Raw genomic sequence first — 144179 nt, forward strand, 5'->3', positions numbered from 1 at the left:
CAAAACCTCATCCCTGCGTTGACCCGGGAGCGTAAATTGCGGGAGTACCACGACACACTGGTGAATTCCATCATCTTCTCCTGTCCAACTGAGAGGAGTGCTGCTAGTGCTTTACAAAGCAGCTCAGTGCGTCGAGACAGTGGGGGAGGCTCTGCCCAAAGAGGGAGCAGAAGCAGTGCCTCTGCCCAAGGCAAGCCCAGTATGGCACAACTCTGGCACACTTTTGTGTGCCCGCCCCAAATGTCTACACCATCACCGGCGGCTCCAGTCAGCAGGAGGCAACGGTTCCGTCAGATGGTGACAGACTACATGGCTTGCCCTCTTACTGTACTCCCAGACGGCTCTTCCCCGTTCAAGTTTTGGGTCTCTAAGCTGGATACATGGCCAGAGCTAAGCCAGTATGCATTGGAGGTGCTGGCTTGCCCTGCGGCTAGTGTCTTATCGGAACGTGTCTTTAGTGCCGCAGGTGGTGTACTAACAGACCGTCGCATGCGACTATCCTCCGATAACGTTGACCGGCTTACTTTCCTGAAAATGAACCAGGCCTGGATCTCGCAGGAATTTGCCACTCCTCTGCCTGATTAAGTAATTGGGTGTCATCCAGGTCTCCTGCTGTGTTCATCTTTCTACCACCTGAACTGCTATTCCCGGGCTCCAACACCGCCAGTTGCGGCTCAGAAGTGCAGGCTGCACAGTAAAAACATACGACCCAGTGTTATTGGGTTTCAGTAACGTCAGCTGATCCCCAGCTGTGTAGCCGGCAATGTGTCCTGCGACCGCCACGCTGGCACAACAACCTAAATGTAAGGGAACCTGAACCCCCCCCCCCGTCGTTTGTTACTGAAAGAGCCATCTTGTGCAGCAGTAATGCTGCACAAGGAAAAGGTAGCTCTTTTTTTTTAGCTCCTTGCACACGCAGAACTTAACACTTATAAAATGTGTTCACTGATACCGTTATACTGACCCGGAGCTGGGACTTTCCTTCGCAATGTGACGCAGCACAGCCGTCATTCCTACCCCCTTGGTGCCATGCGCTGCCTCCTCAGCGTTGTTTTAAGCTGTCACGGAGCCTGCGCTGTTCTGTTATCCCTTGGGCATGCCCTATTTGCGCTGCCTGTCTTCTGACATAATTTGGTGTCAGGCTGGCTGCGCCTGTGCGGCCGCGGTGCCCGAGATCCCGCCTCGCTGTGTCTTCTGATTGAGTCACACTGCGGGCCTGGGATCCATGGCCATGCGCAGTGCATATCTTCCCCTCGGGCTCTCGCTCATTTCCCTCCGCCTTCTTTAGACTGTGCGCCGTCAGCTGATCCCTAATAGCATGCCACGGCCGTGACACCGCACAGTCTGAAGAAGAGGGAAGGAGGGGAGTGAGAGTCGAGGATATGCACTGTGCATGTCCATGGTTCCAAGGCCCGCAGTGGGATTACGTTGGACGAGACTGCGAGGTGGGATCTGGAGCAGCGTGGACGCACAGGCAGTAAGAGCCTGACACCAAATTATGCCAGAAGACAGGCAGCGCTAATTGGGCATGGCCAAGGGCTAACAGAACAGCGCAGGCTCCGTGACAGCTTAAAACAACGCTGAGGAGGCAGCGCACGGCACCAAGGGGATAGGAATGTCAGCTGTGTTGTGTCCCATTACGAAGGAAATTCGCACCTCCGGGACGGTTTAACGGTATAAGGGGACACATTTTTAGTGTTTACTTCGGTGTTTGCAAGGAGCATAATTAAAAGAACCACCTTTTCCTTTTGCATCGTTAGTGCTGCACAAGATGGCTCTTTCAGCTACAAACGTCTTGGGGGGGGTTAAAGGTTCCCTTTCAACTTGCTCCAATCAGGCTTCGGCCTACACTCTGTTCCTCTGCTCCTCCTGCTGTCCCTGGGCTCTAACACCGCCAGTTGGTGCCTGGAAGTGCTGTGTGCACAGTCAACAGTCGCTCCTCTGTTATTGGGGTTCAGTAACGTCAGCTGATCCCCAGCTGTGTGTGCGGCAATACCTCCAATCTGCTCCTCCTGCTGTCCCTGGGCTCTAACACCGCCAGTTGGTGCCTGGAAGTGCTGTGTGCACAGTCAACAGTCGCTCCTCTGTTATTGGGGTTCAGTAACGTCAGCTGATCCCCAGCTGTGTGTGCGGCAATACCTCCAATCTGCTCCTCCTGCTGTCCCTGGGCTCTAACACCGCCAGTTGGTGCCTGGAAGTGCTGTGTGCACAGTCAACAGTCGCTCCTCTGTTATTGGGGTTCAGTAGTGTCAGCTGATCCCCAGCTGTGTATCCAGCAACGTGTCATGCGACCGCCACGCTGGCACAACTAAAATGTAAGGGGACCTGTCCCCCCCCCCCCTAGGCGTTTGTTACTGAAAGAGCCACCATGTGCAGCACTAATACTGCACAAGGGAAAGGTCGCTCTTGAAATTATGCTCCTTGCAAACGCTGAACTACACACTCATGTAATGTGTCCCCTCACACCGTCCAACCGTCCCGAAGGTGGGACTTTCCTTTGTAATGTGACGCAGCACAGCCGTCATTGCTACCCCCTTGGCACCGTGCGCTGCCTCCTTAGCGTTGTTTGATTCCGTCATGGACCCTGCGCTGTTATGTTATCCCTTGGCCATGCACAGTTTGCGCTGCCCGTCCTCTGACATCATTTGTTGTCGTCCTGGCTGCGCCTGTGCGTCCACGCTGCCCGAAATCATACCTCGCAGTGTCGTCTAATGTGATCCCACAGTGGGCCTGGTATCCATGGCCATGCGCAGTGCATATACTAGCCTCTCACTCCCCTTCTTCACGCTTCTTCAGACTAGGCGGCGTCAGCTGATCCCTAATAGCATGCCACGGCCGTGACGCCGCACAGTCTGAAGAAGCAGGAAGGAGGTGAGTGAGAGGCGATGATATGCACTGCGCATGCCCATGGATCCCTGGCCCGCAGTGGGACTACATTAGATGACACTGCAAGGTTGGATCTAGGGCAGCTTGGGCGCACAGGCACTGCCAGCCTGACACCTACATGATGTCAGAAGACGGGCACCGCTAACTGTGCATGGCCAAGGGATAACATTACAGCGCGGGCTCCGTGACAGAACCAAACAACGTTGAGGAGGTGGCGCCCGGCACCAAGGGGGTTGGAATGACGGCTGTGCTGTGTCACATTACAAAGGAAAGTCCCACTTCCGGGATGGTTTGATGGTGTGAGGGGACACATTATATGAGTGTGTACTTCAGCGTTTGCAAGGAGCATAATTTTCGGAGCCACCATTTTCCATGTGCAGTATTACTGCTGTACAAGATGGCTCTTTCAGCAACAAATGCCTGGGGGGGGGGTTAAAGGTTCCCTTTCAACTTGCTCCACTGCAGGCTTCGGCCTACACTCTGCTCCTCTTTGATTCCCTGGGTTTCAACACTGTCAGTTGCCACCTGGAAGTGTTGTCTACACAGAAAAAACACTAGGTGATGTGTCAGTGGGGTTCAGCACCGCCAGCTGTTCCCCTGCTGTGTAGTCGGCAACGTGTCCAGCACAAGCCACGCTGGCACAACAGAACAAAAGCTGCCACCAGTGCAGGCTTCGGCCTACACTCTGCTCCTCTCCTCCTCCTGCTGACCCTGGGCTCAAACACCGCTAGTTTTTGCCCGGAAGTGCTAGCTGCACAGAGAAAAACACCAGCCAATGTGTTAGTGGGGTTCAGCACCGCCAGCTGTTCCCCTGCTGTGTAGCCGGCAACGTGACCTGCAAACGCCACGCAGGCACATGAACTGAAATTAAAGGGAACCTGGCCCCACCCCCCCAGGTGTTTCTATGTATAACAGCCACCTAGTACAGCAGTACTGCTGCATTTGTACAAGGTGGCTGACTTTTTCTCCTTGCCCACGTGGAACTCAACACGTACAAAATGTGTCTCATTGAGACCATTCCACTGTCCCTGAGGTGTGACTTTCCTTTCTAATGATACGCAGCACCCCCCTTGGTAGCGTTTCCCGTCTTTTGTCATCATGGTTAGCTGGCTGCGCCTGTGCATCCGCCCTGCTAGAAACAACGCCCCTCGTTGTCATATTTATTTTGTCAGCGAGGGTGTGGTTTATGGGCACGAGCAGTGCATATGTTCGCCTGTCTTAACTCATCTCCTTCCGCCTTCTTCAGACTGTGCGGCCTCCTGGCCGTGGTAGGCGATAAGGGATCAGCTGAGGCCGCCCAGTTTGAAGCAGGTGTAAGGACATGTGTGAGCGGCAAACCTATTTACTGCACAAGGCCACGAATCCCAGCCACGCAGTGTGATTTTTTGAAAACACACTGTGGGTCTGGGATTCATGTCCATCGCTAACCGCAACGGCCGACATGAAATGAGGTCAGAAGACAGGAAGCGCTCACAGCGCATGGCCAAGGGATCACAATAGCGCAGACTCCTGTACAGCAAATAACATAGTAACATAGTTAGTAAGGCCGAAAAAAGACATTTGTCCATCCAGTTCAGCCTATATTCCATCATAATAAATACCCAGATCTACGTCCTTCTACAGAACCTAATAATTGTATGATACAATATTGTTCTGCTCCAGGAAGACATCCAGGCCTCTCTTGAACCCCTCGACTGAGTTCGCCATCACCACCTCCTCAGGCAAGCAATTCCAGATTCTCACTGCCCTAACAGTAAAGAATCCTCTTCTATGTTGGTGGAAAAACCTTCTCTCCTCCAGACGCAAAGAATGCCCCCTTGTGCCCGTCACCTTCCTTGGTATAAACAGATCCTCAGCGAGATATTTGTATTGTCCCCTTATATACTTATACATGGTTATTAGATCGCCCCTCAGTCGTCTTTTTTCTAGACTAAATAATCCTAATTTCGCTAATCTATCTGGGTATTGTAGTTCTCCCATCCCCTTTATTAATTTTGTTGCCCTCCTTTGTACTCTCTCTAGTTCCATTATATCCTTCCTGAGCACCGGTGCCCAAAACTGGACACAGTACTCCATGTGCGGTCTAACTAGGGATTTGTACAGAGGCAGTATAATGCTCTCATCATGTGTATCCAGACCTCTTTTAATGCACCCCATGATCCTGTTTGCCTTGGCAGCTGCTGCCTGGCACTGGCTGCTCCAGGTAAGTTTATCATTAACTAGGATCCCCAAGTCCTTCTCCCTGTCAGATTTACCCAGTGGTTTCCCGTTCAGTGTGTAATGGTGATATTGATTCCCTCTTCCCATGTGTATAACCTTACATTTATCATTGTTAAACCTCATCTGCCACCTTTCAGCCCAAGTTTCCAACTTATCCAGATCCATCTGTAGCAGAATACTATCTTCTCTTGTATTAACTGCTTTACATAGTTTTGTATCATCTGCAAATATCGATATTTTACTGTGTAAACCTTCTACCAGATCATTAATGAATATGTTGAAGAGAACAGGTCCCAATACTGACCCCTGCGGTACCCCACTGGTCACAGCGACCCAGTTAGAGACTATACCATTTATAACCACCCTCTGCTTTCTATCACTAAGCCAGTTACTAACCCATTTACACACATTTTCCCCCAGACCAAGCATTCTCATTTTGTGTACCAACCTCTTGTGCGGCACGGTATCAAACGCTTTGGAAAAATCGAGATATACCACGTCCAATGACTCACCGTGGTCCAGTCTATAGCTTACCTCTTCATAAAAACTGATTAGATTGGTTTGACAGGAGCGATTTCTCATAAACCCATGCTGATATGGAGTTAAACAGTTATTCTCATTGAGATAATCCAGAATAACATCCCTCAGAAACCCTTCAAATATTTTACCAACAATAGAGGTTAGACTTACTGGCCTATAATTTCCAGGTTCACTTTTAGAGCCCTTTTTGAATATTGGCACCACATTTGCTATGCGCCAGTCCTGCGGAACAGACCCTGTCACTATAGAGTCACTAAAAATAAGAAATAATGGTTTATCTATTACATTACTTAGTTCTCTTAGTACTCGTGGGTGTATGCCATCCGGACCCGGAGATTTATCTATTTTAATCTTATTTAGCCGGTTTCGCACCTCTTCTTGGGTTAGATTGGTGACCCTTAATATAGGGTTTTCATTGTTTCTTGGGATTTCACCTAGCATTTCATTTTCCACCGTGAATACCGTGGAGAAGAAGGTGTTTAATATGTTAGCTTTTTCCTCGTCATCTACAACCATTCTTTCCTCACTATTTTTTAAGGGGCCTACATTTTCAGTTTTTATTCTTTTACTATTGATATAGTTGAAGAACAGTTTGGGATTAGTTTTACTCTCCTTAGCAATGTGCTTCTCTGTTTCCTTTTTGGCAGCTTTAATTAGTTTTTTAGATAAAGTATTTTTCTCCCTATAGTTTTTTAGAGCTTCAATGGTGCCATCCTGCTTTAGTAGTGCAAATGCTTTCTTTTTACTGTTAATTGCCTGTCTTACTTCTTTGTTTAGCCACATTGGGTTTTTCCTATTTCTAGTCCTTTTATTCCCACAAGGTATAAACCGCTTACACTGCCTATTTAGGATGTTCTTAAACATTTCCCATTTATTATCTGTATTCTCATTTCTGAGGATATTGTCCCAGTCTACCAGATTAAGGGCATCTCTAAGCTGTTCAAACTTTGCCTTCCTAAAGTTCAATGTTTTTGTGACTCCCTGACAAGTCCCCCTAGTGAAAGACAGGTGAAACTGCACAATATTGTGGTCGCTATTTCCTAAATGCCCAACCACCTGCAGATTTGTTATTCTGTCAGGTCTATTAGATAGTATTAGGTCTAAAAGTGCTGCTCCTCTGGTTGGATTCTGCACCAATTGTGAAAGATAATTTTTCTTGGTTATTAGCAGAAACCTGTTGCCTTTATGGGTTTCACAGGTTTCTGTTTCCCAGTTAATATCCGGGTAGTTAAAGTCCCCCATAACCAGGACCTCATTATGGGTTGCAGCTTCATCTATCTGCTTTAGAAGTAGACTTTCCATGCTTTCTGTTATATTTGGGGGTTTGTAACAGACCCCAATGAGAATTTTGTTACCATTTTTCCCTCCATGACTTTCAACCCATATGGACTCGACATCCTCATTCCCTTCGCTAATATCCTCCCTTAAAGTGGATTTTAGACAAGACTTTACATAGAGACAAACCCCTCCTCCTCTCCGATTTTTACGATCCTTTCTAAACAGACTGTAACCCTGTAAGTTAACTGCCCAGTCATAGCTTTCATCTAACCATGTCTCGGTTATTCCCACTATGTCAAAGTTACCTGTAGATATTTCTGCTTCTAGTTCCTTACGGCGCGCGGTTTGGTGATGCTTTCGAAGCAGCTGGTCCAGGCTGTACCCAACGATCTTCTAGCTTAGGGAGACTTCGCTTCTCCCAGAAGGCACCTGGAATATGCAAATTAGCCTCCTGAAGCTTGAATCCCTGGTTTGGTGATGCTTTCGAAGCAGCTGGTCCAGGCTGTACCCAACGATCTTCTAGCTTAGGGAGACTTCGCTTCTCCCAGAAGGCACCTGGAATATGCAAATTAGCCTCCTGAAGCTTGAATCCCTGGTTTGGTGATGCTTTCGAAGCAGCTGGTCCAGGCTGTACCCAACGATCTTCTAGCTTAGGGAGACTTCGCTTCTCCCAGAAGGCACCTGGAATATGCAAATTAGCCTCCTGAAGCTTGAATCCCTGGTTTGGTGATGCTTTCGAAGCAGCTGGTCCAGGCTGTACCCAACGATCTTCTAGCTTAGGGAGACTTCGCTTCTCCCAGAAGGCACCTGGAATATGCAAATTAGCCTCCTGAAGCTTGAATCCCTGGTTTGGTGATGCTTTCGAAGCAGCTGGTCCAGGCTGTACCCAACGATCTTCTAGCTTAGGGAGACTTCGCTTCTCCCAGAAGGCACCTGGAATATGCAAATTAGCCTCCTGAAGCTTGAATCCCTGGTTTGGTGATGCTTTCGAAGCAGCTGGTCCAGGCTGTACCCAACGATCTTCTAGCTTAGGGAGACTTCGCTTCTCCCAGAAGGCACCTGGAATATGCAAATTAGCCTCCTGAAGCTTGAATCCCTGGTTTGGTGATGCTTTCGAAGCAGCTGGTCCAGGCTGTACCCAACGATCTTCTAGCTTAGGGAGACTTCGCTTCTCCCAGAAGGCACCTGGAATATGCAAATTAGCCTCCTGAAGCTTGAATCCCTGGTTTGGTGATGCTTTCGAAGCAGCTGGTCCAGGCTGTACCCAACGATCTTCTAGCTTAGGGAGACTTCGCTTCTCCCAGAAGGCACCTGGAATATGCAAATTAGCCTCCTGAAGCTTGAATCCCTGGTTTGGTGATGCTTTCGAAGCAGCTGGTCCAGGCTGTACCCAACGATCTTCTAGCTTAGGGAGACTTCGCTTCTCCCAGAAGGCACCTGGAATATGCAAATTAGCCTCCTGAAGCTTGAATCCCTGGTTTGGTGATGCTTTCGAAGCAGCTGGTCCAGGCTGTACCCAACGATCTTCTAGCTTAGGGAGACTTCGCTTCTCCCAGAAGGCACCTGGAATATGCAAATTAGCCTCCTGAAGCTTGAATCCCTGGTTTGGTGATGCTTTCGAAGCAGCTGGTCCAGGCTGTACCCAACGATCTTCTAGCTTAGGGAGACTTCGCTTCTCCCAGAAGGCACCTGGAATATGCAAATTAGCCTCCTGAAGCTTGAATCCCTGGTTTGGTGATGCTTTCGAAGCAGCTGGTCCAGGCTGTACCCAACGATCTTCTAGCTTAGGGAGACTTCGCTTCTCCCAGAAGGCACCTGGAATATGCAAATTAGCCTCCTGAAGCTTGAATCCCTGGTTTGGTGATGCTTTCGAAGCAGCTGGTCCAGGCTGTACCCAACGATCTTCTAGCTTAGGGAGACTTCGCTTCTCCCAGAAGGCACCTGGAATATGCAAATTAGCCTCCTGAAGCTTGAATCCCTGGTTTGGTGATGCTTTCGAAGCAGCTGGTCCAGGCTGTACCCAACGATCTTCTAGCTTAGGGAGACTTCGCTTCTCCCAGAAGGCACCTGGAATATGCAAATTAGCCTCCTGAAGCTTGAATCCCTGGTTTGGTGATGCTTTCGAAGCAGCTGGTCCCGGCTGTACCCAACGATCTTCTAGCTTAGGGAGACTTCGCTTCTCCCAGAAGGCACCTGGAATATGCAAATTAGCCTCCTGAAGCTTGAATCCCTGGTTTGGTGATGCTTTCGAAGCAGCTGGTCCAGGCTGTACCCAACGATCTTCTAGCTTAGGGAGACTTCGCTTCTCCCAGAAGGCACCTGGAATATGCAAATTAGCCTCCTGAAGCTTGAATCCCTGGTTTGGTGATGCTTTCGAAGCAGCTGGTCCCGGCTGTACCCAACGATCTTCTAGCTTAGGGAGACTTCGCTTCTCCCAGAAGGCACCTGGAATATGCAAATTAGCCTCCTGAAGCTTGAATCCCTGGTTTGGTGATGCTTTCGAAGCAGCTGGTCCAGGCTGTACCCAACGATCTTCTAGCTTAGGGAGACTTCGCTTCTCCCAGAAGGCACCTGGAATATGCAAATTAGCCTCCTGAAGCTTGAATCCCTGGTTTGGTGATGCTTTCGAAGCAGCTGGTCCCGGCTGTACCCAACGATCTTCTAGCTTAGGGAAACTTCGCTTCTCCCAGAAGGCACCTGGAATATGCAAATTAGCCTCCTGAAGCTTGAATCCCTGGTTTGGTGATGCTTTCGAAGCAGCTGGTCCAGGCTGTACCCAACGATCTTCTAGCTTAGGGAGACTTCGCTTCTCCCAGAAGGCACCTGGAATATGCAAATTAGCCTCCTGAAGCTTGAATCCCTGGTTTGGTGATGCTTTCGAAGCAGCTGGTCCAGGCTGTACCCAACGATCTTCTAGCTTAGGGAGACTTCGCTTCTCCCAGAAGGCACCTGGAATATGCAAATTAGCCTCCTGAAGCTTGAATCCCTGGTTTGGTGATGCTTTCGAAGCAGCTGGTCCAGGCTGTACCCAACGATCTTCTAGCTTAGGGAGACTTCGCTTCTCCCAGAAGGCACCTGGAATATGCAAATTAGCCTCCTGAAGCTTGAATCCCTGGTTTGGTGATGCTTTCGAAGCAGCTGGTCCAGGCTGTACCCAACGATCTTCTAGCTTAGGGAGACTTCGCTTCTCCCAGAAGGCACCTGGAATATGCAAATTAGCCTCCTGAAGCTTGAATCCCTGGTTTGGTGATGCTTTCGAAGCAGCTGGTCCAGGCTGTACCCAACGATCTTCTAGCTTAGGGAGACTTCGCTTCTCCCAGAAGGCACCTGGAATATGCAAATTAGCCTCCTGAAGCTTGAATCCCTGGTTTGGTGATGCTTTCGAAGCAGCTGGTCCAGGCTGTACCCAACGATCTTCTAGCTTAGGGAGACTTCGCTTCTCCCAGAAGGCACCTGGAATATGCAAATTAGCCTCCTGAAGCTTGAATCCCTGGTTTGGTGATGCTTTCGAAGCAGCTGGTCCAGGCTGTACCCAACGATCTTCTAGCTTAGGGAGACTTCGCTTCTCCCAGAAGGCACCTGGAATATGCAAATTAGCCTCCTGAAGCTTGAATCCCTGGTTTGGTGATGCTTTCGAAGCAGCTGGTCCAGGCTGTACCCAACGATCTTCTAGCTTAGGGAGACTTCGCTTCTCCCAGAAGGCACCTGGAATATGCAAATTAGCCTCCTGAAGCTTGAATCCCTGGTTTGGTGATGCTTTCGAAGCAGCTGGTCCCGGCTGTACCCAACGATCTTCTAGCTTAGGGAGACTTCGCTTCTCCCAGAAGGCACCTGGAATATGCAAATTAGCCTCCTGAAGCTTGAATCCCTGGTTTGGTGATGCTTTCGAAGCAGCTGGTCCAGGCTGTACCCAACGATCTTCTAGCTTAGGGAGACTTCGCTTCTCCCAGAAGGCACCTGGAATATGCAAATTAGCCTCCTGAAGCTTGAATCCCTGGTTTGGTGATGCTTTCGAAGCAGCTGGTCCCGGCTGTACCCAACGATCTTCTAGCTTAGGGAGACTTCGCTTCTCCCAGAAGGCACCTGGAATATGCAAATTAGCCTCCTGAAGCTTGAATCCCTGGTTTGGTGATGCTTTCGAAGCAGCTGGTCCAGGCTGTACCCAACGATCTTCTAGCTTAGGGAGACTTCGCTTCTCCCAGAAGGCACCTGGAATATGCAAATTAGCCTCCTGAAGCTTGAATCCCTGGTTTGGTGATGCTTTCGAAGCAGCTGGTCCCGGCTGTACCCAACGATCTTCTAGCTTAGGGAGACTTCGCTTCTCCCAGAAGGCACCTGGAATATGCAAATTAGCCTCCTGAAGCTTGAATCCCTGGTTTGGTGATGCTTTCGAAGCAGCTGGTCCAGGCTGTACCCAACGATCTTCTAGCTTAGGGAGACTTCGCTTCTCCCAGAAGGCACCTGGAATATGCAAATTAGCCTCCTGAAGCTTGAATCCCTGGTTTGGTGATGCTTTCGAAGCAGCTGGTCCAGGCTGTACCCAACGATCTTCTAGCTTAGGGAGACTTCGCTTCTCCCAGAAGGCACCTGGAATATGCAAATTAGCCTCCTGAAGCTTGAATCCCTGGTTTGGTGATGCTTTCGAAGCAGCTGGTCCAGGCTGTACCCAACGATCTTCTAGCTTAGGGAGACTTCGCTTCTCCCAGAAGGCACCTGGAATATGCAAATTAGCCTCCTGAAGCTTGAATCCCTGGTTTGGTGATGCTTTCGAAGCAGCTGGTCCAGGCTGTACCCAACGATCTTCTAGCTTAGGGAGACTTCGCTTCTCCCAGAAGGCACCTGGAATATGCAAATTAGCCTCCTGAAGCTTGAATCCCTGGTTTGGTGATGCTTTCGAAGCAGCTGGTCCCGGCTGTACCCAACGATCTTCTAGCTTAGGGAGACTTCGCTTCTCCCAGAAGGCACCTGGAATATGCAAATTAGCCTCCTGAAGCTTGAATCCCTGGTTTGGTGATGCTTTCGAAGCAGCTGGTCCAGGCTGTACCCAACGATCTTCTAGCTTAGGGAGACTTCGCTTCTCCCAGAAGGCACCTGGAATATGCAAATTAGCCTCCTGAAGCTTGAATCCCTGGTTTGGTGATGCTTTCGAAGCAGCTGGTCCCGGCTGTACCCAACGATCTTCTAGCTTAGGGAGACTTCGCTTCTCCCAGAAGGCACCTGGAATATGCAAATTAGCCTCCTGAAGCTTGAATCCCTGGTTTGGTGATGCTTTCGAAGCAGCTGGTCCAGGCTGTACCCAACGATCTTCTAGCTTAGGGAGACTTCGCTTCTCCCAGAAGGCACCTGGAATATGCAAATTAGCCTCCTGAAGCTTGAATCCCTGGTTTGGTGATGCTTTCGAAGCAGCTGGTCCCGGCTGTACCCAACGATCTTCTAGCTTAGGGAGACTTCGCTTCTCCCAGAAGGCACCTGGAATATGCAAATTAGCCTCCTGAAGCTTGAATCCCTGGTTTCCCTCAGGAATCTGCGCCCAGTACCTAGGTGCAAATTTTGACACCTGTGCTGCGTCTCCTTAAAAAGACAAGTCACGCCTCCACAACTGTTTGACAGTATAATGGGCTAAATAGTGTACGTGTTTTATTCAGCGTGTGCAAGGAGCAAACTAAATAGAGCAACCTTTTACTTGTGCAGCATTAATGCTGCACAAGGTGTGGCTCTTGTACCTTGCAACACCTGAGGGGGGGTTAAAGGTAACCTTTGAAATTGGTTCAACTAGGCTTCGGCCTACACTCTGCTCCTCTCCTCCTCCTGCTGACCCTGGGCTCTAACACCGCCAGTTTTTGCCCGGACATGCGATCTGCACAGAGAAAAACACCAGTCAATGTGTCAGTGGGGTTCAGCAACGCCAGCTGTTCCCCTGCTGTGTAGCCGACATCGTGTCCAGCACAAGCCACGCTGGCACAACCGACCAAAAGCTGTCACCAGTGCAGGCTTCGGCCTACACTCTGCTCCTCTCCTGCTGACCCTGGGCTCAAACACCGCTAGTTTTTGCCCGGAACTGCTAGCTGCACAGAGAAAAACACCAGCCAATGTGTTAGTGGGGTTCAGCACCGCCAGCTGTTCCCCTGCTGTGTAGCCGACATCGTGTCCAGCACAAGCCACGCTGGCACAACCGACCAAAAGCTGCCACCAGTGCAGGCTTCGGCCTACACTCTACTCCTCTCCTCCTCCTGCTGACCCTGGGCTCAAACACCGCCAGTTTCTGCCCGGACATGCTAGCTGCACAGAGAAAAACACCAGCCAATGTGTTAGTGGGGTTCAGCACCGCCAGCTGTTCCCCTGCTGTGTAGCCGACATCGTGTCCAGCACAAGCCACGCTGGCACAACCGACCAAAAGCTGCCACCAGTGCAGACTTCGGCCTACACTCTGCTCCTCTCCTCCTCCTGCTGACCCTGGGCTCAAACACCTCCAGTTTCTGCCCGGAAGTGCTAGCTGCACAGAGAAAAACACCAGCCAATGTGTCAGTGGGGTTCAGCACCGCCAGCTGTTCCCCTGCTGTGTAGCCGGCAACGTGACCTGCAAACGCCACGCAGGCACATGAACTGAAATTAAAGGGAACTTGGCCCCACCCCCCCAGGTGTTTCTATGTATAACAGCCACCTTGTACAGCAGTACTGCTGCATTTGTACAAGGTGGCTGACTTTTTCTCCTTGCCCACGTGGAACTCAACACGTACAAAATGTGTCTCATTAGAGACCATTCCACTGTCCCTGAGGTGTGACTTTCCTTTCTAATGACACGCAGCACCCCCATTGATAGCGCTGCCCGTCTTCTGACATCATTGGTTGGCTGGCTGTGCCTGTGCGTCCGCCCTGCCCGACACAACGCCCCTCGTTGTCTCATATATTTTGACTGCGAGGGTGTGATTGATGGGCACGAGCAGTGCATATGTTCCCCTGTCTTCACTCCCCTCCTTCCGCCTTCTTCTGACTGTGCGGCCTCATGGCCGCGGCATGCGATAAGGGATCAGCTGAGGCCGCCCAGTCTGAAGCAGGTGTAAGGACATGTGTGAGCGGCGGACATATTTACTGCACAAGGCCACGAATCCCAGCACCGCAGTGTGACTTTAGGAAAAGGCACTGTGGGTCTGGGATTTATGGCCATCGTTAACCGCACCGGCCAACATGAAATGAGGGCAGAAGACAGGAAGCGCTCACAGCGCATGGCCAAGGGATCACAATAGCGCAGACTCCTGTACAGCAAATAACAACGCTCAGGAATCTGCGCCCAGTACCTAGGTGCAAATTTTGACACCTGTGCTGCGTCTCCTTAAAAAGACAAGTCACGCCTCCACAACTGTTTGACAGTATAATGGGCTAAATAGTGTACGTGTTTTATTCAGCGTGTGCAAGGAGCAAACTAAATAGAGCAACCTTTTACTTGTGCAGCATTAATGCTGCACAAGGTGTGGCTCTTGTACCTTGCAACACCTGAGGGGGGGTTAAAGGTAACCTTTGAAATTGGTTCAACTAGGCTTCGGCCTACACTCTGCTCCTCTCCTCCTCCTGCTGACCCTGGGCTCTAACACCGCCAGTTTTTGCCCGGACATGCGATCTGCACAGAGAAAAACACAAGTCAATGTGTCAGTGGGGTTCAGCAACGCCAGCTGTTCCCCTGCTGTGTAGCCGACATCGTGTCCAGCACAAGCCACGCTGGCACAACCGACCAAAAGCTGCCACCAGTGCAGGCTTCGGCCTACACTCTGCTCCTCTCCTGCTGACCCTGGGCTCAAACACCGCTAGTTTTTGCCCGGAACTGCTAGCTGCACAGAGAAAAACACCAGCCAATGTGTTAGTGGGGTTCAGCACCGCCAGCTGTTCCCCTGCTGTGTAGCCGACATCGTGTCCAGCACAAGCCACGCTGGCACAACCGACCAAAAGCTGCCACCAGTGCAGGCTTCGGCCTACACTCTGCTCCTCTCCTCCTCCTGCTGACCCTGGGCTTAAACACCGCCAGTTTCTGCCCGGACATGCTAGCTGCACAGAGAAAAACACCAGCCAATGTGTTAGTGGGGTTCAGCACCGCCAGCTGTTCCCCTGCTGTGTAGCTGACATCGTGTCCAGCACAAGCCACGCTGGCACAACCGACCAAAAGCTGCCACCAGTGCAGGCTTCGGCCTACACTCTGCTCCTCTCCTCCTCCTGCTGACCCTGGGCTCAAACACCTCCAGTTTCTGCCCGGAAGTGCTAGCTGCACAGAGAAAAACACCAGCCAATGTGTCAGTGGGGTTCAGCACCGCCAGCTGTTCCCCTGCTGTGTAGCCGGCAACGTGACCTGCAAACGCCACGCAGGCACATGAACTGAAATTAAAGGGAACCTGGCCCCACCCCCCCAGGTGTTTCTATGTATAACAGCCACCTTGTACAGCAGTACTGCTGCATTTGTACAAGGTGGCTGACTTTTTCTCCTTGCCCACGTGGAACTCAACACGTACAAAATGTGTCTCATTAGAGACCATTCCACTGTCCCTGAGGTGTGACTTTCCTTTCTAATGACACGCAGCACCCCCATTGTTAGCGCTGCCCGTCTTCTGACATCATTGGTTGGCTGGCTGTGCCTGTGCGTCCGCCCTGCCCGACACAACGCCCCTCGTTGTCTCATATATTTTGACTGCGAGGGTGTGATTGATGGGCACGAGCAGTGCATATGTTCCCCTGTCTTCACTCCCCTCCTTCCGCCTTCTTCTGACTGTGCGGCCTCATGGCCGCGGCATGCGATAAGGGATCAGCTGAGGCCGCCCAGTCTGAAGCAGGTGTAAGGACATGTGTGAGCGGCGGACATATTTACTGCACAAGGCCACGAATCCCAGCACCGCAGTGTGACTTTAGGAAAAGGCACTGTGGGTCTGGGATTTATGGCCATCGTTAACCGCACCGGCCAACATGAAATGAGGTCATGAGACGGCCTGCACTAACAGGGTATTGCCAAGGGATAACACAAGAGCGCAGTTTCCTGTACTGCAAATAACAACGGTAAGGAATCTGCGCCCAGCACCTAGGTGTAAATTTGTACACCTGTGCTGCGTCTCCTTAAAAAGACAAGTCACGCCTCCACTACTGTTTGACAGTATAATGGGCTAAATAGTGTACGTGTTTTATTCAGCGTGTGCAAGGAGCAAAATTAAGAGAGCAACCTTTGACTTGTGCATCATTAATGCAGTTCAAGGTGTGGCTCTTGTACCTTGCAACACCTGAGGGGGGGTTAAAGGTTACCTTTGAAATTGGTTCAACTAGGCTTCGGCCTACACTCTGCTCCTCTCCTCCTCCTGCTGACCCTGGGCTATAACACCGCCAGTTGTAGCCTGGAAGTGCTAGCTGCACAGAGAAAAACACCAGCCAATGTGTTAGTGGGGTTCAGCACCGCCAGCTGTTCCCCTGCTGTGTAGCCGACATCGTGTCCAGCAGAAGCCACGCTGGCACAACTGACCAAAAGCTGCCACCAGTGCAGGCTTCGGCCTACACTCTGCTCCTCTCCTCCTCCTGCTGACCCTGGGCTCAAACACCTCCAGTTTCTGCCCAGAAGTGCTAGCTGTACAGAGAAAAACACCAGCCAATGTGTCAGTGGGGTTCAGCACCGCCAGCTGTTCCCTTGCTGTGTAGCCGGCAACGTGACCTGCAAACACCACGCAGGCACATGAACTGAAATTAAAGGGAACCTGGCCCCACCCCCCCAGGTGTTTCTATGTATAACAGCCACCTTGTACAGCAGTACTGCTGCATTTGTACAAGGTGGCTGACTTTTTCTCCTTGTCCACGTGGAACTCAACACGTACAAAATGTGTCTCATTAGAGACCATTCCACCGTCCCTGAGGTGTGACTTTCCTTTCTAATTACACGCAGCACCCCCATTGTTAGCGCTGCCCGTCTTCTGACATCATTGGTTGGCTGGCTGTGCCTGTGCGTCCGCCCTGCCCGACACAACGCCCCTCGTTGTCTCATATATTTTGACTGCGAGGGTGTGATTGATGGGCACGAGCAGTGCATATGTTCCCCTGTCTTCACTCCCCTCCTTCCGCCTTCTTCAGACTGTGCAGCCTCATGGCCGCGGCATGCGATAAGGGATCAGCTGAGGCCGCCCAGTCTGAAGCAGGTGTAAGGACATGTGTGAGCGGCGGACATATTTACTGCACAAGGCCACGAATCCCAGCACCGCAGTGTGACTTTAGGAAAAGGCACTGTGGGTCTGGGATTTATGGCCATCGTTAACCGCACCGGCCAACATGAAATGAGGTCATGAGACGGCCTGCACTAACAGGGTATTGCCAAGGGATAACACAAGAGCGCAGTTTCCTGTACTGCAAATAACAACGGTAAGGAATCTGCGCCCAGCACCTAGGTGTAAATTTGTACACCTGTGCTGCGTCTCCTTAAAAAGACACGTCACGCCTCCACTACTGTTTGACAGTATAATGGGCTAAATAGTGTACGTGTTTTATTCAGCGTGTGCAAGGAGCAAAATTAAGAGAGCAACCTTTGACTTGTGCATCATTAATGCAGTTCAAGGTGTGGCTCTTGTACCTTGCAACACCTGAGGGGGGGTTAAATGTTACCTTTGAAATTGGTTCAACTAGGCTTCGGCCTACACTCTGCTCCTCTCCTCCTCCTGCTGACCCTGGGCTATAACACCGCCAGTTGTAGCCTGGAAGTGCTAGCTGCACAGAGAAAAACACCAGCCAATGTGTTAGTGGGGTTCAGCACCGCCAGCTGTTCCCCTGCTGTGTAGCCGGCAACGTGACCTGAAAACACCACGCAGGCACATGAACTGAAATTAAAGGGAACCTGGCCCCACCCCCCCAGGTGTTTCTATGTATAACAGCCACCTTGTACAGCAGTACTGCTGCATTTGTACAAGGTGGCTGACTTTTTCTCCTTGCCCACGTGGAACTCAACACGTACAAAATGTGTCTCATTAGAGACCATTCCACTGTCCCTGAGGTGTGACTTTCCTTTCTAATGACACGCAGCACCCCCATTGTTAGCGCTGCCCGTCTTCTGACATCATTGGTTGGCTGGCTGTGCTTGTGCGTCCGCCCTGCCCGACACAACGCCCCTCGTTGTCTCATATATTTTGACTGCGAGGGTGTGATTGATGGGCACGAGCAGTGCATATCTTCGCCTGTCTTAACTCATCTCCTTCCGCCTTCTTCAGACTGTGCAGCCTCATGGCCGCGGCATGCGAGAAGGGATCAGCAGAGGCCGCCCAGTCTGAAGCAGGTGTAAGGACGTGTGTGAGCGGCCAAAATATTTACTGCTCAAGGCCACGAATCCCAGCACCGCAGTGTGACTTTATGAAAAGGCACTGTGGGTCTGGGATTTATGGCCATCGTTAACCGCACCGGCCAACATGAAATGAGGTCATAAGATGGGCAGCTCTAACAGGGCATTGCCAAGGGATAACACAAGAGCGCAGACTCCTGTACAGCAAATAACAACGCTCAGGAAGCTGCGCCAAGCACCAAGGCGTTATTTGGGACACCTGTGCTGCGTCTCCTTAAAAAGCCAAGTCACGCATCCACTACAGTTTGACTGTAGAATGGGCTAAATTGTGTACGTCTTTCATTCAGCGTGTGCAAGTAGACAAATTAATAGAGCAACCTTTCACTTGTGCAGCATTAATACTGCACAAGGTGTGTCTCTTGTAGTTTGTAACACCTGAGGGGGGGGTTAAAGGTTTCCTTTGAAATTGGTTCAACTAGGCTTCGGCCTACACTCTGCTCCTCTCCTCCTCCTCCTGCTTCACCACGGGCTCTAACATCGCAAGTTTTTGCCCGCAAGTGCTAGCTGCACAGAGAAAAACACCCGCCATTGTGTTAGTGGGGTTCAGCAATGCCAGCTGTTCCCACACTGTGTAGCCGGCAAAGTGTCCTGCAAACGCAACGCTGACACAAAGCTGCCTCCAGTGCAGGCTTCGGCCTACACTCTGCTCCCCCTGCTTACCCTTTGCTCCAGCACTGCTAGTTGGGGCTCTAGGAAGACAATCTTTAATAGGCAACGTATCTGGGTTCCAGCACCGCCAGCTGGTTCTCGGCAGTGTTTTTGTCACTGGTACTCCCTCGTGCCAAACCTGGTTCCAGCACCGTCAGCTGTTTCCGGGTAGTGTCAAGCTCACTGAGACGCCTATGCTTGCCCCGTCGTGGTGCTGTCGGGTTAGCCAACTCCAGGGTGCCTCCAGTTTAGGAGCTTCCTATGTGGGCTGCGTGAACTGGTAGTCAAGGCTGGTTCTGTAGTGCCAGTAGGCCCAGCTTCCCCTGTAGGACTGTTGGGGTTCGGTAACTGCGGCTGCCTCGCGGCCTAGCTGTTCTCTCCTCTCCTGTGGGCCTTGGGGTCCACCACCTGGTTCCAGCACCGTCAGCTGGTTCCAGGCCGAGCCTTTGGCTTAGGTGCCTCCTCCTAGGTATCCGAGTTCCGCCAACGTCAGGCGGTCCTTGGTAGTGCTTTCGGGCACGGGTACCTCCTGCTTAGTATCCGGGTTCCAGTAACGTCAGCTGGTCCTCGGTAGTTCCATTGGCTCTTGGACCTTCGGCTACCCATCCGGGTTCCAGTACCGTCAGCTGGTTCTCGGCAGTGTCTTTTGCTCTTGTACCTTCTGCTCCCCATCCTGGTTCCAGTACCGTCAGCTGGTTCCGGGCAGAGCCTTTGGCTTAGGTGCCTCCTTCTGGGTATCCGAGTTCCGCCAACGTCAGGCGGTCCTTGGTAGTGCTTTTAAGCGCGGGCACCTACAGCTTAGTAACCGGGTTCCAGCACCGCCAGCTGGTCCTCGGTCGTGCCATTGGCTCTTGCACACTGGGGCAACGCATCTGGGTTCCAGCAACGCCAGCTGGTTCTCGGCAGTGTTTTTGACACAGGTACTCCCTCGTGCCAAGCCTGGTTTCAGCACCGTCAGCTGTTTCCGGGTTGTGTCAAGCTCACTGAGACGCCTATGCTTGCCCCGTCGTGGTGCTGTCGGGTTAGCCAACTCCAGGGTGCCTCCAGTTTAGGAGCTTCCTATGTGGGCTGCGTGAACTGGTAGTCAAGGCTGGTTCTGTAGTGCCAGTAGGCCCAGCTCCCCCTGTAGGACTGTTGGGGTTCGGTAACTGCGGCTGCCTCGCGGCCTAGCTGTTCTCTCCTCTCCTGTGGACCTTCGGGTCCACCACCTGGTTCCAGCACCGTCAGCTGGTTCCAGGCCGAGCCTTTGGCTTAGGTGCCTCCTCCTGGGTATCCGAGTTCCGCCAACGCCAGGCGGTCCTTGGTAGTGCTTTTAAGCGCGGGCACCTACAGCTTAGTAACCGGGTTCCAGCACCGCCAGCTGGTCCTCGGTGCCATTGGCTCTTGCACACTGGGGCAACGCATCTGGGTTCCAGCACCGCCAGCTGGTTCTCGGCAGTGTTCTTGTCACAGGTACTCCCTCGTGCCAAGCCTGGTTTCAGCACCGTCAGCTGTTTCCGGGTTGTGTCAAGCTCACTGAGACGCCTATGCTTGCCCCGTCGTGGTGCTGTCGGGTTAGCCAACTCCAGGGTGCCTCCAGTTTAGGAGCTTCCTATGTGGGCTGCGTGAACTGGTAGTCAAGGCTGGTTCTGTAGTGCCAGTAGGCCCAGCTCCCCCTGTAGGACTGTTGGGGTTCGGTAACTGCGGCTGCCTCGCGGCCTAGCTGTTCTCTCCTCTCCTGTGGACCTTCGGGTCCACCACCTGGTTCCAGCACCGTCAGCTGGTTCCAGGCCGAGCCTTTGGCTTAGGTGCCTCCTCCTGGGTATCCGAGTTCCGCCAACGCCAGGCGGTCCTTGGTAGTGCTTTTAAGCGCGGGCACCTACAGCTTAGTAACCGGGTTCCAGCACCGCCAGCTGGTCCTCGGTCGTGCCATTGGCTCTTGCACACTGGGGCAACGCATCTGGGTTCCAGCAACACCAGCTGGTTCTCAGCAGTGTTTTTGACACAGGTACTCCCTCGTGCCAAGCCTGGTTTCAGCACCGTCAGCTGTTTCCGGGTTGTGTCAAGCTCACTGAGACGCCTATGCTTGCCCCGTCGTGGTGCTGTCGGGTTAGCCAACTCCAGGGTGCCTCCAGTTTAGGAGCTTCCTATGTGGGCTGCGTGAACTGGTAGTCAAGGCTGGTTCTGTAGTGCCAGTAGGCCCAGCTCCCCCTGTAGGACTGTTGGGGTTCGGTAACTGCGGCTGCCTCGCGGCCTAGCTGTTCTCTCCTCTCCTGTGGGCCTTCAGGTCCACCACCTGGTTCCAGCACCGTCAGCTGGTTCTCGGCAGTGTCTTTTGCTCTTGTACCTTCTGCTCCACATCCTGGTTCCAGTAACGTCAGCTGGTTCCGGGCAAAGCCTTTGGCTTAGGTGCCTCCTTCTGGGTATCCAAGTTCCACCAACGTCAGGTGGTCCTTGGTAGTGCTTTCGGGCACGGGTACCTCCTGCTTAGTATCCGGGTTCCAGTAACGTCAGCTGGTCCTCGGTAGTTCCATTGGCTCTTGGACCTTCGGCTACCCATCCGGGTTCCAGTACCGTCAGCTGGTTCTCGGCAGTGTCTTTTGCTCTTGTACCTTCTGCTCCCCATCCTGGTTCCAGTACCGTCAGCTGGTTCCGGGCAGAGCCTTTGGCTTAGGTGCCTCCTTCTGGGTATCCGAGTTCCGCCAACGTCAGGCGGTCCTTGGTAGTGCTTTTTAGCACGGGTACCTCCTGCTTAGTAACCGGGTTCCAGTAACGTCAGCTGGTCCTCGGTAGTTCCATAGGCTCTTGAACCTTCGGGTAGCCATCCGAGTTCCAGTTCCATCAGCTGGTTCTTGGCATTTTCTCAGCCTTCTTGTACCTTCTGCTACATTTCCAAGTTGAAGACCCTAAAGTCGACGACCCGGAAGACCACCCCGATGACGACGACCCGGAAGACCACCCCGATGACGACGACGACGACGGCGGAGACGACGACGGCGGAGACGACGACGGCTGAGATGACGACGGCGGAGATGACGACACTGGAGACGACGACCCTGGAGACGACGACATGGAAGACCGAGAAGCAGAAGAACAAGAGGCTGCATAACAAAGAGCAGAAGAACATTAAGCATAAGACTTAATATCAGAGCAAAAGATATTATCTAAATTATATGCAGAAGAAGACTAAGCAGTGTATGGGGGTGAGTCCGTTCCTCCTCGTGGTGCCCCTGGATAAAGCCTGATGCTGCAGGCCAAACTGAACGCGGACAAATGTAACTTTTGTGACTGGCAGAACGGAAGGTGTAATCTTCCAACTTTTATAGATAACAACTACGGGAATGCCTGTCACAAATGAGAATATGATGAAGAAGTAGAATGGGAAGAATAATAACAGTGGAATAAAAAGAATATGTAGAATAGGAAGAATAATAATAGTTGAATAAAATGAATATGAAGAATGTAATAAAAAAAAAAAAGGTAAAGGATGAAGAAGAAGATGAATAAGGTGAAGAAGAAGTTGATGTCAAAGATGCTGATGATGATGAAGATGAAAGTGTGGGAAAAGAAAAAAAAAAAAGAAAAAAAAGAAGGGGAAGGGCGTGGAATAGTGAAACATCAATATCTGACAAAATAAAAAAAAAAATGTACATAGTCAATATCTTTGTCACTCCGAACGTCTTAAAAAAAAAAAAAAACATGCTATTCTATTTGATTGGGATAAACCTCTATGACTTTAATGTCTCCGCCACCTCCCCAAATACATCCGGCATTATTCTTAGTTGTTTTCCTTCATGTAGAATGAACCTACAAGGCAAGAAAGGGTTTATTTTAATTCCGATATTTTGGTCCCATTGACTTGCATTGGGATCGGGTATCGGTATCGGCGATATCCGATATTTTTTGAATATCGGCCGATCCTATCCGATACCGATACTTTCCGATACTTTTTTATTTCGGATCTCCCCGTCTCTCAAAAAATGTCGGTCATTTGGGTTGTTTGTGATCGCTTCTCGAAGATGGTCCATTTGGTACCCTTGTCTAAATTGCCTTCCTCCTCTGATTTGGTGCCATTGTTCTTCCAGCATGTGGTTTGTTTACATGGCATTCCGGAGAACATCGTTTCTGACAGAGGTTCCCAGTTTGTTTCGAGGTTTTGGCGAGACTATTGTGCTAGGATGGGCATTGATTTGTCTTTTTCCTCGGCTTTCCATCCTCAGACAAATGGCCAGACTGAACGAACCAATCAGACCTTGGAAACATATCTGAGATGTTTTGTTTCTGCCGATCAGGATGATTGGGTGTCCTTTTTGCCTTTGGCTGAGTTCGCCCTTAATAATCGGGCCAGCTCGGCTACTTTGGTTTCTCCGTTTTTCTGCAATTCTGGTTTCCATCCTCGTTTCTCTTCAGGGCAGGTTGAGTCTTCTGACTGTCCTGGTGTGGATACTGTGGTGGATAGGTTGCAGCAGATTTGGACTCATGTGGTGGACAATTTGACATTGTCTCAGGAGAAGGCTCAACGTTTCGCTAACCGCAGGCGCTATGTGGGTCCCCGACTTCGTGTTGGGGATTTGGTTTGGTTGTCATCTCGTTTTATTCGTATGAAAGTTTCCTCTCCTAAGTTTAAGCCTCGTTTCATTGGTCCGTATAGGATTTCTGAGGTTCTTAATCCTGTGTCTTTTCGTTTGACCCTTCCAGCTTCTTTTTCCATCCATAACGTATTCCATAGGTCATTGTTGCGGAGATACGTGGCACCTGTGGTTCCATCCGTTGATCCTCCTGCCCCGGTTTTGGTTGAGGGGGAGTTGGAGTATATAGTGGTGAAGATTTTGGATTCTCGTATTTCGAGACGGAAACTCCAGTACCTGGTTAAGTGGAAGGGTTATGGTCAGGAAGATAATTCCTGGGTCTTTGCCTCTGATGTTCATGCTGCCGATCTGGTTCATGCCTTTCATTTGGCTCATCCTGGTCGGCCTGGGGGCTCTGGTGAGGGTTCGGTGACCCCTCCTCAAGGGGGGGTACTGTTGTGAATTCTGTGGTCAAGCTCCCTCCTGTGGTCATGAGTGGTACTTCGGCTGGTTCTGTCTATGAGCTTCCTCTGGTGGATGTGAATGGGGCTGCGGCTTCTGAGTTTCCTTCCTCAGGTGACGAGGTTAAGTCGTTAGGTGCTGCTCTATTTAACTCCACCTAGTTCTTTGTTCCTGGCCTCCAGTCAATGTTCCAGTATTGGTCTTGCTTTCTCCTGGATCGTTCTTGTGGCCTGTCTGCCCTGCATAAGCTAAGTTTTGCTTGTGTTACTTTTATTTGCTATATTTTCTGTCCAGCTTGCTATATTGGTTTTTCTTGCTTGCTGGAAGCTCTGAGACGCAGAGGGAGTACCTCCGTACCGTTAGTCGGTGCGGAGGGTCTTTTTGCCCCCTCTGCGTGGTTGTTTGTAGGTTTTTGTGCTGACCGCAAAGCTATCTTTCCTATCCTCGGTCTATTCAGTAAGTCGGGCCTCACTTTGCTAAAATCTATTTCATCTCTGTGTTTGTATTTTCATCTTAACTCACAGTCATTATATGTGGGGGGCTGCCTTTTCCTTTGGGAAATTTCTCTGAGGCAAGGTAGGCTTATTTTTCTGTCTTCAGGGCTAGCTAGTTTCTCAGGCTGTGCCGAGTTGCATAGGGAGCGTTAGGCGCAATCCACGGCTACCTCTAGTGTGGTATGATAGGATTAGGGATTGCGGTCAGCAGAGTTCCCACGTCTCAGAGCTCGTCCTATGTTGTAACTATCAGGTCACTTTGTGTGCTCTTGACCACTAGGTCCATTGTGGTTCTGAATCACCTGTTCATAGCACCTGCCCACGAGGGCTCATAGTCTATAATCTTTATTATTAATATTTATTTATATAGAACCATTAATTCCATGGTGCTGTATGTTAGGAGTCGAGTTTCCTCTGCTGCACAGGGGGAATCTCGATCCGTCTCCGCTGCGGTCTCCCATTCTTCTCCAGCCGCAGTGGAGTCTGCTCAGCAGGAACGTCGATCCCTGCGTCTCGCTCAGTCTGACTCTGTGCGAAGAGTTACTGCTGCTTTTCCTGCTTCTGCCATTGAAGCCAGTGCTGGGCAGCGGCGAGTGGACGTTTCTGGATCTAAGTCCTGCTTTTCTCTGTCTGAGCATGCCCAGGGCAGGATCTCCCATTGGAGATCGAGGGTCACACGCTCAGGTACTGCAGCACATCCCATTAGTCCTTTTGGCAGGTCCTGAAAGGGCAAAACTTCTGTAGCTGTTTCCTGTGCTGCAGCTATATAAACTGCGCATGACCGCACGGCCATGCGCTAGTATTGTCTTGTAAATATGTGTGTGTGTTGTGAGTGAACGTCGCTCTTTAAATAACCCTCCCTATTGAATGATTGTTCGCGGAAGGTGTATGTTTGCTATCTAGCGCCCGACTTATCCAACAGCACGTAACACACATTACAGCTACCAGTTGCTGTGTCCGCCTGTACGGCGCCGTGCGCTTGCTCTGCGCTTTCCTGACCCAAGCCTGGGTGGTTAGTGGCGTCCGTCAGTGCGGCACTGCACGCACTCTTCTGCCTTTATATTATTATTTTGTTTCCTTACACACCCAGTTGCGGTGTTGTGCCAGCAAGTGTCTAATCGGACTTCAATCCTAGTTGGGGTTGAGTTCGCTGACTTCTTGCTCGTGCTCTATGTGCGGTACCGCGGTCCAGTGACGCAACAGGATCGCTTCCTTCACGCAGGGTGAAGTTAACCCGTGCGTGTATACTTATAGTATCGCCATATAGTCCGTCTTACTAGCAGCAGAGTTTTTACCTGCACGGAGGACCTCGGACTGCGAACGCACCTAGTTCCATTTCATCTTGTACTTGGTGTGTTCCACCAGTCCTTAACATAATACTAGCGCCAAGGTCTGGCTAGTAAATGATGGACGATCAGCATTCACAGCGGTACATCCAGCAGCTGGAGGGAAGGTTGGCGGCTCTTGAGCGTTCAACCTCAGCTGTGGATGTCACTGCTGTCGCTGTTCAGGCTGCTAGTGTTGCTGCAGCCACCTTGTCCACTGCCGCTCCTGTTCCGACTCTAACTCGCCTCCCGCTTCCAGAGAAATTCTCTGGTGACAGTAAGTCTTGTAGGGGTTTCGTGAGTCAGTGCTCTATCCATCTCGAGCTTCTGGCCTCTCGTTTCCCTACAGAGCGGGCTAAGGTGGGATTTATAGTGTCTCTTCTATCGGACGGGGCGTTGCAGTGGGCTACTGTTGTGAATTCTGTGGTCAAGCTCCCTCCTGTGGTCATGAGAGGTACTTTGGCTGGTTCTGTCTATGAGCTTCCGCTGGTGGATGTGAGTGGGACTGCGGCTTCTGAGTTTCCTTCCTCAGGTGACGAGGTTAAGTCGTTAGGTGCTGCTCTATTTAACTCCACCTAGTTCTTTGTTCCTGGCCTCCAGTCAATGTTCCAGTATTGGTCTGGCTCTCTCCTGGATCGTTCTTGTGGCCTGTCTGCCCTGCATAAGCTAAGTTCTGCTTGTGTTACTTTTGTTTGCTATATTTTCTGTCCAGCTTGCTATATTGGTTTTTCTTGCTTGCTGGAAGCTCTGAGATGCAGAGGGAGCACCTCCGTACCGTTAGTCAGTGCAGAGGGTCTTTTTGCCCCCTCTGCGTGGTTGTTTGTAGGTTTTTGTGCTGACCGCAAAGCTATCTTTCCTATCCTCGGTCTATTCAGTAAGTCGGGCCTCACTTTGCTAAAATCTATTTCATCTCTGTGTTTATATTTTCATCTTAACTCACAGTCATTATATGTGGGGGGCTGCCTTTTCCTTTGGGGAATTTCTCTGAGGCAAGGTAGGCTTATTTTTCTATCTTCAGGGCTAGTTAGTTTCTCAGGCTGTGCCGAGTTGCATAGGGAGCATTAGGCGCAATCCACGGCTACCTCTAGTGTGGTATGATAGGATTAGGGATTGCGGTCAGCAGAGTTCCCACGTCTCAGAGCTCGTCCTATGTTAGTAACTATCAGGTCACTTTGTGTGCTCTTGACCACTAGGTCCATTGTGGTTCTGAATCACCTGTTCATAACAGTACTGGAGGCCCAAAGTACTAATGCTTCTCAATAGAGGGAAAAGAGAAGTTCTGAGACTATTTTTTTTTCTTTGCACTGTGTTTTGTCTTTATTTTCCCCTTTACATCAGGGTGGTTCAGAACACAGGTATAGACATGGACATTCAAGGTCTGTCCTCTTTGATGGAAAATCTCGCTATTAGTGGTTCAGAATCCTATGTTAGAACCTAAAAATCCTATTCCTGAGTTATTTTCTGGAGATAGAGCTAAGTTTCTGAATTTCAAAAATAATTGTAAATTGTTTCTGGCTTTGAAACCCCGCTCCTCTGGTTACCTAGTTCAACAAGTAAAGATCATTATTTCTTTATTACGTGGCGACCCTCAAGACTGGGCATTTTCCCTTGCGCCAGGAGATCCTGCATTATGTGATATTGATGCGTTTTTTCTGGCGCTCGGGTTGCTTTATGATGAACCTAATTCAGTGGATCAGGCAGAGAAAAACTTGCTGTCTCTGTGTCAGGGTCAGGATGAGGTAGAGATATATTGTCAGAAATTTAGGAAGTGGTCTGTGCTCACTCAATGGAATGAATGTGCTCTGGCAGCAATTTTCAGAAAGGGTCTCTCTGAAGCCCTTAAGGATGTTATGGTGGGATTTCCTATGCATGCTGGTCTGAATGAGTCTATGTCTTTGGCCATTCAGATCGATCGACGCATACGTGAGCGTAAAACTGTGCACCATTTGGCGGTATTATCTGAGCATAAACCTGAGCCTATGCAGTGCAATAGGACTTTGACCAGAGCTGAACGGCAAGAACACAGACGACGGAATGGGCTGTGTTTTTACTGTGGTGATTCCACTCATGCTATCTCCGATTGTCCTAAGCGCACTAAGCGGTTCGCTAGGTCTGCCACCATTGGTACGGTACAGTCGAAATTTCTTTTGTCCGTTACTTTGATCTGCTCTTTGTCATCCTATTCTGTCATGGCATTTGTGGATTCAGGCGCTGCCCTGAATTTGATGGACTTGGAGTATGCTAGGCGCTGTGGGTTTTTCTTGGAGCCCTTGCAGTATCCTATTCCATTGAGAGGAATTGATGCTACGCCTTTGGCCAAGAATAAGCCTCAGTACTGGACCCAGCTGACCATGTGCATGGCTCCTGCGCATCAGGAGGATATTCGCTTTTTGGTGTTGCATAATCTGCATGATGTGGTCGTGTTGGGGTTGCCATGGCTACAAGTCCATAATCCAGTATTGGATTGGAAATCAATATCTGTGTCCAGCTGGGGTTGTCAGGGGGTACATGGTGATGGTCCATTTCTGTCTATTTCATCATCCACCCCTTCTGAGGTCCCAGAGTTCTTGTCGGATTACCGGGATGTATTTGATGAGCCCAAGTCCAGTGCCCTACCTCCGCATAGGGATTGTGATTGTGCTATCGATTTGATTACTGGTAGTAAGTTTCCTAAAGGTCGACTGTTTAATTTATCTGTGCCAGAGCACGCCGCTTTGCGGAGTTACGTAAAGGAATCCTTGGAGAAGGGTCATATTCGCCCGTCGTCGTCGCCATTGGGAGCAGGGTTCTTTTTTGTGGCCAAGAAGGATGGTTCGCTGAGACCTTGTATTGATTACCGCCTTCTAAATAAAATCACGGTTAAATTTCAGTACCCCTTGCTGCTGCTGTCTGATTTGTTTGCTCGGATTAAGGGGGCTAGTTGGTTCACCAAGATAGATCTTCGTGGTGCATATAATCTTGTGCGTATTAAACAGGGCGATGAATGGAAAACAGCATCTAATACGCCCGAGGGCCATTTTGAGTACCTGGTTATGCCATTCGGGCTTTCTAGTGCTCCATCAGTGTTTCAGTCCTTTGTGCATGACATCTTCCGAGAGTACCTGGATAAATTCCTGATTGTATACTTGGATGATATTTTGGTCTTCTCGGATGATTGGGAGTCTCACGTGAAGCAGGTCAGAATGGTGTTCCAGGTCCTGCGTGCGAATTCTTTGTTTGTGAAGGGGTCAAAGTGTTTTTTTGGTGTTCAGAAGGTTTCATTTTTGGGGTTAATTTTTTCCCCTTCTACTATCGAGATGGACCCTGTTAAAGTTCAGGCCATTTATGATTGGACTCAGCCAACATCTCTGAAGAGTCTGCAAAAGTTCCTGGGCTTTGCTAATTTTTATCTTATGGAAGACACGTGGCACAGCTGTGAGGTGCACAAAGAAGGTTCCCAAACCAGTAGCAATAAGAAATAGACTTTGGCACTCAACTTCAATATGTCGTAATTTTTATTAGCAGCCACTCGTACAGACGTTTCGGTCAGTATTATTGACCTTCCTCAGTGTACTTATAATCAGAGTTAGCAAGGATGTGGCTCAAAATTTGTAGTAAAGGTCCTAATATAAATGTATAAGGGAGGTCCTAAAATAGATCCCATATGTCGGTCCCAATAAGGGTAATGTGTGGAAAAAATCCAATGTTGGTTTTTCGTTATGGTAAGTAAAGCCTATGAGAGTGGAGATATTATATGGGCCGAACAGGTGGGTCACAAAAGACCTCTTACCTAAGATAGATAGTAACTGAATGTAGAACAAGCGAATGTATCATATGGATCTAATAGGTGGACCAAGGAACATCTTTTACCCAGGATTGGAAGTCGTTACATATGGACCAAAGTAAATGGAACAGGAATATGTCCCTGTCCTAGAACGGATGATTAAGAGAAACGCGGTGTCCACCGCTAGTTTGGAGGTCAAACTTCAAACCTCCAAACTAGCGGTGGACACCGCGTTTCTCTTAATCATCCGTTCTAGGACAGGGACATATTCCTGTTCCATTTACTTTGGTCCATATGTAACGACTTCCAATCCTGGGTAAAAGATGTTCCTTGGTCCACCTATTAGATCCATATGATACATTCGCTTGTTCTACATTCAGTTACTATCTATCTTAGGTAAGAGGTCTTTTGTGACCCACCTGTTCGGCCCATATAATATCTCCACTCTCATAGGCTTTACTTACCATAACGAAAAACCAACATTGGATTTTTTCCACACATTACCCTTATTGGGACCGACATATGGGATCTATTTTAGGACCTCCCTTATACATTTATATTAGGACCTTTACTACAAATTTTGAGCCACATCCTTGCTAACTCTGATTATAAGTACACTGAGGAAGGTCAATAATACTGACCGAAACGTCTGTACGAGTGGCTGCTAATAAAAATTACGACATATTGAAGTTGAGTGCCAAAGTCTATTTCTTATTGCTAATTTTTATCATCGCTTCATCAATAATTTTTCTAGTATTGCTAAACCGTTGACTGATTTGACCAAGAAAGGTTCTGATGTGGTCAATTGGTCTTCTGCTGCTGTGGAGGCTTTTCAAGAGTTGAAGCGACATTTTTCTTCTGCCCCTGTGTTGTGTCAACCAGATGTTTCGCTCCCGTTCCAGGTCGAGGTTGATGCTTCTGAGATTGGAGCAGGGGCTGTTTTGTTGCAAAGAAGTTCTGATGGCCCGGTGATGAAACCATGCGCCTTCTTTTCCAGGAAGTTTTCGCCTGCTGAGCGTAATTATGATGTTGGCAATCGAAAGTTGCTGGCCATGAAGTGGGCATTCGAGGAGTGGCGTCATTGGCTTGAAGGAGCTAAGCATCGCGTGGTGGTCTTGACTGATCACAAGAACTTGACTTATCTCGAGTCTGCCAAACGGTTGAATCCTAGACAGGCTCGTTGATCGCTGTTTTTCTCCCGTTTTGACTTTGTGGTTTCGTACCTTCCGGGCTCTAAAAATGTGAAGGCGGATGCCCTGTCTAGGAGTTTTGTGCCCGACTCTCCGGGTTTGTCTGAGCCGGCGGGTATTCTCAAAGAGGGGGTAATTTTGTCTGCCATCTCCCCTGATTTGCGGCGGGTGCTGCAAAAATTTCAGGCTAATAGACCTGACCGTTGCCCAGCGGAGAAACTGTTTGTCCCTGATAAATGGACGAGTAGAGTTACTGTATCTCTGAGGTTCATTGTTCGGTGTTGGTTGGGATTTCTGAGGTTCTTAATCCTGTGTCTTTTCGTTTGACCCTTCCAGCTTCTTTTTCCATCCATAACGTATTCCATAGGTCATTGATGCGGAGATACGTGGCACCTGTGGTTCCATCCGTTGATCCTCCTGCCCCGATTTTGGTTGAGGGGGAGTTGGAGTATATAGTGGAGAAGATTTTGGATTCTCGTATTTCGAGACGGAAACTTCAGTACCTGGTTAAGTGGAAGGGTTATGGTCAGGAAGATAATTCCTGGGTCTTTGCCTCTGATGTTCATGCTGCCGATCTGGTTCGTGCCTTTCATTTGGCTCATCCTGGTCGGCCTGGGGGCTCTGGTGAGGGTTCGGTGACCCCTCCTCAAGGGGGGGTACTGTTGTGAATTCTGTGGTCAAGCTCCCTCCTGTGGTCATGAGTGGTACTTCGGCTGGTTCTGTCTATGAGCTTCCGCTGGTGGATGTGAGTGGGGCTGCGGCTTCTGAGTTTCCTTCCTCAGGTGACGAGGTTAAGTCGTTAGGTGCTGCTCTATTTAACTCCACCTAGTTCTTTGTTCCTGGCCTCCAGTCAATGTTCCAGTATTGGTCTGGCTCTCTCCTGGATCGTTCTTGTGGCCTGTCTGCCCTGCATAAGCTAAGTTCTGCTTGTGTTACTTTTGTTTGCTATATTTTCTGTCCAGCTTGCTGTATTGGTTTTTCTTGCTTGCTGGAAGCTCTGAGACGCAGAGGGAGCACCTCCGTACCGTTAGTCGGTGCGGAGGGTCTTTTTGCCCCCTCTGCGTGGTTGTTTGTAGGTTTTTGTGCTGACTGCAAAGCTATCTTTCCTATCCTCGGTCTATTCAGTAAGTCAGGCCTCACTTTGCTAAAATCTATTTCATCTCTGTGTTTGTATTTTCATCTTAACTCATAGTCATTATATGTGGGGGGCTGCCTTTTCCTTTGGGAATTTCTCTGAGGCAAGGTAGGCTTATTTTTCTATCTTCAGGGCTAGTTAGTTTCTCAGGCTGTGCCGAGTTGCATAGGGAGCGTTAGGCGCAATCCACGGCTACCTCTAGTGTGGTATGATAGGATTAGGGATTGCGGTCAGCAGAGTTCCCACGTCTCAGAGCTCGTCCTATGTTAGTAACTATCAGGTCACTTTGTGTGCTCTTGACCACTAGGTCCATTGTGGTTCTGAATCACCTGTTCATAACAGGCTACGCCGCTATGGGAGCATAGCGATCATGTTATGCAGAGTGCTCCGTTGTTTCTGAGCACTCTGAAACAGGTCTTTTTAGGACCTCGTGTCACCCATGATACGGCGCTCCAATTGTTGGCATTGACTCAGGGCTCGTCCTTGGTCAGTCATTTTGCCGTCCACTTCCGCACCTTAGCATCTGAGCTGGAGTGGTCGGATAAAGCCCTCATTCCAATATTTTGGAGGGGGCTGGCTGACCACGTTAAGGACGCCCTGGCCACTAGGGAGATTCCCGCCACACTGGAGGAATTAATAACTCTATCCACTCGTATTGATCTCCGTTTTCACGAGCGGAGGTTAGAGCGAGCCCAGTGTAGGCAGAGGTTTCGGCTGGCTCCCACCTTCGCCAAACCTTTGGAATCTCCAGACCAGGCTCCTGAGCCCCATGAGCCTGTGGTAGAGTCACGAGCGGGATCTAAGTCCCGGACCGCTCGTGCACTCCAGATTTGTCATCTTTGCCAACAGACAGGACATCTTGCCTCCAGATGTCTCCAGCGGTCGAGGAAACGTCAGCGTCTAGTGGTGGAGGTGCACTAGACACGTCGACGTTTGCCTCCAAATTGTCCTTTAAGGGGACAATAACATTGGGCTCATCCTCTCACTCGGTAGAACTCTGTGTGGATTCTGGGGCGGAGGGCAATTTTATGTCTTCAGCCTTCGCCCAACATCACGCAATTCCTCTGGTCATGCTATCTCAACCAGTAACGGTACGAGTGGTGAATGGGTCGACACTGCCCGCACAGATTACACATCAAACTATCCCTTTTACTCTGTCCATGTCACCATCTCATCAGGAGATTATATCTCTACTCATCATTCCTGAGGGAATTGATGAGGTTCTCTTGGGGATACCTTGGTTACGGTACCACTCTCCTCACATCGAGTGGTCCTCAGGCAGAATTCTGGGATGGGGTGAATCTTGCGGGAACAGGTGTCATCGAGAGTGCGTTCAGGTTGCTACTACAGAGGTACCCGCAGATCTTTCCTCTCTCCCCAAGCAATATTGGTCTTATGCAGACGTGTTCTCCAAAAAGGCAGCGGAGACCCTTCCGCCCCATCGCCCCTATGACTGTCCTATTGATCTCTTGCCTGGTGCTGAGCCTCCCCGGGGTCGAGTCTATCCATTATCTCTCCCAGAAACGGAGGCAATGTCTCAGTACATTCAAGAAAATCTGGCAAGAGGGTTCATCAGGAAGTCAGTGTCACCTGCTGGGGCAGGGTTCTTTTTCGTGCAGAAGAAGAATGGAGAACTACGTCCATGCATAGACTGCAGGGGTCTTAATGCTATCACAGTTAAGAACAAGTACCCTTTGCCTCTGATATCTGAGCTTTTCGATAGGCTTCAGGGAGCTAGAGTGTTTACTAAACTAGATCTGCGGGGTGCTTATAACCTGATTCGCATCCGTGAGGGGGACGAATGGAAAACGGCATTTAACACCAGAGATGGGCACTATGAGTATCTGGTGATGCCCTTCGGGCTCTGTAATGCACCTGCCGTTTTCCAAGACTTTGTCAACGACATCTTCCGGGATATGCTTTCCACCTCGGTTGTAGTCTATCTGGATTATATTCTCATCTTTTCTCCAGATATTGACTCCCACCGGAGAGATGTTGGCAGAGTCTTCGACCTCCTACGGGCAAACTCTCTTTATGCGAAGTTGGAGAAGTGTGTGTTTGAGCAGGAGTCCTTACCTTTCCTGGCTATATCATCTCCGCCCCGGGATTGGCTATGGATCCTGCCAAACTACAGGCTGTGATGGACTGGCAAGAGCCCCATTCTCCTAAAGCGGTGCAGCGCTTTATGGGGTTCATAAACTATTACCGCCAGTTCATTCCCCACTTCTCAACTCTGGTAGCTCCCTTGGTAGCCCTCACCAAGAAGGGAGCGAATCCCAAATTGTGGTCGGAAGAGGTCTCCAAGGCCTTCACTTCTATTAAGTCCCACTTTGCTAGCGCTCCCATCTTACATTGTCCCGATGTGGATAAGCCATTCCTAATGGAGGTGGATGCCTCGTCCGTTGGTGCTGGAGCAGTCCTCTATCAAAAGGATGCTCAAGGTCGGAAGCATCCATGCTTCTTCTTCTCTAAGACCTTCACGCCAGCGGAGAGAAACTACTCTACTATCGGGGACAGGGAGTTGCTAGCAATGAAGTTGGCCTTTTCGGAGTGGAGACACCTTCTGGAAGGTGCGCGGTTTCCCTTCCAAGTTTACACGGACCACAAAAATTTGGTCTATTTGCAAACAGCCCAGCGGCTAAATTCTCGCCATGCCAGATGGTCCTTGTTCTTCTCCCGGTTCCACTTTTCCCTTCATTATCTCGCCGGGGAGAAGAATATCCGTGCTGACGCTCTCTCTCGCTCCCTTATGTCACCTGAGGAGGAGGAAGAGGAGCCTCGGCTTATTGTCCCTTCCGAGAGCCTGAGAACTGTAGCGCCGGTTTCGCTAGAGTCTGTGCCTCCGGGCAAGACTTTTGTGCCCATTAATTTGCGACCGGAGGTTCTCTCTTGGGCTCATTCGTCCAGGGTGGGTGGACACTTTGGGACAAAGAGGACATCTGAGCTACTGGCGAGGACGTACTGGTGGCCGCATATGGTCCGGGATGTCAGGGATTATATTCTGGCGTGTGTCTCCTGCGCCAAAAATAAATCTCTGCGTCAAAGGCCAGCTGGGTTGCTCTATCCCTTGCCGGTGGCAGATAGGCCCTGGGAGATGGTCAGGATGGACTTTGTTGTGGGTTTACCCAAGTCTCGCGGCTGTACCATCATTTGGGTCATCACTAGTGTTGAGCGATACCTTCCGATATCGGAAAGTATCGGTATCGGTTTGGATCGGCCGATATTCAAAAAATATCGGATATCGCCGATACCGATACCCGATCCCAATGCAAGTCAATGGGACCAAAATATCGGAATTAAAATAAACCCTTTCTTTCCTTGTAGGTTCATTCTACATCAAGGAAAACAACTAAGAATAATGCCGGATGTATTTGGGGAGGTGGCGGAGACATTAAAGTCATAGAGGTTTATCCCAATCAAATAGAATAGCATGTTTTTTGTTTTTTTTTAAGACGTTCGGAGTGACAAAGATATTGACTATGTAAATTTTTTTTTTATTTTGTCAGATATTGATGTTTCACTATTCCACGCCCTTCCCCTTCTTTTTTTTCTTTTTTTTTTTCTTTTCCCACACTTTCATCTTCATCATCATCAGCATCTTTGACATCAACTTCTTCACCTTATTCATCTTCTTCTTCATCTTCTACCTATTTTTTTTTTTTTATTACATTCTTCATATTCATTTTATTCAACTATTATTATTCTTCTTATTCTACATATTCTTTTTATTCCACTGTTATTATTCTTCCTATTCTACTTCTTCATCATATTCTCATTTGTGACAGGCATTCCCGTAGTTGTTATCTATAAAAGTTTGAAGATTACACCTTCCGTTCTGCCAGTCACAAAAGTTACATTTGTCCGCGTTCAGTTTGGCCTGCAGCATCAGGCTTTATCCAGGGGCACCACGAGGAGGAACGGACTCACCCCCATACACTGCTTAGTCTTCTTCTGCATATAATTTAGATAATATCTTTTGCTCTGATATTAAGTCTTATGCTTAATGTTCTTCTGCTCTTTGTTCTGCAGCCTCTTGTTCTTCTGCTTCTCGGTCTTCCATGTTGTCGTCTCCAGGGTCGTCGTCTCCAGTGTCGTCATCTCCGCCGTCGTCGTCTCCGCCGTCGTCGTCGTCGTCATCGGGGTGGTCTTCCGTGTCGTCGTCATCGTGGTGGTCTTCCGGGTCGTCGACGTTAGGGTCTTCAACTTGGAAATGTAGCAGAAGGTACAAGAAGGCTGAGAAAATGCCAAGAACCAGCTGATGGAACTGGAACTCGGATGGCTACCCGAAGGTTCAAGAGCCTATGGAACTACCGAGGACCAGCTGACGTTACTGGAACCCGGTTACTAAGCAGGAGGTACCCGTGCTAAAAAGCACTACCAAGGACCGCCTGACGTTGACGGAACTCGGATACCCAGAAGGAGGCACCTAAGCCAAAGGCTCTGCCCGGAACCAGCTGACGTTACTGGAACCAGGATGGGGAGCAGAAGGTACAAGAGCAAAAGACACTGCCGAGAACCAGCTGACGGTACTGGAACCCGGATGGGTAGCCGAAGGTCCAAGAGCCAATGGAACTACCGAGGACCAGCTGACGTTACTGGAACCCGGTTACTAAGCAGGAGGTACCCGTGCCTGAAAGCACTACCAAGGACCACCTGACGTTGGTGGAACTTGGATACCCAGAAGGAGGCACCTAAGCCAAAGGCTCTGCCCGGAACCAGCTGACGGTACTGGAACCAGGATGGGGAGCAGAAGGTACAAGAGCAAAAGACACTGCCGAGAACCAGCTGACGGTGCTGGAACCAGGTGGTGGACCCGAAGGCCCACAGGAGAGGAGAGAACAGCTAGGCCGCGAGGCAGCCGCAGTTACCGAACCCCAACAGTCCTACAGGGGGAGCTGGGCCTACTGGCACTACATAACCAGCCTTGACTACCAGTTCACGCAGCCCACATAGGAAGCTCCTAAACTGGAGGCACCCTGGAGTTGGCTAACTCGACCGCACCACGACGGGGCAAGCATAGGCGTCTCAGTGAAGTTGACACAACCCGGAAACAGCTGACGGTGCTGAAACCAGGCTTGGCACGAGGGAGTACCTGTGACAAGAACACTGCCGAGAACCAGCTGGCGGTGCTGGAACCCGGATGCGTTGCCCCAGTGTGCAAGAGCCAATGGCACGACCGAGGACCAGCTGACGGTGCTGGAACCCGGTTACTAAGCTGTAGGTGCCCGCGCTTAAAAGCACTACCAAGGACCGCCTGGCGTTGGCGGAACTCGGATACCCAGGAGGAGGCACCTAAGCCAAAGGCTCGGCCCGGAACCAGCTGACGGTGCTGGAACCAGGTGGTGGACCCCAAGGCCCACAGGAGAGGAGAGAACAGCTAGGCCGCGAGGCAGCCGCAGTTACCGAACCCCAACAGTCCTACAGGGGGAGCTGGGCCTACTGGCACTACAGAACCAGCCTTGACTACCAGTTCACGCAGCCCACATAGGAAGCTCCTAAACTGGAGGCACCCTGGAGTTGGCTAACCCGACCGCACCACGACGAGGCAAGCATAGGTGTCTCAGTGAGCTTGACACAACCCGGAAACAGCTGACGGTGCTGAAACCAGGCTTGGCACGAGGGAGTACCTGTGACAAAAACACTGCCGAGAACCAGCTGGCGGTGCTGGAACCCGGATGCGTTGCCCCAGTGTGCAAGAGCCAATGGCACGACCGAGGACCAGCTGACGGTGCTGGAACCCGGTTACTAAGCTGTAGGTGCCCGCGCTTAAAAGCACTACCAAGGACCGCCTGGCGTTGGCGGAACTCGGATACCCAGGAGGAGGCACCTAAGCCAAAGGCTCGGCCCGGAACCAGCTGACGGTGCTGGAACCAGGTGGTGGACCCGAAGGTCCACAGGAGAGGAGAGAACAGCTAGGCCGCGAGGCAGCCGCAGTTACCGAACCCCAACAGTCCTACAGGGGGAGCTGGGCCTACTGGCACTACAGAACCAGCCTTGACTACCAGTTCACGCAGCCCACATAGGAAGCTCCTAAACTGGAGGCACCCTGGAGTTGGCTAACCCGACCGCACCACGACGAGGCAAGCATAGGTGTCTCAGTGAGCTTGACACAACCCGGAAACAGCTGACGGTGCTGAAACCAGGCTTGGCACGAGGGAGTACCTGTGACAAAAACACTGCCGAGAACCAGCTGGCGGTGCTGGAACCCGGATGCGTTGCCCCAGTGTGCAAGAGCCAATGGCACGACCGAGGACCAGCTGACGGTGCTGGAACCCGGTTACTAAGCTGTAGGTGCCCGCGCTTAAAAGCACTACCAAGGACCGCCTGGCGTTGGCGGAACTCGGATACCCAGGAGGAGGCACCTAAGCCAAAGGCTCGGCCCGGAACCAGCTGACGGTGCTGGAACCAGGTGGTGGACCCCAAGGTCCACAGGAGAGGAGAGAACAGCTAGGCCGCGAGGCAGCCGCAGTTACCGAACCCCAACAGTCCTACAGGGGGAGCTGGGCCTACTGGCACTACAGAACCAGCCTTGACTACCAGTTCACGCAGCCCACATAGGAAGCTCCTAAACTGGAGGCACCCTGGAGTTGGCTAACCCGACCGCACCACGACGAGGCAAGCATAGGTGTCTCAGTGAGCTTGACACAACCCGGAAACAGCTGACGGTGCTGAAACCAGGCTTGGCACGAGGGAGTACCTGTGACAAAAACACTGCCGAGAACCAGCTGGCGGTGCTGGAACCCGGATGCGTTGCCCCAGTGTGCAAGAGCCAATGGCACGACCGAGGACCAGCTGACGGTGCTGGAACCCGGTTACTAAGCTGTAGGTGCCCGCGCTTAAAAGCACTACCAAGGACCGCCTGGCGTTGGCGGAACTCGGATACCCAGGAGGAGGCACCTAAGCCAAAGGCTCGGCCCGGAACCAGCTGACGGTGCTGGAACCAGGTGGTGGACCCGAAGGTCCACAGGAGAGGAGAGAACAGCTAGGCCGCGAGGCAGCCGCAGTTACCGAACCCCAACAGTCCTACAGGGGGAGCTGGGCCTACTGGCACTACAGAACCAGCCTTGACTACCAGTTCACGCAGCCCACATAGGAAGCTCCTAAACTGGAGGCACCCTGGAGTTGGCTAACCCGACCGCACCACGACGAGGCAAGCATAGGTGTCTCAGTGAGCTTGACACAACCCGGAAACAGCTGACGGTGCTGAAACCAGGCTTGGCACGAGGGAGTACCTGTGACAAAAACACTGCCGAGAACCAGCTGGCGGTGCTGGAACCCGGATGCGTTGCCCCAGTGTGCAAGAGCCAATGGCACGACCGAGGACCAGCTGACGGTGCTGGAACCCGGTTACTAAGCTGTAGGTGCCCGCGCTTAAAAGCACTACCAAGGACCGCCTGGCGTTGGCGGAACTCGGATACCCAGGAGGAGGCACCTAAGCCAAAGGCTCGGCCCGGAACCAGCTGACGGTGCTGGAACCAGGTGGTGGACCCCAAGGTCCACAGGAGAGGAGAGAACAGCTAGGCCGCGAGGCAGCCGCAGTTACCGAACCCCAACAGTCCTACAGGGGGAGCTGGGCCTACTGGCACTACAGAACCAGCCTTGACTACCAGTTCACGCAGCCCACATAGGAAGCTCCTAAACTGGAGGCACCCTGGAGTTGGCTAACCCGACCGCACCACGACGAGGCAAGCATAGGTGTCTCAGTGAGCTTGACACAACCCGGAAACAGCTGACGGTGCTGAAACCAGGCTTGGCACGAGGGAGTACCTGTGACAAAAACACTGCCGAGAACCAGCTGGCGGTGCTGGAACCCGGATGCGTTGCCCCAGTGTGCAAGAGCCAATGGCACGACCGAGGACCAGCTGACGGTGCTGGAACCCGGTTACTAAGCTGTAGGTGCCCGCGCTTAAAAGCACTACCAAGGACCGCCTGGCGTTGGCGGAACTCGGATACCCAGGAGGAGGCACCTAAGCCAAAGGCTCGGCCCGGAACCAGCTGACGGTGCTGGAACCAGGTGGTGGACCCGAAGGTCCACAGGAGAGGAGAGAACAGCTAGGCCGCGAGGCAGCCGCAGTTACCGAACCCCAACAGTCCTACAGGGGGAGCTGGGCCTACTGGCACTACAGAACCAGCCTTGACTACCAGTTCACGCAGCCCACATAGGAAGCTCCTAAACTGGAGGCACCCTGGAGTTGGCTAACCCGACCGCACCACGACGAGGCAAGCATAGGTGTCTCAGTGAGCTTGACACAACCCGGAAACAGCTGACGGTGCTGAAACCAGGCTTGGCACGAGGGAGTACCTGTGACAAAAACACTGCCGAGAACCAGCTGGCGGTGCTGGAACCCGGATGCGTTGCCCCAGTGTGCAAGAGCCAATGGCACGACCGAGGACCAGCTGACGGTGCTGGAACCCGGTTACTAAGCTGTAGGTGCCCGCGCTTAAAAGCACTACCAAGGACCGCCTGGCGTTGGCGGAACTCGGATACCCAGGAGGAGGCACCTAAGCCAAAGGCTCGGCCCGGAACCAGCTGACGGTGCTGGAACCAGGTGGTGGACCCCAAGGTCCACAGGAGAGGAGAGAACAGCTAGGCCGCGAGGCAGCCGCAGTTACCGAACCCCAACAGTCCTACAGGGGGAGCTGGGCCTACTGGCACTACAGAACCAGCCTTGACTACCAGTTCACGCAGCCCACATAGGAAGCTCCTAAACTGGAGGCACCCTGGAGTTGGCTAACCCGACCGCACCACGACGAGGCAAGCATAGGTGTCTCAGTGAGCTTGACACAACCCGGAAACAGCTGACGGTGCTGAAACCAGGCTTGGCACGAGGGAGTACCTGTGACAAAAACACTGCCGAGAACCAGCTGGCGGTGCTGGAACCCGGATGCGTTGCCCCAGTGTGCAAGAGCCAATGGCACGACCGAGGACCAGCTGACGGTGCTGGAACCCGGTTACTAAGCTGTAGGTGCCCGCGCTTAAAAGCACTACCAAGGACCGCCTGGCGTTGGCGGAACTCGGATACCCAGGAGGAGGCACCTAAGCCAAAGGCTCGGCCCGGAACCAGCTGACGGTGCTGGAACCAGGTGGTGGACCCCAAGGTCCACAGGAGAGGAGAGAACAGCTAGGCCGCGAGGCAGCCGCAGTTACCGAACCCCAACAGTCCTACAGGGGGAGCTGGGCCTACTGGCACTACAGAACCAGCCTTGACTACCAGTTCACGCAGCCCACATAGGAAGCTCCTAAACTGGAGGCACCCTGGAGTTGGCTAACCCGACCGCACCACGACGAGGCAAGCATAGGTGTCTCAGTGAGCTTGACACAACCCGGAAACAGCTGACGGTGCTGAAACCAGGCTTGGCACGAGGGAGTACCTGTGACAAAAACACTGCCGAGAACCAGCTGGCGGTGCTGGAACCCGGATGCGTTGCCCCAGTGTGCAAGAGCCAATGGCACGACCGAGGACCAGCTGACGGTGCTGGAACCCGGTTACTAAGCTGTAGGTGCCCGCGCTTAAAAGCACTACCAAGGACCGCCTGGCGTTGGCGGAACTCGGATACCCAGGAGGAGGCACCTAAGCCAAAGGCTCGGCCCGGAACCAGCTGACGGTGCTGGAACCAGGTGGTGGACCCCAAGGTCCACAGGAGAGGAGAGAACAGCTAGGCCGCGAGGCAGCCGCAGTTACCGAACCCCAACAGTCCTACAGGGGGAGCTGGGCCTACTGGCACTACAGAACCAGCCTTGACTACCAGTTCACGCAGCCCACATAGGAAGCTCCTAAACTGGAGGCACCCTGGAGTTGGCTAACCCGACCGCACCACGACGAGGCAAGCATAGGTGTCTCAGTGAGCTTGACACAACCCGGAAACAGCTGACGGTGCTGAAACCAGGCTTGGCACGAGGGAGTACCTGTGACAAAAACACTGCCGAGAACCAGCTGGCGGTGCTGGAACCCGGATGCGTTGCCCCAGTGTGCAAGAGCCAATGGCACGACCGAGGACCAGCTGACGGTGCTGGAACCCGGTTACTAAGCTGTAGGTGCCCGCGCTTAAAAGCACTACCAAGGACCGCCTGGCGTTGGCGGAACTCGGATACCCAGGAGGAGGCACCTAAGCCAAAGGCTCGGCCCGGAACCAGCTGACGGTGCTGGAACCAGGTGGTGGACCCCAAGGTCCACAGGAGAGGAGAGAACAGCTAGGCCGCGAGGCAGCCGCAGTTACCGAACCCCAACAGTCCTACAGGGGGAGCTGGGCCTACTGGCACTACAGAACCAGCCTTGACTACCAGTTCACGCAGCCCACATAGGAAGCTCCTAAACTGGAGGCACCCTGGAGTTGGCTAACCCGACCGCACCACGACGAGGCAAGCATAGGTGTCTCAGTGAGCTTGACACAACCCGGAAACAGCTGACGGTGCTGAAACCAGGCTTGGCACGAGGGAGTACCTGTGACAAAAACACTGCCGAGAACCAGCTGGCGGTGCTGGAACCCGGATGCGTTGCCCCAGTGTGCAAGAGCCAATGGCACGACCGAGGACCAGCTGACGGTGCTGGAACCCGGTTACTAAGCTGTAGGTGCCCGCGCTTAAAAGCACTACCAAGGACCGCCTGGCGTTGGCGGAACTCGGATACCCAGGAGGAGGCACCTAAGCCAAAGGCTCGGCCCGGAACCAGCTGACGGTGCTGGAACCAGGTGGTGGACCCCAAGGTCCACAGGAGAGGAGAGAACAGCTAGGCCGCGAGGCAGCCGCAGTTACCGAACCCCAACAGTCCTACAGGGGGAGCTGGGCCTACTGGCACTACAGAACCAGCCTTGACTACCAGTTCACGCAGCCCACATAGGAAGCTCCTAAACTGGAGGCACCCTGGAGTTGGCTAACCCGACCGCACCACGACGAGGCAAGCATAGGTGTCTCAGTGAGCTTGACACAACCCGGAAACAGCTGACGGTGCTGAAACCAGGCTTGGCACGAGGGAGTACCTGTGACAAAAACACTGCCGAGAACCAGCTGGCGGTGCTGGAACCCGGATGCGTTGCCCCAGTGTGCAAGAGCCAATGGCACGACCGAGGACCAGCTGACGGTGCTGGAACCCGGTTACTAAGCTGTAGGTGCCCGCGCTTAAAAGCACTACCAAGGACCGCCTGGCGTTGGCGGAACTCGGATACCCAGGAGGAGGCACCTAAGCCAAAGGCTCGGCCCGGAACCAGCTGACGGTGCTGGAACCAGGTGGTGGACCCCAAGGTCCACAGGAGAGGAGAGAACAGCTAGGCCGCGAGGCAGCCGCAGTTACCGAACCCCAACAGTCCTACAGGGGGAGCTGGGCCTACTGGCACTACAGAACCAGCCTTGACTACCAGTTCACGCAGCCCACATAGGAAGCTCCTAAACTGGAGGCACCCTGGAGTTGGCTAACCCGACCGCACCACGACGAGGCAAGCATAGGTGTCTCAGTGAGCTTGACACAACCCGGAAACAGCTGACGGTGCTGAAACCAGGCTTGGCACGAGGGAGTACCTGTGACAAAAACACTGCCGAGAACCAGCTGGCGGTGCTGGAACCCGGATGCGTTGCCCCAGTGTGCAAGAGCCAATGGCACGACCGAGGACCAGCTGACGGTGCTGGAACCCGGTTACTAAGCTGTAGGTGCCCGCGCTTAAAAGCACTACCAAGGACCGCCTGGCGTTGGCGGAACTCGGATACCCAGGAGGAGGCACCTAAGCCAAAGGCTCGGCCCGGAACCAGCTGACGGTGCTGGAACCAGGTGGTGGACCCCAAGGCCCACAGGAGAGGAGAGAACAGCTAGGCCGCGAGGCAGCCGCAGTTACCGAACCCCAACAGTCCTACAGGGGGAGCTGGGCCTACTGGCACTACAGAACCAGCCTTGACTACCAGTTCACGCAGCCCACATAGGAAGCTCCTAAACTGGAGGCACCCTGGAGTTGGCTAACTCGACCGCACCACGACGGGGCAAGCATAGGCGTCTCAGTGAAGTTGACACAACCCGGAAACAGCTGACGGTGCTGAAACCAGGCTTGGCACGAGGGAGTACCTGTGACAAGAACACTGCCGAGAACCAGCTGGCGGTGCTGGAACCCGGATGCGTTGCCTTGCCTATTAAAGATTGTCTTCCTAGAGCCCCAACTAGCGGTGTTGGAGCAAAGGGTAAGCAGGGGGAGATGAGTGTAGGCCGAAGCCTGCACTGGAGGCAGCTTTGTGTCTGCGTTGCGTTTGCAGGACACTTTGCCGGCTACACACTGGGGGAACAGCTGGCGTTGCTGAACCCCACTAACACAATGGCGTGTGTTTTTCTCTGTGCAGCTAGCACTTGCGGGCAAAAACTAGCGATGTTAGAGCCCGTGTTGAAGCAGGAGGAGGAGGAGAGGAGCAGAGTGTAGGCCGAAGCTTAGTTGAACCAATTTCAAAGGAAACCTTTAACCCCCCCCTCAGGTGTTACAAAGTACAAGAGCCACACCTTGAACAGCATTAATGATGCACAAGTCAAAGGTTGCTCTATTTAATTTTGCTCCTTGCACACGCTGAATTAAACACGTACACTATTTAGCCCATTATACTGTCAAACAGTTGTGGAGGCGTGACTTGTCTTTTTAACGAGACGCAGCACAGGTGTCAAAATTTGCACCTAGGTACTGGGCGCAGATTCCTGAGCGTTGTTATTTGCTGTACAGGAGTCTGCGCTCTTGTGTTATCCCTTGGCAATACCCTGTTAGTGCAGGCCGTCTCATGACCTCATTTCATGTTGGCCGGTGCGGTTAACGATGGCCATAAATCCCAGACCCACAGTGGCTTTTCCTAAAGTCACACTGCGGTGCTGGGATTCGTGGCCTTGTGCAGTAAATATGATCGCCGCTCACACATGTCCTTACACCTGCTTCAGACTGGGCGGCCTCAGCTGATCCCTTATCGCATGCCGCGGCCATGAGGCCGCACAGTCAGAAGAAGGCGGAAGGAGGGGAGTGAAAACAGGGGAACATATGCACTGCTCGTGCCCATCAATCACACCCTCGCAGTCAAAATATATGAGACAACGGGGGGCGTTGTGTCGGACAGGGGGGACGCACAGGCACAGCCAGCCAACCAATGATGTCAGGAGACGGGCAGCGCTAACAATGGGGGTGCTGCGTGTCATTAAAAAGGAAAGTCACACCTCAGGGACATTGTAATGGTCTGTAATGAGACACATTTTGTACTTGTTGAGTTCCACGTGTGCAAGGAGAAAAAGTCAGCCACCTTGTACAAATGCAGCAGTACTGCTGTACAAGGTGGCTGTTATACATAGAAACACCTGTGGGTGGGGGGCAGGCTCCCTTCAATTTCAGTTCATGTGCCTGCGTGGCGTTTGCAGGTCACGTTGCAAGCTACACAGCAGGGGAACAGCTGGCGTTGCTGAACCCCACTGACACATTGACTGGTGTTTTTCTCTGTGCAGATTGCATGTCCGGGCAAAAACTAGCGGTGTTAGAGCCCAGGGTCAGCAGGAGGAGGAGGAGAGGAGCAAAGTGTAGGCCGCAGCCTGCACTGGTGGCAGCTTTTGTTCTGTTGTGCCAGCGTGGCTTGTGCTGGACACGTTGCCGACTACACAGCAGGGGAACAGCTGGCGGTGCTGAACCCCACTAACACATTGGCTGGTGTTTTTCTCTGTGCAGCTAGCATTTCCGGGCAGAAACTGGCGTTGTTTGAGCCCAGGGTCAGCAGGAGGAGTAGAGGAGCAGAGTGTAGGCCGAAGCCTAGTTGAACCAATTTCAAAGGTTACCTTTAACCCCCCCCTCAGGTGTTGCAAGGTACAAGAGCCACACCTTGAACAGCATTAATGATGCACAAGTCAAAGGTTGCTCTATTTAATTTTGCTCCTTGCACACGCTGAATTAAACACGTACACTATTTAGCCCATTATACTGTCAAACAGTTGTGGAGGCGTGACTTGTCTTTTTAACGAGACGCAGCACAGGTGTCAAAATTTGCACCTAGGTACTGGGCGCAGATTCCTGAGCGTTGTTATTTGCTGTACAGGAGTCTGCGCTCTTGTGTTATCCCTTGGCAATACCCTGTTAGTGCAGGCCGTCTCATGACCTCATTTCATGTTGGCCGGTGCGGTTAACGATGGCCATAAATCCCAGACCCACAGTGGCTTTTCCTAAAGTCACACTGCGGTGCTGGGATTCGTGGCCTTGTGCAGTAAATATGATCGCCGCTCACACATGTCCTTACACCTGCTTCAGACTGGGCGGCCTCAGCTGATCCCTTATCGCATGCCGCGGCCATGAGGCCGCACAGTCAGAAGAAGGCGGAAGGAGGGGAGTGAAAACAGGGGAACATATGCACTGCTCGTGCCCATCAATCACACCCTCGCAGTCAAAATATATGAGACAACGGGGGGCGTTGTGTCGGACAGGGGGGACGCACAGGCACAGCCAGCCAACCAATGATGTCAGGAGACGGGCAGCGCTAACAATGGGGGTGCTGCGTGTCATTAAAAAGGAAAGTCACACCTCAGGGACATTGTAATGGTCTGTAATGAGACACATTTTGTACTTGTTGAGTTCCACGTGTGCAAGGAGAAAAAGTCAGCCACCTTGTACAAATGCAGCAGTACTGCTGTACAAGGTGGCTGTTATACATAGAAACACCTGTGGGTGGGGGGCAGGCTCCCTTCAATTTCAGTTCATGTGCCTGCGTGGCGTTTGCAGGTCACGTTGCAAGCTACACAGCAGGGGAACAGCTGGCGTTGCTGAACCCCACTGACACATTGACTGGTGTTTTTCTCTGTGCAGATTGCATGTCCGGGCAAAAACTAGCGGTGTTAGAGCCCAGGGTCAGCAGGAGGAGGAGGAGAGGAGCAAAGTGTAGGCCGCAGCCTGCACTGGTGGCAGCTTTTGTTCTGTTGTGCCAGCGTGGCTTGTGCTGGACACGTTGCCGACTACACAGCAGGGGAACAGCTGGCGGTGCTGAACCCCACTAACACATTGGCTGGTGTTTTTCTCTGTGCAGCTAGCATTTCCGGGCAGAAACTGGCGTTGTTTGAGCCCAGGGTCAGCAGGAGGAGTAGAGGAGCAGAGTGTAGGCCGAAGCCTAGTTGAACCAATTTCAAAGGTTACCTTTAACCCCCCCCTCAGGTGTTGCAAGGTACAAGAGCCACACCTTGAACAGCATTAATGATGCACAAGTCAAAGGTTGCTCTATTTAATTTTGCTCCTTGCACACGCTGAATTAAACACGTACACTATTTAGCCCATTATACTGTCAAACAGTTGTGGAGGCGTGACTTGTCTTTTTAACGAGACGCAGCACAGGTGTCAAAATTTGCACCTAGGTACTGGGCGCAGATTCCTGAGCGTTGTTATTTGCTGTACAGGAGTCTGCGCTCTTGTGTTATCCCTTGGCAATACCCTGTTAGTGCAGGCCGTCTCATGACCTCATTTCATGTTGGCCGGTGCGGTTAACGATGGCCATAAATCCCAGACCCACAGTGGCTTTTCCTAAAGTCACACTGCGGTGCTGGGATTCGTGGCCTTGTGCAGTAAATATGATCGCCGCTCACACATGTCCTTACACCTGCTTCAGACTGGGCGGCCTCAGCTGATCCCTTATCGCATGCCGCGGCCATGAGGCCGCACAGTCAGAAGAAGGCGGAAGGAGGGGAGTGAAAACAGGGGAACATATGCACTGCTCGTGCCCATCAATCACACCCTCGCAGTCAAAATATATGAGACAACGGGGGGCGTTGTGTCGGGCAGGGGGGACGCACAGGCACAGCCAGCCAACCAATGATGTCAGGAGACGGGCAGCGCTAACAATGGGGGTGCTGCGTGTCATTACAAAGGAAAGTCACACCTCAGGGACATTGTAATGGTCTCTAATGAGACACATTTTGTACGTGTTGAGTTCCACGTGGGCAAGGAGAAAAAGTCAGCCACCTCGTACAAATGCAGCAGTACTGCTGTACAAGGTGGCTGATATACATAGAAACACCTGTGGGTGGGGGGCAGGCTCCCTTCAATTTCAGTTCATGTGCCTGCGTGGCGTTTGCAGGTCACGTTGCAAGCTACACAGCAGGGGAACAGCTGGCGTTGCTGAACCCCACTAACACATTGGCTGGTGTTTTTCTCTGTGCAGCTAGCATGTCCGGGCAGAAACTGGCGTTGTTTGAGCCCAGGGTCAGCAGGAGGAGGAGAGGAGCAAAGTGTAGGCCGAAGCCTGCACTGGTGGCAGCTTTTGGTCGGTTGTGCCAGCGTGGCTTGTGCTGGACACGTTGCCGACTACACAGCAGGGGAACAGCTGGCGGTGCTGAACCCCACTAACACATTGGCTGGTGTTTTTCTCTGTGCAGCTAGCATTTCCGGGCAAAAACTAGCGGTGTTTGAGCCCAGGGTCAGCAGGAGGAGTAGAGGAGCAGAGTGTAGGCCGAAGCCTAGTTGAACCAATTTCAAAGGTTACCTTTAACCCCCCCCTCAGGTGTTGCAAGGTACAAGAGCCACACCTTGTGCAGCATTAATGCTGCACAAGTAAAAGGTTGCTCTATTTGTTTTGCTCCTTGCACACGCTGACTAAAACACGTACACTATTTAGCCCATTATACTGTCAAACAGTTGTGGAGGCGTGACTTGTCTTTTTAACGAGACGGAGCACAGGTGTCAAAATTTGCACCTAGGTACTGGGCGCAGATTCCTGAGCGTTCTTATTTGCTGTACAGGAGTCTGCGCTATTGTGATCCCTTGGCCATGCGCTGTGAGCGCTTCCTGTCTTCTGACCTCATTTCATGTCGGCCGTTGCGGTTAGCGATGGACATGAATCCCAGACCCACAGTGTGTTTTTAAAAAATCACACTGCGGTGCTGGGATTCGTGCCCTGGTGCACTAAATATGTTTGCCGCTCACACATGTCCTTACACCTGCTTCAGACTGGGCGGCCTCATCTGATCCCTTATCGCCTGCCGCGGCCATGAGGACACCCAGTCTGAAGAAGGCGGAAGGAGATGAGTGAACACAGGCAAACATATGCACTGCACATGCCCATCAATCACACCCTCGCTGTCCAAAAAAATAAGACACCGAGGGCCGTTGTTTCGAGCAGGGGAGATGCACAGGCGCAGCCAGCTAACCAATGATGTCAAAAGACGGGCAGCGCTAACAAGGGTGGTGCTGCGTGTCATTACAAAGGAAAGTCACACCTCAGGGACATTGTAATGGTCTCTAATGAGACACATTTTGTACGTGTTGAGTTCCACGTGGGCAAGGAGAAACAGTCAGCCACCTCGTACAAATGCAGCAGTACTGCTGTACAAGGTGGCTGATATACATAGAAACACCTGTGGGTGGGGGGCAGGCTCCCTTCAATTTCAGTTCATGTGCCTGCGTGGCGTTTGCAGGTCACGTTGCAAGCTACACAGCAGGGGAACAGCTGGCGTTGCTGAACCCCACTGACACATTGACTGGTGTTTTTCTCTGTGCAGATTGCATGTCCGGGCAAAAACTAGCGGTGTTAGAGCCCAGGGTCAGCAGGAGGAGGAGGAGAGGAGCAAAGTGTAGGCCGAAGCCTGCACTGGTGGCAGCTTTTGGTCGGTTGTGCCAGCGTGGCTTGTGCTGGACACGATGCCGGCTACACAGCGGGGGAACAGCAGGCGGTGCTGAACCCCACTAACACATTGGCTGGTGTTTTTCTCTGTGCAGCTAGCATGTCCGGGCAGAAACTGGCGTTGTTTGAGCCCAGGGTCAGCAGGAGGAGGAGAGGAGCAAAGTGTAGGCCGAAGCCTGCACTGGTGGCAGCTTTTGGTCGGTTGTGCCAGCGTGGCTTGTGCTGGACACGTTGCCGACTACACAGCAGGGGAACAGCTGGCGGTGCTGAACCCCACTAACACATTGGCTGGTGTTTTTCTCTGTGCAGCTAGCATTTCCGGGCAAAAACTAGCGGTGTTTGAGCCCAGGGTCAGCAGGAGGAGTAGAGAAGCAGAGTGTAGGCCGAAGCCTAGTTGAACCAATTTCAAAGGTTACCTTTAACCCCCCCCTCAGGTGTTGCAAGGTACAAGAGCCACACCTTGTGCAGCATTAATGCTGCACAAGTAAAAGGTTGCTCTATTTGTTTTGCTCCTTGCACACGCTGACTAAAACACGTACACTATTTAGCCCATTATACTGTCAAACAGTTGTGGAGGCGTGACTTGTCTTTTTAACGAGACGCAGCACAGGTGTAAAAATTTGCACCTAGGTACTGGGCGCAGATTCCTGAGCGTTGTTATTTGCTGTACAGGAGTCTGCGCTATTGTGATCCCTTGGCCATGCGCTGTGAGCGCTTCCTGTCTTCTGACCTCATTTCATGTCGGCCGTTGCGGTTAGCGATGGACATGAATCCCAGACCCACAGTGTGTTTTCAAAAAATCACACTGCGTGGCTGGGATTCGTGGCCTTGTGCAGTAAATAGGTTGGCCGCTTACACATGTCCTTACACCTGCTCCAGACTGGGCGGCCTCAGCTGATCCCTTATCGCCTACCACGGCCAGGAGGCCGCACAGTCTGAAGAAGGCGGAAGGAGATGAGTTAAGACAGGCGAACATATGCACTGCTCGTGCCCATAAACCACACCCTCGCTGACAAAATAAATATGACAACGAGGGGCGTTGTTTCTAGCAGGGCGGATGCACAGGCGCAGCCAGCTAACCATGATGACAAAAGACGGGAAACGCTACCAAGGGGGGTGCTGCGTATCATTACAAAGGAAAGTCACACCTCAGGGACAGTGGAATGGTCTCAATGAGACACATTTTGTACGTGTTGAGTTCCACGTGGGCAAGGAGAAAAAGTCAGCCACCTTGTACAAATGCAGCAGTACTGCTGTACTAGGTGGCTGTTATACATAGAAACACCTGGGGGGGTGGGGCCAGGTTCCCTTTTAATTTCAGTTCCTGTGCCTGCATGGCGTTTGCAGGTCACGTTGCCGGCTACACAGCAGGGGAACAGCTGGCGTTGCTGAACCCCACTAACACATTGGCTGGTGTTTTTCTCTGTGCAGCTAGCACTTCCGGGCAAAAACTAGCGGTGTTTGAGCCCAGGGTCAGCAGGAGGAGGAGAGGAGCAGAGTGTAGGCCGAAGCCTGCACTGGTGGCAGCTTTTGTTCTGTTGTGCCAGCGTGGCTTGTGCTGGACACGTTGCCGACTACACAGCAGGGGAACAGCTGGCGGTGCTGAACCCCACTGACACATCACCTAGTGTTTTTTTCTGTGTAGACAACACTTCCAGGTGGCAACTGACAGTGTTGAAACCCAGGGAATCAAAGAGGAGCAGAGTGTAGGCCGAAGCCTGCAGTGGAGCAAGTTGAAAGGGAACCTTTAACCCCCCCCCCCAGGCATTTGTTGCTGAAAGAGCCATCTTGTACAGCAGTAATACTGCACATGGAAAATGGTGGCTCCGAAAATTATGCTCCTTGCAAACGCTGAAGTACACACTCATATAATGTGTCCCCTCACACCGTCAAACCATCCCGGAAGTGGGACTTTCCTTTGTAATGTGACACAGCACAGCCGTCATTCCAACCCCCTTGGTGCCGGGCACCACCTCCTCAACGTTGTTTGGTTCTGTCACGGAGCCCGCACTGTAATGTTATCCCTTGGCCATGCACAGTTAGCGGTGCCCGTCTTCTGACATCATGTAGGTGTCAGGCTGGCAGTGCCTGTGCGTCCAAGCTGCCCGAGATCCAACCTTGCAGTGTCATCTAATGTAGTCCCACTGCGGGCCAGGGATCCATGGGCATGCGCAGTGCATATCATCGCCTCTCACTCACCTCCTTCCTGCTTCTTCAGACTGTGCGGCGTCACGGCCGTGGCATGCTATTAGGGATCAGCTGACGCCGCCTAGTCTGAAGAAGCGTGAAGAAGGGGAGTGAGAGGCTAGTATATGCACTGCGCATGGCCATGGATACCAGGCCCACTGTGGGATCACATTAGACGACACTGCGAGGTGTGATTTCGGGCAGCGTGGACGCACAGGCGCAGCCAGGACGACAACAAATGATGTCAGAGGACGGGCAGCGCAAACTGTGCATGGCCAAGGGATAACATAACAGCGCAGGGTCCATGACGGAATCAAACAACGCTAAGGAGGCAGCGCACGGTGCCAAGGGGGTAGCAATGACGGCTGTGCTGTGTCACATTACAAAGGAAAGTCCCACCTCCGGGACGGTTGGACGGTGTGAGGGGACACATTACATGAGTGTGTAGTTCAGCGTTTGCAAGGAGCATAATTTCAAGAGCGACCTTTCCCTTGTGCAGTATTAGTGCTGCACATGGTGGCTCTTTCAGTAACAAACGCCTAGGGGGGGGGGGGACAGGTCCCCTTACATTTTAGTTGTGCCAGCGTGGCGGTCGCATGACACGTTGCCGGATACACAGCTGGGGATCAGCTGACGTTACTGAACCCCAATAACAGAGGAGCGACTGTTGACTGTGCACACAGCACTTCCAGGCACCAACTGGCGGTGTTAGAGCCCAGGGACAGCAGGAGGAGCAGATTGGAGGTATTGCCGCACACACAGCTGGGGATCAGCTGACGTTACTGAACCCCAATAACAGAGGAGCGACTGTTGACTGTGCACACAGCACTTCCAGGCACCAACTGGCGGTGTTAGAGCCCAGGGACAGCAGGAGGAGCAGAGGAACAGAGTGTAGGCCGAAGCCTGATTGGAGCAAGTTGAAAGGAAACCTTTAACCCCCCCCCCCAAGACGTTTGTAGCTGAAAGAGCCATGTTGTGCAGCACTAAGGATGCAAAAGGAAAAGGTTGCTCTTTTAATTATGCTCCTTGCAAACACCGAAGTAAACACTAAAAATGTGTCCCTTTATACCGTTAAACCGTTCCGGAGGTGCGAATTTCCTTCGTAATGGGACACAGCACAGCTGTCATTCCTATCCCCTTGATGCCGTGCGCTGCCTCCTCAGCGTTGTTTTAAGCTGCCACGGAGCCTGCGCTGTTCTGTTAGCCCTTGGCCATGCCCAATTAGCGCTGCCTGTCTTCTGACATAATTTGGTGTCAGGCTGTCAGTGCCTGTGCGTCCACGCTGCTCCAGATCCCACCTCGCAGTCTCATCTAACGTAATCCCACTGCGGGCCTTGGAACCATGGGCATGCACAGTGCATAACCTCGACTCTCACTCCCCTCCTTCCCTCTTCTTCAGACTGTGCGGTGTCACGGCCGTGGCATGCTAGGGATCAGCTGACGGCGCACAGTCTAAAGAAGGCGGAGGGAAATGAGCGAGAGCCCGAGGGGAAGATATGCACTGCGCATGCCCATGGATCCCAGGCCCGCAGTGTGACTCAATCAGAAGACACTGCGAGGCGGGATCTCGGGCAGCGCGGCCGCACAGGCGCAGCCAGCCTGACACCAAATTATGTCAGAAGACAGGCAGCGCAAATAGGGCATGCCCAAGGGATAACAGAACAGCGCAGGCTCCGTGACAGCTTAAAACAACGCTGAGGAGGCAGCGCATGGCACCAAGGGGGTAGGAATGACGGCTGTGCTGCGTCACATTACGAAGGAAAGTCCCAGCTCCGGGACGGTATAACGGTATCAGTGAACACATTTTATAAGTGTTAAGTTCTGCGTGTGCAAAGAGCTAAAAAAAAAGAGCTACCTTTTCCTTGTGCAGCATTACTGCTGCACAAGATGGCTCTTTCAGTAACAAACGACGGGGGGGGGGGGGGAAAGGTTCCCTTACATTTAGGTTGTTGTGCCAGCGTGGCGGTCGCAGGACACATTGCCGGCTACACAGCTGGGGATCAGCTGACGTTACTGAAACCCAATAACACTGGGTCGTATGTTTTTACTGTGCAGCCTGCACTTCTGAGCCGCAACTGGCGGTGTTGGAGCCCAGGAATAGCAGTTCAGGTGGTAGAAAGATGAACACAGCAGGAGACCTGGATGACACCCAATTACTTAATCAGGCAGAGGAGTGGCAAATTCCTGCGAGATCCAGGCCTGGTTCATTTTCAGGAAAGTAAGCCGGTCAACGTTATCGGAGGATAGTCGCATGCGACGGTCTGTTAGTACACCACCTGCGGCACTAAAGACACGTTCCGATAAGACACTAGCCGCAGGGCAAGCCAGCACCTCCAATGCATACTGGCTTAGCTCTGGCCATGTATCCAGCTTAGAGACCCAAAACTTGAACGGGGAAGAGCCGTCTGGGAGTACAGTAAGAGGGCAAGCCATGTAGTCTGTCACCATCTGACGGAACCGTTGCCTCCTGCTGACTGGAGCCGCCGGTGATGGTGTAGACATTTGGGGCGGGCACACAAAAGTGTGCCAGAGTTGTGCCATACTGGGCTTGCCTTGGGCAGAGGCACTGCTTCTGCTCCCTCTTTGGGCAGAGCCTCCCCCACTGCCTCGACGCACTGAGCTGCTTTGTAAAGCACTAGCAGCACTCCTCTCAGTTGGACAGGAGAAGATGATGGAATTCACCAGTGTGTCGTGGTACTCCCGCAATTTACGCTCCCGGGTCAACGCAGGGATGAGGTTTTGGACGTTGTCCCGGTAGCGAGGATCGAGGAGGGTGAACACCCAATAATCAGGCATGTTGAGAATGTGGTCGATGCGGCGGTCGTTTCTCAGGCACTGCAGCATGAAATCCACCATGTGCTGCAGAGTGCCAACCGGCCCAGAAACGCTGTCCCCTGCTTGAGACATGATCTCTGCCCGCTCGTCATCACCCCACCCTCGCTGTACACACTGACCACTGGACAATTGTGTCGCTCCCTCCTCTGGACGGAGCTCTTCCTCCTCCATTGACTCCTCCTCATCCTCCTCACAAATTGGCCCCTGCGTACCCCTTTGTGAGGAACCACGTGGCGCTGACTCTCCAGAAGCTGATGGAAAAGGTGACTCCTCATCCTCCACCTCTTCCACCACATCATCCCTTAACCCTTGCAAAGTTTGCTGAAGCAGGCAGATAAGGGGGACAGTCATGCTGACTAGTGCATCATCTGCACTTGCCATCCGCGTGGAATAATCAAAAGGACGCAAAACCTGGCAGACGTCCTTCATAGTGGCCCACTCTGTGGTTGTGAAGTCTGATCGGCGCTGACTGCGACTTCTTTGCGCCTGATGCAGCTGGTACTCCATAACTGCTTGCTGCTGCTCACACAACCGCTCCAACATATGTAACGTGGAATTCCACCGGGTAGGTAGGTCACATATGATGCGGTGTTCCGGAAGGCGGAATCGGCGCTGCAGAGCAGCAATGCGGGATCTGGCCAAGCTGGAACGCCGCAAGTGAGCACACTCTAGGCGGACCTTGTGCAGCAGGGCATCAAGATCCGGATAGTCCCTCAGAAAACTCTGCACAACCAAATTGAGCACATGTGCCAGACATGGGATGTGAGTGAGGTTGCCAAGGGCCAAAGCTGCCACCAGATTTCGGCCATTGTCACACACTACCATGCCTGGCTGGAGATTCGCTGGCAGTAACCACACATCGCTCTCCTGCTTTATGGCATTCCAGAGCTCCTGCGCTGTGTGGCTTCGATGCCCCAATGAAACTAGTTTCAAGACGGCCTGCTGACGTTTGGCCACGGCTGTGCTCATGTCGGTCATAGGTAAACGTTCACGGGTCCATGTGGGGGTGGACTGTGACGGATCCTGCAGAGAGGAATCAGAGGAACTGGTGTAAGAGGAGGAGTCGATGCGTACAGACTGGATTCCTGCAATCCTTGGAGTGGGCAGGACACGTCCTGCGCCACTCGCACGATCTGTACCTGGCTCAACAACATTAACCCAATGGGCAGTGAGGGAAACATATCGCCCCTGTCCATGCTGACTGGTCCACGCATCGGTGGTGAGGTGGACCTTGCTACTGACGGCGTTCAGTAGCGCATGTTTTATGTTTGCCTCAACATGCCTGTGCAGGGCAGGGACAGCCTGCCTGCTGAAGTAAAAGCGGCTGGGCACCTTGTACTGTGGGACTGCCAATGCCATCAAGTCACGGAAGCTGTCAGTCTCCACCAGCCTGAACGAGAGCATTTCCAGGGACAACAGTTTGGCAATGCCTGCATTCAGAGCCTGTGCTCGGGGGTGGTTGGCCGAGAATGCCCGCCTTTTCTCCCATGCCTGTACTACCGATGGCTGTAGAGTAGACTGGGAGTGTGAGGATGACTGGGAAGGTGGTGCTGTGGGTGGAATTACACAAGGTCTCTGGGAGGAAGCCAAACCAGCTGTGCGTGAGCTGGAGGAAGAGGCAACACGAGCTGAAGAGGTGGTAGCTGCCGCTGTTGGTTGGCCTACATCTTCAGTGTGTTTCTGTAACTCCACCGCGTGCCTGGTCCGCACATGTTTCCACATATTTGTGGTATTGAGGTTGCTGACATTTTTCCCTCTTTTTACTTTATGATGACACAGCTTGCATTTGACAAAACAAATGTCATCTGCAACTGTGTCAAAAAAGGACCAGGCACTGCAAGTCTTGGGAGCGCCCTTTTTGGCTTTGGAAAGAGACAGGCTCCTAACGGGTGCCAAAGTGGAGGCTACAGGCTCCGCAGTCTTCCCCCTCCCTCTCCCTCTTTGGCCCGTAAGAGGAAGCTCTTCCTCTGAGCTGCTCCCACCACCTTCCTGTTCCTCACGCCACGATGGGTCAAGGACCTCATCATCTCCACTACCCTCTGCCACCAACTGCTCCTCCTGGGTAGTCTCAGCAGCACAGTACGCACGAGAAAGCGGCACCTGAGTTTCATCATCAGATGCGTACTGCGCTGTGGTCACCGGAGGCACTGGCCCACCTGCCTCTTCAGAGTCAGAGAGATAAAGCTTTTGGGCATCACTGCACACTGCCTCTTCTTCCATTTCTCCAATGCTGCTTGGCTGGCCCCCTGTTTCCAAGCCAAGAGATTCAGAGAACAGAAGTAGAGACGGCTCCTGTCCTGGGCTCTCTGACTGCCTGGCCAATTTGGCAGGTGGTGAAGAGACAGATGGCTGCTCTCCAGTGCTCTGTGCCTGAGAGGATGTGGCACTAACTGAAGTCGATGCCGAGGCGTTAGCTGCCATCCACCCGACAACGGCTTCAATTTGGTCTTCACGCAGCAGCGGTGCACGGCGCTCTCCGACAAAGCTGCGCATGAAGGACTGTTCCCTGCTGAAACTGAGTGACGACGAGTCACCGGCGCCCGCAGCAGGCACAGAATCACCACGTCCTCTCCCTGCTCCTCTCCCTGCTCCGCGCCCACGCCCACGTGCCTTACTCCCTGCCCTCTTCATCTTGGTTGACAGATAAAGATAAGCAGAAAAGTACTAAGGCCTTAGTGTGCTTATTCCTGTAATGCTCCTCCTAACAGGTGTAAGAAACACTAATGTTGTAAATTGTGGACTAAACTTTATTATTTTTCAAATGTGGCCTACACAAGTGTAAGTTGTGTTTGGTGAACTTAACCTTTTTTTTGGTGCAGATCGGGCTACAGAGCTAGTTTAAATCACACGGAGACCGTGCAGACAGCCGTAAACGGCGCTGCAAGGCCAAGAAACCCTCCTCTAGGTTATCCTATATAGTGTTTTTCCACTATTTAGCTGGATACAAGTGGAAAGACACTAATAGGAATTTTTTTTTTCAAATTTTAAACAGGCTGCACTATTTGAAAAAAAGGAAAATTTTTCTCAAGGTATGAGCCAGTAACGAACCCTGAGCTGAATCCAACCGGCTATGGCTGCACACAGACTACAGGGCGAGCTGGGCTCACACGGAGACCGTGCAGACAGCCGTAAACGGCGCTGCAAGGCCAAAAAACCCTCCTCTAGGTTATCCTATATAGTGTTTTTCCACTATTTAGCTGGATACGAGTGGAAAGACACTAATAGGAATTTTTTTTTTCAAATTTTAAACAGGCTGCACTATTTGAAAAAAAGGAAAATTTTTCTCAAGGTATGAGCCAGTAACGAACCCTGAGCTGAATCCAACCGGCTATGGCTGCACACAGACTACAGGGCGAGCTGGGCTCACACGGAGACCGTGCAGACAGCCGTAAACGGCGCTGCAAGGCCCAAAAACCCCCCTCTAGGTTATCCTATGTAGTGTTTTTCCACAATAGAGCTGGAGACTGGTGGAAAAACACTAATAGGAAATTTGAGAAAAAATGTGCAGCAGGCTGCACTAAGAGCAAAAAAGAACAACTGTGTGAGGCAGTGTGAACCCCCCCTGAGCTGAATACAACCGGGTATATGGCTGCACACAGACTACAGAGTGAGCTGCACACACACACACACACAGAGACCTTGCAGAACGCTGTTAAAACAGCGCTGCAAGGCAAGAGCAAGGTGAACAGTGAAGAACACACAGCGTTTTGCTAAATTAGCCTTTGGAAAGGAAAATAAAGCAATTAGCTAGCTCAACTGGCCCTCAGTTAGAACACAGCGTCCTGTCCCTAACTGAAATCACAGCAGAGTGAGCGCAAAATGGCGGCAGCGCTTTTTTATAGTGCAGAGTGACATCATTTCAGCAGCCAATCCAAGCCTTGCCAGTACTTACATGCCCACCATGCTAAACAGGATGTGCCCACACTTTCATTCATTCCTCATTGGCTGCTGCGTTCAATTTGAATTCTGGGAACTTCCGATTCCGGTATCCGATACGCGGGAAGTATCGGAATTCGGTATCGGAATTCCGATACCGCAAATATCGGCCGATACCCGATACTTGCGGTATCGGAATGCTCAACACTAGTCATCACCGATCATTTCTCAAAAATGGTGCATTTGGTGCCGCTACCACAGTTACCTTCTGCACGGGCCTTGGCAGCGTTGTTCATTAAACACATCTTCCGCCTACATGGTATGCCTGACAAAATTGTCAGTGACCGGGGTCCCCAGTTTGCGTCTCGGTTCTGGAGAGAGCTTTGTCGTCTTCTCAGTATTGAGTTGAATCTCTCTTCCGCTTATCATCCCGAGACGAATGGGTTGGTAGAGAGGGCCAACCAGACCTTGGTCACATACCTGCGACATTTTGTTTCAGCCAGGCAGGATGACTGGGCATCCTTGCTATCATGGGCAGAGTTTGCACTGAACAATGCCGTAGCCGACTCCACTGGACAAACCCCATTCCTCCTCAACTATGGTCAGCATCCACGGGTACCTGTGCCTATGCCCGTGTCTTCCGCCGACTCCAGGGTGGCAGACTGGGCTGTGGAGGCACGGGATATTTGGGACCGCACTCAGGATGCCATTCGGGCCTCTAAGGAGAGAATGAGGTCCTCCGCCGATGCTCATCGGCGCCCCGCTCGACCTTTGCTCCTGGCGACTTGGTGTGGCTCTCCGCCCGTAACATCAGGCTGCGAGTTGAGTCCACTAAATTTGCTCCTCGCTACTTGGGCCCATTCAAGGTCCTCGAGCAGGTTAAGGCTGGGGTCACATTGCGTTTTGGTCAGAGCGCTAACGGACAACGTTGCACGGCGAAATTAACGCCATGCAACGCGTCCGTTAGCGCTCCCATTGCCCGCAATGTACCAGCGCATTGCTAGCGCGTGTCATTTTCGGCACGCGCTAGCGACGCACCGGTCTTTTGTAGCGCGCCTCGGACGCTGCTTGCAGCGTCCGCGGAGCGCCCGAGGTCCGTTCCCCGCTCTCACAGATCGGGGATCTGCGAGAGCGGGGACGTTAACGCGACCCCGAAACGCGACCCTTTAAAAACATTGCGTTAGCGGAATCCGCTAGCGCTAGCGCTAAACGGATTGCACTAACGCAATGTGACCCTAGCCTAATCCTGTGGTCTATCGTTTGGCCCTTCCGCCACGCCTGGGTATCACCGACACCTTTCATGTGTCCCTCTTGAAACCCGTGTATATGTCCCGGTTTTCCGAGTCATCTGCTGGGACATCGGGTTCGTCTACGGACGATTATGAGGTGAACGCTATTTTGGGGTTCAAGGTGGAACGTGGCAAAAAATTTTATTTGGTAGACTGGAAGGGTTATGGCCCCGATGACAGGTCCTGGGAGCCTGTTGAGCGCATTCGGGCCCCGCAGCTCATTGCTGCCTTCGAATGTAGCGAGGCCCAAGGAGGGGGGGGCAATGTTAGGAGTCGAGTTTCCTCTGCTGCACAGGGGAATCTCGATCCGTCTCCGCTGCGGTCTCCCATTCTTCTCCAGCCGCAGTGGAGTCTGCTCAGCAGGGACGTCGATCCCAGCGTCTTGCTCAGTCTGGCTCTGTGCGAAGAGTTACTGCTGCTTTTCCTGCTTCTGCCATTGAAGCCAGTGCTGGGCAGCGGCAAGTGGACGTTTCTGGATCTAAGTCCTGCTTTTCTCTGTCTGAGCATGCCCAGGGCAGGATCTCCCGTTGGAGATCGAGGGTCACATGCTCAGGTACTGCAGCACATCCCATTGGTCCTTTTGGCAGGTCCTGAAAGGGCAAAACTTCTGTAGCTGTTTCCTGTGCTGCAGCTATATAAACTGTGCATGACCGCACGGCCATGCGCTAGTATTGTCTTGTAAATATGTGTGTGTGTTGTGAGTGAAAGTCGCTCTTTAAATAACCCTCCCTATTGAATGATTGTTCGCGGAAGGTGTATGTTTGCTATCTAGCGCCCGACTTATCCAACAGCACGTAACACACATTACAGCTACCAGTTGCTGTGTCCGCCTGTACGGCGCCGTGCGCTTGCTCTGCGCTTTCCTGACCCAAGCCTGGGTGGTTAGTGGCGTCTGTCAGTGCGGCACCGCACGCACTCTTGTGCCTTTATATTATTATTTAGTTTCCTTACACACCCAGTTGCGGTGTTGTGCCAGCAAGTGTCTAATCGGACTTCAATCCTAGTTGGGGTTGAGTTCACTGACTTCTTGCTCGCGCTCTATGTGCGGTACCGCGGTCCAGTGACGCAACAGGATCGCTTCCTTCACGCAGGGTGAAGTTAACCCGTGCGTGTATACTTATAGTACCGCCATATAGTCCGTCTTACTAGCAGCAGGGTTTTTACCTGCACGGTGGACCTCGGACTGCGAACGCACCTAGTTCCATTTCATCTTGTACTTGGTGTGTTCCGCCAGTCCTTAACACTGTACATGAGAAGGGGTTACATCAAAATACAAATATCACTAACAGTAAACAAACTAACTATGACAGACTGGTACAGAGGGAAGAGGACTCTGCCCTTGCGGGCTTACATTCTACAGGATTATGGGGAAGGGGACAGTAGGTCGGGGGCTGCAGTAGTTCTGATGGTGTTGAGGTGGCCGTGTGGTCATTACAGGTTGTAAGTAGTGTTGAGCGATACCTTCCGATATCGGAAAGTATCGGTATCGGATAGGATCGGCCGATATTCAAAAAATATCGGATATCGCCGATACCGATACCCGATCCCAATGCAAGTCAATGGGACCAAAATATCGGAATTAAAATAAACCCTTTCTTTCCTTGTAGGTTCATTCTACATGAAGGAAAACAACTAAGAATAATGCAGGATGTATTTGGGGAGGTGGCGGAGACATTAAAGTCATAGAGGTTTAGCCCAATCAAATAGAATAGCATGTTTTTGTTTTTTTTAAAGACGTTCGGAGTGACAAAGATATTGACTATGTAAATATTTTTTTTATTTTGTCAGATATTGATGTTTCACTATTCCACGCCCTTCCCCTTCTTTTTTTTTTTACTTTTCCCACACTTTCATCTTCATCATCATCAGCATCTTTGACATCAACTTCTTCTTCACCTTATTCATCTTCTTCTTCATCCTTTACCTTTTTTTTTTTTGATTACATTCTTCATATTCATTTTATTTAACTATTATTATTCTTCCTATTCTACATATTCATTTTATTCAACTGTTATTATTCTTCCTATTCTACTTCTTCATCATATTCTCATTTGTGACAGGCATTCCCGTAGTTGTTATCTATAAAAGTTGGAAGATTACACCTTCCGTTCTGCCAGTCACAAAAGTTACATTTGTCCGCGTTCAGTTTGGCCTGCAGCATCAGGCTTTATCCAAGGGCACCACGAGGAGGAACGGACTCACCCCCATACACTGCTTAGTCTTCTTCTGCATATAATTTAGATAATATCTTTTGCTCTGATATTAAGTGTTATGCTTAATGTTCTTCTGCTCTTTGTTCTGCAGCCTCTTGTTCTTCTGCTTCTCGGTCTTCCATGTCGTCGTCTCCAGGGTCGTCGTCTCCAGTGTCGTCGTCTCCGCTGTCGTCGTCTCCGCCGTCGTCGTCGTCATCGGGGTGGTCTTCCGGGTCGTCGACGTTAGGGTCTTCAACTTGGAAATGTAGCAGAAGGTACAAGAAGGCTGAGAAAATGCCAAGAACCAGCTGATGGAACTGGAACTCGGATGGCTACCCGAGGGTTCAAGAGCCTATGGAACTACCGAGGACCAGCTGACGTTACTGGAACCCGGTTACTAAGCAGGAGGTACCCGTGCTAAAAAGCACTACCAAGGACCGCCTGACGTTGGCGGAACTCGGATACCCAGAAGGAGGCACCTAAGCCAAAGGCTCTGCCCGGAACCAGCTGACGGTACTGGAACCAGGATGGGGAGCAGAAGGTACAAGAGCAAAAGACACTGCCGAGAACCAGCTGACGGTACTGGAACCCGGATGGGTAGCCGAAGGTCCAAGAGGCAATGGAACTACCGAGGACCAGCTGACGTTACTGGAACCCGGTTACTAAGCAGGAGGTACCCGTGCCTGAAAGCACTACCAAGGACCACCTGACGTTTGTGGAACTTGGATACCCAGAAGGAGGCACCTAAGCCAAAGGCTCTGCCCGGAACCAGCTGACGGTACTGGAACCAGGATGGGGAGCAGAAGGTACAAGAGCAAAAGACACTGCCGAGAACCAGCTGACGGTGCTGGAACCAGGTGGTGGACCCGAAGGCCCACAGGAGAGGAGAGAACAGCTAGGCCGCGAGGCAGCCGCAGTTACCGAACCCCAACAGTCCTACAGGGGGAGCTGGGCCTACTGGCACTACAGAACCAGCCTTGACTACCAATTCACGCAGCCCACATAGGAAGCTCCTAAACTGGAGGCACCCTGGAGTTGGCTAAACCGACCGCAACACGACGGGGCAAGCATAGGCGTCTCAGCGAGCTTGACACAACCCGGAAACAGCTGACGGTGCTGAAACCAGGTTTGGCACGAGGGAGTACCTGTGACAAAAACACTGCCGAGAACCAGCTGGCGGTGCTGGGACCCGGATGCGTTGCCCCAGTGTGCAAGAGCCAATGGCACGACCGAGGACCAGCTGACGGTGCTGGAACCTGGTTACTAAGCTGTAGGTGCCTGTGCTTAAAAGCACTACCAAGGACCGCCTGGCGTTGGCGGAACTCGGATACCCAGGAGGAGGCACCTAAGCCAAAGGCTCGGCCCGGAACCAGCTGACGGTGCTGGAACCAGGTGGTGGACCCGAAGGCCCACAGGAGAGGAGAGAACAGCTAGGCCGTGAGGCAGCCGCAGTTACCGAACCCCAACAGTCCTACAGGGGGAGCTGGGCCTACTGGCACTACAGAACCAGCCTTGACTACCAATTCACGCAGCCCACATAGGAAGCTCCTAAACTGGAGGCACCCTGGAGTTGGCTAACCCGACCGCAACACGACGGGGCAAGCATAGGCGTCTCAGCGAGCTTGACACAACCCGGAAACAGCAGACGGTGCTGAAACCAGGTTTGGCACGAGGGAGTACCTGTGACAAAAACACTGCCGAGAACCAGCTGGCGGTGCTGGGACCCGGATGCGTTGCCCCAGTGTGCAAGAGCCAATGGCACGACCGAGGACCAGCTGACGGTGCTGGAACCCGGTTACTAAGCTGTAGGTGCCTGCGCTTAAAAGCACTACCAAGGACCGCCTGGCGTTGGCGGAACTTGGATACCCAGGAGGAGGCACCTAAGCCAAAGGCTCGGCCCGGAACCAGCTGACGGTGCTGGAACCAGGTGGTGGACCCGAAGGCCCACAGGAGAGGAGAGAACAGCTAGGCCGCGAGGCAGCCGCAGTTACCGAACCCCAACAGTCCTACAGGGGGAGCTGGGCCTACTGGCACTACAGAACCAGCCTTGACTACCAATTCACGCAGCCCACATAGGAAGCTCCTAAACTGGAGGCACCCTGGAGTTGGCTAACCCGACTGCAACACGACGGGGCAAGCATAGCCGTCACAGTGAGCTTGACACTACCCGGAAACAGCTGACGGTGCTGGAACCAGGCTGGGCACGAGGGAGTACCCGTGACAAAAACACTGCCGAGAACCAGCTGGAGGTGCTGGAACCCGGATGCGTTGCCTATTAAAGATTGTCTTCTTAGAGCCCCAACTAGCGGTGTTGGAGCAAAGGGTAAGCAGGGGGAGCAGAGTGTAGGCCGAAGCCTGCACTGGAGGCAGCTTTGTGTCTGCGTTGCGTTTGCAGTACACTTTGCCGGCTACACAGTGGGGGAACAGCTGGCGTTGCTGAACCCCACTGACACAATGGCGGGTGTTTTTCTCTGTGCAGCTAGCACTTCCGGGCAAAAACTTGCGGTGTTAGAGCTCAGGGGCAGCAGGAGAAGGAGAGGAGCAGAGTGTAGGCTGAAGCCTAGTTGAACCAATTTCAAAGGAAACCTTTAACCCCCCCTCAGGTGTTACAAAGTACAAGAGACACACCTTGTGCAGTATTAATGCTGCACAAGTCAAAGGTTGCTCTATTAATTTGTCTACTTGCACACGCTGAATGAAAGACGTACACAATTTAGCCCATTCTACAGTCAAACTGTAGTGGAGGCGTGACTTGGCTTTTTAAGGAGACGCAGCACAGGTGTCCCAAATAACGCCTTGTTGCTTGGCGCAGCTTCCTGAGCGTTGTTATTTGCTGTACAGGAGTCTGCGCTCTTGTGTTATCCCTTGGCAATGCCCTGTTAGCGCAGGCCGTCTTATGACCTCATTTCATGTTGGCCGGTGCGGTTAACGATGGCCATAAATCCCAGACCCACAGTGCTTTTTCATAAAGTCACACTGCGGTGCTGGGATTCGTGGCCTTGAGTAGTAAATATTTTAGCCGCTCACACACGTCCTTACACCTGCTTCAGACTGGGCGGCCTCTGCTGATCCCTTCTCGCATGCCACGGCCATGAGGCTGCACAGTCTGAAGAAGGCGGAAGGAGATGAGTGATGACAGGCAAACATATGCACTGCTCGTGCCCATAAACCACACCCTCGCTGACAAAATAAATAAGAAACCGAGGGGCGTTGTTTCAAGCAGGGTGGACGCACAGGCGCAGCCAGCTAACCAATGATGTCAAAAGACGGGAAGCGCTACCAAGGGTGGTGCTGCGTATCATTAGAAAGGAAAGTCACACCTCAGGGACAGTGGAATGGTCTCAATGAGACACATTTTCTCCATGTTGAGTTCAACGTGGGCAAGTAGAAAAAGTCAGCCACCTTGTACAAATGCAGCATTACTGCTGTACAAGGTGGCTGTTATACATAGAAACACCTGGGAGTGGGAGGCAGGCTCCCTTCAATTTCAGTTCATGTGCCTGCGTGGTGTTTGCAGGTCACGTTACCTGGCTACACAGCAGGGGAACAGCTGGCGGTGCTGAACCCCACTAACACATTGGCTGGTGTTTTTCTCTGTGCAGCTAGCACTTCCGGGCAAAAACTAGCGGTGTTTGAGCCCAGGGGCAGCAGGAGGAGGAGAGGAGCAGAGTGTAGGCCGAAGCCTCCACTGGTGACAGCTTTTGGTCGGTTGTGCCAGCGTGGCTTGTGCTGGACACGATGCCGGCTACACAGCAGGGGAACAGCTGGCGGTGCTAAACCCCACTAACACATTGGCTGGTGTTTTTCTCTGTGCAGCTAGCACTTCCGGGCAAAAACTAGCGGTGTTTGAGCCCACGGGCAGCAGGAGGAGGAGAGGAGCAGAGTGTAGGCCGAAGCCTCCACTGGTGGCAGCTTTTGGTCGGTTGTGCCAGCGTGGCTTGTGCTGGACACGATGCCGGCTACACAGCAGGGGAACAGCTGGCGGTGCTGAACCCCACTAACACATTGGCTGGTGTTTTTCTCTGTGCAGCTAGCACTTCCGGGCAAAAACTAGCGGTGTTTGAGCCCAGGGGCAGCAGGAGGAGGAGAGGAGCAGAGTGTAGGCCGAAGCCTGCACTGGTGGCAGCTTTTGGTCGGTTGTGCCAGCGTGGCTTGTGCTGGACACGATGCCGGCTACACAGCAGGGGAACAGCTGGCGGTGCTGAACCCCACTAACACATTGGCTAGTGTTTTTCTCTGTGCAGCGCACATTTCCGGGCAAAAACTAGCGGTGTTAGAGCCCAGGGTCAGCAGGAGGAGGAGAGGAGCAGAGTGTAGGCCGAAGCCTAGTTGAACCAATTTCAAAGGTAACCTTTAACCCCCCCCTCAGGTGTTGCAAGGTACAAGAGCCACACCTTGTGCAGCATTAATGCTGCCCAAGTAAAAGGTTGCTCTATTTATTTTGCTCCTTGCACACGCTGAATAAAACACGTACACTATTTAGCCCATTATACTGTCAAACAGTAGTGTAGGCGTGACTTGTCTTTTTAAGGAGACGCAGCACAGGTGTCCAAAATAACACCTTGGTGCATGGGCGCAGCTTCCTGAGCGTTGTTATTTGCTGTACAGGAGTCTGCGCTCTTGTTATCCCTTGGCCATGCGCTGTGAGCGCTGCCTGTCTTCTCACCTCATTTCATGTTGGCCGGTGCGGTTAGCAATGGACATGAATCCCAGGCCCGCAGTGTGTTTTCAAAAAATCACACTGCGTGGCTGGGATTCGTGGCCTTGTGCAGTAAATATGTTTGCCGCTCACACATGTCCTTACACCTGCTTCAGACTGGGCGGCCTCAGCTGATCCCTTATCGCCTACCACGGCCATGAGGCCGCACAGTCTGAAGAACGCGGAACGAGATGAGTTAAGACAGGCGAACATATGCACTGCACATGCCCATCAATCACACCCTTGCAGCCAAAATATATGAGACAACGAGGGGGGTTCTGTCGGGCAGGGCAGACGCACAGGCACAGGCAGCCAACCAATGATGTCAGAAGACGGGCAGCCCTACCAAGGGGGTGGTGCGTGTCATTAAAAAGGAAAGTCACACCTCAGGGACATTGTAATGGTCTGTAATGAGACACATATTTTGCGTGTTTAATTGAACGTGGGCAAGGAGAAAAAATCAGCCACCTTGTACAAATGCAGCAGTACTGCTGTACTAGGTGGCTGTTATACATAGAAACACCTGGGAGGGTGGGGCCAGGTTCCCTTTAATTTCAGTTCATGTGCCTGCGTGGCGTTTGCAGGTCATGTTGCCGGCTACACAGCAGGGGAACAGCTGGCGGTGCTGAACCCCACTAACACATTGGCTGGTGTTTTTCTCTGTGCAGCTAGCACTTCCGGGCAAAAACTAGCGGTGTTTGAGCCCAGGGTCAGCAGGAGGAGGAGAGGAGAAGAGTGTAGGCCGAAGCCTCCACTGGTGACAGCTTTTGGTCGGTTGTGCCAGCGTGGCTTGTGCTGGACACGATGCCGGCTACACAGCAAGGGAACAGCTGGCGGTGCTGAACCCCACTAACACATTGGCTGGTGTTTTTCTCTGTGCAGCTAGCACTTCCGGGCAAAAACTAGCGGTGTTTGAGCCCAGGGGCAGCAGGAGGAGGAGAGGAGCAGAGTGTAGGCCGAAGCCTCCACTGGTGGCAGCTTTTGGTCGGTTGTGCCAGCGTGGCTTGTGCTGGACACGATGCCGGCTACACAGCAGGGGAACAGCTGGCGGTGCTGAACCCCACTAACACATTGGCTGGTGTTTTTCTCTGTGCAGCTAGCACTTCCGGGCAAAAACTAGCGGTGTTTGAGCCCAGGGGCAGCAGGAGGAGGAGAGGAGCAGAGTGTAGGCCGAAGCCTCCACTGGTGGCAGCTTTTGGTCGGTTGTGCCAGCGTGGCTTGTGCTGGACACGATGCCGGCTACACAGCAGGGGAACAGCTGGCGGTACTGAACCCAATTAAAACATTGGCGGGTGTTTTTCTCTGTGCAGCTAGCACTTCCAGGCTACAACTGGCGGTGTTATAGCCCAGGGTCAGCAGGAGGAGGAGAGGAGCAGAGTGTAGGCCGAAGCCTGCACTGGTGGCAGCTTTTGGTCTGTTGTGCCAGCGTGACTTGTGCTGGACACGATGCCGGCTACACAGCAGGGGAACAGCTGGCGGTGCTGAACCCCACTGACACAATGGTGGGTGTTTTTCTCTGTGCAGCCAGCACTTCCGGGCTCCAACTGGCGTAGTTAGAGCCCAGGGTCTGCAGGAGGAGCAGAGTGTAGGCCGAAGCCTAATTGAACCAATTTCAAAGGTAACCTTTAACCCACCCTCAGGTGTTACAATGTTGAAGAGCCACACCTTGTGCAGCAATAAAACTCCACAAGTTAAAGGTTGCTCTTTAAGTTTTGCTCATTGCACACGCAGAATGAAAGACGTACACAATTTAGCCCATTGCACAGTAGAACTGTATTGGAGGCGTGACTTGTCTTTTTAAGGAGACGCAGCACAGGTGCACATAAATAACGCCTTGGTGCTGGGCGCAGCCTCCAGAGTGTTGTTATTTGCTGTACAGGAGTCTGCGCTATTGTGATCCCTTGGCCATGCGCTGTGAGCGCTGCCTGTCTTCTCATCTCATTTCATGTTGGCCGGTGCGGTTAGCAATGGCCATGAATCCCAGACCCGCAGTGTGTTTTCAAAAAACCACACTGCGTGGCTGGGATTCGTGCCCTTGTGCAGTAAATATGTTTGCCGCTCACACATGTCCTTACACCTGCTTCAGACTGGGCGGCCTCAGCTGATCCCTTATCGCCTACCACGGCCATGAGGCCGCACAGTCTGAAGAAGGCGGAAGGAGATGAGTTAAGACAGGCGAACATATGCACTGCACATGCCCATCAATCACACCCTCGCAGCCAAAATATATGAGACAACGAGGGGGGTTGTGTCGGGCAGGGCGGACGCACAGGCACAGGCAGCCAACCAATGATGTCAGAAGACGGGCAGCGCTACCAAGGGTGGTGCTGCGTACCATTAGAAAGGAAAGTCACACCTCAGGGACAGTGGAATGGTCTCAATGAGACACATTTTGTACGTGTTGAGTTCCACGTTGGCAATGAGAAAAAGTCAGCCACCTTGTACAAATACAGTATTACTGCTGTACAAGGTAGCTGTTACACATAGAACCACCTTGGGGTGGGTGGCAGGGTCCCTTTAATTTCAGTTCATGTGCCTGCGTGGCGTTTGCAGGTCACGTTGCCGGCTACACAGCAGGGGAACAGCTGGCGGTGCTGAACCCCACTGACACATCAGCTAGTGTTTTTTCTGTGTAGACAACACTTCCAGGTGGCAACTGACAGTGTTGAAACCCAGGGAATCAAAGAGGAGCAGAGTGTAGGCCGAAGCCTGCAGTGGAGCAAGTTGATAGGGAACCTTTAACCCCCCCCCCCCAGGCATTTGTTGCTGAAAGAGCCATCTTGTACAGCAGTAATACTGCACATGGAAAATGGTGGCTCCGAAAATTATGCTCCTTGCAAACGCTGAAGTACACACTCATATAATGTGTCCCCTCACACCGTCAAACCGTCCCGGAAGTGGGACTTTCCTTTGTAATGTGACATAGCACAGCCGTCATTCCAACCCCCTTGGTGCCGTGCGCCACCTCCTCAACATTGTTTGGTTCTGTCACGGAGCCCGCGCTGTAATGTTATCCCTTGGCCATGCACAGTTAGCGGTGCCCGTCTTCTGACATCATTTAGGTGTCAGGCTGGCAGTGCCTGTGCGTCCAAGCTGCCCGAGATCCAACCTCGCAGTGTCATCTAATGTAATCCCACTGCGGGCCAGGGATCCATGGGCATGCGCAGTGCATATCATCGCCTCTCACTCACCTCCTTCCTGCTTCTTCAGACTGTGCGGCGTCACGGCCGTGGCATGCTATTAGGGATTAGCTGACGCAGCCTAGTCTGAAGAAGCGTGAAGAAGGGGAGTGAGAGGCTAGTATATGCACTGCGCATGGCCATGGATACCAGGCCCACTGTGGGATCACATTAGACGACACTGCGAGATTTCGGGCAGCGTGGACGCACAGGCGCAGCCAGGACGACAACAAATGATGTCAGAGGACGGGCAGCGCAAACTGTGCATGGCCAAGGGATAACATAACAGCGCAGGGTCCATGACGGAATCAAACAACGCTAAGGAGGCAGCGCACGGTGCCAAGGGGGTAGCAATGACGGCTGTGCTGCGTCACATTACAAAGGAAAGTCCCACCTCCGGGACGGTTGGACAGTGTGAGGGGACACATTACATGAGTGTGTAGTTCAGCGTTTGCAAGGAGCATAATTTCAAGAGCGACCTTTTCCTTGTGCATTATTATTGCTGCACAAGGTGGCTCTTTCAGTAACAAACGCCTAGGGGGGGGGGACAGGTCCCCTTACATTTTAGTTGTGCCAGCGTGGCGGTCGCATGACACGTTGCCGGATACACAGCTAGGGATCAGCTGACGTTACTGAACCCCAATAACAGAGGAGCGACTGTTGACTGTGCAGACAGCACTTCCAGGCACCAACTGGCGGTGTTAGAGCCCAGGGACAGTAGGAGGAGCAGAGGAACAGAGTGTAGGCCGAAGCCTGATTGGAGCAAGTTGAGAGGGAGCCTTTAACCCCCCCCCTCAAGACGTTTGTAGCTGAAAGAGCCATCTTGTGCAGCACTAAGGATGCAAAAGGAAAAGGTTGCTCTTTTAATTATGCTCCTTGCAAACACAGAAGTAAACACTAAAAATGTGTCCCCTTATACCGTAAAACCGTCCCGGAGGTGCAAATTTCCTTCGTAATGGGACACAGCACAGCTGTCATTCCTATCCCCTTGGTGCCGTGCGCTGCCTCCTCAGCGTTGTTTTAAGCTGTCACGGAGCCTGCGCTGTTCTGTTATCCCTTGGCCATGCCCAATTAGCGCTGCCTGTCTTCTGGCATAATTTGGTGTCAGGCTGTCAGTGCCTGTGCGTCCACGCTGCTCCAGATCCCACCTCGCGGTGTCGTCTAACGTAATCCCACTGCGGGCCTTGGATCCATGGGCATGCACAATGCATATCCTCGACTCTCACTCCCCTCCTTCCCTCTTCTTCAGACTGTGCGGTGTCACGGCCGTGGCATGCTATTAGGGATCAGCTGACGGCGCACAGTCTAAAGAAAGCGGAGGGAGATGAGCGAGAGCCCGAGGGGAAGATATGCACTGCGCATGCCCATGGATCCCAGGCCCGCAGTGTGATTCAATCAGAAGACACTGCGAGGCGGGATCTCGGGCAGCGCGGCCGCACAGGCGCAGCCAGCCTGACACCAAATTATGTGAGAAGACAGGCAGCGCAAATAGGGCATGGCCAAGGGATAACAGAACAGCGCAGGCTCCGTGACAGCTTAAAACAACGCTGAGGAGGCAGCGCATGGCACCAAGGGGGTAGGAATGACGGCTGTGCTGCGTCACATTACGAAGGAAAGTCCCAGCTCCGGGACGGTATAACGGTATCAGTGAACACATTTTATAAGTGTTAAGTTCTGCGTGTGCAAGGAGCTAAACTAAAAGAGCTACCTTTTCCTTGTGCAGCATTACTGCTGCACAAGATGGCTCTTTCAGTAACAAACGACGGGGGGGAAAGGTTCCCTTACATTTAGGTTGTTGTGCCAGCGTGGCGGTCGCAGGACACATTGCCAGCTACACAGCTGGGGATCAGCTGACATTACTGAAACCCAATAACACTGGATCGTATGTTTTTACTGTGCAGCCTGCACTTCTGAGCCACAACTGGTGGTGTTGGAGCCCAGGAATAGCAGTTCAGGTGGTAGAAAGATGAACACAGCAGGAGACCTGGATGACACCCAATTACTTAATCAGGCAGAGGAGTGGCAAATTCCTGCGAGATCCAGGCCTGGTTCATTTTCAGGAAAGTAAGCCGGTCAACGTTATCGGAGGATAGTCGCATGCGACGGTCTGTTAGTACACCACCTGCGGCACTAAAGACACGTTCTGATAAGACACTAGCCGCAGGGCAAGCCAGCACCTCCAATGCATACTGGCTTAGCTCTGGCCATGTATCCAGCTTAGAGACCCAAAACTTGAATGGGGAAGAGCCGTCTGGGAGTACAGTAAAAGGGCAAGCCATGTAGTCTGTCACCATCTGACGGAACCGTTGCCTCCTGCTGACTGGAGCCGCCGGTGATGGTGTAGACATTTGGGGCGGGCACACTAAAGTGTGCCAGAGTTGTGCCATACTGGGCTTGCCTTGGGCAGAGGCACTGCTTCTGCTCCCTCTTTGGGCAGAGCCTCCCCCACTGCCTCGACGCACTGAGCTGCTTTGTAAAGCACTAGCAGCACTCCTCTCAGTTGGACTGGAGAAGATGATGGAATTCACCAGTGTGTCGTGGTACTCCCGCAATTTATGCTCCAGGGTCAACACTGGGATGAGGTTTTGGACGTTGTCCCGGTAGCGAGGATCGAGGAGGGTGAACACCCAATAATCAGGCATGTTGAGAATGTGGTCGATGCGGCGGTCGTTTCTCAGGCACTGCAGCATGAAATCCACTGTTACCGCTGTTGCTGCTGCAGCTCGCCGCGGTCCCGGTGTCGGGTCTGGTCGCGTCCGCACGTCCTCTCCTGCTGGGGTCGCTGGTCGTCCTGCGGCGCGCTCTCGCCGCTCTGTTCCTTCCCCTGCAACGGCCCGTTCCCGGCATTCCACTTCCGGATTTGGGTGTCCCGCCGGCTCCGCGTCACTTCCGGAGTCTTCGGTCACTGAGGGCTTGCTGACCCTGCGCAGGCGCTCTGGCTTCCACAATAGAGGCAGGCGCATCGCACCCTATACGATTCCCAGGGATAGGTCAGTATAGCCTCAACCAATCCCTGCCCCTGTCCTTGCTATATTAGGCGTCCTCCTCTGTGCCTCTTTGCCTGATTGTCTTAGCATTTCCTGTGCTTCTGGCCCTCTCTCTTGTGCTCGTTCTTGGCCGCTGTTCGCCGTCTCTTTGGCGGACTGCGTTCCTTTCCGTTTTTGTCCTTTGTTCTTGTGGTTCCCGTTTCTGTTTTGTTTAGTATTCTTAACCTTCCTTTTTGTTTGTTCCACAGTCTCTCGCTGGCGTCCGTGTTCCCCTTCTGGTTTACAGTCCTGCCGGGTTTCCTTCTGTGCCTTTTTGTTCTCTTCCCTGGAGCCGTCCCTCTTGGTACTTCCACTGTGGGTAAGTGACCTCTGGGCCTGCCCCTTACGGTCCCTGTATAGGGGTCGGTTCATCCCTAGGTCTGCTCGCCCAGGGGTAGGGCTGCCCACGGTCCAGAGGGTCCACTCTTAGTTCTAGTAGTGTCCGTTATAGTACAATCAGGCCATGGACCCCACTAGTACACCCTTCTCAGCTCAGAAAGAGTTGGCCCTTTTGCACGATAACCAGCAGCGCATTATGGCCTTTATGAAGAATATGGAGTCACGCTTAACCTCCCTGCAAACTGCTGATCCAGTAAACGCCGCTCAGCTAGCTAACCTACAGCAGGAACTTTCTCAACAGCGGGATACTCAAACCCGTATGTTGAGTTATATGGCATCTATTGATGATCGCTTATTCAGCTTGCAGTCGGCTCCTGTTGCCTCCGCTCATGCGGCATCTCAGGATTCCGCTCCCATTCTAACCTCTCATCCTCCTCCTCGTCTGGGTAAACCTCCCCGGTATTCTGGCGATCCCAAACTCTGCAGAGGGTTTTTGAATCAATGCCGTCTCCATTTCGAGCTTCTACCTCTGCAGTATCCTACTGAACAAGCCAGAGTAGCGTTTATAGTGTCTCATTTGGATGGAGAGGCTTTAGCCTGGATAAATCCCTTGTGGGAGTGAGACGATCCCATAGTCTCCCACTTAGAAGATTTCCTTGAGACCTTCCGTAAGGTTTTTGACAAGCCCGGACGTCTGGCCTCAACTACTGAGTCTCTGTTTAATTTACATCAGGGTTCCCTATCAGTGGGACAGTATGCCATCCGCTTCCGTACCCTGGCGTCGGAGCTCGGATGGAATAATGAAGCTCTAGTGGGTGCTTTTTGGCGGGGCTTGTCCAGCCGTATTAAGGACGAACTCGCTGGACGAGATACTCCTGCCACTCTGGAGGATCTTATCTCTCTCGCTACACGTATAGATCTTCGCTTTCAAGAGCGTTCTCGTGAATCTGCTTGTGCTAGAAGGTCTAATGTCTCTACTCCTCCCCGTCGGTCCAGTAGCCCTCGAGTTCCCGCTGCAGCTTCTTCTTCCTCTTCTTCACCCGAACCCATGCAAGTGGATCGAGGAAGGTTGGCGGAGCAACGTCGCAAGGAGAGGCGTACCCAAGGCCTCTGCTTTTATTGTGGTAGCGCCGCTCACTTGCTACGTAGCTGTCCGGAGAGACCGGAAAACTTCTCCGCCTAGGTCAGGTAAGAGAGGCCTCCCTAGGTGTTCCAGCTTCCTCTCAGCCTTTAACCCTTTCCGTTTTACTAATTTCCGATCTAGGTCGCTTTTCTGAGACTGCGTATGTGGATTCGGGCGCGGCAGGTAATTTTATCAGTCTTGAAGCGGTTCGGAGGCTTTGCATCCCAGTCTACTCTTTGGACTCTCCTCGTTTAATTGCTTCTGTGGATGGGAGACCCTTACAAGAAGCTATCTCGTTGGTTACAGAGGAGGTGGAGATACAGATTGGGGCTCTTCACCACGAGAAAATTGCCCTCTACGTTCTACCGAATCTTTCTCACGCGTTCTTGTTTGGTCTTCCGTGGCTTCGAGTACATGAACCTACCCTTAATTGGCGTACCGGAGATGTCCTACGATGGGGGCCTACTTGTCATTCACGTTGTCTACAGTCAGTTCGCCCGGCTCTGCCGTCTCTGTCTGCTTGTGTTCCTGAAGGTTTACCAACACCTTACTGGTCCTACGCGGACGTCTTCGACAAGAGAGAGGCTGAGAGTCTTCCTCCACACCGGCCTTATGACTGCCCGATTGATCTCCTTCCCGGTTGTTCTCCACCCAGAGGAAGAATCTACCCTCTATCGGCAGCTGAGACCCAGTCTATGTCGAAGTACATTAAGGAGAATCTGGCTAAAGGGTTTATTCGAAAATCTTCTTCCCCTGCCGGAGCAGGTTTTTTCTTCGTGAAAAAGAAAGACGGTTCTTTACGTCCCTGTATCGACTATCGAGGATTGAACAATATTACGGTCAAGAACAGGTATCCTCTACCTCTCATTCCCGAGCTCTTCGACCGCCTCCGTGGTGCCCGTATCTTCACCAAGCTTGATCTTCGGGGCGCTTACAACCTTGTGCGTATACGCGCCGGTGACGAATGGAAGACCGCTTTTAACACTCGAGATGGTCTCTATTTTTTGCTCATTTCGAATTTGAGTTACGCTTTCGGCCCGGCAACAAGAACCTTAAAGCAGATGCACTGTCCAGGTCCTTTCAGCCGTCGGACACGGAAGAACGGCCAGCGTACATTATCGATCCCGCCAAAATCATGACTGTGGCCCCACTACAGATGTTTTCTCCTCCTCCAGGTAAAACCCTCGTCTCGGACTGCAACAAGGTGAGAGTGTTGTCTTGGGGTCATTCCTCCAAACTGGCTGGACATGCGGGTTCTAAGAAGACTTTCCTTCTCATCTCGCGGTAAAAATCCCCAATCCCCACAGTTTTAAGCGTGCCCTAAAAACTCATTTGTTCAGACTGGCCTACCGCCTCAATGCATTAACCTAACGATCCCTGTGTGGCCTATATTAAAAAAAAAAAAAAAATTAATTAACTGGTTCATGCAGCTTTACATGAACACCCAAGCCTTACACTATGGCTGGTCCGAATAACTATAGCAATTGTTACCATCCACCTCTCGTGTCTCCCCTTTTCCTCATAGTTTGTAAGCTTACGAGCAGGGCCCTCACTCCTCTTGGTATCTGTTTTGAACTGTATTTCTGTTATGCTGTAATGTCTATTGTATGTACAAGTCCCCTCTATAATTTGTAAAGCGCTGCGGAATATGTTGGCGCTATATAAATAAAAATTATTATTATTATTATTATTATTATTGGTGGCCTACTCTACACCAAGATGTCAAAGAATTCGTCGCATCTTGTCCCTCCTGTGCTAGGAACAAAGTGCCCAGACAGTTACCTTTTGGCAATCTCCTTCCTCTACCGGTTCTGTCAGTACCTTGGCAGCATATAGCCATGGATTTCATTACCGATCTACCACGTTCTTCTGGTCGCACCATCATCCTTGTCGTAGTAGACCGGTTCTCCAAGATGGCTCACTTCATTCCTCTTCCCGGTTTACCGTCTGCTCCTGAGTTAGCTAAAATATTCATCCGGAACATTTTCAGACTCCATGGCTTTCCTCTTCATATCGTCTCCGACAGAGGAGCACAATTCACCTCTCGATTCTGGAGAGCTCTGTGCAAGCTCCTTAAAGTTTCTCTGGATTTCTCTTCCGCCTACCACCCTCAAACAAACGGTCAAGCTGAGCGGACTAACCAGACTTTAGCCGCCTATCTGCGACACTTCACCAATGTTCATCATAGTGATTGGGTCGATCTACTTCCTTGGGCGGAGTTTGCTTTCAATAACCATTCCAGTGAAGCTTCTACGAAGACTCCTTTCTTTGTGGTGTTTGGTCAACATCCTGGTTTGCCCCTACCAGTCTCTTCTGTCTCTGGAGTTCCAGCAGCAGACTCGTCTGCTCGCAATTTCTCTACGATCTGGGGTGAGGTTAAAAAGTCGCTCCATAGAGCATCTTTAAAGATGAAGAGGCAAGTTGACAAGAAGCGCTTGGATTCTCCTCCTTTTGTGCCCGGTGACAAGGTCTGGCTTTCTTCGAAATACATCAGACTCAAGATTCCCTCCTATAAGCTTGGTCCACGCTACATTGGTCCATTTGAGATTCTGCGTCGAGTTAACGATGTCGCCTACAAGCTGAAGTTACCTGCCTCGCTCCGTATTCCCAATACTTTTCATGTCTCTCTTCTCAAACCAGTTATCTTTAACAGCTTCCATTCTCCGTCCACTTCTTCCTCGCAACCTGTCAGTGCAGATAATATTTTCGTTGTGAGGGATATCTTAGCGGTTAAGAAAATCCGTGGAAAGGATTTTTTCTTGGTTGATTGGAAAGGTTTTGGTCCTGAGGAGAGATCGTGGGAGCCCTCCGAAAACATTAATGCTCCTCGTATTCTTAACAGATTTTTTGACCGTTTACGTAAGGGGGGTTGTAAGGAGGGGGGTACTGTTACCGCTGTTGCTGCTGCAGCTCGCCGCGGTCCCGGTGTCGGGTCTGGTCGCGTCCGCTCGTCCTCTCCTGCTGGGGTCGCTGGTCGTCCTGCGGCGCGCTCTCGCCGCTCTGTTCCTTCCCCTGCAGCGGCCCGTTCCCGGCATTCCACTTCCGGGTTCGGGTGTCCCGCCGGCTCCGCGTCATTTCCGGAGTCTTCGGTCACTGAGGGCTTGCTGACCCTGCGCAGGCGCTCTGGCTTCCACAATAGGGGCAGGCGCATCGCACCCTATACGATTCCCAGGGATAGGTCAGTATAGCCTCAACCAATCCCTGCCCCTGTCCTTGCTATATTAGGCGTCCTCCTCTGTGCCTCTTTGCCTGATTGTCTTAGCATTTCCTGTGCTTCTGGCCCTCTCTCTTGTGCTCGTTCTTGGCCGCTGTTCGCCGTCTCTTTGGCGGACTGCGTTCCTTTCCGTTTTTGTCCTTTGTTCTTGTGGTTCCCGTTTCTGTTTTGTTTAGTATTCTTAACCTTCCTTTTTGTTTGTTCCACAGTCTCTCGCTGGCGTCCGTGTTCCCCTTCTGGTTTACAGTCCTGCCGGGTTTCCTTCTGTGCCTTTTTGTTCTCTTCCCTGGAGCCGTCCCTCTCGGTACTTCCACTGTGGGTAAGTGACCTCTGGGCCTGCCCCTTACGGTCCCTGTATAGGGGTTGGTTCATCCCTAGGTCTGCTCGCCCAGGGGTAGGGCTGCCCACGGTCCAGAGGGTCCACTCTTAGTTCTTGTAGTGTCCGTTATATCCACCATGTGCTGCAGACTGCCAACTGGCCCAGAAACGCTGTCCCCTGCTTGAGACATGATCTCTGCCCGCTCGTCATCACCCCACCCTCGCTGTACACACTGACCACTGGACAATTGTGTCGCTCCCTCCTCTGGACGGAGCTCTTCCTCCTCCATTGACTCCTCCTCATCCTCCTCACAAAGTGGCCCCTGCGTACCCCTTTGTGAGGAACCACGTGGCGCTGACTCTCCAGAAGCTGATGGAAAAGGTGACTCCTCATCCTCCACCTCTTCCACAACATCATCCCTTAACCCTTGCAAAGTTTGCTGAAGCAGGCAGATAAGGGGGACAGTCATGCTGACTAGTGCATCATCTGCACTTGCCATCCGCGTGGAATAATCAAAAGGACGCAAAACCTGGCAGACGTCCTTCATAGTGGCCCACTCTGTGGTTGTGAAGTCTGATCGGCGCTGACTGCGACTTATTTGCGCCTGATGCAGCTGGTACTCCATAACTGCTTGCTGCTGCTCACACAACCGCTCCAACATATGTAACGTGGAATTCCACCTGGTAGGTAGGTCACATATGATGCGTGTTCCGGAAGGCGGAATCGGCGCTGCAGAGCAGCAATGCGGGATCTTGCCAAGCTGGAACGCCGCAAGTGAGCACACCCTAGGCGGACCTTGTGCAGCAGTGCATCAAGATCCGGATAGTCCCTCAGAAAACTCTGCACAACCAAATTGAGCACATGTGCCAGACATGGGATGTGAGTGAGGTTGCCAAGGGCCAAAGCTGCCACCAGATTTCGGCCATTGTCACACACTACCATGCCTGGCTGGAGATTCGCTGGCAGTAACCACACATCGCTCTCCTGCTTGATGGCATTCCAGAGCTCCTGCGCTGTGTGGCTTCGATTCCCCAATGAAACTAGTTTCAAGACGGCCTGCTGACGTTTGGCTACGGCTGTGCTCATGTCGGTCATAGGTAAACGTTCACGGGTCCATGTGGAGGTGGACTGTGACGGCTCCTGCAGAGATGATTCTGAGGAACTTGTGTAAGAGGAGGAGTCAATGCGTACAGACTGGATTCCTGCAATCCTTGGAGTGGGCAGGACATGTCCTGCGCCACTCGCACGATCTGTACCTGGCTCAACAACATTAACCCAATGGGCAGTGAGGGAAACGTATCGCCCCTGTCTATGCTGACTGGTCCACGCATCGGTGGTGAGGTGGACCTTGCTACTGACGGCGTTCAGTAGCGCATGTTTTATGTTTCCCTCAACATGCCTGTGCAGGGCAGGGACAGCTTGCCTGCTGAAGTAAAAGCGGCTGGGCACCTTGTACTGTGGGACTGCCAATGCCATCAAGTCACGGAAGCTGTCAGTCTCCACCAGCCTGAATGAGAGCATTTCCAGGGACAACAGTTTGGCAATGCCTGCATTCAGAGCCTGTGCTCGGGGGTGGTTGGCCGAGAATGCCCGCCTTTTCTCCCATGCCTGTACTACCGATGGCTGTAGAGTAGACTGGGAGTGTGAGGATGACTGGGAGTGTGAGGATGACTGGGAAGGTGGTGCTGTGGGTGGAATTACACAAGGTCTCTGGACAACAGTGCCAGAGGTTCTTCCATGGCGATCCTGGGAGGAAGCCAAACCAGCTGTGCGTGAGCTGGAGGAAGACGCAACACGAGCTGAAGAGGTGGTAGCTGCCGCTGTTGGTTGGCCTACATCTTCAGTGTGTTTCTGTAACTCCACCGCGTGCCTGGTCCACACATGTTTCCACATATTTGTGGTATTGAGGTTGCTGACACTTTTCCCTCTTTTTACTTTCTGATGACACAGCTTGCATTTGACAAAACAAATGTCATCTGCAACTGTGTCAAAAAAGGACCAGGCACTGCAAGTCTTGGGAGCGCCCTTTTTGGCTTTGGAAAGAGACAGGCTCCTAACGGGTGCCAAAGTGGAGGCTACAGGCTCCGCAGTCTTCCCCCTCCCTCTCCCTCTTTGGCCCGTAAGGGGAATCTCTTCCTCAGAGCTGCTCCCACCACCTTCCTGTTCCTCACGCCACGATGGGTCAACGACCTCATCATCTCCACTACCCTCTGCCACCAACTGCTCCTCCTGGGTAGTCTCGGCAGCACAGTACGCACCAGAAAGCGGCACCTGAGTTTCATCATCAGATGCGTACTGCGCTGTGGTCACCGCAGGCACTGGCCCACCCGCCTCTTCAGAGTCAGAGAGACAAAGCTGTTAGGCATCACTGCACACTGCCTCTTCTTCCATTTCTCCAATGCTCCTTGGCTGGCCCCCTGTTTCCAAGCCAAGAGATTCAGAGAACAGAAGTAGAGACGGCTCCTGTCCTGGGCTCTCTGACTGCCTGGCCAATTTGGCAGGTGGTGAAGAGACAGATGGCTGCTCTCCAGTGCTCTGTGCCTGAGAGGATGTGGCACTAACTGAAGTCGATGCCGAGGCGTTAGCTGCCATCCACCCGACAACGGCTTCAATTTGATCTTCACGCAGCAGCGGTGCACGGCGCTCTCCGACAAAGCTGCGCATGAAGGACTGTTCCCTGCTGAAACTGAGTGACGACGAGTAACCGGTGCCCGCAGCAGGCACAGAATCACCACGTCCTCTCCCTGCTCCTCTCCGTGCTCCACGCCCACGCCCACGTGCCTTACTCCCTGCCCTCTTCATCTTGGTTGACAGATAAAGATAAGCAGAAAAGTACTAAGGCCTTAGTGTGCTTATTCCTGTAATGCTCCTCCTAACAGGTGTAAGAAACACTAATGTTGTAAAGTGTGGACTAAACTTTATTATTTTTCAAATGTGGCCTACACAAGTGTTAAGTGGTGTTTGGTGAACTTTACTTTTTTTTTTTCTGCAGATCGGACTACAGTGCAAGTTTAACTCACACGGGGACCGTGCAAACAGCCGTAAACGGCGCTGCAAGGCCCAAAAACCCTCCTCTAGGTTATCCTATGTAGTGTTTTTCCACTATTTAGCTGGAGACGGGTGGAAAGACACTAATAGGAAAATTTTTTTTAAAATTTTAAACAGGCTGCACTATTTGAAAAAAAGGAATTTTTTTTTCAAGGTATGAGGCAGTAACGCACCCTGAGCTGAATCCAACCGGCTATGGCTGCACAGAGACTACAGGGCGAGCTGCGCTCACACGGAGACCGTGCAGACAGCCGTAAACGGCGCTGCAAGGCCCAAAAACCCTCCTCTAGGTTATCCTATGTAGTGTTTTTCCACTATTTAGCTGGAGACGGGTGGAAAGACACTAATAGGAAATTTTTAAAAAAATTTTAAACAGGCTGCACTATTTGAAAAAAAGGAAAAAATTTTTCAAGGTATGAGGCAGTAACGCACCCTGAGCTGAATCCAACCGGCTATGGCTGCACACAGACTACAGGGCGAGCTGCGCTCACACGGAGACCGTGCAGACAGCCGTAAACGGCGCTGCAAGGCCCAAAAACCCTCCTCTAGGTTATCCTATGTAGTATTTTTCCACTATTTAGCTGGAGACGGGTGGAAAGACACTAATAGGAATTTTTTTTTAAAATTTTAAACAGGCTGCACTATTTGAAAAAAAGGAAAAATTTTTTCAAGGTATGAGGCAGTAACGAACCCTGAGCTGAATCCAACCAGCTATGGCTGCACACAGACTACAGGGCGAGCTGCGCTCACACGGAGACCATGCAGACAGCCGTAAAAGGCGCTGCAAGGCCCAAAAAAACCCCTCTAGGTTATCCTATGTAGTGTTTTTCCACAATTTAGCTGGAGACGGGTGGAAAAACACTAATAGGAAATTTTTAAAAAAATTTTTAAACAGGCTGCACTATTTGAAAAAAAGGAAAATTTTTTTCAAGGTATGAGGCAGTAACGAACCCTGAGCTGAATCCAACCGGCTATGGCTGCACACAGACTACAGGGCGAGCTGCGCTCACACGGAGACCGTGCAGACAGCCATAAACGGCGCTGCAAGGCCCAAAAAACCCCCTCTAGGTTATCCTATGTTGTGTTTTTCCACAATTTAGCTGGAGACGGGTGGAAAAACACTAATAGGAAATTTGAGAAAAAATGTGCAGCAGGCTGCACTATGAGCAAAAAAGGACAACTGTGTGAGGCAGTGTGAACCCCCCCTGAGCTGAATACAACCGGGTATATGGCTGCACACAGACTACAGAGTGAGCTGCACACACACACACACACAGAGACCTTGCAGAACGCTGTTAAAACAGCGCTGCAAGGCAAGAGCAAGGTGAACAGTGAAGAACACACAGCATTTTGCTAAATTAGCCTTGGGAAAGGAAAATAAAGCAATTAGCTATCTCAACTGGCCCTCAGTTAGAACACAGCGTCCTGTCCCTAACTGAAATCACAGCAGAGTGAGCGCAAAATGGCGGCAGCGTTTTTTATAGTGCAGAGTGACATCATTTCAGCAGCCAATCACAGCCTTGCCAGTACTTACATGCCCACCATGCTAAACAGGATGTGCCCACACTTCCAATCATTCCTCATTGGCTGCTACGTTCAGTTTGAATTCTGGGAACTTCCGATTCCGGTATCCGATACGCGGGAAGTATCGGAATTCGGTATTGGAATTCCGATACCGCAAGTATCGGCCGATACCCGATATTTGCGGTATCGGAATGCTCAACACTAGTTGTAAGCTTTCTTGAAGAGGTGGGTTTTCAGGTTTCTTTTCAAGGATCCAAATGTGGTGGATAACCGGATGTGCTGGGGCACAGAAGGATGGGAGATATTCGAGAGAAGTCTTGGAGGCAATTGGGTGAGGAGTGAATAAGCGTGGAGGAGAGAAGGAGGTCTTGGGAGGACTGGAGATTACATGAGCGAAGATATTGAGAGATTAGTTTGGAAATATACGGAGGAGAAAGGTTATGGATGGCTTTGTAGGTCAGTGTTAGTAGTTTAAACTGGATATGCTGGGAAATTGGGAGCCAGTGAAGGGATTTTCAAAGACGGGAAGAAGGAGTGTAGCAAGGAGAGAGATTAATTAGTCGGGCAGCAGAGTTGAGTATGGACTGGAAGGGTGCGAGAGTGTTAGAAGGTAGGCCACAAAGGAGGATGTTGCAGTAGTCAAGGCGAGAGATGATTAGGGCATGCACAAGCATTTTGATAAAGTGAGGGTTGAGGAAAGGACGGATTCTGGAAATATTTTTGAGCTGGAGGCAGGAAGTGGCGAGATCTTGGATGTGCAGTTTGAAGGACAGGGCAGAGTCAAGAGTTACTTCGAGGCAGCGGATTTTGGGTACAGGGGAAAGTGTGATTTCATTTATTTTGATAGATAGATTAGGTAGGGAAGATATGCGAGATGGAGGAAAGATAATTAGTTCAGATTTGTCCACATTGAGCTTGAGGAAGCAAGAGGAAAAGAAAGAGGATATGGCTGATAGACACTCTGGGATTCTGGAGAGCAGAGAGATGACAACTGGGCCAGAGAGTTAGATCTGTGTGTCATCAGCATATAAATGGTACTGGAATCCATAGGACCTTATGAGTTCTCCCAGGCCAAGTGTATAGATTTAGAAGAGTAAGGGTCCTAGGACAGAGCCTTGAGGGACACCAACAGAGAGGGGGTGAGATGAAGAGGTAGTATGGGAGTAGGAAACGCTAAATGTGCGGTTGGTAAGGTATGAGGAGATCCATATATATGTATATGTTCATTTGATAGGGAGGCAGCAGAACTGGTTGGATTTCTTATTGGTACTTTTTGCCCACTTTAATGTTCTCATACCCCTGGCGACACATCTAGATGAAACTGAGGTTCCCTACTGATCACATACACTTTGCTACTTTTGGCAATTTTAAGCCTGGCCTGGGTAGAACTGGGATATAACTGAGTAAGCTAAAGCCAACCCAGTGTAACTTTCCAGATTTGGCCCAGGCCAGCGTATACCCTGGGGATAAACTCTCCTAGGCCAAACTATACCCAGGGGTATAAAATAGCAAAGGCCAAACTATACCCCTCCAGGCTACAATATACCCCTCTATTTTCTGAGCCCTTGTCATTGGGATAAATTTTAAATGCCATTTTTTATTAACTTAAAACTGACTTACACATAGTGGGAAGGTATTTGTGTTGTTACTCATATGATGAAGATTGATCTTACAATACAGTATGACTGGTAATGGACAACAGTCATTACATCTGAGAGTACACTGTTGTCCATTAAGATAAGTACTTTTACCTAAAGGTACCTTCACACTCAGCGACGCTGCAGCGATACCGACAATGATGTCGATCGCTGCAGCGTCGCTGTTTGGTCGCTGGAGAGCTGTCACACAGACAGCTCTCCAGCGACCAACGATGCCGGTAACCAGGGTAAACATCGGGTTACTAAGCGCGGCCCTGCGCTTAGTAACCCGATGTTTACCCTGGTTACCAGTGAAGACATCGCTGAATCGGCGTCACACACGCCGATTCAGCGATGCCTGCAGGGAGTCCAGCGACGAAATAAAGTGCTGGATTTTCTGCAGCGACCAACGATGTCACAGCAGGATCCAGATCGCTGCTGCGTGTCAAACTGAACGATATCGCTAGCCAGGACGCTGCAACATCACGGATCGCTAGCGATATCGTTCAGTGTGACGGTACCTTTAGAATGCAATTGTAACCTAATCTTAACACGGTTTTCTTTTCTCTTACTTGTCGTTAATTGGTTGAAAAGTGTGCAAATCTCTTTCTATCATACTCAGACACGCAGCTGCTATTTGTCATGGGGTTACCGTGACAGAGAGGAGCCAGAAGATCGCGCCTTCTGATTTCTCTTACTCCTATTATAAGCACTTCATCTTCTGATTAAATGGTTCAAGTTTCTTTTGACAGTGCAGGAGTTAATCTGCTCTGTTGAAAGCTCCAGGCATTAAGACTCTCAGCTGTGCACTGTTAGCCACTCCCATCTCCTATATAAACTAAGCCCTGGCTAGCACTCATTGGCAGAGATAGCTTATACTGCATGGCTGGAGGTTGTTGTTGGTTTATAAGAGAAGGTGGTTGGTGGGTTTATCAGTGACTGTTGCTAGGTTTTAAGCATGCGATAATTCCTTTTCTTCCTCTACTTTGGTTTAACCCCATCCTCTACTCCCCAGTGCATATCTCTGTTTATGTGTGAGCATATTTGGTATTTTTCATTAGCCCTGTTCATATTACGTTGTTAGTCTAGCTGGTATATTATGGTAAACTACTATTCCCCTATTCGCTGGGAGGGAGAACGGTGCAGACTGAGGGCGGATTCAGGAGTTAAGGCCAGGTACGTGGCCCCAGCATCTTCACCATCAGAAGTAATCATTAAACAGGGCAAGCTAGGGCACCCCTAGCATTAGGGAAAGGGAAGGAGCCCTTGTTCCCGGGACAACCGGCAACAGAGTCGTGACACTCTTAATGTGTAGGATTCTTTATCTCATTATATCTTTGTGGAAGTTTAATATTTTTACTGATTGAAGTTTTTGTGGTTCAAAAGTCTGTGTTTAGAATTTTAAGATTTCAGTCAGTTATCTTCTCATATAACTTACCTGGCAAACCTGAACCCCAAATAAGATGTTGGAAAAATAAGCAATTCTTGCATATATCACTCAATGTTGCTGATATCAAGGGAGTATAATCTGGCATGAGGGGGTTTGAAATGGCCTAGACCAGGGGTGTCAAACTGCATTCCTCGAGGGCCGCAAACAGGTCTTGTTTTCAGTATTTCCTTGTATTGCACAGGTGATAATTAAATCACCTGCACAGAATGATTCCAGTACCTTGTGTAATGCAAAGGAAATCTTGAAAACACGCATGGTCTGAGGCCCTCGAGGAATGCAGTTTGACACCCCTGGCCCAGACCACTTTATGTCTCAGAGTATAAATTGCCCTAGGCCATAATATACATGGGGTATAAACAAGCCTAGGACGCTTTAATCCCGAGTATAGTCTGATCTCAAGGGAATAGTATGGCCTGTTACACTGGTAAATTCATCGTAATATATACCACAAAAGTGCAGCAAATTACAACAGAAATATATGTCGGCCTAGGGCCAGATTAATATGGTGCAGGAAGATGGCAGTTGTAAGATGCGCTAAATTCAGTAATAACTGTACGCTTTTTAATTAGTGTGATATATCTTCCTTCAGCGCTCCCTTCATTTAAACTGTTAAACTGACACACAAATTGCTAATCTTATCAAATCTGGCGTTAGTGTTGTATTCTGACATCATTTCACATTTTATTTTTGAACAATTACTACAGTAATTGGTATTTTGTGCATAACTATAAATGGTTCACCTCTTTTACATTTTTTTATAAATTCAAGCAGCTCTTGGCCTGCAAACAAGTAAACAAGTATTTTGTTCATATCATGCTAATGGGTGACTTTTATCCTCTATCTCTTGACATATCCACTTACAGAGGAATTGCTAATTTCCGCTTTCTGTGTTCATTCAGGCATCACAAACACTTAAAATCATAGGTCAAACAGGGACTTGCATTGGATCTATGGGACATTAGTCAATGGTTGTCAAGTAAGAATCAATAATTAGCCTGTTAGCAGCTTGTGGCAACATCTAATTATTTAATTGTCATTTTTCAGACATGATCAAATATCCTCCATTTATGATTTGCATCATAATCACAAGTTTGTTTCATTAAATAGCTATTACTTTATTGTCAGAAATTATGAATACGGTACATTTATTACTTTTATACAATTGAACCGAAAAATGTATGCACATGCAGTACACACAGAGATACAAACATGATCATCCATCCATGTGAATCATGAATATACAGACATAATCCATACATGCATGTACTTACGCAGCAACACATGCATACAGTATATACACATTCATGCCACACATGCAACTTGAAACTTTATACTAGAAAATATGGTTAATTACTTTCTAAAAATGCGTACATTTAAGATCTTTATCAAAGATTAGCTTAATATTTGCAATTTTGCTGATTTAGAGCTGTATTCGCCCCAGTAGACCAAGAGCACTATTTGAGTTCATATTTTTTTTACACAATTGCATGTTCTAATTTCTGTCTTTACCAGAAAAAAAAAGAGCAAGCTGCATTCATTTAATACATGTAAGGGAATTTTCATGTTTTATTAAATGTATATACTGAAATTGCCGTGGGTTAAAAGTAAAAGGGGCTCTCTGGGAGTAGCACATACAGTTTACTGAATTGATTGCACTTTGTGAAATGTCATATGTACTGATTATAGACCACAGAATAGACCTTACAGGAGATGTTTATATCTGATTCTGCTTTCGCTCACATGAAGTGTGGCAAACGTTGTCCGAGAAATGTTTAGATGGTGATCTAATAATTTTTGGAATGCCCAGTTGTCATGAGGATAATGCAACAGAGTGGGGTCAGATGATCACATCGTCCGGTGACACACCTGTGATTGTTAGAACGGCTTCAGCGTCCTATTAACAGTTTTGGCTTTCTTTACTCTGTCTTCAAGGGTTAAACTGCTTAGTTGGACTTCTGGAATTCTTTGTGTTGGGTGGTATCAGCTGTTCTGAGTTTGGTGTTGGAGGAGTAGTTAATGTTTGGAGAGATGTTCTTGAGATGCTGCGTGTAGTTGGTTTGAGTGCTTATCCTTATGTTCACCTATTGGTTTTTTCCTACCTATCCCTCCTTCGTGTTAGACTCTGTTGTTTTGTGAATGTATTTGTATGATTGTAGTTTTCTTTTATCCCTGTCTGTCTGGTTTGTGTAAACCTATACACTTCAGACTCACACCTCCCTGGGTGGGGGAGGGAATAGATACTGGCTAAGATTGGAGCATAGCAAGGTACATGACTCCAGCGTCTTTACCTTCTGGGGTAATACAGTGGACAGGGAAAGACTAGGGCACCCTTTAGTTCAAGGGATCAGGTAAGCGCCCACAGTCCTTAGTCACTGCATGACATTATCACTGGCTGTAACTTTTTGGATCCATAATAGATCATGTGGCTGCTCTGGCATGGCAGCTACAACAACCCAGTCTGGACGTGGTGGACTTGCGCTCAGTCGGTTTGCAGCACCCATTAACTCACAGCTCAGGCAGCCCCTGGTGGAAACTAAGATCACTCTGCCAAATAGGTCATCTGGGGTTGGGATAAGTACAGGGTTTTCAGGGAGGCCTGTAAGCCTTATTTTAGGTTGCATCCTCTCTCCTCAGGCACCATGAAGCAAGGTGTGGAAATTGTAATCTCTCTTTTCCAGGGTGACCCTCAAGCCTAGGAATTTTTTCTCCCATCTGATTTCCAAGCACTTCAGATGGTTGAGGAAATTTATCAGGCACTGGGTTTTATCTATGATGACCCCGACCTTGTCTCTCTGGCTGAGTCAAAACTTTGTCAGCTTCAGTAGGGAGACTAGTCAGTGGAGGAGTATTGCTCTGAGTTCCAAAGGTAGTCTATAGATACTAGGTGGAATGACCTCGTGCTCCGTAGGTATTTCACTCAGGATTTTCAGGATATATGTCTTCAGGTAGGAGCCATGCACACTGAATCCATAAAATGTTATGCGTTAGTAGGCTTGCCCTTCCCAGTGGACCTTGGCCTACCTTGGCTCATGCTACACAATCCTATAGTGGACTGAAAGGCATGGGAGGTAGTGAGATAGAGCAATTACTGTCAAAATAACTGCATGAGCACTGGTTTATCCATGGTATCTAACCAGATCTCTGCTGGAGTATGTGTTTGATTACAATAATGTGTTTTTGCAACAAAGTTGTCAAGAACTACCACCTCATCGCCCTTATGATTTCTCAGTCATTCTGATTTCTGGGGCTAAGTTGCCTCAGAGCAGGTTGTATAATACTTCAGGTCCTGAGAGGTAGGTCATGAAAGGTTATTTTACAGAGATTCTAGCTAAGGGACATATCAAACCCTCCTCATCTTTGATGTTGGCTGTTTTTTTCTTTAAGAAAAAAAGTTGGGTGGCTGCATCCCTACCTGGATTTCTGGAAGCTAAATCAGATCACTGTTTGGGATCCATACCATCTCCCTCTCATTCCGGATCTTTTTAATTAGATCGTCGGGGCTAACTGGTTTTCCAAATTGGACCTTAGAGGCTTATTATCTCATCCATATTAAGGAGGGGAATGAGTGGAAGACTGATTTTAATACACCAAAGGGACACTATGAAACCTTGTTATGCCATTTGGGCTTACCATTGTTCTTGCTGTGTTTCAGAACTTTGTAAATTATATTTTCCATCATATGGCAGGTAGATTTGTGGTAGTCTATCTGGATGACATATTGATTTACTTGACGGACCTTGAGTCATATCAGGTACATGTGAGGAAGGTTCTAAAAACTCAAGGAAAATAAACTTTATGTCAAGTCAGAAAATGTATGTTTACTGTTCAGGTGATTCCTTTTCTGTGATATCTATTATTTTCCACCGGCTCTTGTATGGATTCTAGAAAATTCCAGGCGGTACTGGATATGGATCGTCCTGAAATTGTAAAAGCTTTACAGTGGTTTTGGGGATTCGCCAACTACTACCTCAAGTTTATCAAGGATTGTTCAGAAGTGGCCAAATTGCTTACAGATATGACCAGAAAATGAACAAACTTTTCCAAATGGTCTAAGCTGGCCTTTGATGCGTTTGATACCTTGAAAAATGGTTTACCTCTTCTCCAATTCTTTTACAGCATGATGTCAGTCAGCCGCTCATTGTGGAGGTAGACAGGTCCGAGGTGGGGGTTGAGGTCTTATTGTCACAGGGTTCGTCTCCTAGTAAATGGCGTCCATGCGCAAAATTGTCGTCCACCAAAGTGCCACACGAACACTGCGGAAAAGCCGAAGACTGCCGAGTACAGTGAATGCCGCTGGAAGTTAATGAGCGGCCCCGGAAGCAGATGCGGCTGAGAGAAAGCAGAACAGGAGCAGGGGAAGAAAAAGGCAAGTAGAATTAGAAGACAGTGATTATTCCTACCATCTGGTCGATTTCTGGACTATTTCTGGTATATTTCTGATGATACACTTAAAAGATGTCACTTCAAATGATGTCACACCTGACCAAGGTCATATCTGACTGCTCCATTCAACTTATACCATTCAAATATTTATCTAGCAGTTGTGCGACTGGTGCAAAACGGATACAGATTATCGTACGTGACAATTTAGCAAGGGCAATAATCTTCATTACTCCGAATTTGCAGTGTCATAGCAAGCCAATTTAAAGAAAATCTTAATTTTCTATTGTTCTAAAAAATTAAATATCTTTATCTAGCAGTTGTGTGGTGACTGGCGCAATACGGGTACGGATAATTGTACGTGACAGCTTAGCAGGGGCAATAATTTTAATTAGTCTGCATTTGCAGTGTGTCGGCAAGCCGATTTTAGAAAAAAACATTAATTTTCTATTGTTTCTATTGTTCTAAAAAATAGCGTATCAGCGGGATTAGTGCAGTGGGAAAGATATGCAGGAACCACAGAAATTTCAACATAAATGGTGTCTTTATTTTCTGGACTCACACAAAGGAGTGATGTCCTCCGAATCACAGCTGGGTTTCCACAAACACACTCCAGAACTCAAAACATGTTGCCGCGCACAATAACACTGTCTTTTGGTTGCGACAGAATTAATAGGATTGTGGCCATAGAGCCACTTCCAAAACCCGGAGCGAAGAGAGGGATTCGCCCCACTACAAAACCTGCAATCCCTCTAAAAATAAAAGCCCTTAATGGGTTTTCCTAAAAATCTGACTGAATCACTACTTGGACCCAATCCAATCTTTCTTTTATTTTGCCTTGTGATTCACAAGCGTCCTGCTCTGAACACAAGGCACTCCAGTGGGTTTAATAGGACTCCATCTGCATCCTGGGGGACACATATTGACTCTCGCATATGATCCCCCTCACTGCCTCACATATCCCCCTCCTCTGTTTAAACTTATGGGGTTGAATACTTGTCACCATACAGGGTGCCCGCGACAGGGCACCTGCATTCCCTTGCACCTTTCCTGCACAATGTTCCACGGTGAAATTGAAATTTTGTAGAGACAAGAACCATCGGGTGACCCGAACATTCCTCTCCTTAGTATTTCTCTTCCAGACCAAGGGTGAATGATCTGTCACCAAGCGAAACGATCGACCGAGCAAATAATAGCGAAGGGACTCCAAGGCCCACATAATAGCCAGGCACTCTTTCTCTACTGCACTATAATTCTTCTCGGCTGTGTTGAGTAGGTGACCTGATGTTCCTCTCCGTTCATCTCCTGCGACAGGACCGCTCCTAGGCTGACCTTAGAGATGTCTGTCTGCATGACGAAGTCTCTCTTGAGGTTGGGGTTGATGAGGACGGGCTGTCCACACAGCGCCACCTAAATAGACTGGTATTCTTCCTCCACCTGAGGGTTCCACCGGACCATGACCAACTTATTTCCATTTAGGAGATCAGTTAGGGGTGTTGTTCTCCCAGAGAAATTAGGTATAAACCTCCGGTAATACCCACCAATGCTGAGGGGTGATCTTATTTTAATGTATAAATATATGAGGGGACAGTACAAGGACGTTTCTGATGATCTTTTTAATCATAGATCTGAAACAGGGACAAGGGGGCATCCTCTGCGTTTGGTAGAAAAAAGGTTTAAGCATAATAACAGACGCGGATTCTTTACTGTAAGAGCAGTGAGACTATGGAACTCTCTGCCGTATGATGTTGTAATGAGTGATTCATTACTTAAATTTAAGAGGGGACTGGATACCTTTCTGGAAAAGTATAATGTTACAGGGTATATACACTAGATTCCTTGATAAGGCGTTGATCCAGGGAACTAGTCTGATTGCCGTATGTGGAGTCGGAAAGGAATTTTTTTCCCCAATGTGGAGCTTACTCTTTGCCACATAGGGTTATTTTGCCTTCCTCTGGATCAACATGTTAGGGCATGTTAGGTTAGGCTATATGTTGAACTAGATGGACTTATAGTCTTCCTTCAACCTTAATAACTATGTAAATGCTGAGAAACGCTCTCACCTGTTTGGTGGTAACAGGCCGGGGCCAGTTCTGTATGGCCTCGATCTTATTTATTTGGGATTTGGTAACCCCACAGCCGATAACGTACCCTAAGTACCGAGCTTCCTCGAGCCCCATTGCACATTTCTTGGGATTCGTCGTCAAGCCCGCGGCTCTGAGCGAATTCACTACCACTTGTACCAGGGACTAGGGATGAGCGAAACAGATCAGACAAATTCAAAAATCTCCGACTTTTGGCAAAGTCAGGTTTCATGAAACCTGACCCGATCCTAGTGTGGGATCGGCCATGAAGTCGGCGATCTTCGCGCCAAAGTCACGTTTCGTATGACGCTTTCAGCGCCATTTTTCAGCCAATGAAGGAGGACGCAGAGTGTGGGCAGCGTGATGACATAGGTCTCGGTCCCCACCATCTTAGAGAAGGGAATGACAGTGATTGGCTTGCTTTCTGCGGCATCACAGTTGCTATAAAGGGGCGTGCACGCCGACCGCCATCTTACTTCTGCCGATCGTAGCATAGGGAGAGGTTGCCGCAGCTTCATCAGAAGAAGGGATATAGTTAGGGAGGGAAGATTAAGCCCCCAAACTGCTTGTGCTGTAGCGATTTCCACTGTCCAACACCACCATTTGTTTGCAGGGACAGTGGAGGCTATATTTTGCGCATCAGCTCTGTAGCTTATTAGGCTACCTTATAAGGCTCCCTGATAGCTGCATTGCTGTTTGCACGTCGCTGTGCAAACCAACTGCTTTTTTAAAAGCAAAAATCCTGTTGCTCCTTTCTGCACACTTATCTTGTTTATTTGTCCACACTTTTGTGTGCAGCAGTCCTTTTTATTGCTGCCATACTTTTCCTGAGATCATTGTAGGGAGATTGAAATTGTACTACAGTCCTTGTATTTTTTCATATATCTTCCAGCCACTTTATGCCACTGCATCGATTCAAAGTGACAGGAGACAGCATTGGTCCAGTATGGTTACAAACTATTTTTCCTCCCTTATCAATGTTCTCCCTCACAGGTCATTCCCCTTTGATTACTGGGCATCTAAAATAGACACCTGGCCTGAATTGGCAGAATATGCATTACAGGAGCTTGCTTGCCATGCTTCTAGTGTGCTATCAGAAAGAGTCTTCAGTGCTGCTGGTTCAATGCTGACCGAAAAAAGGAAACGTCTGGCTACCCAGAATGTTGATGATCTAACCTTCATTAAAATGAACCAATCATGGATTTCAAATTATTTTGCCCCACCTTCTCCTGCTGACACGTAGCTTGCCTGAAAAATGTCTTGCTTTTGGCCTCCTCTTACTGACTTCTCCAATTCCGCCATTTGCAGCTGCTGAATGTCCACCATAGGCCATTTTTATACCTCCCTAAATGGGCTGACTCCCCCCACAGGGCCGTGGTCACGACCTGGCGCAAGCACCCGTGCGAATGCTGTTTGCCTGGACAGGTGGGTGCGCCCACTCTTGGGCGATGGCACTGGCACAGGGTCCCTCATAGTACAATGAAGTGTCTCTGATGGTGGTGGTGCACAACCAACGTCAGACACACCATTGTAATATGAGGGGCCCTGTGCCAGTACCGCCGCCCACACGAGAGTGTTCCCCCCAGCTCGAACAGTGCTCTACCACTTCCACTACTTACCTCTCCCTGATCCACCACTGTGTAGTCTGTGCTGTTAAATCCTTCAATGGCACTGCCAATACAAATTTGTTAAAATGATAGATATTAGTTAAAATATCAAATGTGAGAAGTCATATGTGTCTTTGTTGTAATCTGTGGAGCCGAGTCATGGCTGGAAAAAGTTGTCATGTCGGTCTGGACCAAATGGAAAAGACAGGAAAAGTGAACAACTCTATCTGATAGAACATCAGCTATAAGTCACCATCAACAACTGTACTGTAATCTCTTGTATGGTCTGCAGCACTGGTATCTACCACTATATGGTCACTAGGGTTGGGCGACTTTTACTTTTATAGGATCGGGTCGGGTTTCACGAAACCCGACTTTTTCAAAAGTTGGGTCGAGTGAAATCGGCCGATCCTATAAAAAAGTTAGGGTCGGCCGAAACTCGAAACCCAATGCAGTGCATTGGGTTTCCAATGGTTCCCAGGGTCTGAAGGAGAGAAAACTCTCCTTCAGGCCCTGCGATCCATATTTAAGTGTAAAATAAAGAATTAAAATAAAAAATATTGCTATACTCACCCTCGGACGCGCCCTGGTACTAACCGGGAACCTTCCTTCGAATCAGCGCTTGCAGGACCTTGCGGTGACGTCGCGGCTTGTGATTGGTCGCGCGACCGCCCATGTGACCGCTCGCGCGAACAATCACAAGCCGCGACGTCACCGCAAGGTCCTGCAAGCGCTGATTCTTAGGAAGGAAGGCTGCCGGAAAGAAGGAGGGCGCGTCCGAGGGTGAGTATATTCCTATTAGGTATATACTCACCCTCGGACGTGCCCTGCTTCTTTCCGGCAGCCTTCCTTCCTAAGAATCAGCGCTTGCAGGACCTTGCGGTGACATCGCGGCTTGTGATTGGTCGCGTGAGTGGTCACATGGGCGGTCACGCGACCAATCACAAGCCGCGACGTCACCGCAAGGTCCTGCAAGTGCTGATTCGAAGGAAGGAAGGTTCCCGGTTAGTACCAGGGCGCGTCCGAGGGTGAGTATAGCAATATTTTTTATTTTAATTCTTTATTTTACACTTAAATATGGATTCCGATACCGATTTCCGATATTGCAAACATATCGGAACTCGGGATTGGAATTCCGATACCAGATTCAGAAGATCGCCGACTTCATGGCCGACCCCACACAGGGGTCGGGTTTCATGAAACCCGACTTTGCCAAAAGTCGGCGACTTCTGAAAATGGCCGACCCGTTTCGCTCAACCCTAATGGTCACCATATGGCAATAATATCAGTGCTGGTATTTGTATAGAGATTTTTGTAGTAACAACTCTGTCATCTGCGGAGGTTCTCCTACATCTACTATTAGGGTATGACACCATAGTTGTAATCAGTGTAACATGGTTAGGGGTCTACTCAGAGGTTTTGCACCCCCCAAACCAAACCGTTAGCTATGCCTTTGGAAGGAGCTCACAGAACTTTCAGGATTTGAAGAGTGTTTATTTGAACTATAGGCCAAATCACACCTGAACAATGCATGTGACTAGTTTATCCATGCAGGAGGCGTTTTGAACCTGTCATCACCAACAATGGCTTTTGTATGAAGTATTAATTAAATTTTAGTAAACGTGTTCAATACTTTATCCCTTTGTCATTTCTAATTATTTTATATAATTTATGAACATCTATGGTTTGAGTTCTTTGCCTGTTTAGATTGGTTGTGTTAATACCAACATCTGGTAAGAATTTCATGTCAATAGCACCTTTGGAAATTGATTTACTTACAAAATTGGTGACACGTTCAATACTTATTTCACCAGCTGTACATACTTCCGTCAAAAACACTTGGAAAGCTGGCATCATTTTCAAGGGATCTATGGTATTTAAACACAGTTGCAGAGTAATTGCACTATTATACAATTGTCTGTTTGTAAATTCTCTTTCATTCTGGTCTGATTTCAGGAATATACTAGAATACTATAGTGCTAACTGAAATCTAAGTCAAAAGCAAACCTGACGGATGTGTATTCAGCACAAGGTGCATGATACATATTTGCAGAATGATTATAAAACTTAATCACCCTTGAGTTTAAAACTACTCCTTAGACTCATCGTCATGCTGCCAGCTCTCCAGACGCATTATCATTTTCAGGCTTTAGCAAATTATTTACACTGGCTGGTTAAATTGATTTCATCAGCATTTATTGTCCTTCCACGCTTTAGATACTTTCCTTAGCAAGAAAGAAATTAAATGGAAGAACAATAACTGGATTGATGTTATATTTTCTCTTTTATTATGAATGTCATCCATTACTGGAAAAATCTATTACCTTTGTCCTTTTATATCTCGTTTATGTTTGAGTGAGTTTTCCATTTTCACTTATATTTAAGTCTTCTCTGTTTTATAAATTTAAATGCGATCTCAAATATTGTCTTCATATTCTATGGAATCTTGAAAAATGTAGGATATAATAGTCTGTAAATGCATCCCCCTCCCCACATATTTGTTGGCTCCCACACACTCCTTTTCTTGTCCTCTATTGTCACCTTTCTAGGGTTCCAGTCATGGTCAGGTGCCCGAGCTTCTGCAGTCTCTAGAAAATTCTTCAGCAGTTTTGAGCTGGTCTGGAGCACACTCTGATTGAACCAATACCCCATTTGTCAAGAAGATATGTCTGTAAAAGGCAGCTTAGCCAGCAACCTGATGCATGAAGAATCGAGCTTAAAGGGAATGTGCCATCAAAAAAAAAATTTTTTTCAGAAATTGTAAAAATGTAAACAATTAATGATTACATTTTCTTAAAAAATATTATCATTTGTTTATAATTTAGTAAAATATGAAAAATAATTTGAAAAGTTTTGGAATTTCCACTTTTCAACATTAGGGGGAGCAGCTGCTGAAATTTCAGAAAAACCTAGTGTACAAATAGCTCACATTACAGCACTGCAGTAATTATGGGCGGAGTCTGCTGACGTGTGTGATGTCTCCTCTCCTCCCCTTCTGGGTGTTTGCTAAGGGATTAGAGAGGATGATATTCAGGAACCCAGTGAGCAGCCATTTTGTTGGTGACTGCAGAGTATGGCTGCCGTCACACTATCAGTATTTGGTCAGTATTTTACCTCAGTATTTGTAAGCCAAAACCAGGAGAGGAACAATTATAGGAAAAGTATAATAGAAATATGTCACCAGGGGCGTAGCTAGAGCTTTTGCCGCCCGGGGCTGCTCCCGAGTTTGGCGCCCCCCCCCCCCCCCACCTCGGCTCAATACACACAAAGGTTACCAAAAATAGGACAACACGCATGATCGGGACTGCAAAAAAAAAAACAAGTTCTGCTTACCTGACCGCGCTCCTGCTCTCTCCACGCAGCTGAAGCGTGCACTCGCCGGCGACTGACAATGACGTCAGCATTGCCCCAGTGTCTCCAGCAATCATCTGCCCCAGTGTGTCCTCCAGCATTGCCCCCAGTGTGTCCAGCAGTCTGCCCCAGTGTCTCCAGCATTGCCCCAGTGTCTCCAGCAATCTGCCCCAGTGTCTCCAGCATTGCCCCCAGACAGTGTGTCCAGCAATCTGCCCCAGTGTGTCCAGCATTGCCCCAGTGTGTCCTCCAGCATTGCCCCCAGTGTGTCCAGCAATCTGCCCCAGTGTCTCCAGCATTGCCCCAGTGTCTCCAGCATTGCCCCAGTGTCTCCAGCATTGCCCCAGTGTGTCCACCGTTAGCTTATCAAAAAAAAAACAAGCAAACAGAGTCTCCTCACCTGACCAGCGCTCCATGCGGCGAGCTCCCTCCAGCAGCGCACACTCGCCGGCGACTGACAATGACGTCAGAAGCCGGCGACGTGTGCGCTGCGGCTGACTTCAGCTGCCAGCCTCCAAATGGCTGGTGGCTGTTGTTAACTATTGACGTGCGGGCGCGGGCCCACACGTCAATAGCGTTAAACAGCTGCAGCGCCGGCTGCGGTTTTAGAGGGCCCCGTGCGAAAGAGTCTCAGTGGGCCCCCCCTTTAACACATAGCACGATTCATGATGCAGATACAGCAGAGAAATATAGCACAGCCACATAGCATATAACACAGCCCACGTAGCACATAACACAGCCCACGTAGCATATAGCACAGCCACGTAGTGTATAACACAGCCCACGCAGTATATAACACAGCCCACATAGCGTATAGCACAGCCACGTAGTATATAACACAGCCACGTAGTATATTGCACAGCCCACATAGCATATAACACAGCCACGTAGTATATAACACAGCCATGTAGTATATTGCACAGCCCACGTAGCATATTGCTCAGCCATGTAGTATATTGCCCAGCCACGTAGTATATTGCCCAGCCAAGTAGTATATTGCCCAGCCACGTAGTATATTGCCCAGCCACGTGTTATATTTCCCAGTGACGGAGTATACAGCACAGAGTCACGTAGTATATTGCCCAGCGACGTAGTATATTGCCCAGCCACGTAGTATATTGCCCAGTGACGGAGTATACAGCACAGAGTCACGTAGTATACAGACTTAAAATAAAAAATAAACATATACTCACCCTCCGATGAAGTTCTGGCCCTGTACCGCACGAGGCAGCTTCCGGTCCCAGGGTTGGTATGAGCGCAGGACCTGTGATGACGTCATGGCAGGTCCTTCTCGCATACCATCCTTGGCACCGGAAGCTGCCACTTGCATGGAGCGGGCACTGGAGCGTGGGGAGGAGCGGGAAAGGCGATGGAGGGTGAGTATAGCAGGTTTTTAGTTTTTTTTTATTATTTTTAACATGACATATTTTTACTATTGATGCTGCATAGGCAGCATCAATAGTAAATAGTTGGAGACACACAGGGTTAATAGCAGCGGTAACGGAGTGCATTACACAGCGGCCCGTTACCGCTGCCATTAACCCTGTGTGAGCGGTGACTGGAGGGGATTATGGAGCGGGCGCCGGGCAGTGAGTGCAGCGGAGGGACTAATCGGACTGTGCCCGTCACTGATTGGTCGCGGCAGCCATGACAGGCAGCTGCCGAGACCAATCAGCGACGACAGACAGAGGCTGCGACCAATGAATATCCGTGAAAGAAAGACAGAAGGACAGACAGAAAGACGGAAGTGTGACCCTTAGACAATGATGTAATATATATATATATACTTCTCACCTGTGTCTTGCCTCTCTGTTGTGTTTTCTGTCTCTCACATCTTTTCTGTCTCCCGCTCTGATTTTCATATTTCCTTCTGCCTCTTCTTCCTGCTTGTCCGTGGCTCCGCCCCTGACATTTAGCCCCGCCCCTCCATGGCTCTTCACAGTGTGAGAGCTGTGACGCTGCTGGAGGGGAGGGATTGGAGCTTCTGCTGCTGACTGCAGGTGCGGGGGTGAGTCACAGCGTGTGTGACTGTGTGCCCCTGCTACACTGCAGCCAGCAACTCTCTGCACGGCCGCGCGCACTGCCAGCGCTCTGCTCCAGTCCTCACTGCAGGGCGGAAGGAGCAGAGAATGAGTGCGCGCAGCCGCGCTGATACCCGCCCCCCGCATTGTGCCGCCCGGGGCGGCCCGCACCCCCCTTCCTACGCCACTGCATGTCACCACTTCTGTATATATCACCCACTCCTGGTTTTAGCTACAAATACTGAGGTAAAATACTGACCAAATACTGAGCGTGGACGGCAGCTTTGGGCTACTTTCACACTAGCGTTGTTGGCTGTACGTTGCAATGCGTCATTCAGGAGAAAAAACGCATCCTGCAAAGTTGTCTGCAGGATGCGTTTTTTCCCCATAGACTAACATTACCGACGCATTGCGACGTATTGCCACATGTCGTAACTGTCGTGCGACGGTTGCGTCATGTTTTGGTGGACCGCCGCCACAAAAAACGTTACATGTAACGTTTGTGCATCGAGTCCACCATATTCGACTGCACATGCACGGCTGAAACTCCGCCCCATCCTCCCCAGACCTTACAATGGGGCAGCGGAAGCGTCGTAAGACTGCTTCCGCTGCCCACGTCAGACATTTCTTTCACAGCATGCGTCGGTACGACGCACTGCGACGGGCCTGTACCGACGCTAGTGTGAAAGCAGCCTTATACTGACAAGTCTACGGTCACCGAGGATGGCAGGCAGCAAGGATTCTGGGAGATATGTGGTGGAGGGAGCAGGGTGACAGCAGCACAGAGTATTTCAGGAGAGCAGTGTGCTGGTCTATGGGGGCCCCCTGTTCGGTGTGCGGAGCAGCCAGGGATTGTACATAGAGCACTGTCTTTTATACTCATGGATGGACCATCTGCTTGTTTGCTCCACAGAAATCCAGGAAACATTTCTGCGGATTGATGGCCTGTTCTGATCCAGACTTTGCATGCAGACCCCATTCCCCTCCTCAGATCCTGTCTTCTCCATCCTGTCCTGGCGATGTGTGAAAGCGAGGCGACAGGCGCAGTCTGGGGTGACGCTGGGAAGGAAATGTAGCCATATAGTAACGATAAAAATGAGACCCCTCTCTTCAGCTACCTCACCAGCCTTCCCCTGACTACACCTAACTGGAGGTCATGCTGCCCCCTCTATTACCCCAGACCCGCGTGCAGGTGCTCAGCCAGAACCACCATAGAATGGGTCCGCTTTCTGAAGATAATACTGCCATAGTGTTCTCACATAATACCGCCATATAGATCACACACAATACTATCAAATAGATCACACAATACTGTCATACAGTTCTCACATAATACCACCATATAGATCACACATAATACCGCCAGTGTTCTCACATAATACCGCCATATAGATCACACATAATGCCAGTGTTCTCACATACCACCATATAGATCACACATAATACCGCCAGTGTTCTCACATAATACTGCCATATAGATCACACATAATACCGCCAGTGTTCTCACATAATACCGCCATATAGATCACACATAATACCGCCAGTGTTCTCACATACCAACATATAGATCACACATAATACCGCCAGTGTTCACATACCACCATATAGATCACACATAATACTGCCATAGTGTTCTCACATAATACCGCCATATAGATCACATAATACTGCCATAGTGTTCTCACATAATACCGCCATATAGATCACACACAATAACACCATATAATTCTCACAATACTGATCAAGCATAATACCACCATACAGATCACATAATACCATCATATAGATCTCACACAATGCCATAATACAGCATGACGCCCGCAGCTCCTGTTATCGCACGCATTGAGTTGTGTGTGCAATGGGGAAAGATATGCAGGGGGGAGAGGAGTGCATAGAAGTGGATTAGATACACGGTTCACCAGACAGTATCACACAGGAGAGGATTAGATACACGGCTCAGCAGACAGTATCACACAGGAGAGGATTAGATACACGGCTCAGCAGTCAGTATTCCACAGGAGGATTAGATACACAGGTCAGCACAGGAGAGGATTAGATACATGGCTCAGCAGTCAGTATTCCACAGGAGGATTAGATACACAGGTCAGCACAGGAGAGGATTAGATACACGGCTCAGCAGTCAGTATTCCACAGGATTAGATACACAGGTCAGCACAGGATAGGATTAGATACACGGCTCAGCAGACACTATCACACAGGAGAGGATTAGATACACGGCTCACCAGACAGTATCACACAGGATAGGATTAGATACACGGCTCAGCAGTCAGTATTCCACAGGAGGATTAGATACACAGTTCAGCACAGGATAGGATTAGATACACGGCTCAGCAGACAGTATTACACAGGAGAAGATTAGATACATGGCTCAGCAGACAGTATCACACAGGATAGGATTAGATACATGGCTCAGCAGTCAGTATTCCACAGGAGGATTAGATACACAGGTCAGCACAGGAGAGGATTAGATACACGGCTCAGCAGTCAGTATTCCACAGGATTAGATACACAGGTCAGCACAGGATAGGATTAGATACACGGCTCAGCAGACAGTATCACACAGGAGAGGATTAGATACACGGCTCAGCATACAGTATCACACAGGAGAGGATTAGATACACGGCTCAGCAGTCAGTATTCCACAGGATTAGATACACAGGTCAGCACAGGATAGGATTAGATACATGGCTCAGCAGACAGTATCACACAGGAGAGGATTAGATACACGGCTCAGCATACAGTATCACACAGGAGAGGATTAGATACACGGCTCAGCAGTCAGTATTCCACAGGATTAGATACACAGGTCAGCACAGGATAGGATTAGATACACGGCTCAGCAGACAGTATCACACAAGAGAGGATTAGATACACGGCTCAGCAGTCAGTATTCCACAAGATTAGATACACAGGTCAGCACAGGATAGGATTAGATACACGGCTCAGCAGACAGTATCACACAGGAGAGGATTAGATACACGGCTCAGCATACAGTATCACACAGGAGAGGATTAGATACACGGCTCAGCAGTCAGTATTCCACAGGATTAGATACACAGGTCAGCACAGGATAGGATTAGATACACGGCTCAGCAGACAGTATCACACAGGAGAGGATTAGATACACGGCTCAGCATACAGTATCACACAGGAGAGGATTAGATACACGGCTCAGCAGTCAGTATTCCACAGGATTAGATACACAGGTCAGCACAGGATAGGATTAGATACACGGCTCAGCAGACAGTATCACACAGGAGAGGATTAGATACACGGCTCAGCAGTCAGTATTCCACAGGATTAGATACACAGGTCAGCACAGGATAGGATTAGATACACGGCTCAGCAGACAGTATCACACAGGAGAGGATTAGATACACGGCTCAGCATACAGTATCACACAGGAGAGGATTAGATACACGGCTCAGCAGTCAGTATTCCACAGGATTAGATACACAGGTCAGCACAGGATAGGATTAGATACACGGCTCAGCAGACAGTATCACACAGGAGAGGATTAGATACACGGCTCAGCATACAGTATCACACAGGAGAGGATTAGATACACGGCTCAGCAGTCAGTATTCCACAGGATTAGATACACAGGTCAGCACAGGATAGGATTAGATACACGGCTCAGCAGACAGTATCACACAGGAGAGGATTAGATACATGGCTCAGCACAGTATAGTGATAGATGCAGGGTCTGATGTCCTGTGAGGAGCTGCAGTGAGGTCGGAGCAGCACAGAGATTCTCCCCCATACCCCTCTGTTACCTCTCTGCAGCTCCTGATAAGAGAACATCAGACCACAGCACTTCAGACTCTCTAGCGATTCTAGAGATTCAGCCACACACCAGGCAGCAGAGGACAGGGAACGGCCCGCTGACAGTGTGAGGGGAGACAGATGTAGCTGCCCCTCCAACAGTGCAGCTCTCAGTCACAGTGGAGCTCACAGGTACACTCCACTGTAGACTGAAGCAAGATGGCGCCGATCTCCTGCCTCTGCTGTGATGTGGAGACAGCCCAGGGGGCGTGGCCAAATTAGAGCAGAGAGCAGCTTATAATGGTAGCTATGGGGTCGCCTTCCGACTGCAGATGTCTATGTCCAGGGCAGCCGTATGTGAAGACTGTAAGTGTCGTGCAGCTACACTTACAGTCCTGCAAATGAAAATGGTGGCGCCCAGTGGCAGAAAAAAAAATGAATTAAAAAAAAACAATAAATACTATGCACTTGAAAATAACTTATAAAAATAAGGAATTAAAGAGGTTTTTGGTTTTTTTTACAATATTAAAATGGGGCACCTTCCCTTTAAGAGGACTGTTATGTTGCTGATTAGAGGTGGTCAGTCACTCCGGTAGTACTGGATATATTTGGTAAATCTGAATTATTTTCATTATCCATTAAGTTTATAATTTATCACTTATCGAATTAATTTTGAATGAATTTTTATTGTTGTTAATAAACAGACCGACCTTTAGTTATCCATAGTTTGTGATTATACTTTGTGAATGTGGGCTTCCATTATCATGTTCATGTCCAAACATGCTCACAATTTAATTCTCCTGAATAACTCATGCACATATACATTCAAAAAGTATTTTCTTTTTAGAAAGCCAATTACTATTAGTATGACTTTGAAGTGTGAGAAAATATTTTCATAACTTTGTTCTCTGACAATTTTTGGCGCACATGGAATATATGGACTGGGCAGTATAACGTAGAATTTGAGGCATTGTCACATCTCCTCATTTCAAATATATTATTAATTATTTGATTACGCCATGTGTCTTTGGAAGAATATAAAGCAAGTACTATGCCTCATTTAATACATTAAAAAGAAGGGATGAATAGCAGCAAAAGGGGTATTCAAACTAGGGGATGCTCAAATTCTTATTAGTGAAAATCATGTGTAACCCAATCAGGGTAAGAGATAAGATAACTGCAAAGCTCGATGTCCTGGAAAATCGAGCAGAAGACAAGTAGAAGACAATATATAGTGATTGGAAAATACATATTCATTGTGCTGTCACCTCTTCATTAACCCCTTACGTTAATGACCAGGCCAAGTTTTACAATTCTGACCACTGTCCCTTTATGAGATAATAACTCTGAAACGCTTCCATGGATCTCAGTGATTCTGACATTGTTTTCTCGTGACATATTGTACTTCATGATAGTGGTAACATTTCTTTGATATTACTTGCTTTTATGTGTGAAAAAATGGAAATTTGGCGAAAATTTTGAAAATTTTGCAATTTTCCAAATTTGAATTTTTATTCCCTTAAATCACAGAGATATGTCACACAAAATACTTAATAAGTAACATTTCCAACATGTCTAATTTACAAAAGCACAATTTTGGAACCAAAATGTTTTTTTGTTAGGAAGTTATAAGGGTTAAAATTTGACCAGCAATTTCTCATTATTACAACACCATTTTTTTTTTAGGGACCACATCATATTTGATGTCACTAAGGGGTTTATATGATAGAAAACACCCAAAAGTGACACCATTCTAAAAACTGCACCCTAAAGGTGCTCAAAACCACATTCAAATAGTTTATTAACCCTTCAGGTGCTTCACAGGAATTTTTGTAATGTTAAATGTTCATTTTTTTAAAACTTTTTTTCACAAAACAATTTATTTCAGATCCATTTTTTTATTTTACCAAAGGTAACAGGAGAAATTGGACCCCAAAAGTTGTTGTGCAATATGTCCTGAGTATGCTGATACCCAATATGTGGGGGTAAACCACTGTTTGGGTGCATGGCAGAGCTCGGAAGGAAAGGAGCACCGTTTGACTTTTTCAACGCAAAATTGGCTGGAATTGAGATCGGACGCCATGACACTGATACCCCATATGTGGAAGAAAACTACTGTATGGGCACACATCGGGGCTCGGAAGGGAAGTAGTGATGATTTGGAATGCAGACTTTGATGGAATGGTCTGTGGGCATCATGTCGCGTTTGGAGAGCCCCTGATGTGCCTAAACAGTGGAAACCTCCCACAAGTGACCCCATTTTGGAAACTAGACCCCAAGGAACTTATCTAGATGTGTGGTCAGAACTTTAAACCCCCAAGTGCTTCACAGAAGTTTATAACGTAGAGCCGTAAAATTAAATAATCATATTTTCTCCACAAAAATGATTTTTTTGCCTCTATTTTTTTATTTTCCCAAGGGTAACAGAAGAAATTGGACACCAAGAGTTATTCTGTAGTTCGTCCTGAGTACGCTAACACCCCATATGTGGGGGTAAACCATTCTTTGGGCACATGGAAGAGCTCAGGAGTGAAGGAGCGCCAGATTTTACTGTTATGGTTTGCAGGTGCCATGACCCACTGGGAGAGCCGATGAGGTGCCAAAACAGCAAAAAAAAAACCATAAGTGACCCCATTTTATGAATTAAAGCTCTCAATTAATTCATATAGGGGTGCAGTAATCATATTGACACAATGGGTGTGTCACAGAATTTTATACCATTGGGCAGCCATGCAGAGACTTGGGAGGAACGGAGCGCTATTTGCCTATTCAAGTGAATGGTTTTGTGCACGTCAGTGTAGTTCCATGGACCGTGGAACAGAAGGACAGAAAGAGCCCCTGTCTGGGGCATAAGTGGATCCCTGTCTGGGATAGAAGGAGCCCCCATCTGAGTCATTAGTGTGTCACCATCTGGGACAGAAGGGACTGCCGGCTGGGGGGAATACTGGCTGTCAGGACTGTCAGGCACCAGGATTGAATGTGTGCCACACCAGAGACTTTTAGCTCCGGAAAGCTTACTGAGAGTCATGGACTTTGCTGCCGCAGCCGTCGCTGTGATTAGGGACAGAACAAGCATTATACATCTCCTGTTTATTTCTTTTTCCTCATAATTAAAATTCAAGCAGCCACTGTTGGTCCCTATACAGTGTGAAGTGTGGTTCATCTGGAGGACGCTGTGCTATCATGGAAAACAGCCGCAGAACTGAGGTAACCCACTGTGACCCGAGGCTAGGATTAGAACTTTCAGTTTATGTGCAAGAGGCTGGGGTGTGGACTGACTCTGCTGCAGTAGACTTGCCCGCGACTACCACCCCGTGCCACCTTGTTACATGAGTATGAAGCTTTACATGTGTACTTTCACTGAATTAAAAACTTTACAAAGGTTTATCCTTTTTTCAACTAGCAACTCAAAAGAATGTAATAATAAATAATAATTATTTTATTTCTACAGCAACAACATATTCTGCAGCACTTTACAATTAAGTGGTGGCATATACAGACAATAATGACATCACAAAGTAACACATAGTTCAACAGTTACAGGAGGAGTGAGGGTCCTGCTCACAAGCTTACAATCTATAAGGAGGTAGGGGGACACAATAGGAAGATCGTACTTGTCATGTATGGTTAAGCCATCATTATACTAAATAGGGGTTATGATATGAAGCTGCATGATCCGGTCATCAGCCAGTATCTGTCTAAGTACAGTTAAAAATTTCTATTGGTTGCATGAAGTATGTGGAAATAGCTGAAACAAAATTTAGATAGATGGAACAGGGAAGAGATAGAGTAGTGAAGTAAGGTGATAGGCTTGTCTAAAGAGATGTGTTTTTAAAGCACACTGAAATAGTGGGGTCTAGGTATTAATCAGATCATTTTGACCTTTTTGCAGATTTACACCTACACTATATCTATGAATTCACTATCAAATGACAGATGTAGCAGTCCAGAAAACAAGAAAAATATGAAACAGTGATTCCAATAGCAGAATCCTTACCTAGTCTGATGTTGAATGAACTTCTAGGTGTGAATTCGCTGACATCCCTCCCATTTATACAAAGTCTAACTAGAATTCCACTGACCGTAAGAATAATTGTGTTGAAACCTTTTATAACTGAATGTTCCCAGATTTGGGTAAAAGCAAAAATAGTAGAAATCTGACTAAACATAGCCTCAGTAGAGCTGAGAACCAGACTCTCAAACAGCTATTTGAAAACAACACCATTGGAATTAAATCAGTGGACAAGGAGGGGAAGTATTGTTATACTTAGCAACAAGGACTATGTGGGTTTCCGAATCTTATCAGACTACTAATACCACTTCCACCTTCCCTTTGATCAGTCCAAAACATTTTATGAGCAACTAAAAAAATTATTGGATAAAGGGTATTGAAACAATGGCCATTGATGGTAAATCCACAAAACTCAAAATAATCCTCCAGGTAGATTTGTTTTTGCCTTGATTGAAATTATAAGGTCCAACCTGTCACATTATATATTATATTATGTTACACCTGCAGAAGTATGTGTGTCATCTGCAATCTTACATACAGTACACAACACACTTCATTAACTGCATTATGCATACTAAATGTTATGGAAACATGACTACCTACTTCTCACTTTGGACATTGCAATCCTTTATACTAATATTGATCATTAAAAGCTACACAAGTTATAGCTTATTTTCTAAACACTGTCATTGCTTTGCCCAGCATTCAATGTACATTGATATTAGATGGTATCATGTTTATTCTTGAACATACTTCATCTTTCTTAATTCAGTATATATACAAACCAGAGGGACCGCAATGGGCACAAAATCTGGGCCAAATTTTGCTAACTTATTTTTGGATCTCTTTTAGTAACAAATAATTATAGAAATAGAACATTCTTTTCTGATAGAAGAAATTCATTGATGATATATTTATCATGTTGAAATCTAAATTAAATTAATGTGTGACCTCAGTAAATGATAATGATTGAAGCCTACAATTTATGTACACATAATTGCCTAAAGAAATTTGTGTGGTGATGCACACAAAATAATTGCATTTTAAATCTGTGGACAGCAACAGATATTTGAACCTTTCTACTGCACACTGCAAAAAATGGCTTTTGAATGTCCCCTACAGGCAATTCAATTGAATACATTTGAATTGTACCCTTAGCAATAATTATGATAAACAGCCACATTCTATCTAAAAAGTTTTTGGCTAAATGGTATCCAAGGTCAATAATAAGTCACTATAAAAGAAGATAAGCATATTTTTTCTGCAGGAATACCTTTGATCTGCTTCCAAGCCTAAAGCCCAGCTTAAAGTTAATCTGTCCCCAAAGAAAATGCTATTTACTTGCAGCTATAGGGTTACTCTGCAAGTAAATAGCATTACATGTGTTAGGGGTCGAGTTCCCGCCTCTGCAAAGGGGAAATCTCGGGCCATCTCCACTGCGGTCTATCATTCTTCTCCTGCCGCAGTGGAGCCTGCTCAGCGGAGACATCGGTCCCAGCGTCTTGCTTGGTCTCACTCTGTGCAAAGGGTTACTACTACTTTTCCAGCTTCTGCCATTGAAGCCAGTGCTGGGCAGCGGCGAGCAGATGCTTTTGGGACAAAGTCCTGCTTTTCCCCTTCTGAGCATGCCCAGGGTAAGATCTCTCATTGGAGATCGAGGGTCACATGCTTAGATACTGCAGCAAAACTCATTGGTTCTCCTGGAAGGTCCTGAAGTTGCTCAGGCTCTGTGGCAGCCTCTCATTGGTCCTTCTAGGAAGATCCTGTACTTGCTGCAGCTATAAAAGGTTCGCATAGCCGCACGGCCATGCACTAGTATCAAATCTAAGTGATGTGCTTTGTGTCAGTGTGGTTACGTGTATATGTGTTCAGGGACCCGGCTGAAATAAGCCTCTAGAATACCGGCTCCTCCGGTGAGGAGATTGTATGATTGCCTCTTTGATTGCGTATCCACAAAATGCTATATGCTCGGCAGTTGCTGTGTACTCCTGTGAGTTTAACAGGACACAGTGCTTTCTTTAGGTGACTCTGTGAAGTAACAGAGTTCGCTTCTACCGCCATATAGGGCCACCATTTGCCAGCAGCAGGTTCGCGCCTGCATGGTGGACCTCGGGCTGTGAACGCACCAAATAACATCTCTCTATTTACTCGGTGCGTTCCGCCACCCCTAACAACATGTTGTTTAGACCCTTACTGAAAGTGCAGCTCCCAAAAGTCACAGGCTTTAAGTCATAGGGGCATGCAAGAAGTGGCAACAGTAACCACTCACAGCACCACTCACTATACTGTGAGTGAAAGATGCAAGCACAGCCCGTCACTTTGACTGACAGCTCACTCCGCAGATAGATGCTGCAGAGCTGGATATTAATGAAAATGCTGGGGCATGCTTAGGCCCCCTTCACACATCAGTTTTTGCTATCAGTCACAATCCGTCGAATTTTGAAGAAAAACGAATCCGGCGAATCATGCCGCCGGATCTGTTTTTTTCTTATAGACTTGTATTAGCGATAGATTGCAACGAATGGCATTGCCTTTCATCCCTTGTTCGCGGGATCCTTCAAAAATTGTTTGTCCAGCGGCCGGTGACAACGGACAAAGTAAAGTTTTTTGTGTACGTAAAAAAAAAAATTGGACAGCGACGGATCTGTCGCCGACCGTTGTTTGCTCAAATGGAAGCCTATGGGCACTGGATCCGATTTATTTAGGATCCAATTAGCCAGATCCGCTAATTGGATCCATCGAAAACACGAATCCGTCGCATCAGTTTTTCACAATCTGCGATGGATCCGTCGAGCCAACGGATTGTGACTGATGGCAAAAACAGATGTGTGAAAGGGACCTTACTGCTGCTGCTCACATGGCTATGAGCAGTGACATTAGCCGCTCAATGCATGCCCCAATGACTGAAAGCTGGTGACTCCATAAATTTCACCTGGCAGCTGCACTTTCAGCAACACAACCGGGCAGCATTGTAATGCTATTTCTCATCAAATTGACCCTATATTTATTTATTTTATTCATTTATTTTACTCACTTACATAGCACCATTAATTCCACAAAATAGGGAATTTAGATTGTGAACCCTATCAGGGACAGCGATGATAATGTGTGCAAAGTGTAAAGCGTTGCGGAATATGTTAGCGCTATATAAAAAAAAAAGATTATTATTATTATCGGCATTGTCCAGATAAATTGCATTTTCAAAGGTGACAAAGGATTTCTCTACTTGCTTCATCACTACCTTTTTAAAGGACCATAAGAAACTCAGACTTGATCTATATCTGAAAAATGTATTACAGATAAGCCCATTGTGACTTTCAGGTGCTGCAGGAACCTTAAGAATATATCGGCTTCTTGATGCCTGAAATTGCCTATTAACTCCCTGCCAGATCATGTATTTTTTTCCAAAATATTAGGTAATTTCATATGCAACAATAAAATTCACAACTACTACCAAACCATAACTCAGAAGAAAAAAGTATTTACCTCTTGGTCTACCATGGAAACATTCTATATTTCATCTTTTCTGAACTGTGGGTTAGATTTTCTAAATTGTTTAAGAATATACATGTGAACTACAGTATGTGGATTGTTTGAATAAACACCACAATAATGTCATTAATGGCTTCCTTCTTTCCAGTTTCTAGACATTGGACTAGTTATCACATTTTTAATTTCAAAGACTTTTTGATCACACCCTTAGTACAATAAAGGCTCGATTCAATAAGATGTTTACACCAAAATTCTGACGTAAAAACTTTTATAATTGCCAGTTTTTTGCACAGCTCTGAAGTTGCGTAATAATATTATGATATTTGGCATTTACATGCCAATCTCAGCCATCTAAACTACTTAGGGCATAGCTAGAGTGGTAAAATTGAAAAAGTAGCTTATTTAATACAAAATTCCCACACCTATAATACCCATATAGCAGTTTCTCCCAGCAACTGGTTATAGTTCATACAAAACAGAAAGTTGTTTTTCTTCATAATTTATCCAAAATATTTCATCCAGTATGTATATACAAGTAATAGAAATAACTTTGCAGTATATTCGCTAGTGTGAACTATTCATCCAGACTGCGGTACAGGCTTGATCAAGCTTCCAACTTGCAGACAGATCCTAGGTGTGGTTGATCTCTGTGCAGACATGCACTTCCATAGAATAAGCAAGAGAGCAGAGACACTGATCAACGATGAGCGAAACACAACTTATAGTGCAAAGTTATTTCTATTACTTGTACATACATGCTGGATGAAATATTTCTGAATATATTACCGGTATGAAGAAAAGCAACTTGTTGGGCCGTTTTCTGTTTTTTTTTATGGAACATAGCTAGGGTGTGGCTACACTCATTTATCAAATTCATGAAAAGTTATGCCACTTTAGAAATGTACATTACTCCAGAAATGTGCTCTAATACCTGACGCATGTCAGTTAATATATGCATCTAATTTAATAAGTGGTGTCTGCCTCTTAATCATTACTTTAACACATGAAGGTTATTCAGGCCATAAAAATATCCAAAAGACATGTAAACATAGTTATAGGGGTTTTCCCATCATATAAAGATCAGTAGCTGGTGGGTTCTAACATATGCAACCAAAGTCAGGGTACAAAGTGTTAGAATCTGTTTTGTTTTTGACCATCCACCATCTTGTTGTGGTTTTCTGGCTGCTGGTCTTTTCCCCCTGGTGCCGGTTTGCCTTAGGTCAGGTGATTGTGTGAAGGAACAAATTATGAAAGATTCTCCATTTTGTGCTTTGACTCCATTTTGTTGTTGGTTAAAGATAAATTCTGTTATTTACTTAGGTAGAAGGTTACAGCTGCTATGAAATAATTCTATCCTGTTTCTCACGAAGATAACATTTTGTTATTCAGCTAGTCTATGGTTCATAATTGGTATAAAGACCTTGAGTATTCTAACTCGAGTGAGCCAGATAAGAGACTCGTGGGGGTATCGCTATACAAGACTGAGGCATCTGTTAATACGTTTTTCTATGCCAAAAAGACATGACTATATCTGTAGTTTCCATTTTTCCTGTATCCTCATGGGTTAAGTTTTTCCTGTATTCTTATAGGTTAAGAACTGTGAACGTGTTCTTATGCTGATTGGTTGAAGTATAATTTCTATGACTATGAAAAGTCAGACAATAAACGGGGCCCAGAGATCTGCTCGATCCCCCACACAGAGGCACGAGTCTCCGTCTGGTCATTTTCAGTTGCCGGCAACGCCCTGTAGATTAATCTGGAAATCACTGAGTCAACCGTGAAGGATCACTTTAGATCCTCCCTCAACAGCTTGGCGCCCGAAACGTGGGGCCCCAACCAGGAACGCCTCTGCCCCCCGGAGGACAACCAGACAAAGGACCCTCGGACCGGACACAGGCACTGGAAAATTGGGACTGATCATCCCCCACAACAACCACGGTAAGTTGGCAGTTATACTGTCCAGACTGACCGTTTGGTGTGGTTTTCCTGTTTGTTGCTGCAAAGAGGATCTGAGGTTTGTCCCCGATGGTGGGTGATTTTTGGGTGGAATCATATAGAGGTGTAGTTCCGTTGGGAGCCCAGTGCTCGAACCGTACCTCATAAGGGACGGACACCCCGGATTGACCAGTGATGTAATTCTCTTTATAGTCAAAATATCCTGAATTCCTGATCATTGTTAGAATCAGGCGCGGTGAGGTGATCGAAGATTGGGTAGGATACGTAACTCAGGAATATATAGAAGTATACTATATATATATATCCAGAGGTATCCGGAGGGAAGTCTAAGACGCCCTCCTCCTTTCACTGAGTACCGCGTTTTTGGGTTGTCCCAGTGGGGGACAGGTAAACCTAGTGGAATAGACTATATACGGCCGCTCTGGTACTATGCACGACAAAGTAAGGATATTTAGCTCTAAAGGAGAATCATGTTTCCATGGAAGTAAGAGAAGACTTTGAATTTGTGTGTTGAATCTGATACTGTTAGCCCAAAGATGAGGAAAATATTCTCAATGATTGGTTTTTCTAAGGTGTTCTGGCATATGAATTGTGCGATGAAGGTTTTGTAGAAATTAATTAAGTCTGAGAACTGCTGCATTCTGTTTCTGTGTATAGATTTCCAAAATATCCGATGGGAGGGGTCAAATAGCTGCGCTATTGGTTTCTTTTGTGTTGAGGAATGCTGTGATGTTCTTATCTGTGTTTCTGGTATGGAAGGGGTACAATGCTGCGTCCTCTCTGAATTTTCTATCCTTGTGTAATACGTACTGGAAGATCTGTGCTTTATTTAAAGCAATAGTACAATATTGTATTGAATTAGAAAGAAATATCGTAAGTTCAAGTTGGAATTTGAAAGTGAAAGAATTGTGCCTATTTTAGAGGAAACTTGTAAGTAATTGAAAGATTGGTAAAAGATTCATCTGTTTCAAGTTGAATGGTTGATATATAGCTAATTAAGGATTAACAGAGAAAATGAATTCGGATCTGTTTTTGTTACGTTGGAAAAAAAAAAAAAAAGGAAAGTTGTGTATTACTATGTCAGAAAAACTGGATGTTTGTGGTGCAGGAAGGAACTGAGAAAGTGACTGAGATTAATGTGTTGGGAAAGCAAACAATAATAATCTGAAACAGGGGGGTCCCCTGTTAGGTAATTTGGTCCCTCCCCAGGAAATTAAGCCTTTTCTCCCGACTGTAAGCCCTTTGCCCCTCAACCCCAAAGCTCCAATATATCCTGGGTTGCCAAAACTATGATCCTGCCGGGTGGATTTGTGATGTGTGCAGAGTTACTAATTCTCAGTGGAGAGACGTCTGTTACAATTGTGAAGCAAGAAGACCCGGAGTTGTAGCCCCCACCTTTCCCTTGCTAAACGCTGACGGCACTTATTATCAGCCACCGCCAGCACCAGACTATAGACAAATAGGAGCAAATCGAGAGATTTATTCCACTCCCCGGAGAGATCTGTTACACTTACTCCAGGTGAAGGCTGGAGAGGGGTATTTTCCAATTATTGAGAGTGGCATAATGTATAATGTGAATGGGGAACCTATGAGAGTGATGTTGATTTCTGTAATGCTTTAAGGGTTTGGGCACAAGATAGACTAGCGGACCAAGCTACCCCCCTCACAGATGTCACACAGGACAAGGGGGAGACTGCCGAGAAGTTCTATGGGCGTCTTATGGTAGTACTTAAAGATTTGGGGTTTTCACTGTATAATAAAGCCCATTCACACCTTTTTGCAGTAGCTTTGATGTCCGGCCTTAAATCTGAATTGAAAGAGGCAATAATGTCAGTTAGATCCGACATCAAGAATTCCACTCCGGACGATGCATTAAAAGTAGTACAAAGTTTCCAGAAGAACTTAACCCGCTCTGTATCAGCAGTGATATCAAGGGTTAAATCAGCAGCTGCAGTGATTTTTTTCTCGCTCTCTAGCCCCCTGCAGCTTCAAGGACACAGCTCCCTTCCTTATCAGTGGCCCAGACTTTAGCTCCAGCCCCCCTCCCTTACACAAATCCAGTCTCATACTCCAATATCTATTTTAACCCTGTGTCTGGAAATCTCCCTTGCTATGTTAATTCTCAGATCAAGAGCTTGTTTTAATTAGAGTAGATGGCAGACCCAATAAATATACTCTTACAAAACCCATCCCTGTGGGACCTTTCCCTGAAGTCACTGCTCAGTTCCTAATCTCTCCCTCATGTCCGGTAAATTTACTGGGGACAGATTTTATTATCACAGTTCCGCTCCAGAATATAATTCCACGATGATGGTCAAATGGTATTTACGTTATATAACCCCTATGCAGATGAACATAATCAGATGTATATCTTACATGCCCTTCCCACGGTTATGATGGCCCTGATAGGCCCAGATCCACCCCCAATAATGCCTGTAAAACCAGTAAAAGTGTTTCTCAAACCTGGTGCCCCTTTTCCCAAAGTCCATCAGTACCCTTTGAAACATGATCAGGAGCGGGGCCTCAAGGGGCAAATACAAACGTTACTCGATAATGGTGCCCTGGTACCCTGTGTTTCCCCATGTAACACGCCCTTGTTTCCCGTTAAGAAAAAGACCCCACCCGGCCAACCCCCTGCCAGTACACAGACCTACGGGCAGTTAATGCAGCTACTGTTCTAGAAACTCCGGTGGTGCCTAATCCATATACTCTTGTCCCAGATATCTCAGGATGCTGCTTGGTTCACAGTCATCGACCTCGCCAATGCCTTCTTCAGCATTCCAATACACCCAGATTGCCAGTTTCTGTTTGCATTCACTTATCAGGGACGACAATTGATGTGGACAGTTATGTCACAAGGGGCCCAAAACAGTCCCAATTAGTTTGCAAAAAAATATGGGCGAGTGTCTCTTACCCTGGCAGTTAGAATATCCCTATGTCACGTTGCTTCAGTATGTGGGTAATCTTTTCTTGTGTGCACGAACAGAGCAGGAAGCCATTGTTGCCATTGTTAGCCTCCTCAAGTATCTGGCAGATCTGAACTGTCGAGTTTCGGCCTCGAAACTTCGGTTCTGCCTTGGTCAAGTGATATTTTTGGGTCACTGTCTCCTTCAGGGTGCCAGACACCTCACAGAAGAAAGAAAAATAGCCGTCAGCTCCCTTCCTTTCCCAAAAGATGAGACTGAACTCCAGCGTTTTCTTGGACTATGTACTTATTGTGTCAGTAAATACCGGACGCATCCCGCATAATGCTACCTCTCTACAAGGCCCTGAAAGACTGTTCAAGATATGATGATGATTTTGGCAGACTCCACACCGGATATGCTGTTACTATGGAAGACACTGTAGTGCACGCAGCTGCACTCCCTCCCACCCTGTCAGGACAAGAAGCAGAATTTCAGGCTCTGTCTACTGCATGTGTTCTGGCCAAAGACAGGCGGGCTAATATATACACGGACTCACAGTATGCATTTGGTATTGCTCATGATTTCGGAGCCCTATGGGCCAATCGAGGATTTGTTACTGCCGCCGGGACTCAGTGAAGAATGCTGAAGCTGTTAAAACCCTCATGGACTCAATCAAATTATCTACCCAGGTGGCCATTATCAAGGTTAAGGAGCACGGTCCTAGGAACAGTCCACAGACTGTTGGTAACGCCTCTGCAGATATGCAAGCAAAAGCTGCTGCTTTCCTACCCGTTGAACCGCCCATACCAACTATGGTGACCACACGCTCTCAGCGTAAACAGTTACAAGAAACACTGACTCTACAGGAACCTGATGATCTACGCCAGACTGAAATTTTCTGCCGGAACCCGCGAGACCGCTTAATGACGATGCAGAGAATGTCTCCAAAGGAAGAAGTGAAGCAGTGGAAAGCTGATGGAGCACGTATGGACAATGGTCTCTGGAAAAAGGACCAACTTGTGTGTTTCCCTAAGCGGATGTACCCTGTTATTGCCGTGTGGGCACATGGGCCCACACATCGAGGAAAAAAAAAACAGGCCCTTGCCCTGGTACAAAAATTCTACTGGACTCCAGGTATTTCTACAGTCCTGACAGCACTCAACCATGCATATAATATCTGTCAGACCTGCAATCCCGGTCAACTTAAACGTGTACCCCCGAAGCACCTTGCTAAGCCCGACTATCCTTTCCAAAAGCTCCAGGTGGACCACCTCACGTTGCCTAAGTCTGGAAGGTATGAATATTGTCTGGTGGTTGTCGACATGTTCTCCAATTGGCCGGAAGCATTCCCCGTTACCAACATGACTGCAAGAAGATCACAGCAAAGAAACTGGTGATGGAAGTTATATGCAGATATGGTGTTCCAGAAGTTGTTGAAAGTGACCAAGGCCCGGCCTTTTCTTCTCATGTGTATCAGGAGGTTCTGACCATGCTTGGATCCACTGTAGCCCTCCATACTCCGTACCATCCACAATCCAGTGGGAAAGTTAAGAGGCTGAACGGCACACTGAAGGGACAATTGACCAAAATGATGCAGGAGACTACGGCTCCATGGCCAGGGCTCTTACACATTCGTACTACCCCTATTGCAAAACATGGCCTGTCCCCATATGAGATATTGTTTGGTGCTAGATTCTCAGTTGCAAATTTTCAGTCTCAGTAGTTATCAGAAGAAACTGTCCGTGCTGTTCAATATGTTATTCAGCTTAGTAATAATGTTTTAGTTTCTTCTTCCCTTCCAGATTCAGCAGAAACCGACACTTGTCACAATTTGAAGTCTGGTGGTTTTATGGTCGTGAAAAAGCTATGTCAGAAAACACGGACTAGAACCCTTGTATGACGGTCCCTACCAAGTTCTCCTCATTACTCCTATGTCAGTAAAGCTGGAAGGAAGACCGACGTGGATCCACGTATCGCACTGCAAGCTGGTCAAACAGACTAGTGGCAAATAAGGGGACATGATGTTTTAATTTTTCGTATTTCCATATAATAATATTGATAACTGAATGGGACAGCCTAAATTCTCCAATATCCTTGAATAATAAATTTGTACAATGTCATGAAAGATTAATAATACAGATGGGTATAGCCAATAAAATTGTCAGTTCTATTTCCATTTACCCTATGACTACACAAATGTGGGATAAATTGCTTAGGGCCACAGATTTTCCAGATGATCAAATTTGGGATATATTGGATATACTTAACACTACTGTTGCTGTCCAAAACTAACTTATCATAGTCACTAATCAATATACTGTAGTACTGGATTACTTAACAGGAGCACAGGGTGGTATGTGTCAGATTATTGGACCCGCATGCTGTCATTATATAGAACCCAATAGTACAATAAAGTTAAAGTTAGAGGACATTCAAAGACTTAGAGATCAATCAATGACCGTAATAGGGACAGTTAGTGGGCAGACACCTTCTCCTTTCTTAATCCAGCCAATTGGTTTGAGGGACTTGCGGCTGGATAGCTGGAATCTTGTAAAGTTTGTTACACATCGCTGCCTTTATCCTTGTCATGTATGTAATACTAAAACTTGTTCTTTGGTATATTTCTGTATATATTAGGAAATTCTGCACTAAGACAACTAATGATGAAACCAAAAGCGTTGCCACCCCTGCTCTTCTCTACACCGATTTCACAAAGTTACCTGATGAAGATGTTGAAGCCAAGCGCATGGCTATCTTCAAAAGATCCCCACCACCGTTATCAATAATTGTTATTCGTAAATTCTAGTATACAGGGGGGACGGGTACGCCGCAACAGCCATGGCTGGTAACATGGCACCAGTCATGTGAAGACCAGTACCCCTCGAGCTTATAGCTTGGGATAGTACCTCTGATGCTGGACATTAATTAACAAAATTTATCTAGGGGGGAATGTGAAGGAACAAATTATGAAAGATTCTCCATTTTGTGCTTTGACTCCATTTTGTTGTTGGTTAAAGATAAATTCTGTTATTTACTTAGGTAGAAGGTTACAGCTGCTATGAAATAATTCTATCCTGTTTCTCACGAAGATAACATTTTGTTATTCAGCTAGTCTATGGTTCATAATTGGTATAAAGACCTTGAGTATTCTAACTCGAGTGAGCCAGATAAGAGACTCGTGGGGGTATCGCTATACAAGACTGAGGCATCTGTTAATACGTTTTTCTATGCCAAAAAGACATGACTATATCTGTAGTTTCCATTTTTCCTGTATCCTCATGGGTTAAGTTTTTCCTGTATTCTTATAGGTTAAGAACTGTGAACGTGTTCTTATGCTGATTGGTTGAAGTATAATTTCTATGACTATGAAAAGTCAGACAATAAACGGGGCCCAGAGATCTGCTCGATCCCCCACACAGAGGCACGAGTCTCCGTCTGGTCATTTTCAGTTGCCGGCAACACCCTGTAGATTAATCTGGAAATCACTGAGTCAACCGTGAAGGATCACTTTAGATCCTCCCTCAACAATTGTATCACCCTTTATTACACAGTACCTGCCTCCCATTCCTTGCTGGACAACAGTGTTAATCCGCTAGAGTTCTGGTTAGGTGCTTTGATAGCTTTCTGTGTTTGATATTGTGCAGTTCTGGGATCTCTGGTTCTACTATCTTTAGTTTCTGTTTTCAGTTGGTTTCTGCAGCTGACTGTGTTTTCTATTAGGAGGTGGCCTGTTTTTATACCCAGTCCTTACATCTTTCACGGACCTCCTTCCCCCTATCTATAGGTCTTCGGTGAGATTAACCTAGGATCGTCAGTGGGTCTATGCGCAAGGAATGGGTCACCCACTCCATCATAGGGTATCAGCCTAGTCTCAGTGCAGGTTCAGCTTTCCCCCTTCTACCCTAGTTCTGTGTTGCAGTTCCGTAACAAAAGTACCCAGAAAAACACCACTCAAAAAAGTATAAAATGTAAAATTTTTAAGTAAGGAAGGATTACATGTAAAAAAAACATGAGCCAGAGAGTAAGTAGGACATGTAAAAGAATTCAAAAGGGGATAAAATCAAGTAGATAAAGGTGGGAGGGGGTTTTCACAAAAAGTAAAGGGTAGCAAGGTAGTCTATATCAGACAAAGCAGGGAATACTAATGAACTTCCATAATTCACGTAAGAATTTGCATGTAAGGCATGATACCGTAAATCATAGTACAGACTATTAAGACAGTACAGTGAGAAAAATAATCAGTCTGTCTATATGTATGTCATGCAGTATAATATTGGGAGACAAAAAAAAGGCTTAATCCATATCTAATATAAAGGTAGTATATTGCTTACCCATATTGAGGGGAAGGGACCCCACATATAGCTACCGGTGACACGACGCACATTTTGCTGTTACACTTTCTCAAGGGGAGCGTGTGAAGTTCATTCAGTCTGCAAATTGCTTGAAAATTTAAGGTATCCACATGTGCAATCATGAAAACCATTTATCAGTGTGATGAAACTGGCTCTCAAGAGGACTGCACCAGTAAGACCAAGAATTAACTACGCTGCAGATGATATTTTCATCAGAGTTGCCAGCTTCAGCAACTGCAAATTGTTTGCACCTCCTATAATAGCCCTCAAAAATTATGCACAGACATGAAGTAACAGACACATCTCAACATCAACTGTCCAGGAGAGATTATGAGAAGAGGCATTTATGGTCAAATTGTTGTGAAGAAGTAATTACTGAACACCGCAAACAAGAAGAAGAGACTTGTTTGGGCTAGCCCACACAAGGAGTTGACATTAAATCAGTAAAAATCTCTACTGTGGTCTGATGAGTCAATATGTGAGATTTTTTATACCAACCGCCATGACTTTGTGGGAAGCAGAAAAGATGAGACGTTGGTTTCTTCATGTTTGGTGTACACTGACAGGGAGGGGAAGCATGTGTGGTGAACCATGGAAGGGAAGGTGTGTTAATATGGGGGTGCCTTTTTGGTGACGCTGTTGGTAATTAATACCAAATTCAGGACACACATAGCATTAGTATCATAGCATTCTGAAAGAATGTGATATTCCATCTGGTTGGGTGGGTCCATCACGTGAGTGTTGCAACAGCACAATGACCTAAACATACACCTCTGGGCTACGTAAAGGTTATTTTACCAAGAAGCAGAGGGATGGATTACTGCGTCAGATGACATGGCCTCCACCAATCTCCCAACTTCAACTCAAGTTGAAGCTCAAAGTGAAGACAAGTTAGCCAATAAATGCTCATCACCTCTGAGAACTCCTTCAATAATGCTGGAAAGCCATTCTAGGTGATTGCGTGAAGAAGTTTCTTGAGATAACGCAAAGGGTGTGTAAAGTTGTCCCTGGAGTAAAAGGGGGATACTTTGAGGAATTTAAGGTTCAACACATATTCTGTTTTGTTTCACACTTGTTTCTTTACTCCTTTTTTCTATATGTGTTTCCTTGTGGTTTTGCTGTCTTCAGTCTAAATCTACACTAGGTGTAGAACAGGTGTGGAACAGGTGTGTCCAAACTTTTTGCCTGGTACTGTATGTATATTCAGACTAAAACTGAGAAAAGTAGGTAGGCAGCGCTTGTGCTAGTTTAGCTTGTGGTATCTAAAAACAATAAACTGGCTCTGGAAATTAATATTTTCCATACTACCAATTTTTATGAGTGCCAATAATGGTACAAAAAGGAATAATTATAAGGGAAATTGGCAAAAATCATGTAATGTGCATTGACACTTTAGACTAAAGATGAAGCTGCAACATGCAAGCACAGAAACCTCACAGCAATACCAACCATTATTTTAGGACAAAGGGAATAAAGAGCAAAAAATATATGTTATTATTATTTTTATATTTTATTATTTTGTTTTTGCAAATAAAAAAAGTAAAAAAGCGAATGAGATTCCAAATAACATTAGAATTGAATGGTATTGTATTCTCCCCAATTAGAATGAGTCAGATTATAGTTTCACATATTCATGACTCCCAAATCCAGATGCACAGACATTCAGCCATTAGGCGCATGCACAATAAATCCGTTGTTGGAGATTTTGAAGGATCATTTTAAAACAGTTCTCCCCAGACATATGCAAGCTGACAGGGTGATTGGCCTGTCTCTGGTTTGTTATTTTACTTGCCTACATGAAGCAGTAATGTCATACATTTTGTGTATCCTTTCAGCATAAGTAATAACTGCCTTGCAACCATCTGTCAAAAAAATGAATATTGTCCCCATTTGGTGTGACACAGTCTTCATGGCCTGATGTGTATTACCATAACTGCTTATGATAAAGTCTCATGCAAGTTTTAGTGATAATTTTTACAGAAAGTCAGACTTGTTTTACAAATGGTTAAAGAACTCTCAGAGAGTCCATAATGAGATACCAAGCAGCCACAGAAATAACCAGCACATGTACATGTTGAAAGATTTCTCATCCAATGCAATACAAAATGGACATCAGACATAGACCTAATAGTTATACATTTTATGCTTATATTTCCATATATATTGGTTGTTTTATGTTTTATATATTATATACCGTCACTTCACATTGATTGTTGCTATGTATTAGTAACTAACACCAATTGGGCATTAATTTTAATTTCCATATCTGTTACATGCTTTTTTTAAGAGGGTAGTTAGCCTAATAGTGCTTGGGAGTATGAGAAGCAACCATGGTAGCTGAAAAAATACACAAATAGTTTTGTAACTTAGGAAATAAATCCTGCAAGGTGATAGGGCAACCAGCGATGCAATATGAGCTTCCTCCAAGCTAAGGACGGACATTCTGTTAGTGTAGCTGCACAGGGGCCCAGGAGGTAACGGGGCCTATTGAAACCTCCAAAGCAGTAGTGTAGCTACCGGGGGGGCAGAGGGTGCAATCGCCCCGGGCCCTGCCCTCTCAGGGGGCCCACCTGGAGCTACGCTACTGTAACTGTATCGGTGCGCGCAGCGCGCTGATACAGTTACCTTCTGCGGCAGAGCAGGGAGAGTCGATCTCCTTGCTCTGCCACTATGGGGCCCTTGAGCTGGCGGGGGGGTCCGGTGCCAGCAGTGGGCTCCCCACCTGTCATCGCAGGGTCAGCTGTACCGGCATTTATCCAATACTGCTGATCGCAATGATGAGGGAAGAAGCGCTGCACTGCGATCCTTCCCCCATCATCCCCCTGTCAGCGTCTGGCGTCGGCAACACTGACAGACGGCGCGATGAGTCACTGCCCGGCGCCCACTGTCAGGAGATGAGTGAGAGCTCAGAGCAGCGAACCAGGAAGAAGAGAGATGAGTATTTATTTACTTTTTTAAGGGGTGCTGCCTTATACTACAGAATCTGCCTCTGGGGGGTGCTGCCTAATACTACAGGGTCTGCATATGGGGGGTCTGCCTATTACTACAGGGTCTGCCTATGGGTGGTCTGCCTAATAATACAGGGTCTGCCTATGGGGGGTCTGCTTAATACTACAGGGTCTGCCTATGGGGGTCTGCCTAATACTACAGGGTCTGGTTATGGGGGGTCTGCCTAATACTACAGGGTCTGCCTATGGGGGGTCTGCCTAATACTACAGGGTCTGCCTATGGGGGTCTGCCTAATACTACAGGGTCTGGTTATGGGGGGTCTGCCTAATACTACAGGGTCTGCCTATGGGGGGTCTGCCTAATACTACAGGGTCTGCCTATGGGGGGGTCTGCCAAATACTACAGGGTCTGGTTATGGGGGGTCTGCCTAATGCTACAGAGTCTGCAGACCCTGTAGTATTAGGCAGACCCCCATAGGCATACCCTGTAGTATTAGGCAGACCCCCCATAGGCAGACCCTGTAGTATTACGCAGACCCTGGCAGACCCCCCATAGGCAGACTCTGTAGTATTAGGCAGACTCCCTCATAGGCAGACTCCCCATAGGCAGTCCCTGTAGTGTAAGACAGCACCTCCCCATAGGCAGATTCTGTAGTATAAGGCAGCATCCCTTAAAAAAATAAATAAATACTCACCTCTCTTCTTCCTGGTTCCTGCGCTGCTCTGAGCTCCCGCTCATCTCCTGACAGCGGTCGCCGGCAGTGACTCATCGTGTCCTCTGTCAGCATCGCCGACGTTAGACGCTGACAGGGTGATGATGGGGGAAGGATCGCAGCGCTCCTTCCCTCATCACTCCGGTCAGCTGTTTCAGCTAAATGCCGGTACAGCTGACTCTGCGATGACAGGCAGGGGGCCCACTGCTGGTACCGGGCCCCCCCCCCCCCGCCTGCTCAGGGGCCCCATAGTGGCTGAGCAGTGAGATCAATTCTCCCTGCTCTGCCACAGAAGGTAATTGTATTGGCGCGCTGCACGCTGCTACAGTAGCGTAGCTCCGGGTGGGCCCCCTGAGAGCACGGGGCCCGGGGAGACTGCACCCTCTGCCCCCCGGTAGCTATGCTACTGATGGGCAGTAATAGGGACACATACGGCAGCAGCGGCTCAGTATTGGGGTATCAGGTGCAGTAATAGGGACACATACGGCAGCAGCGGCTCAGTATTTGGGGTATCAGCAGGATGAGGAGTTTGTGCAGGTTATGAATAGATGGTGATGGGTCTGGAATATGAGAAGTGAAATGTGTCTTTGTTGTATTCTCTGCAGCCAAGTCATTGCTGGAAGAAGTTGTCATGTCGGTCTGGGCCAGATGGAAAAGATTGGAAATGTGACGACTCCATAAAGAACGTCAGCAGTAAGACATTATCTGTAACTGTGCTGTGATCTATGTTCTGTAGGACTGGTATCTACCACTGACCATATGGCGGTAATATCCATGTTGGTCGTTATATAGAGATTATCTTCAGTAACAGCACGGTCATCTGCTGAGGTTCTCCTCCACTATTAAGGCGCATCACCGAGTTGTAATTAAGGTTACCTGGTTAGGGGCCCACTCAGAAGCTTCGCCCCCCCCCCCCCCCCCGAGCCAAAACCCCGGCTACGCCTGTGCTCCAAAGCAAGTGCATTACGATGAGCAATTTGACTGCAAAGGGCCCATGTACTGTTCATGCACAAGGGCCATTTTCATTCTGTCTACCACTGCTCCAAGTATTGAAATGAGTTGCGTGTTTGTGATTGAAAAGTAAATTGAGTTCCTCATTTTAGGAGAAGGGATTACCGTATGTGGATTGGTTTGCATCCTCTGCGTACAATGCTATTGAGTGTGATAACATTATATATTTTACAAATGTTTTAGGCAGGTGTGGAAAAAATGCTGCAAACTAAGAATGCTTTCAAAAGAAGAAGCGCTATAGTATATTTTTATCAAACAACAAAATAAAATGTGAGAAAGCACTAAATCAGTATCTGGTGTGACCACCCTTTTTATTCTCATCTTATCAATTATTCTTGGCACACTTACACACAGTTTTGAGAAGGAAATCCGGAGGGAGATTGTTCCAAACATCTTAGAAAACGAATCACAGATCTTCTGTGAATATATGCTTGCTCAAATTCTCCTGTCTCTTTATGTAATCCCACACAGACTTGATGATGTTGAAACCATGGATTTGTGAGGGCCATAGCATCACTTCAAGGACTCCTTGCTCTTCTGAACATTGACAATAGTTCTTAATAACAATGGCTGTATATCTTTGGCCATAATGCTGCTGCAGAAGAAATTTGGAATCAACCAGATGCCTCCCTGATGGTATGACATAAAGGATAAGTATCTGCCTGTATTTGTCAACATTGAGGGCACCAACAAATGGGCAACGTTGAGAACAATAGACGCAATGGTTAGCCAAGGAAACTTAGTGTAGCAGATGAAAGACACGTCATTCTTTTTCAACGTCAAAATCAGAAGATGTCCAGCAGCACAGCTCAGAACTGACAGCAAGTAGTGGAACCCAGCTACAATCGTCTACTGTTTGGAGTAGTCTGGCCTGAAGTGGCCTTCATAGAAGATTGGGGCCAAAGTCATACCTTCTACATGGAAACAAGTCCAAGATACTTAACTATGCATGAAAATTAAAAAAAATATCATCAGGTGCTCTGGACTGATGAGTTAAAACTTTAAATATTTGTAAGGGAATTAGTGTCTACAGTGAAGCATTGTGAAGGTTCTTTGCAAGTTTGGGGCTGCATTTCAGCAAATGAACTTGAGGATTTGGTCAGGGTTAATGTGTTTTCAATGCTGAGAAACACAGGCAGATACTTATCTATCACACTTATCAATCATGCATTACCATCAGGGAGGCATCTGATTGGCTTCAAATTAATACTACAGCAAAATAATGACCACAAGAATACATCCAATGTCAGTAAGAACTATTTTCAGGGTAAAGAAGAACAAGAGGTCTTGGAAGTGATGATATGGCTCCCACATAGACCTCAACATCAACAACTCAACATCATTTAGCCTGTGTGAGATTGCATAAAGAGAAAGAAAGATTTCTGTAAGCCTACATCCTCAGAAGATCTATTGTTAGTACCCCAAGATATCTGGTACAACCTCCCTGCCAATTTCCAGTAAAAACTTAACCTATAAAAATGGATGCTTTGATTATGCTTTGAAAGCAAAAGGGAGGTCACTCCAAAATTTCGAAGTGCTGCAGATTTCACTTTTGTTCATTCATTAGCATTTTTGTTACTTATTAAAAAAATACACTATTAGAACTTGTATTTTTTAATACATTCTTCTTTTGCAGCATTTTTTCAACACCTACTTGAAAACTTTTGCACAGTACTCAGGGCCGCCGTCAGTACCCGGCGTACCCGGGCAAGTGCCGGGGCCCTGGCGAGACAGGGGGGCCCATTCAAGACCGACGTTAGGGGCAGGCAGCTGCCAGTGCCTAGAACCACCGGGAGGGGGAGTGGCTGGGGGCTGTCTAATTATACTCACCTACCTACTCCTGGCGGCTGGCGCGGTCTCTGCAGGTCCCCGGCTCCCCAGCTTCTTCCTGTACTGAGCGGTCACATGATACCGCTCATTACAGTAATGAATATGCGGCTCCACCTCCCATAAGGGTGGAGCTGCATATTCATTACTGTAATGAGGAGTAACAGTGACCGCTCACTATAGGAAGAAGCTGCCGTGCCAGGAGCAGGTGAGTATAACAGGGAGGGGAGCGCTGCGCGACAGTCACCTGCTCCTCATTCCAGCCGCCACTCTGCCTCCGTCTTCAGTGTCTTCTGCATTGATGCTGAGGTCAGAGGCGCGGTGACGTGGTTAGTGCGTGCCCTCTGCCTGGCGTCAGTGCAGAAGACGCTGAAGAAGATGGAGTGGCAGCTGGAACGAGGACAAGTGAATATTGAAAGTGCCGGGGGCCTGAGCGACGGAGAGGTGAATATGTGATTTTTTTTATCGCAGCAACAGCAAATGGGGCAAGTGTCTGTATGGAGCATCTAATGGGGCCATAACGTTTGTGCAGCACTATATGGGGCCATAACGTTTGTGCAGCACTATATGGGGCCATAACGTTTGTGCAGCACTATATGGGGCCATAAAGTTTGTGCAGCACTATATGGGGCAAGTGTCTGTATGGGGCCATAACGTTTGTGCAGCACTATATGGGCAAGTGTCTATATGGGGCCATAATGTTTGTGCAGCACTATATGGGGCAATGGTCTATATGGGGCCATAACGTTTGTGCAGCACTTTATGGGGCAAGTGTCTGTATGGGGCCATAACGTTTGTGCAGCACTATATGGGGCAAGTGTCTTTATGGGGCCATAACGTTTATGCAGCACTATATGGGGCAAGTGTCTGTATGGGGCCATAATGTTTGTGCAGCACTATATGGGGCATGTGTCTGTATGGAGCATCTTATGGGGCAATAACGTTTGTGCCGCACTATATGGGGCAAGTGTCTATATAGGGCCATAACGTTTGTGCAGCACTATATGGGGCAAGTGTCTGTATGGGGCCATAATGTTTGTGCAGCACTATATAGGGCAAGTGTCTGTATGGAGCATCTTATGGGGCAATAACGTTTGTGCAGCACTCAAGTGTCTATATGGAGCATTTATGGGGCCATAATGTTTGTGCAGCACTATACGGGGCAAGTGTCTCTATATACTACATGGCTGTTCTATGTACTACGTGGGCTGTTATATGCTATGTGGGCTGTGCTATATACTAGATGGCTGTTCTATAAACTACGTGGGCTGTGTTATATACTATGTGGCTGTGCTATATACTACGTGGCTGTGTTATATGCTACGTGGCTTTGCAATATACTACGTGGGCTGTGTTATATACTACATGGCTGTGTTTATATGCGATCATGAATCGTGGTATGTGTTATAGGCGGAGCCCACTGAGACTCTTTCGCCCGGGGCCCTCAAAAATCTGGAGCTGGCCCTGACAGTACTGTAAATACCATGATAAATAAGATACCTGATCCATAAAAAATAGCAATAGCAAATCATTATAAATCGAGGTAAGTTACCCCCTACAACCAGAATTTTAGTAAATGTTAATTATACTCATTTGTCTAAGTGATTCATATGTGGGTTTTAGGCTATGCAAATGGTGGTAGCATTAACACAGTGTGTCTCGGGCTTTACCTTAAGGGACCACTAACGAGCAAAGAATTTGAGGAAGGAAACTGAATCACTAATTAACTTTTATGTTCTTTACAAAAGATAGACTAAATTCCCTGCTGAGGAATGATCCACATTAGATACAACTAAGAAATATTGTTCTTAGAGGTCTATTGCACTCATGAGACATCAGGACAGATTTCATGCACATATGTTTCATGGAGTCATGTGAATTGGGATATTATTTGTGCGTACATTTCATTATTAAACTTTGAAAGGCATTGCAACTTTCCATCTATATCAACCCATTCATGTTAGCAAGGCTGAATCCCAGAGACACTTGGAATGTTGAATAGTAACTAGAATTACTGGATATCGCTCCCTTAAGGAGACAGTACGTAGATTCTGTGATATATTACATCAGGAGCTAAAATGCTGCATAAATTGTCATGAAGCTAATGTTGCTCAATAAAACTAAGCATTATTATACGACAGCCTAATGTTCTGTACTAACTTGATATTGACTAATTATATGCTCATGTTTAACTAATTGTACCTAAGATTCATATATAAGTATGCTTAACTGGATATTATGAGAGTAGATAAAATTCAGCCTTTTTTTTTTTACAAAAAAAAGTGCCACTCATGATCATGATCTGATTCAGGTATCGCCCCTCAGCAACATTCCTTAAATGGGACTGAATTTTATTACAAGATACAGCTCAAGGATAAGAGTAGTGCTGTTTGAGTGGGAAAAACATTCTAATCTTCCTTAAGTGCTTATTAATACCGAGGGAATTCTTCAAGGCTTCAAGGGTTATTGACTGCACAATACTAATATACTAAATATTGCTTTAAATGTAGAATGTATAGTCACTACTTATTTGAACTTAGGGGGTATTTACTATGAATGGACACTTTATTAGAAAATCCATCTTGTAGCAACTCCAAAATCCATCTTGCTAACCCTCCGTTATCCATAATCACAGAAATTCATACTGTAGCACTGATTTTTGAGAAATCTGAGGGTCAGGATGCAAGGAAAACTTGCTTTCAAGTTCCTCGAAGCAATTCATGATTATGTAACCTTTGTTAAAAAAAAAAAACGAAAAACATGTAGCACAAAATTAAGTAATCTTGTAAAGTGAAAAATATTTTATTGTTTAGAGTACAACACAACCACAGAACCAATGTTTCAGCCCATTTATGGGCTTTATCGAGGTTATCTGTATAGTGCAAATGGATGACAATGAAACTTATATACAAAGAGAGTGTGAACCACGGGAAAGCCTCTGTAGAGGTGGCTGGAAGGTCAGACCATAATTTTATGATGCTTGATGCAACGAAAATCTGAATTCATCTAGCCAGACAATGTTTTCCATTGGTTAGTCATCCAATTTTTTTTACCCTTTTCCCATGAAATGTTAACATCTTGCATCATAACACGCTAACATTTAGTGTTGTGAATTTTGTGGCAGAGCTCCCTCCTGTGGTCACAAGTGGTACTTCGGCTGGTTTTCTCTGTGAGCTTCCGTTGGTGGAGGAAAGTGGTACTGCGGCTTCTGAGTTTCCTTCCTCAGGTGATGTGGTGAAGTCGTTAGGTGCTGCTCTATTTAACTCCACCTAGTGCTTTGATCCTGGCCTCCAGTCAATGTTCTAGTATTGGACCTGTTTCCTCCTGGATCGTTCCTGTGGCCTGCTGCTCTGCATAGCTAAGTTCCTCTTTGCTATTTGTTTGCTGTTTTTTTCTGTCCAGCTTGTCAATTTGTTTTTTTCTGCTTGCTGGAAGCTCTGGGACGCAGAGGGTGTACCTCCGTGCCGTTAGTTCGGTACGGAGGGTCTTTTTGCCCCCTTTGCGTGGTTTTTGTAGGGTTTTGTGTTGACCGCAAAGTTACCTTTCTTATCCTCGCTCTGTTCAGAAAGTTGGGCCTCACTTTGCTAAATCTATTTCATCTCTACGTTTGTCTTTTCATCTTAACTCACAGTCATTATATGTGGGGGCTGCCTTTTCCTTTGGGGTATTTCTCTGAGGCAAGGTAGGCTTATTTTCTTCTTCAGGCTAGCTAGTTTCTCAGGCCGTGCCGAGTTGCATAGGGAGCGTTAGGCGCAATCCACGGCTGCCTTTAGTGTGGTTTGAGAGGATTAGGGATTGCGGTCAACAGAGTTCCCACGTCTCAGAGCTCGTTCTTGTTTTTTGGGTTATTGCCAGGTCACTGTATGTGCGCTGACCTCTATGTCCATTGTGGTACTGAATTACCTTTCATAACAGTACTGGAGGTCAAAAGTACTAATGATTCCCAATAGAGGGAAAAAAGAAGTTCTGAGACCATTTTTTTTTCTTTGCACTGTGTTTTGCCTTTTTTTTCCCCTAGACATTTGGGTGGTTCAGGACACAGGTGTAGCAATGGACATTAAAGGTCTGTCTTCATGTGTGGATCAGCTCACGGCAAGAGTACAAAGTATTCAAGACTTTGTGGTTCAGAATTCTATGTTAGAACCGAGAATTCCTATTCCTGATTTGTTTTTTGGAGATAGAACTAAATTTCTGAGTTTCAAAAATAATTGTAAACTATTTCTGGCTTTGAAACCTCGCTCCTCTGGTGACCCAGTTCAACAAGTTAGGATCGTTATTTCTTTTTTGCGTGGCGACCCTCAGGACTGGGCATTTTCTCTTGCGTCAGGAGATCCTGCATTAAGTAATATCGATGCATTTTTCCTGGCGCTCGGATTGCTGTACGATGAGCCTAATTCTGTGGATCAGGCAGAGAAGAATTTGCTGGCTCTGTGTCAGGGTCAGGATGAAATAGAGGTATATTGTCAGAAATTTAGAAAGTGGTCCGTACTCACTCAGTGGAATGAAGGTGCGCTCACAGCTATTTTCAGAAAGGGTCTCTCTGAAGCCCTTAAGGATGTCATGGTGGGATTTCCTATGCCTGCTGGTCTGAATGAGTCTATGTCTTTGGCCATTCAGATCGGTCGACGCTTGCGCGAGCGTAAATCTGTGCACCATTTGGCGGTATTACCTGAGCTTAAACCTGAGCCTATGCAGTGCGATAGGACTTTGACCAGAGTTGAACGGCAAGAACACAGACGTCAGAATGGGCTGTGTTTCTACTGTGGTGATTCCACTCATGCTATCTCTGATTGTCCTAAGCGCACTAAGCGGTTCGCTAGGTCTGCCACCATTGGTACGGTACAGTCAAAATTTCTTCTGTCTGTTACCTTGATCTGCTCTTTGTCATCGTATTCTGTCATGGCATTTGTGGACTCAGGCGCTGCTCTGAATTTGATGGACTTGGAGTATGCTAGGCGTTGTGGGTTTTTCTTGGAGCCCTTGCAGTTTCCTATTCCATTGAGAGGAATTGATGCTACGCCTTTGGCCAAGAATAAGCCTCAGTACTGGACCCAGCTGACCATGTGCATGGCTCCTGCACATCAGGAGGTTATTCGCTTTCTGGTGTTGCATAATCTGCATGATGTGGTCGTGTTGGGGTTGCCATGGCTACAAGTCCATAATCCAGTATTAGATTGGAAATCCATGTCTGTGTCCAGCTGGGAATGTCAGGGGGTACATGGTGATGTCCCATTTCTGACTATTTCGTCATCCACCCCTTCTGAGGTTCCTGAGTTCTTGTCTGATTACCGGGATTTATTTGATGAGCCCAAGTCCGATACCCTACCTCCGCATAGGGATTGTGATTGTGCTATCAATTTGATTCCTGGTAGTAAATTCCCAAAAGGTCGACTGTTTAATTTATCTGTGCCTGAGCACGCCGCTATGCGGAGTTATGTGAAGGAGTCTTTGGAGAAGGGGCATATTCGCCCGTCATCGTCGCCATTAGGAGCAGGGTTCTTTTTTGTAGCCAAGAAGGATGGTTCACTGAGACCTTGTATAGATTACCGCCTTCTAAATAAGATCACGGTTAAATTTCAGCACCCCTTGCCATTGTTATCTGATTTGTTTGCTCGGATTAAGGGGGCTAGTTGGTTCACCAAGATAGATCTTCGTGGTGCGTATAATCTTGTGCGTATTAAGCGAGGCGATGAGTGGAAAACTGCATTTAATACGCCCGAGGGCCATTTTGAGTATCTAGTAATGCCATTCGGACTTGCCAATGCCCCATCAGTGTTTCAGTCCTTTATGCATGACATCTTCCGAGAGTACCTGGATAAATTCCTGATTGTGCACTTAGATGACATTTTGATCTTCTCGGATGATTGGGAGTCTCATGTGAAGCAGGTCAGAACGGTGTTTCAGGTCCTGCGTGCTAATTCTTTGTTTGTGAAGGGATCAAAGTGTTTATTTGGTGTTCAGAAGGTTTCGTTTTTGGGGTTCATCTTTTCCCCTTCTACTATCGAGATGGACCCTGTTAAGGTCCAAGCCATCCATAATTCGACTCAGCCGACATCTCTGAAAAGTCTGCAAAACTTCCTGGGCTTTGCTAATTTTTATCGTCGCTTCATCTGCAATTTTTCTAGTATTGCTAAACCATTGACCGATTTGACCAAGAAAGGTGCTGATTTGGTCAATTGGTCTTCTGCTGCGGTGGAAGCTTTTAAAGAGTTGAAGCGTCGTTTTTCTTCTGCCCCTGTGTTGTGTCAACCAGATGTTTCGCTTCCGTTCCAGGTCGAGGTTGATGCTTCTGAGATTGGAGCAGGGGCTGTTTTGTCGCAGAGAAGTTCTGATTGCTCGGTGATGAAACCATGCGCCTTCTTTTCCAGGAAGTTTTCACCTGCTGAGCGAAATTATGATGTGGGCAATCAAGAGTTGCTGGCCATGAAGTGGGCATTCGAGGAGTGGCCTCATTGGCTTGAAGGAGCTAAGCATCGCGTGGTGGTCTTGACTGATCATAAGAACTTGACTTATCTCGAGTCCGCCAAGCGGTTGAATCCTAGACAAGCTCGTTGGTCGTTGTTTTTTGCCCGTTTTGACTTTGTGATTTCATACCTTCCGGGCTCTAAAAATGTGAAGGCGGATGCTCTGTCTAGGAGTTTTGTGCCCGACTCTCCGGGTGTATCTGAGCCGGCGGGTTTCCTCAAAGAGGGAGTAATTGTGTCTGCCATCTCCCCTGATTTGCGGCGGGTGCTGCAAAAATTTCAGGCTAATAAACCTGATCGTTGCCCAGCGGAGAAACTGTTTGTCCCTGATAGGTGGACGAATAAAGTTATCTCTGAGGTTCATTGTTCGGTGTTGGCTGGTCATCCTGGAATCTTTGGTACCAGAGAGTTAGTGGCTACATCCTTTTGGTGGCCATCTCTGTCACGGGATGTGCGTACTTTTGTACAGTCCTGTGGGATTTGTGCTCGGGCTAAGCCCTGCTGTTCTCGTGCCAGTGGGTTGCTTTTGCCCTTGCCGGTCCCGAAGAGGCCTTGGACACATATCTCTATGGATTTTATTTCAGATCTTCCCATCTCTCAAAATATGTCAGTCATTTGGGTGGTCTGTGATCGCTTCTCTAAGATGGTCCATTTGGTACCCTTGTCTAAATTGCCTTCCTCCTCTGATTTGGTGCCATTGTTTTTCCAGCATGTGGTTCGTTTGCATGGCATTCCGGAGAATATCGTTTCTGTTAGAGGTTCCCAGTTTGTTTCGAGGTTTTGGCGAGCCTTTTGTGGTAGGATGGGCATTGACTTGTCTTTTTCCTCGGCTTTCCATCCTCAGACTAATGGCCAGACCGAACGAACCAATCAGACCTTGGAAACATATCTGAGATGCTTTGTTTCTGCTGATCAGGATGACTGTGTGTCCTTTTTGCCTTTGGCTGAGTTCGCCCTTAATAATCGGGCCAGCTCGGCTACCTTGGTTTCACCGTTTTTCTGCAACTCTGGGTTCCATCCTCGTTTCTCTTCAGGGCAGGTTGAGTCTTCGGACTGTCCTGGTGTGGATACTGTGGTGGACAGGTTGCAGCAGATTTGGACTCATGTAGTGGACAATTTGACTTTGTCCCAGGAGAAGGCTCAACGTTTCGCTAATCGCAGACGCTGTGTGGGTCCCCGACTTCGGGTTGGGGACTTGGTTTGGTTATCTTCTCGTCATATTCCTATGAAGGTTTCCTCTCCTAAGTTTAAACCTCGTTTTATTGGTCCGTATAGGATTTCTGAGGTTCTTAATCCTGTGTCTTTTCGTCTGACCCTTCCAGATTCTTTTTCCATACATAACGTATTCCATAGGTCATTGTTGCGGAGATAAGTGGCACCTATGGTTCCATCTGTTGATCCTCCTGCCCCGGTTTTGGTGGAGGGGGAGTTGGAGTATATTGTGGAGAAGATTTTGGATTCTCGTGTTTCAAGGCGGAAACTCCAGTATCTGGTTAAGTGGAAGGGTTATGCTCAGGAAGATAATTCCTGGGTCTTTGCCTCTGATGTCCATGCTCCCGATCTTGTTCGTGCCTTTCATATGGCTCATCCTAGTCGTCCTGGGAGCTCTGGTGAGGGTTCGGTGACCCCTCCTCAAGGGGGGAGTACTGTTGTGAATTCTGTGGCAGAGCTCCCTCCTGTGGTCACAAGTGGTACTTCGGCTGGTTCTCTCTGTGAGCTTCCGTTGGTGGAGGAAAGTGGTACTGCGGCTTCTGAGTTTCCTTCCTCAGGTGATGTGGTGAAGTCGTTAGGTGCTGCTCTATTTAAATCCACCTAGTGCTTTGATCCTGGCCTCCAGTCAATGTTCTAGTATTGGACCTGTTTCCTCCTGGATCGTTCCTGTGGCCTGCTGCTCTGCATAGCTAAGTTCCTCTTTGCTATTTGTTTGCTGTTTTTTTCTGTCCAGCTTGTCAATTTGATTTTTTCTGCTTGCTGGAATCTCTGGGACGCAGAGGGTGTACCTCCGTGCCGTTAGTTCGGTACGGAGGGTCTTTTTGCCCCCTTTGCGTGGTTTTTGTAGGGTTTTGTGTTGACCGCAAAGTTACCTTTCCTATCCTCGCTCTGTTCAGAAAGTTGGGCCTCACTTTGCTAAATCTATTTCATCTCTACGTTTGTCTTTTCATCTTAACTCACAGTCATTATATGTGGGGGCTGCCTTTTCCTTTGGGGTATTTCTCTGAGGCAAGGTAGGCTTATTTTCTTCTTCAGGCTAGCTAGTTTCTCAGGCTGTGCCGAGTTGCATAGGGAGCGTTAGGCGCAATCCACGGCTGCCTTTAGTGTGGTTTGAGAGGATTAGGGATTGCGGTCAACAGAGTTCCCACGTCTCAGAGCTCGTTCTTGTTTTTTGGGTTATTGCCAGGTCACTGTATGTGCGCTGACCTCTATGTCCATTGTGGTACTGAATTACCTTTCATAACAATTTAGGTTGCATTTGCATGTCCTGTACACACATGGATACACAAACATAGGACACATGCATGTATACACAGAGCACATACAGAGCACATACACATACAGTACAGACCAAAGTTTGGACACACCTTCTCATTTAAAGATTTTTCTGTATTTTCATGACTATGAAAATTGTACATTCACACTGAAGGCATCAAAACTATGAATTAACACATGTGAAATTATATACTTAACAAAAAAAGTGTGAAACAACTGAAAATATGTCTTATATTCTAGGTTCTTCAAAGTAGCCACCTTTTTCTTTGATGACTGCTTCGCACACTCTTGGCATTCTCTTGATGAGCTTCAAGAGGTAGTCACAGGGAATGGTCTTCCAACAATCTTCAAGGAATTCCCAGAGATGCTTAGCACTTGTTGGCCCTTTTGCCTTCACTCTGCGATCCAGCTCACCCCAAACCATCTCGATTGGGTTCAGGTCAGGTGATTGTGGAGGCCAGGTCATCTGGCGTACACCCCATCACTCTCCTTCTTGGCCAAATAGCCCTTACGCAGCCTGGAGGTGTGTTTGGGGTCATTGTCCTGTTGAAAAATAAATGATGGTCCAACTAAGCGCAAATCGGATGGAATAGCATGCCGCTGCAAGATGCTGTGGTAGCCATGCTGGTTCAGTATGCCTTCAATTTTGAATAAATCTCCGACAGTGTCACAAGCACAGCACCCCCACACCATCACACCTCCTCCTCCAATGCTTCACGGTGGGAACCAGGCATGTAGAGTCCATCCGTTTACCTTATCTGCGTCGCACAAAGACACAGTGGTTGGAACCAAAGATCTCAAATTTGGACTCATCAGACAAAAGCACAGATTTCCACTGGTCTAATGTCCATTCCTTGTGTTCTTTAGCCCAAACAAGTTTCTTCTGCTTGTTGCCTGTCCTTAGCAGTGGTTTTCTAGCAGCTATTTTACCATGAAGGCCTGCTGCACAAAGTCTCCTCTTAACAGTTCTTGTAGAGATGTGTCTGCTGCTAGAACTCTGAGTGGCATTGACCTGGTCTTTAATCTGAGCTGCTGTTAACCTGCGATTTCTGAGGCTGGTGACTCGGATAAACTTATCCTCAGAAGCAGAGGGACTCTGGGACTTCCTTTCCTGGGGCGGTCCTCATGTGAGCCAGTTTCTTTTTAGCGCTTGATGGTTTTTGCCACTGCACTTGGTGACACTTTCAAAGTTTTCCCAATTTTTTGGACTGACTGACCTTGATTTCTTAAAGTTATGATGGCCACTCGTTTTTCTTTACTTAGAATTTGTATTATGGCAAGAAAAAAGCAGCTAACAGTCTATTCAGTAGGACTATCAGCTGTGTATCCACCAGACTTCTGCACAACACAACTGATGGTCCCAACCCCATTTATAAGGCAAGAAATCCCACTTATTAAACCTGACAGGGCACACCTGTGAAGTGAAAAACATTCCCGGTGACTACCTCTTGAAGCTCATCAAGAGAATGCCAAGATTGTGCAAAGCAGTCATCAAAGCAAAAGGTAGGTACTTTGAAGAACCTAGAATACAAGACATAATTTCAGTTGTTTCACACTTTTTTGTTAAGTATATAATTCCACATGTGTTAATTCATAGTTTTGATGCCTTCAGTGTGAATGTACAATTTTCATAGTCATGAAAATACAGAAAAATCTTTAAATGAGAAGGTGTGTCCAAACTTTTTGTCTGTACTGTACATGTATACAGAGCACATACATAGACATATATGTATACACAGAGCACATACATACAGACAGATGCATACACAAAGCCCACACGCATAGGACACATGTATGTACAGTATACACAGAGCACCTACATATACATGTACACTGATGAGCAAAAGAGTAATAATGTTTTGAACTTTTGAATTCACGCTCCATATCTCCCCATCCACTACTAATTCGAACATGAGACTACTATCCTTTTATAGACAATTCTTTTAGCTATCTGATACATAAATTTCACATGCAAATATTTTGCATGTGATTAGTTATGCAGATTCTTGTCATGTCACTGCATTGATACTGTTTTCTCCTACAAGTCTAAATTTAAATTTTTAGTATTTTATTAATCCACCTTTGGCTTTTAATGCTGCCTAAATCCTTGTGGACATGCTATTGATCAGATTCAAGCATGTCTCAACTGAAATCTGTTCCCAGGTCTCTTCTGTTGTGAATTCTGTGGCAGAGCTCCCTCCTGTGGTCACAAGTGGTACTTCGGCTGATTCTCTCTGTGAGCTTCTGTTGGTGGAGGGAAGTGGTACTGCGGATTCTGAGTTTCCTCCCTCAGGTAATCTGGTGAGGTCGTTAGGTGCTTCTCTACTTAACTCCACCTAATGCTTTGATCCTGGCTTCCTGTCAATGTTCCAGTGTTGGACTTGCTTTTCCCTGGATCTTTCCTGTGGCCTGCTGCTCTGCATAGCTAAGTTCTTCTTGCTATTTGTTTGCTATTTTTTCTGTCCAGCTTGTCTAATTTGTTGCTGGAAGCTCTGGGACGCAAAGGGTGTACCTCCGTGCCGTTAGTTCGGTACGGAGGGTCTTTTTGCCCCCTTTGCGTGGTTTTCTTTAGGGTTTTGTGTAGACCGCAAAGTTACCTTTTCTATCCTCGATCTGTTAAGAAAGTCGGGCCTCACTTTGCTGAATCTATTTCATCTCTACGTTTGTCTTTTCATCTTAACTCACAGTCATTATATGTGGGGGGCTGCCTTTTCCTTTGGGGTATTTCTCTGAGGCAAGGTAGGCTTATTTTCTATCTTCAGGCTAGTTAGTTTCTCAGGCTGTGCCGAGTTGCATAGGCAGAGTTAGGCGCAATCCACGGCTGCCTCTAGTGTTGTTTGGAGAGGATTAGGGATTGCAGTCTGCAGAGTTCCCACGTCTCAGAGCTCGTTCTATGATTTTGGGTTATTGTCAGATCACTGTATGTGCTCTGACCGCTATGTCCATTGTAGTACTGAATTGCCTTTCATAACAGTACAGGAAGCCCAAAGTACTAATGATTCTCAATAGAGGGAAAAAAGAAGTTCTGAGACCATTTTTTTTTCTTTGCACTGTGTTTTCCCTTTTTTTTCCCCTAGACATTTGGGTGGTTCAGTACACAGGTGTAGCGATGGACATTAGAAGTCTGTCTTCATTTGTGGATCAGCTCTCGGCAAGAGTACAAAAGATTCAAGACACTATTGATCAGAAAGCTATGTTGGAAGCAAGAATTCCTATTCCTGATTTGTTTTTTGCAGATAGAACTAAGTTTCTGAGTTTCAAAAATAATTGTAAATTATTTCTGGCCTTGAAACCTCGCTCCTCTGGTGATCCAGTTCAACAGGTTTTGATTGTTATTTCTTTTTTGCGCGGTGACCCTCAGGACTGGGCATTTTCTCTTGCGCCAGGAGATCCTGCATTGAGTAATATCGATGCGTTTTTCCTGGCGCTCGGATTGCTGTACGATGAACCTAATTCAGTGGATCAGGCAGAGAAAAATTTGCTGGCTCTTTGTCAGGGTCAGGATGAGATAGAGGTATATTGTCAGAAATTTAGAAAGTGGTCCGTGCTCACTCAATGGAATGAATCTGCGCTGGCAGCTATGTTCAGAAAGGGTCACTCTGAAGCCCTTAAGGATGTCATGGTGGGATTTCCTATGCCTGCTGGTTTGAATGAGTCTATGTCTTTGGCCATTCAGATCGGTCGACGCTTGCGTGAGCGTAAATCTGTGCACCATTTGGCGGTATTACCTGAGCTTAAACCTGAGCCTATGCAGTGCGATAGGACTTTGACCAGAGTTAAACGGCAAGAACACAGACGTCTGAATGGGCTGTGTTTCTACTGTGGTGATTCCACTCATGCTATCTCTGATTGTCCTAAGCGCACTAAGCGGTTCGCTAGGTCTGCCACCATTGGTACGGTACAGTCAAAATTTCTTCTGTCCGTTACCTTGATCTGCTCTTTGTCATCGTATTCTGTCATGGCATTTGTGGATTCAGGCGCTGCCCTGAATTTGATGGACTTGGAGTATGCTAAGCGTTGTGGGTTTCTCTTAGAGCCCTTGCAGTGTCCTATTCCATTGAGAGGAATTGATGCCACGCCTTTGGCCAAGAATAAGCCTCAGTACTGGACCCAGCTGACCATGTGCATGGCTCCTGCACATCAGGAGGTTATTCGCTTTCTGGTGTTGCATAATCTGCATGATGTGGTCGTGTTGGGGTTGCCATGGCTACAAGCCCATAATCCAGTATTAGATTGGAAATCCATGTCGGTGTCCAGCTGGGGTTGTCAGGGGGTACATGGTGATGTTCCATTTCTGTCAATTTCGTCATCCACCCCTTCTGAGGTTCCAGAGTTCTTGTCTGATTACCGGGATGTATTTGATGAGCCCAAGTCCGATGCCCTACCTCCGCATAGGGATTGTGATTGTGCTATCAATTTGATTCCTGGTAGTAAATTCCCAAAAGGTCGACTGTTTAATTTATCCATGCCTGAGCACGCCGCTATGCGCAGTTATGTGAAGGAATCCCTGGAGAAGGAGCATATTCGCCCGTCATCGTCACCATTAGGAGCAGGGTTCTTTTTTGTAGCCAAGAAGGATGGTTCGCTGAGACCTTGTATAGATTACCGCCTTCTAAATAAGATCACGGTTAAATTTCAGTACCCCTTGCCATTGTTATCTGATTTGTTTGCTCGGATTAAGGGGGCTAGTTGGTTCACCAAGATAGATCTTCGTGGTGCGTATAATCTGGTGCGAATCAGGCGAGGAGATGAATGGAAAACTGCATTTAATACGCCCGAGGGTCATTTTGAGTATCTAGTGATGCCATTCGGACTTGCCAATGCTACATCAGTGTTTCAGTCCTTTATGCATGACATCTTCCGAGAGTACCTGGATAAATTCCTGATTGTGTACTTGGATGACATTTTGATCTTCTCGGATGATTGGGAGTCTCATGTGAAGCAGGTCAGAACAGTTTTTCAGGTCCTGCGTGCTAATTCTTTGTTTGTGAAGGGATCAAAGTGTCTCTTTGGTGTGCAGAAGGTTTCATTTTTGGGGTTCATCTTTTCCCCTTCTACTATCGAGATGGATCCTGTTAAGGTCCAAGCCATCCATGATTGGACTCAGCCGACATCTCTGAAAAGTCTGCAAAAGTTCCTGGGCTTTGCTAATTTTTATCGTCGCTTCATCTGCAATTTTTCTAGTATTGCTAAACCATTGACCGATTTGACCAAGAAGGGTGCTGATTTGGTCAATTGGTCTTCTGCTGCTGTGGAAGCTTTTCAAGACTTGAAGTGTCGTTTTTCTTCTGCCCCTGTGTTGTGTCAACCAGATGTTTCTCTTCCGTTCCAGGTCGAGGTTGATGCTTCTGAGATTGGAGAGGGGCTGTTTTGTCGCAGAGAGGTTCTGATTGCTCAGTGATGAAACCATGTGCTTTTTTTTTCCAGGAAGTTTTTGCCTGCTGAGCGAAATTATGATGTGGGCAACCGAGAGTTGCTGGCCATGAAGTGGGCATTCGAGGAGTGGCGTCATTGGCTTGAAGGAGCTAAGCATCGCGTGGTGGTATTGACTGATCATAAGAACTTAACTTATCTTGAGTCTGCTAAGCGGTTGAATCCTAGACAGGCTCGTTGGTCGCTGTTTTTTGCCCGTTTTGACTTTATGATTTCGTACCTTCCGGGCTCTAAAAATGTGAAGGCGGATGCTCTGTCTAGGAGTTTTGTGCCCGACTCTCCGGGTTTTTCTGAGCCGGCGGGTATCCTCAAGGAAGGAGTAATTGTGTCTGCCATCTCCCCTGATTTGCGGCGGGTGCTGCAAAAATTTCAGGCTAATAAACCTGATCGTTGTCCAGCGGAGAGACTGTTTGTCCCTGATAGGTGGACCAATAAAGTTATCTCTGAGGTTCATTGTTCGGTGTTGGCTGGTCATCCTGGAATCTTTGGTACCAGAGAGTTGGTGGCTAGATCCTTTTGGTGGCCGTCTCTGTCGCGGGATGTGCATGTTTTTGTGCAGTCCTGTGGGATTTGTGCTTGGGCTAAGCCCTGCTGTTCTCGTGCCAGTGGGTTGCTTTTGCCCTTGCCGGTTCCGAAGAGGCCTTGGACACATATCTCTATGGATTTTATTTCTGATCTTCCCGTTTCTCAAAAGATGTCAGTCATTTGGGTGGTCTGTGATCGCTTTTCTAAGATGGTCCATCTGGTACCCTTGTCTAAATTTCCTTCCTCCCCTGATTTGGTGCCATTGTTCTTCCAGCATGTGGTTCGTTTACATGGCATTCCAGAGAATATCGTTTCTGACAGAGGTTCCCAGTTTGTTTCAAGGTTTTGGCGAGCCTTTTGTGGTAGGATGGGCATTGACTTGTCTTTTTCCTCGGCTTTCCATCCTCAGACTAATGGCCAGACCGAACGAACCAATCAGACCTTGGAAACATATCTGAGATGCTTTGTTTCTGCCGATCAGGATGACTGGGTGTCCTTTTTGCCTTTGGCTGAGTTCGCCCTTAATAATCGGGCCAGCTCGGCTACCTTGGTTTCGCCATTTTTCTGCAATTCTGGGTTCCATCCTCGTTTCTCTTCAGGACAGGTTGAGTCTTCGGACTGTCCTGGTGTGGATACTGTGGTGGACAGGTTGCAGCAGATTTGGACTCATGTAGTGGACAATTTGACCTTGTCCCAGGAGAAGGCTCAACGTTTTGCTAATCACAGACGCCGTGTGGGTCCCCGACTTCATGTTGGGGATCTGGTTTGGTTATCTTCTCGTCATATTCCTATGAAGGTTTCCTCTCCTAAGTTTAAACCTCGTTTCATTGGTCCGTATAGGATTTCTGAGGTTCTTAATCCTGTGTCTTTTCGTCTGACTCTTCCAGATTCTTTTTCCATACATAACGTATTCCATAGGTCATTGTTGCGGAGATACGTGGCACCTATGGTTCCATCTGTTGATCCTCCTGCCCCGGTTTTGGTGGAGGAGGAATTGGAGTATATTGTGGAGAAGATTTTGGATTCTCGTGTTTCTAGACGGAAACTCCAGTATCTGGTTAAGTGGAAGGGTTATGCTCAGGAAGATAATTCCTGGGTTTTTGCCTCTGATGTCCATGCTCCCGATCTTGTTCGTGCCTTTCATGTGGCTCATCCTGGTCGGCCTGGGGGCTCTGGTGAGGGTTCGGTGACCCCTCCTCAAGGGGGGGGTACTGTTGTGAATTCTGTGGCAGAGCTCCCTCCTGTGGTCACAAGTGGTACTTCGGCTGATTCTATCTGTAAGCTTCTGTTGGTGGAGGGAAGTGGTACTGCGGCTTCTGAGTTTCCTCCCTCAGGTGATCTGGTGAGGTCGTTAGGTGCTTCCCTACTTAACTCCACCTAATGCTTTGATCCTGGCTTCCTGTCAATGTTCCAGTGTTGGACTTGCTTTTCCCTGGATCTTTCCTGTGGCCTGCTGCTCTGCGTAGCTAAGTTCTTCTTTGCTATTTGTTTGCTATTTTTTCTGTCCAGCTTGTCTAATTTGTTGCTGGAAGCTCTGGGACGCAAAGGGTGTACCTCCGTGCCGTTAGTTCGGTACGGAGGGTCTTTTTGCCCCCTTTGCGTGGTTTTCTTTAGGGTTTTGTGTAGACCGCAAAGTTACCTTTTCTATCCTCGATCTGTTAAGAAAGTCGGGCCTCACTTTGCTGAATCTATTTCATCTCTACGTTTGTCTTTTCATCTTAACTCACAGTTAGTGTTGAGCATTCCGATACCGCAAGTATCGGGTATCGGCCGATATTTGCGGTATCGGAATTCCGATACCGAATTCCGATACTTCCCGCGTATCGGATACCGGAATCGGAAGTTCTCAGAATTCAAACTGAACGCAGCAGCCAATGAGGAATGATTGGAAGTGTGGGCACATCCTGTTTAGCATGGTGGGCATGTAAGTACTGGCAAGGCTGTGATTGGCTGCTGAAATGATGTCACTCTGCACTATAAAAAACGCTGCCGCCATTTTGCGCTCACTCTGCTGTGATTTCAGTTAGGGACAGGATGCTGTGTTCTAACTGAGGGCCAGTTGAGCTAGCTAATTGCTTTATTGTCCTTTCCAAAGGCTAATTTAGCAAAACGCTGTGTGTTCTTCACTGTTCACCTTGCTCTTGCCTTGCAGCGCTGTTTTAACAGCGTTCTGCAAGGTCTCTGAGTGTGTGTGTGTGTGCAGCTCACTCTGTAGTCTGTGTGCAGCCATATACCCGGTTGTATTCAGCTCAGGGGGGGTTCACACTGCCTCACACAGTTGTCCTTTTTTGCTCATAGTGCAGCCTGCTGCACATTTTTTCTCAAATTTCCTATTAGTGTTTTTCCACCCGTCTCCAGCTAAATTGTGGAAAAACACTACATAGGATAACCTAGAGGGGGGTTTTTGGGCCTTGCAGCGCCGTTTACGGCTGTCTGCACGGTCTCCGTGTGAGCCCAGCTCGCCCTGTAGTCTGTGTGCAGCCATAGCCGGTTGGATTCAGCTCAGGGTTCGTTACTGGCTCATACCTTGAGAAAAATTTTCCTTTTTTTCAAATAGTGCAGCCTGTTTAAAAATTTTAAAAAAAATTCCCTATTAGTGTTTTTCCACCCGTCTCCAGCTAAATTGTGGAAAAACACTACATAGGATAACCTAGAGGGGGGTTTTTGGGCCTTGCAGCGCTGTTTACGGCTGTCTGCACGGTCTCCATGTGAGCCCAGCTCGCCCTGTAGTCTGTGTGCAGCCATAGCCGGTTGGATTCAGCTCAGGGTTCGTTTCTGGCTCATACCTTGAGAAAAATTTTCCTTTTTTTCAAATAGTGCAGCCTGTTTAAAAATTTTTAAAAAAATTCCCTATTAGTGTTTTTCCACCCGTCTCCAGCTAAATTGTGGAAAAACACTACATAGGATAACCTAGAGGGGGGTTTTTGGGCCTTGCAGCGCCGTTTACGGCTGTCTGCATGGTCTCCGTGTGAGCCCAGCTCGCCCTGTAGTCTGTGTGCAGCCATAGCCGGTTGGATTCAGCTCAGGGTTCGTTACTGGCTCATACCTTGAGAAAAATTTTCCTTTTTTTCAAATAGTGCCGCCTGCTTAAAATTAAAAAAAAAAAATTCCTATTAGTGTTTTTCCACCCGTCTCCAGCTAAATAGTGGAAAAACACTACATAGGATAACCTAGAGGGGGTTTATTGGGCCTTGCAGCGCCGTTTACGGCTGTCTGCACGGTCTCTGTGTGGGCGCAGCTCGCCCTGTAGTCTGTGTGCAGCTATAGCCGGTTGGATTCAGCTCAGGGTGTGTTACTGCCTCATACCTTGAAAAACAATTTCCTTTTTTTCAAATAGTGCAGCCTGTTTAAAATTTAAAAAAAAAAATTCCTATTTGTGCCTTAGTACTTTTCTGCTTATCTTTATCTGTCAACCAAGATGAAGAGGGCAGGGAGTAAGGCACGTGGGCGTGGGCGCGGAGCAGGGAGAGGAGC

The sequence above is a fragment of the Ranitomeya imitator genome, chromosome 3, assembly GCF_032444005.1.
Source record: "Ranitomeya imitator isolate aRanImi1 chromosome 3, aRanImi1.pri, whole genome shotgun sequence".
Lineage (NCBI taxonomy): Eukaryota > Metazoa > Chordata > Amphibia > Anura > Dendrobatidae > Ranitomeya > Ranitomeya imitator.